At 39.0% G+C, this 138,313-nt stretch overlaps 1 protein-coding gene and 1 non-coding gene across 3 annotated transcripts; both read right to left on the reverse strand.

Annotated features, from left to right (window-relative positions):
- Window positions 1-21,571: 21,571 nt before the first annotated feature.
- Window positions 21,572-77,082, reverse strand: LOC131930180 (protocadherin-11 X-linked-like). Of its 2 annotated transcripts, XM_059286597.1 has the most exons (6): window positions 77,029-77,082; window positions 62,065-65,074; window positions 29,727-29,840; window positions 27,475-27,613; window positions 26,915-26,963; window positions 22,773-22,862 (listed from the first exon to the last, which is right to left on the reverse strand). In XM_059286597.1, coding segments are annotated over exons 2-6 (3,003 nt in total). In that variant the 5' UTR covers window positions 64,765-65,074; window positions 77,029-77,082; the 3' UTR covers window positions 22,773-22,861. The 2 variants fall into 2 exon arrangements, with proteins under 2 accessions (XP_059142579.1, XP_059142580.1); XM_059286596.1 differs by lacking the exon at window positions 26,915-26,963 and having other exon boundaries at window positions 21,572-22,862; window positions 77,029-77,080.
- A 53,098-nt stretch (window positions 77,083-130,180) lies between these two features.
- Window positions 130,181-130,270, reverse strand: Trnam-cau (transfer RNA methionine (anticodon CAU)). The gene is given in 2 exon segments: window positions 130,181-130,216; window positions 130,234-130,270. It is a non-coding gene; the product is annotated as a tRNA-Met (tRNA).
- Between the last annotated feature and the right edge of the window lie 8,043 nt (window positions 130,271-138,313).

A 138,313-nucleotide genomic window follows, 5' to 3' on the forward strand; every position in this document is an offset into this window, starting at 1 on the left:
TTGCTAAATGAACGACATATGGAGATAAATTCTCAGTAAATAAAAGTGTGACCATTAAAAGTGAGAAGAAATGAGCCAGGCTTGACCAGGAACCAAAGGTCTTCAACACACAAGTCAATTGGTGTAAATGGGTTGCTTGTATTCTTGACTTGAATTTTGTAAGAAATTGTTTAGAAATTAAAATAATAGAAACACCCATCCCCGTAAATAGACTCTAAGTGGAGTCTAAATGGAAAGTCTAAATGGAGAGTCTAATAGGAGTCTAAATCGTGAGTCTAAATTGAATGGAGTAGTCAAAATGAAGAGTCTGAATGGAGAGTCAAAATGGAGAGTCTAAATGGAGAGTCTAAATAGAGAGTCTAAATGGAGAGTCTAATAGGAGTCTAAATGGTGAGTTTAAATTAAATGGAGTCTAAATGGATAGTCAAAATGAAGAGTCTAAATGGAGAGTCTGAATGGAGAGTCTAATTGGAGAGTCTAAATGAAGAAATTTTAACTTCAATATAGGTAAAAGAAAATAACCTACAATTTCCAGTTTAAAGCGGTTTTTTCCCCAATAATATACCGATTCTAATTTTAGACTTAACACAAAGTTGATATTTCCCTCCCGGCCTCTCTCTCTCTCCACCCCCCCCCCCCCCCGTCCTCTTCTCCCTCCATACCGTCACATTAGCGCCCCCTATTTTCTAGTCATAACACATAAAACAACCGTTATCAGGTGCCATGATGAAAAATATACACCTGTTAGACCTCATTTGGTGACACCCCTACCATCAACCTCCCCCCCCCCTCCCGAACCTGGTTTAACCTTACACTGTCCTTTCACCCCCATCCCCCTCCCCCCACCCCCACTGACTTGAAGAATGCAGACAATACACAAACCAGCGAATGTCCCGACATCCTTCACTCCAGTACCACAACACCAATATCACTTCACATAACTTAGCGTGACATGGTCACATGATACCCGGTAAGGGGGGGGGGGGGGAGAGGGCAACGACATGGACAAATATTTCATTGTCCGGGTAACTTCGAAATACATAAAAGCTTTTTTTTTTTTTTTTTAAATCCGGTCAATTTGTTAGTGGCTTTAGAGAAGGAGACAAAAGTTAGGGTTAGATTTCAAAAATTTCCCCAAAAAAATGTATTAAAGAATCCATTATCATGTTGGGGGACCCTGACACCACATTAGGTGAAGAGTTCTATAAACATTTTTCAGATGAATACGCTGCTTGTATGGTCCATGTCGTATTACCGGGCTTGGTAGAATGTAGATATCATGAACATAACCTCAACGTACACTCATCAAATCTAGTATCGTAAAACACGTCAGTTTGGAGAAGGAAAGAATCAAATGATAAACGAATAATATAATTAGTCGGAGACAAAGGGCCCTTATTCTACAGAAGGAGATGGATATAGGGAATGGATTAAGGTTTGGGGGGTGGGGGGGGGGGGGGGGTGGGGGTTGGGGGGTATACTAACGTTATTTTCCAGCATAACATCTGAAGTACAATTTTCTTTACAACTAATTTAAGTATCTTAAGAATCTTTGAAGTAGTAATAATAAATTCTAGTTTGACAGTCCGAGGTGAGACTGTAAACGTAAATTCTTCTGTTAGTTGTCTAGCTTCATCAAGAAAATATTAAGTGTTTAGAGAAGTTACAGAGAAAACAACAAAGTTCGCCAGTACTATGTAGATATCTTTATATACTACTTTATTTATATACTACGTTTATTATTAAATAGAGTAATTTTTCAATTTTAATTTTAATGACTAATTATCTAACTAATTAGATTAAGAATTTAATATTCTTGCATTATCATCCAAGATCTACCACTGTGTCAAATTTCAGCTTAATCGGGGACACAGGCATCTCCGCACACGTACACACATACACATACACACATACACTCAGACACACACATACACACACTTACACACACTGACACACACAAATATACTTAGTGAATCAAATAAAAGCCTTTCAAATAGAATCAGTTTAACAATCTTAGGAGTCAATAAATTCTTTATACTGTATAATTTTTTTTTGGGTGTGTGTGATATTTGCTGCGTAGTTTTTGTATAGACTATATCACAGGATTGGTCTAGTCAATATAATGTAAGCGTTATTGGATAATTGAAACAGTCTAAATAATGTAGATAGTGTTTCCCGTGTCATATGACACAGCATTAATATTAAGGAACGGTTGACACGTTATTATACATCGTGTAAGATTGTTAAGGTAATGTGGGTGTACAAACACAGGCTGCATTATGTGTGTGTAATGTGTATTGTAGCACTGCTGCAGCCTACATAATGTAAGCGCTTTTTGTAAAAGCTCCGACTGAAGATACATTGCACGGGTCAAAGATTTCTGTAAATTGATGCCAGGCATCAGATGTGGTCACGCATGGGTCAACACCGTGCCCACCATCCACGCCTGACAAAGAATTCTTGTGGTAAGGTTATATATTTAGATGGATGGCGACATTTTCGTGGTCCAGTGGTTTTTATTTATACGGGTGCGGGAGGGGGGGGGGTGTAGGGACGGGGATTATAATTACACATTCTTGAGATTTATTTTCAAAAGATTCCATCGAATAACGGGACAAACTCTACTTCACCTGTAATATAGAGCTACTGGTCCATGACGGTATTTAATTTCTTCGGCAGCCACTTAAAAAAGTTAAGTGTCCGCCTCGTGATACAAAGGATATTTTTTTGTTGCCATTTTAAAGAAAGGTAGAATGGTTTACCTTTATACATCGAGTTGTAATACAAAGGATATTTTTTGTTGCCATTTTAAAGAAAGGTAGAACGGTTTACCTAATACATCGACTTGTAATACAAAGTATGTTTTTTTGTTGCCATTTTTAAAGTAAGGTAGAACGGTTTACCCATTACATCGACTCGTTATACAAAGTATTTTTGTTGTTGCCATTTTAAAGAAACACTTTACCCATTACATCGATTCGTGATGCAAAGTAGGTTTCTTTTTTGCCATTTTTAGAAAAGGTGAACTGTTTAGCCAACAGATTCTTCTAGAACCAAAACTGGGACTGAATAGTATCAGATCGAGAATACCTTTCGTGCCGATATCGCTGGAAGTATCGATGTTCGATTAGTTTAGGATTAGAATTAGTAGTAGGGTTAGGACTCATGTTATTGTGAAGATTACTAGCAAGTAGTGGTCATTGAAAAGTCCCGACAACCTGGTAATAAGCAGAAATAAGAGGCAATAAGCATTAACATATTAATAAATATCAGTTTATGCTATTTTTAGCCACAAACATGTTAAATAATAAGGTCATAATCAAGGGTCTATTACGGATGGGGACGTATTTGGTAGAAATGAAGGGATTCCACGTGCTTTTAGTCGTGAATAAAAATCTATCTTCTAACATCACCAGACGGGCAATGGATTGGAATCCCCTAGGAGATAGGAAAGTAGGTAAACTAAAACAAACATGGGAAAAAGTCAGCTTTCAGTGAAGCAGAAGCAGCCGGACTGTCGTGGGCTCAACTTGGAGGAATCGCAAAAAGCCGGATACGATGTAAGGTGTGTTCCTATGCTCCACAAGGGGTAAACAAGAATGATGATGATGCTGTTGTTGTGTATAATGATGATAATGATGATGATGACGATAAGGGTGCTAATGATGAGGACCATGATGCTGTTGTTATGGATGATTTTGATGATAATGATGTTGATGGTAAGGATGACGATGATTGGTCTTTATGTTTTGTGTCAGAACATCTTGAGCGAACTTATGTTTTTAACAAAGTCGTAGCTTCGAACAAGATTAAGAAACACTTCCTTGTTCATAATACGAGAGTATAGGAAAACAATACAACAAAACAGTTGATATTATACTTTTTTCCCTCCGAATTTAAACAAGTATTGTTTAAAGAGAGTAAAAATCACAGGCATTTTGGACTAATGTTAAAATCAGGTTTAATTAGATGTTTTTTGATGTACCAAACTAATTTGATATCAGTTTGAAAGAATGAACTGACGAACACACTCACACCTCTCTTAATTCTATATTTTCCCCAGCCGTCATAATTGCACCTGTACCTTGCTACGTCATCTTCATCTTATGATCACACCCTCCTTCACCTACCCTCTGTTTACCACCACGTCACCTCGCCACATAAATACACCATACATATTTCTAGAATCTTCGACGCCAATTCCGCCACAAAGCAATCTAGCTTTAACCTTTAATACACCCCCACCCCACTACCCTTAAAAAAATGCGTAATTCCTCTACCATAGTATTAGTTATCTTAATACAAATATAGCACAAATAAACACCCACGTAGCCGCCCTTGTAATCCCCACCCCCACCCTTTCATCCCCCGCCCACCACAATCTGGGAATTCCATAACACAACTCGTTACAACACCATCATTCGAGACGCGCAAATTACCAAAACACGGATCGGCTAATTCAGTGTTGCCTCCAAGGGGAAGCAATTACATACAGAGTTAATTGCCCCTGTTTTTCGAAGCCCCACATTTTGTTTAGCGCGATCCGTGTTCCGTTTCTCTCTCCTTGTTTTCCCCTAACACTGGGGTTTTAGCAGTAAAAAAAAAATAAATAAATAAGAAAAATAAGTAACATTCCATACTAGGTATTGGTTAGGGTAGGCAAGGGGGTTAATTGTTGCCAAACTCCGCTGCTAATTACAGTACAAGCGTAGGTTTGTCGCAGACGACGTGAGCCGCTCTAAAGGCGGGGAGAGGGATAAATAAAAGACTTAATTTACCAAGTTTAAACTATTTCGGGAATAATAGCGTGCTCGCTATACTATACTCTCGGGGGAAATATTTTCTCGGTATAGAAATACTTAGATGATACGTTCAAGTATGATTGTAACCATAAAAATAATGATGTATATTTTATTTCTGAACTGCTTTGAACCAGTGTTTCACAAAGTATCGAATATCAAGGACAAGCATTACTTTGTTATTTGTTTAATGACCTACGAAGGTCTTTCAAATAGTTTCGAGAAGCGGGAAGTCCTTACTGATGGAGGGTAGTAAAGTTTAAGTGGCGAGGTCTATAGCTTAGAGAACGTACAGATTCGGTTCTTATACAGGGTTTGTGGTGTACAATAGAGGATGGCGTGGTCAATGGGTAGAACGCGAGCTTGCTAATCCGAACATCACTAGTGCGGTACCCGCGTTCGAGATCTTATTTCCATCTAAAAGATTGTTACTCTTTTTACAAATATTACAGAAAAAATTCTTTCCAGTTTTGCTACTTGCAATTTTTTGTGCAGTTTCGTATGTCAAATTCCCAAGAAAGTCTGGGATAGTTACTTGTTTTACTCTGCTAAGCCATCGAAAAGCGTTAAAGAACTCTTTTAAGTAACACTTCACCCTAATTTTTTTTAGTTCTATTTAAATAATAGCCTATCAAAGTGCGATTGTCTTTTATTTTATTTAATGGCTTTGCTGGAGTTTAAAGCCTTGGTATGAGGATTAATGAACCATCACTAACACCCTAGTACTCCCCCCACCCCAACCTCTCAAGCCCACTTCCGGTCAGCCTTGAACGACTAGTCCTCCAAGGAGGAACAAGCAGCCTATATCCGGTCTGGACCATGTCCAGCGCCCATGTGTTGACTTGACCAGTTGTTTTAGATGGACAGCGGTCAGAGAAATCAATTTAAGCCGTGTGAAAGTTTTGCTGGGCCCATCTAGGTCGATGGTTCCGCATCTTTTTTTTTTCTACATATATGGTTTTATGTTTTACAGTAAGTTCTATTTAGTTGGTGATAGCCTGGTCGGACGGTAGCACACGGTACTGCTAACCTCAAAGTCTCAAGTTAGCACCAATGTTCCCTATAAGTTGTGCGGTTGCGCGGCCGCGCACTACTTTTTAGCTGTAATGCTGTCATTTTATAACATACATATGTCCTTGTATAAGACCTTTAGAACATTGCGCGCACAAAATACATGATGCACACTATCTTTTTTTTCGGTTAGCACCCCTGGCTCGATTAAGTAGGATGTTCCTGAGTTCACCCAGCTCTAATGGGTACCTGACTCAGTTTTGAGAAAGTAAAGGGTCTGGGCAATGAGCATACAACTGACAACACTACATGTTTACATGCTATGGTCACAACAACAGGTGAGCTCTACTTCACCTGCCAGCTTGCCGTCAAGTCCGAGAGTGTATCTTTACTATTTAATTTTTTTTCTTCTAGATCTAAAAGATGCAGCGATACTAAACGCTACTCACACACGTTTTGGTTATTGTATATTGTAGAACGTTTTCTGAACATTAGTGATTAAAAATAATATTGACCACACAAACCGATATTAGCTAGGTAGCTTAGCTAACATGGCTGTCCAAGAAACCCAAAAATAACCAAACAATGTCAACTCTTAACTTATTCAATATCTCTGATTTCAGGACGGCAGATAACTAAATCTATACTTCGTGACATCCCTATGACAGTTAATAACTGTAGACTCTTCATAGACTCTGATTTCAAGTGACTCTAAAAGATAAATTTTATTTTTATCCCTGAGGCAGCAAACGTCACAAAATCCCATCTAAGATTTCGCACTCAACACTTCTCAACACTTCTAAATATTTATCCCTGTTACACTTTTCGACAGCTTGCGACTCTAGAATCCTAACAGTGACTCTGATTTCAAGACTCTGGACGCCAAAATCTTATGTTCACCCAGTCCCCGTTTATAAAAATCTCTTTAAAAAAACCAGCAGATTTGTTTATATTATCTTGCGTCCTATCGCCAATGATGTCACTTTCTACGAGGAACATCTTCGTCCGCTAATGATCCTGAAAATTCGATATTGCTCATAATTATGCTCGCAAGTGTGAGACATGAATTGTAAAAGCGTTATGAATAAAAGAAATTTTTAGGATAATTTGATTAGAAAAAGATTAAAAGCATTTTTCCCTGACACGGATAGAGGGTATGGAAGATGGAGGGAAATCTGAAATTGAATTGATAGGACGGGAAGAAGGTGGATGTTGAAATCTTTGGAAAAAAAAATATTGGAAATATAAATTTTGATAGATGATGTTGAGAAGGAGAAGATGAAAAAAAAATGTGGAAATATTTTTTGGCGAGTTGATTTTAAATTACGACAGGTGAAGTAGAGTGATTCTATTGGTGTCAGTGTGATGTTGTGTTGCCTGTAGAATTTATTGTTTTTCTTTCTTGAGAGCCATTTTTACTGGGATTGTTGAAAGTTGTTTTTTTATTTACACGATAGTCTTGTGTTCAACAAGTACTACTTGGCAAAATAACATGATCACATATGACATACTGACATATGATGACAAATGATGGTATTTATGGGCATATGATTACATATGATGACATACTAACTTATGATGACATTATGGCATTTATGGGCATATAATGACACATGAAAACATGATCTGATACAGAGGCGTAGCGACCCTTCCCGGCGCCCGGGGCGAACTTTCAATTTGGCGCCCCCCCCGCTTATATATATATATATATATATATATATATATATATATATATATATATATATATATAAATATAAATATATATATATATATATATGTGTGTGTGTGTGTATAATTATGTGTGTGTGATAGTGTGTTTATATATAAGCTTGTGTGTGGGTAAGAGTGTATTTGTGTGTGTAAGCGTGTGTGTAAGCGTGTATGCTACAGTCCGGACAAGGTTTAATAATTACATTGTATGATTTTCATTCCTTAAAACTTTACGACAATTTAATTCCCATTAAGATGCGTTTAACTTTTTTTGCGAAAGATTAGTAATGTCAGTAAAAAAAAAATAAGCCTGATCTGTGTTAGAGGGTAGTTTGTAGCTAACGCTAATATGTTTAGACCAGCTTTTTATGTTCTAGTTTTGAACGATCTCTGTTGTGATATGGTACATAGTTGGATTCGAAGTTTGTTAGAGTAAGGACACACAAGTGACATACAAGAAGAAGTTATCAGAAATATTTATTGTTCACATTGGAATACGACATGGGTATTTCGTTGATTGGTTGATGGTATGACAAAACAAGCTAGAGAAAACAAACTGGAATCCAACGGATGTTAACAGCTCGTAGTCTTGGATTTCGCAGATTTGCCCTGCCTTCTCGCACACAATTTCTTCCAGGCATCTTTTCGGGGGGGCGAAGCCCCCCGGACAATTTTATACGCCCCCCCGAACGAAATGAAATTTATATAATTTATATATAGAAAATATATACTTTTAACAGTGCCCCCCCCCCCCCCCCCCGAAGAAAGTTTACCGCCTCCCCCCTCCCCCCGAAGATTTCAAGTGCCCCCCCCCCCCCGGAGAAAAAAGTCTGGAAGAAACACTGATCAAAAGTATCTGATCTCTCACGTTGAAGTTGAGAGAATCGTAAGAATCTTACAAAGAACTAGTCGCGTCTTTTTTTTAACAAAACTGGCTATTGAAATTGTACATTACGCGTTAATACACTTGGTTTCTTTACTAAGTGTTAAGAGAGTTATCTACTCACCAATCCAGTACAAATACTTGCGATTTTTGTTAGCGAAAAAAGCGCCCCCACCCCCACACACACTCATCACAACCATCTTGGACAAAGTTTGTAGAGCGGTTTTTAACGTAACTAACTTTTTTTTAAAAATGTTACACAATTATACAATGCACAGTACAATTCGTTTCTTTCTGAGAGCTAAAGATTGTTTACTCAGAATCCTGTGTAATTTTGCTATTTTATTTAGCCTAAAAGCGCCCCCCTGCACCATCTTGATAAAAGTCACTAACGTATTTTACAGTTCAACAATCGTACAATACGTTTTAATACAAATGGTTTCTTTTAATAGTGGTAACGTTTATCGACTCAACAATCTAGTGTAAATTCTTCCGTTTTAAGTCTCGAAAAAGCGCCCCCCCCCCCATCTAGGAAAAGCTTCAAAGCGGTTTTGCCGGTCACTGTTTCTTAAGAGTATATGTTTTACATTAAGAAATCAAGATAGAAAACAGTTAAATCAGTATGTAAATGCGTGTAGTCATTACATTTCTTAACTTAGACAGTTTATAATTCAAAACTGCAGCATAAAATCAGCTTTAAAAAAATTTTCCCACCCCTTTTGGCGCCCCCATAGGGTCGGCGCCCGGGGCGGCCGACCCCCCCCCCCCCCCGCCCCCCCCCCTAGCTACGCCTCTGATCTGATATGATGACATACAGACATATGATAACATATGATGACCTATGTTGACATATGATGACTTATGGTGACATATAAAGGCAAACTGATGACATTTGATGTTAGATAAAGTTTGATCACTTGTGATGACATATGTTGACGTATTATGATATACGACATATGCAGATACACAGGTCTGGGTTCCAGACCCGAGAACTCATTGATCGCACCATGTCCAGGTACAAGTACACTTATTTTTCTGGTTGTTTTCTAAACTACTCCCCGCCCCCTCTCTTTGTAGACTTGAGTGCCCATATGAGTGTGGCAATTTCGGAGACTTGGTCATGATGCCCGGAAGTGTTAAGATAATCTGGCATTTGATAACTATTTCTGCGTGCGTTATTAATCATTTTGGTTATACGTCACATTTTTAAGACGCACGCAGTGTTATTTCATTGGTCGTTACACACTACGCTTTTACTAATGTAATTTTAGACTTGAGTGATTGGTGTATGTACGATACACGTCATAAGCTCTCTATCATAAAGCCTGAACCAAACCATGTTTACAGACAGACATGAAGCTCTTGGTACGACATGAGAGAGGAGCAAGTGATGGTCCTGTATGACAGACAGACATAAGCATTATTCAGGCATGACAGATGGACATGCGTGAGTTGTTCCAGCACAACAAAGACACAAGTTGTGACTATATATATTAGGCACTTTCAGCATACGACAAGGTTTGGTCCGGCACTTTGTCCAGCATGTCACACGCGCCTGTGCATAGTCACCTGGGCTTATACGACATACAACAAGGCTAGTCCCTATCTTATAACCGCATAAAACACGACGTACGTCATGCACGATTTGAACTCGTGCTGCTCCGACACCCACGCACGTCTTTGTCCAGCATCCAATCTGGCATACAAGAATCACCGTCCCAACTTTTAAAAAATCTGGCTCACATCCATGCCCACTTGAGTCTTTAAATGCCGCCAGACGTCTTCTGAAATCAGCGTGAAGCGGCAAGCAGGAAAATACGTAAAGCCTGGGGATTGAGCGGGAGATTTTTGGGGGAAAATGTTTTTTAGATTTTGGGATTGGAGGGGTTGTCTTTACAAGAATTTGAGACTCGTTAAGTATTGTAATTAATCCGGAGATGAACATCTGCACGAGGGAGGGAAATTGAGGTGTGAGTGTGTGTGAGAGAGAGAGGGGGTGTGAAAGTGAGAGTGGACAAGTGTGTGTGTGTGTGTGTGTTTGAGAGGAGGGTGAGTGTTGATTTTTGTGTATGTGTATGTCCTTGGACGAGGGGTGCAAATGAGTGTGTGTGTATTTGTGTGTGTGTATATGTGGTTATGCAGCGGGAGCGTGGATTGAGAAGAAATAAAAATGTTTGGCTAATGAGGACAAGGAAAGAAATTAAAATGTCAGTTGACGTTTAGTCAATTAAAAGCCAAATAGTAAAAATATTTAAAAATAAAAATTTGACTAGATTTTACGCACGTTAGGGCTCAATTACATTGAAGATTCATTGGTAAGAAAATTTAATCAGCGCCCCCCCCCCCCCCCTCCCCCCGCCCTCAACATAATCCGACCCATGATTTACAACATAATCCAAGTCAGATCCAGGTTAACATAATTTCACCTCCACGTCACGATCATGTCACCACCATACCATCAGTACACTCACCACCATACCACCACTATGTCACCATAACTCACCACCTTGTCACCACTATGTCACCATCATGTCACCACCATGTCACCACTATGTCACCACTATGTCACCATAACGTCACCACCATACCACCACCATGTCACCACTATGTCACCATAACGTCACCACTATGTCACCATAACGTCACCACCATACCACCACCATGTCACCACTATGTCACCATAATATCACCATCATGTCACCATAACGTCACCAGCATGTCACCACCATATCATCAGTACACTCACCACCATACCACCACTCTGTCACTATCCTGTCTTCACCATATCACCATCATGTCACCACATTGTCACACCTGTTGCGTGTCAAGTCTTAAAACAATCTATTAGTTTTGAATATGTGCATGATGCTCAACGCGCGTCACTAAAGGATCATGTACATTACATGGTCGAGTGGTAGCGCTCTTGTTGGCTGACTCGAAGATATCATATTCAATTCCCAGCTTATGTAGCCTACAATCAGACGAAGATACAAAAAAAAAAAATCCACAGAAAATTCTACTAGATCTGCCCTTATAAAACCGTACAACTCAGAGAGTTAATTTTTATTTGTATATTTTTTCCTGTAAAAAAATATTGCTATTAAGTATAGATTGGTTGCCTTACTGTCCATTAGACTGAAAACATGATCTAATTATGCTGCAATTTTATGAGGTTTAAACTACGAAAATCTAAACACTAAAATATCTTTACTACTAAAAGCTTTAACACATCGTAACCTTATTGTAAAAAAAATAAAATAAAAAATCAGTTCATAAAGAGACAAACAAAAACCAGAAATCAATACCATTTTAAAGATGGTAACTCGGGATTATTGATACTCTCTCCCGACGTTCACCAGAATTAAGTTGTTTGACGAGATTGTAAGCGAATCTCCTCCAGTTATTTCCCTTGAGTGAATGCTATTCCCACGCCTACTTTGCCCTTTGTTATCAAGGGACGCAAGCGGCATTGCTCCGGTGACTTTTTCCTGCTGAAGATAAAAAAAAAATGTCTAGCCGGATTTCGAGTCTGTTTCAGACTTACCCCAACTTCGGAAAAAGGTAAATTCTGAGATGGTACAGATTCCCATACAGTGGGGGTTGCTGGTCACGACTTAATGACCCCTTACCCGCCCCCTGCGTCAAACAGCTCGGCCGCTCCCCCACCCCATCTATCATCATCTCGTTCACAAGTCCGGGCCGGGGCTGTAGTTTTCTAAAGAACCTGGTAATAACGGGGCCCAAGGGCTGGGGGTTGGGGGAAATCGGCGCGTACGTACAAGAAAGCCCTGACAACGTAACCAAGTATTTGTACTCAGTGGCATAGACCCCTCGGTATATATATAAAAAGTATGAGGGGGGGGGGGTGCAAATCGAAAGTTTGAGGGGGAGGGGGGTGGTGCAAATCAAAAGTTTGAGGGGGTGGGGGGGGTTGCAATGGGGGGGGGGGGGGTGCAAATCGAAAGTTTGAGGGGGGGGGTGGTGCAAATCGAAAGTAAATCGAAAGTTTGAGGGGTGGGGGGGGGTGTGGTGCAAATCGAAAGTTTGTCCCCGGGTAAAAATTTGGAACCCCCCCCCCCCCCCCCCCCCCCCTTGAGACGATCCTGGCTACGCCACTGTTTGTACCCAAACTTATCTTTACACTCTGTACTCGTCATTCTTATCTTTACACTCCACATTCTGAAGTCTACACTCTACACCTTACATTATTTACTCGACACTCTACTTTCTACACTCCACATTCTGAAGTCTACACTCTACACCTTACATTATTTACTCGACACTCTTCACCCTACACTCCACATTCTGAAGTCTACACTCTATACCTTACATTATTTACTCGACACTCTAGGCATCTTACATGCAACATTCTGAAGTCTACACTCTACACCTTACATTATTTACTAGACACTCTTCACCCTACACTCCACATTCTGAAGTCTACACTCTATACCTTACATTATTTACTAGACACTCTTCACCCTACACTCCACATTCTGAAGTCTACACTCTATACCTTACATTATTTACTCGACACTCTTCACCCTACACTCCACATTCTGAAGTCTACACTCTATACCTTACATTATTTACTAGACACTCTTCACCCTACACTCCACATTCTGAAGTCTACACTCTACACCTTACATTATTTACTAGACACTCTTCACCATACACGCAACATTCTGAACTGTACTCTCTCCATTCTACACACACGCTCCCTATTCTATACTATATACTCTACATCTTACACTTTACACTTTATATTTTTAACTATACAATTTATACTTTAAACTTTACACTTTACATTTTGCATTCTACACTTTACACTTTACACTTTACATTTTACACTTTACATTTTATATTTTACATTTTACATTTTACATTTTGCACTTTACCTTTTACACTTAACTTTTTACACTTTACACTTTACATTTTACGTTTTACACGTTACCTTTTACACTTTACACTTTATATTTTTAACTTTACATTTTACACTTTACATTTTACCTTTTACCTTTTACACTTTACCTTTTACACTTTACACATTACATTTACACTTTAAATCTACACTTTACACTTTACATTTTACCTTTTTTTACATTTTTACCTTTTACATTTTACACTTTACATTTTATACTTTACATTTTACCTTTTTACACTTTACATTTTACACTTTACATCTCACACCTTACAATCTTCCTTTGGTTATTGGAATGCGTTCTAGAAAAAAACTCAGCCAACCACTTTAATGCCTAGACAGTAATAGATAAAGAATACTTTACTACGTCATTGAAACACATACTTCCACGGATGGTCTAATTCAGTGTTGAGAAAAAAAAATAACGTCTTTCTTTAGTTCAGAAGAATTGTTGTTTATATAACTTTACCATCATAATAAAAAAATAATATCACATTCAAAAATAAAAGGTGGGGACGTCTTCAATTTTTTTAAAAACCAGCAGTCATAAAAACGCCATTAAAATAACTAGACAACGTGGGAAAAGTTCAGCGCTTTTTAACCCCCAACAATAACACGGCGGCAGCTAATTTAACTCTAAATAGTACTATACAAACATTATGCTACTCGGCTAAACAATGGTTGCCATGGTAACCCCCACACAGCCGTTGTATTTCTGATTCAGATTAGCGGCTATCTTCGCGCGAATTCCCGATTTTTTCCCCCCCCATCGGCCTTTTGTGCGCATGTCTCGAAATGGGGTCACTCGCTTGTATAGGAATATTATCTTATTACTGGAAGAGCGCTATAAGAATAGGACAAAGGGAGGCAATTCAGGTTGAAGAGTTTCTTTTTGAAAAAGTTGTTTTTATAACTAAGAACATTTTTTTTTTAACCTTGGTGATTTGAATATGTCCGACATTTTTGTGAAGGCTGAAAACACATAATAATAAAAAAAAAACTTACAAGACTAGTTTTGTCAAGAGGGGATATTCAAAGAATAAACACAGTGACAGAGACACAAACGATTGGTCCTTTGTACTTCAACTTGTCACATAGCTCAATTTGAGTTTTCAGAATTTGTTTAGGCCTACCCATTGAAAGCTAAACATTGCATTCTTGAATTGAATTTTTATTTTCCCACCGATGTCTGAATAACGTAAACATAAGTGTGCAATGTGGTCTAGTAGTTTAGTTCACTTTATGTTTGTCTATTCAAGTGTCTGAAGTTTACTAACGGAAGATAGCTATTCAATTATTCCTAAGGTAAACCGGTCTGTCATTTATGTTTATTAGCGAACCGTGTTCTTGAACACTACTTGTATGGTAGGCGACTATGTCTATTTATGTTTTTATTGTAAAGGTGATCTTAAAGACTGTTTTTATCACAGGCGAATATTACGTTTGTGTTTAGTTTAAAGCGGTATTTCTTGTGTGATAATTATATGATGGTTATGGTTGGCGAGCAGTAGGCCTACCATTTGTGCAGAGGCGTAGCGATGGGGGCGGGGGGGGGGGGGAGACACATATCCCCGGGCGACGACCTTAGGGGGGGGGGGCGCCAAAATGGGTTGGAAAAACAAATTGAAAGTTTGAGGGGGGATGTAAAAGAAAAGTTCGAGGGAGGGGGTGCAAATCGAAAGTTTGAAAGGGGGTGCAAATCAAAAGTTCGAGGGGGGGGGGTGCAAATCGAAATTTAATTTAATTTAAATCGAAAGGGTTGCTACGCCTCTGCATTTGTGTATATTTAAGGAACGATGTTCACATTCAGCGCTTGTATGGTAGGCTAATGCTGCCATTTATGATACAAAATTTGATTTCTTATATTAAAATAGCACAATAAAAAAATTGACACTTATCCCATTAATCCTCTTAGTGTCTTGGGCGAACAATTAAAAATATCTCAAGCTAGTTTTCATAAAAAAATTTTTATACCTAAACTGTGTTTGGTTCCCACGCTATCATGTGTGTTAAGTGTCACGTTAAGTGTCACGCTTTGTGTCACGTTCGTGATTTAAATAGGAATTTGTCAAAGGTATAAAAAAAATGAAAAGTGTAGATTATGACGCGGCAGGTGTTGGGTTGAGTACTTGACGGTGTTAGGGGAGTTAAGTCAGGGTTTAAGGAGTTTAAAGCCCGTGAGGAAGCTATTGGTGTATCAGCCAATCTGTGGGTTTAGACTAAGGTTGAACATGGTTAGTTATATATGAGCGACTACATTAGTAGTATAGTGGAATAATGGCATTATATCTTTTGCCTTAAATTTTACCAAATCAATGAAATTTAAATACAATCCCTTTCCAACCTGACAGCCAGGTGAAGTAGAGTTTAGCCTGTTTCAGTTACATCGGCATATGAATCGATAATATGGTCAGCACTACATCTAGCCGCTTTTACTTTCCTTTACGTGTGTTATTTACACAACAGAGCTGGGTGGGCTCTTGGACGCTCTACTGACATGGGCCCGAGATTCGAACTCGAGACTTTCGGGTTAGCAGTCGTATGCTCTACCATTCGACCACGCCGTCACAAAATGTTTACCACACGCTGGTGTACATCATCTTGACCTCATCAGTTGGATGGTTGTACATCATCTTGACCACATCAGTTGGATGGTTGTACATCATCTTGACCACATCATTTGGATGATTGTACATCATCTTGACCACATCAGTTGGATAGTTGTATATCATCTTGACCACATCAGTTGGATGGTTGTACATCATCTTGACCATATCAGTTGGATGGTTGTACATCATCTTTACACATCAGTTGGATGGTTGTACATCATCTTTACACATCAGTTGGATGGTTGTACATCATCTTTACACATCAGTTGGATGGTTGTACATCATCTTTACACATCAGTTGGATGGTTGTACATCATCTATAACACATCAGTAGGATGCTTGTACATCATCTTGACCACATCATTTGAATGGTTGTACATCATCTTGACACATCAGTTGGATGGTTGTACATCATCTTTACACATCAGTTGGATGGTTGTACATCATCTTTACACATCAGTTGGATGGTTGTACATCATCTTGACCACATCATTTGAATGGTTGTACATCATCTTGACACATCAGTTGGATGGTTGTACATCATCTTTACACATCAGTTGGATGGTTGTACATCATCTTTACACATCAGTTGGATGGTTGTACATCATCCTGACCACATCATTTGAATGGTTGTACATCATCTTTACACATCAGTTGAATGGTTGTACATCATCTTGACCACATCATTTGGATGGTTGTACATCATCTTGACCACATCATTTGGATGGTTGTACATCATCTTGACCACATCAGTTGGATGGTTGTACATCATCTTGACCACATCAGTTGAATGGTTGTACATCATCTTAACCACATCAGTTGGATGGTTGTACATCATCTTGACCACATCAGTTGGATGGTTGTACATCATCTTTACACATCAGTTGGATGTTTGTACATCATCTTTACACATCAGTTGGATGTTTGTACATCATCTTGACCACATTAGTTGGATGGTTGTACATCATCTTGACCACATTAGTTGGATGGTTGTACATCATCTTTACACATCAGTTGGATGGTTGTACATCATCTTGACCACTATACCCTTTACAGCTAGACAAGTCACACGTGAACTCTGTTTCACCTGTCAAATTCTGGTCAAGAGTATGAAGATCTAGATCTGGTATTAAACTGAAGATGGACAGATGTGTATAAGATTATAAATACATCGGGAGATGGAAAGAAAGTTATAAATGAAAAAGAGAGAAATATAGTAGAGGAAGGAAGAAAGTGTGAGAGAGAGAGAGGGACAGAGGGACAGAGACTCTGCCCCCCCCCCCCCCGAAGAAAGTCTACCGCCACCCCCCCCCCCCCCCCCGAACGAGATGGATTTTATATAGTAAACACACTTTTACTAGTGTCCGCCCTCCCCCCCCCCCGAAAAATGTTGACCGCCCGCCGAAAATTTCAAGTGCTCCCCCCCCTCCCCCCCCCCCCCCCCCCGGAGAAAAAAGTCTGGAAGAAACACTGGGAGAGAGACGATAGTAGAGGGAGAGAAAAGCAACAAAAATAACGAATAAACATGTCAAAAGAACACAAAAGCCAGTCTTCATCAAATATCTCAATATTATTACATCAGAAGTAATACACATTTTATTATCAGTAACTTCAACTTCCGTAACCATCGAAAGTAAGCATTGAAAGTAAAGATTTAAAGTAATGAGTAAAGTAAACAGTAATGCTTAATCAGTAACACTGGAACAATTCTAAGTTAATCTTAATTGTTGTAAATACTAGCAATAAAGTTATGTTGTATTTAATTAAAACGAACGATAGTTGAAAAACAAATGTAGATCTTAGCCACAATCTTAATATAGAAAACATTCATACACATCAAAACATTTTTGAATTTCAGCAAGTCTTATATTTTTTCATTTTCGATGTTTATAAGGGATTTGCAAAGAACAGTTTTTGTCTTGCAAATGAGTACTTACTAGAGGGGGATGTGGGTAAGCAGGTTCATCTTAATTTTTTTTTTCGTCAATTGGATAATGGTGCTGTGTGTGTATGTGCGCGTGTGTGTGTGTGTGTTGGACTCCCGCCAAAGTAAGTATCGTATGAGAAACGTAAATTGTTTTAGATTAATTAGCCCTTCAGCTGTTATGTGTATGGGCAGTGATGCAACACACACTGGAGTTATGCCGCTGAAATTAATTGAAGGTTCAAGGTTTTGTACAGGGATAGGGGAGGGTGGAATACGGGAGGGTGTGTTGGGAAGGATACGGGCAGGGGTGTTGGGTTGATAATAATAAGACAGGGGTGTCGTGAGGTAAGTGGAGCGAGGGTGGGAGTAGGGTTGGATTATTGGGGGTAGGGTTGGATTATTGGGGATAGGGTTGGATTATTAGGGGGAGGGTTGGATTAATGGGGGTAGGGTTGGATAATTGGGGGTAGGGTTGGATTATTGGGGGTAGGGTTGGATTATCTCTTGGGTAGAATTGTGATATTTTACTTGTAGACAATCATTATAAGCACCCTAATAATATCCAACAGTGCCGCTATACAAGTACAGAAAACCTCTAGTAAAACCTTTTACGTCATCATGTCGTCTTTTAGTGAAATGACGTAAACTTTGCTAGATCAACAAACGGAAATAAAGTTCTAAAGTCTTACTTGAAAAATCACGTGATTACTTCTGAGGCCATGTACTAACATAAGAACCTGACGGCGTTACTTCTGAGGAAATGATTTGTGTTGTTACGCACGAAATGTGTGACCATGGGTCATTAAACTGTATTGTAATGCTGGATGGTCTAGCTAGAGCTTTGATGCGGAACGCTAATTAGCACGAACAGTTCGACATGGTTGGATGATTGTAAATGAGAATATGGTGGTTCTACCGCAGCTTCCGTTAATGACGTCATGAAATAAGCGACGGTGTGTGAGGGGGGGGGGGGAGTTCCTAGATGAATGAACGCTACAGGTGTGTGTGTGTGTGTGTGTGTGTGTGTGTATTTTGATGAATGGACATTGGTCAGGTATGTACCTTTGCAAGCTAGATAACAACGGGCATCTAGAACTATATTGCAACAACGGATTGTGTAAAATGTATGTTGAAAACACACAAGTTCAGGACTAATGTGTGCAACAAATGTCCCAAGTAAAATGTGTGTTGAAAACACAAGTTTCAGGACTAATGTTTGCAACCAATGTCCCAAGTAAATGTTCAATGTAAACGTTCGAAGCGAATGTTCAAAGTAAATCTGTGACATTTCGAAATAAAATACACTCATACTCAAACTGGGACGCACACATATGCACACACACGCAGGTAGACGCTTACACACATGCATACACATACACACATTAACACGTAGTCGAATATCATTGTGTTGACGGTTATTAGTGCCTTATAAATCTGAAGGTAGAATATTTCACTTCTATAGCGTGATAAAGTGACTGGGATAGTATGACGCCCTGGGATAATGTGACGCCCCTAGGATAGTGTGACGCCCCGTGACAGCGTCATGCACTGAGATGATGTGACGCCCCTAGGATAGTGTGACGCCCTTGTGTAGCGTGACGCCATGCGACAGTGTTACACCCTTAGATAGTGTAAGAGTCTTTAATTAATGGGTATCCTGGGATAGTGTGACATCACACAATTAGCTGACGCCTAGTAATATATAAGTAATATTACATAGAAACTGCTTTCATTTCTGTGCGAAAATGGTTTAAAATTCGTTGAATCACATGTGACTGTTGCTAAATATATATCACATATCAGGTAATCTTCACATTTGCGTTTGTACACAGCACTTAAACACCTCAACCAGTAGCTTACACACCGTTACCATAGCAACGAGAACAAACACACAGAGTGCTAAAACAAGCTAAAACAACAATATTTATACTGTGAAATAAACGGTGCTGGTGTGAGTCTAGAAAACTTTGTTTCAATGTTTTTAATGCTCATATGTCATAACAATTTTATTTTTAAAAATTAATCTGTACATATACACTAATTAACACTTTTTTTTTTCCAAAGTTGATTTTTTTTTCCTGAAAAATCAACACTCTCGCATTTACGTTCTTTAAAATCAATTAACTTTCTCACCTAAAACACTTTCTAACTTTACCTTTATATATATATACAGTATGTACAGTAGTTTATGCAGCGTACAAATTATTCTCAATGCAGTTGATTGTAAGTTAATTAAATCGTCTAGTTAACAAATTAATAAACATGCCAATGAAACCTAGACACAACATTCGTTCATTTATAGCAAACAATGACAACCTTCGCTTAGCTCTCGTGAACAAAGAGTCAATTCTTCAGCCGATATTAAGTAACAAAGCAGGCCCCTAGCCAGACAAATCAAGCAGAAAAAAATATCTTTTACTTTATCTGCCTAACAAATAATTATTTTAAATTATAGAAAACAAAAATTTACAAACACTGTCAATTCATTTTTGATAAACAATACAAACACTCAGCACAGAATAAATACACGAATCGATGAATCACCATTAAGGACATCTTCAAATACAGTTCAAGGATAACGAAAACAATGCAATTCATATTACAAGTTTTAAAATCAATTAATTATCCTATTATGGCAACATAACCTTGTCTAAACTTACAATGTATATATATATATATATATATATATATATATATATATATATATATATATATATATATATATATATATATATATATATATATATACAGTGGTCACTTTGATGATTAAACTGTAAAACATCAGTCTACACAATATGTAAAATAGCTGGTCACGTGGTTTACATAAGACAAAATAAATAACAAGGTAAACTAACACATGACACTGTATGATATGGTTTAAGTGGGTCCACTGGCTGGTTATATAGCCAGAATATATCACCAGTTTGGGGGAGGGGGTGGGAGATGGGTGCATTATAGGGGGGGGGGGGTCCATATTAATGAGATTAATTAAAAATGCAAAATGTATTCGATGTGTAACCAGAAAACGTGGTTTCATGACATTGGAATATTTTTAAAAATATATAAATACTAACCAGTTCGGTGAACCGTAGTGGTCTATTTATATGGAAGATCGCGTGGTCATTTTGTATTAAAATCGAATAAATATTCTCAAAGGCAATTAAAATACAAACAGTATTTTCATTGTAATAAATACTTATGTCTAGGAATAAAGCTATAAATTAGAGATTAGATAAAAAATGGTGTCTGAACTCAAATGTTTCGCCAAATTGTCTACGGTATGGGTTTTGTGTGTCTAAAATTATCCCATGCCCGTGAGAAAGAACGAACGCGAGCCCCCAGTTTAGTTAGGGATTAGTGCCTGATTGGGCGCTAATCCGGGTCCATCTGGAACCGTTCCAATCGTCTCTTAAGTCTTTTCTTACCCCCGGTTCAATACGCCCTGGATTCAGTGGCTAGTTCGTTGCTCGCGACAGTGTAACAATGTCCAGTCTATTACCAGAGCTTATTTCAGGCAATTTTAGAGCACGGCCCCCCCCCCCCCCTCACCCATGCTCGTAAAACGGCCCTCGAAAGAAAAGAAATTAATATAGAAAATTTTAACTTTTAGCAGTGCCCCCCCCCCCCGAAATTTTCAAATGACGACCCCTAGAATTTTCAAGTGCCCCCCTCACCCCCCCCCCCCCCCGATAAAAAATAGTCTGATAGAAACACCGTCCATTACTTACTATTATGTAAAATCCAGTTTTTTTACTTTCAATAAAATTATGTTCAGGATATTACTTACATGAGAACTTAATATAGGTTTCATCTTTACTGATTTCAATGAATACACTAACAATATACAACCTGTAACAATGCAATGTTCATTTTTTAAATAATATAATGTTCAGATTTCTTATCCTCAACAGTGAATCATCTCTTTCATTATATCAAAAAACAATGTAGCATTTACCGTGCTACTTTTATTAGCCTAATGCTCATGGCTAATTTTGTTGAAGAGAAAAACGACATCGTTTATGTAAAACATATTTTGATTTTGATTCATTTAACATAATTTTAAAAAATCAAGAACTATGAAATACGATATTTCTAAAGAAGAACACATCCTTAATAACTAGGACTATGGAATGTTTTTATTTTTACACCTCCTGTACGTTCGCCAATGGGAATTATTTTTTTACTAACGGGAGGTTCATTACTATCACGAGAAAAGTTTGATGAAGTATAATCGAGGGCAGAGGAACAAGTTCATTTTCAAATGACCATCAATGCTTCTCTACTTCACGACACTACACTACACGACATGATACTCCCTCCCCTCACTACACGACGGAATCTCGGAGTATGAGATTGTCTATTTCCTGCCTCAGCTCCTCCGGGTTGATGGTGTAACTCCCGGAAGTCGTCGTTCTGTCGTCCTCCTCTTGGAAGCTGGAACGGTTGCTCCATTTGGGGTGCGACGGGTAAGTCCTATCCGAGTAGTGGTACGCTTTTTCACCAGGGGCGTGGGCGCCGGTTCCCATGTGGGAAAGACGCTCCGCGCTGACGCTGTTGGTGTGTTGGATGCTGGGGAAGTTCCCGGGGTTTCCTTGAAAGGAACGCATCATGGCGCCGTTGTTCTTGTAGGGCGCCGCCAAGCGGTTGGGGGAGTCTTGGGTCAGGGTGCGGGAGGAGTACTGATCCCGGGTGCGCGGGGGCAGCATCTGGCTCACCGGCCTGACGCTTCCTCGGAAGTTTGGGCGGCTGTAATTGCCCACCGGCGAGTTATCGAACTCGGATCTATTTTTAGAGCTATCGGAGAAATCCGAATCGATGCCGGAAGACAGCGAGCGGTGCGGAGACGGGTGGGATGGAGACTGTCGGATTTGCTTCCCTTTGTTGGAATTATGGGATGTCTGTCGTGATGGCTTGGGCGGGTTTAGACCGTTGTGATGCGGGCCGTATCCGTTGGGTTGGAGCACTTTGTCCCTGGAGTAGATGTTGAAATAAGGGGCGTGCTCTGCGGGGGAGAGAATTTTTTTAATTAAGTCACGAATTAAAACAAGTGATTAAAACAACTAAATTATAAAATTATAAAACTAATTACACTAACAAATAAAAACACTATAAATAAGTTGCTAATTACATTAAGAAACTAAAAATATTTAAATTTATCAAATAGTTACTATAAGGAACTAAAATACGACAAATAAGTAAGTAATTGGATTTAGCAACAACGACATTTCATTTGAATCCTTTACTACAATACTAAAGTACAGTTAGGCAGCTAAAGATAGTCTAAATGCATCTAGTATTACCCTTCTTTATGTTTTACAAATAAACTATAGCGTTATAATAAATACATCCTATACATATTAATAAATATAAAATTGTATAATTGCAAAAAAAAAAAAAAAAAAAAAAGAAACTGCTATTAGATTTGGCATTGAATAACATCATTAAAAATATCAATGCTAGCAATTATGGAAATATAATAAAAATATTAATTCCAACACGGTTTCAATCCAAAAAAATAAAAAAAAAATAAAGAAAAATAACATTCAAACTTAATTAGGAATTTTAAATGCAATGAACGAAACCTTATGAGACTTGGAAAAAACCAGGCCTTACAAGATACACGTTTTCATGCTTTAGTGCAAGGTGTTTTATTTAAGAAAAAAAAAACAAAAAACAATGAACAAAGATGTCAGGTTCGAGACCAACCTGTGATTGTATACCTGACATAAGTATGAGGTAAAGGGTTAACAATTACTGACTGAAAGATTGTATACCTGATATAGGTATGATGTAAAGGGTTAACCTTTACTGACTGAAGATATATAGTGAGAGTAAATATAATTGAAAGAGACAAACGCAAGAAGTAATTACTAGTAGATATCTTAACCTTTATGTAACTCTGTTTATTTTTCTTCTTCTGAAGATTAAGTTGAGAAGAGAGATAAACGACGAGATTAATTACGTTTTCTATTTGTAATGGTGAGGTGGTTGGTTGGGTTGTGGGGGAAGTGATGTGGATAGCAGGGGATGAAAGAGAAATGAAAAGGAGAGAGATAGATGAGGAGAAAGATAGATGGCTAAGAGAAAGAGAGTATAGAAGAGAGAAGACAAGCGAGGGGTAGAGCAAAAGAGATAGTTACAAGAGAGATAGAGAGAGAGAGAGAGCAAGACAGAGAGAGAGAGACATAGAGAGAGAGAGAGAGAGAGGAAAATAAATATTAAGAGAGCATATAAAGGGCTAATGACATGAAAAATTCGTGAAGTAGTAAGTTCCCTTTTCGAATCGACGGTCCATGGGGCAAGTGAAGTAGATTTCACCTGTTTCTTTGACCGTGTCATTTAAGGGAATAGTGTAATCAGTACTAAGCCCAGCCGCCTTTACTTCCCCTAATGTGAGTTACGGGTGTTCTACTGAAATGAACGCGGATTCGAACTCGAGACTATCGGGATAGCAGTCTAGCGCTCTACCGATTGACCACGTCGTCCCTCGAGGTTAGCGCACAGGTTCTAGAAAACACAAAGTGGCGGGGCACAAAATAAAGAAAGAGAGAGTGTAGATTAAAATAAAGAGAGATGAAGATGAAAAAAGCGATTAGCTACAGCTAACAGAACCAAATCAAGAAAGAGACGTCTTATCCACAAATATCCCAAACAACGTGTCTACATATTGGATTGGTTGGAACACATGGGCATTCTGGGATCGCTGGTTGCTTCTAAACATCACGTGACTAATTGGTGGTCTAACTGGTGGTCGCTAGAGCCCTGGACAATGGTCACGTGATTGCCGATAATTGGGCGGTCATCTAGGACTTAGGTTCTAGACGGTCATCTAGGACTTAGGTTATAGACGGTCATCTAGGACTTAGGTTCTAGACGGTCATCTAGGACTGAGGTTATAGACGGTCATCTAGGACTTAGGTTCTAGACGGTCATCTAGGACTTAGGTTCTAGACGGTCATCTAGGACTTAGGTTCTAGACGGTCATCTAGGACTTAGGTTCTAGACGGTCATCTAGGACTTAGGTTCTAGACGGTCATCTAGGACTGAGGTTATAGACGGTCATCTAGGACTTAGGTTCTAGAACAGTGCGCAAAGATGAAACGAACTAAGCTGTGCAAAAAAGAGAGATAGATAGAGAGAACTTAAACAAGGACAATCATTTTTCTAAGCGAGTCGCTGGCTGCGTGCATTAAAACGGGAACATGGTTGAGGAGGTTTTGAAATTCATCCATCGGGGTCGGCGTGGTCGAGTCGGTAAAGCACATGGTTGCTAAACCGAAAAGTCTCGAGTTCGAGATGAGGCTCGTTAGCTGGGGACAGCCACTCTTCTAGGGGAGACAACGCCAAAATTAAACAACTGCTGTCTTGTAGTTTGTACTTGGTTGGACAAAGGCTATGGAAGCAAATCCAAAAAGAAAAGCAGGCTGAAATCGGAGTTAACGGCCTCAATGGCGCATGACTAGTTGACACGTATACTTAATAAAACTGTTTTAGAGGGAATCCCTTCCACACTAAAATTAAAAACGAAGAAGAAGAAGATAAAAGATGGGGATATAGCCTTAACCCTAAGAGGTATATTAAAAAAAATGAGATACACAATTGTATTGCCCTAAAGTAGAACCAAAAAAAACGTACCTACATTAAAACATATTCTATAATTAGCTTTTTTTCAGTTATAAAAAATATAGTTGTCTGTTTTCTGCACACTTTTTGTTCTTTGTAGTCTTTAATTATTTTTTAACATACAATAATCAAGTTAGGCACACCATAAGTAACAGAATACAGTTCTCGTTAATTGACAGCCTTCTGTGTTAGAAATGAAACTCTCAGTGTAAATTGTCATTCCATAGGAATTTTAATGAGATTAAATTACAAGAACGATGCGTTAAAAAGTAATATAAGACATTAGAATGAAAATGCAACAATGTGTACATTTCAAGTTAGGAATGCATTTAGATTTAGTTATTAAAAAAAATAATTTCTGAATATATGACACGTTTGGTTCACCGTACTTTAAATAACGTCATTTCCGTTTCATTCAAGCCTTTATAGTAACTCAGCATAAAAAAAACAAAAAGTAATTAATCTACTAGATTTACGTTCATGAGAATAGACCCAGTGGAAGGCTAATTTTACCTTAATTAATTTTAATTTTCTTGTTATTTTAAACAATTTTAAATGTGAGAAAAAATATAGAAATACATTTAATGGAAACTTTTTAAAAACAAAACCGTATTTGATAAGTAATTTAATAAAATTGTGTTTATTTAAAAAAAATATATAAGGAGTGTTTTAATATGAGAAAAAAGGGGAAGAAACGCTCTTGCAGAATTCAAAAGGTAGACATACAGCCGGAAATGACGTCATAAACGTGGCTTCCATAGAAACAATTATGTTATGCTGGCTTGTTAGACATAACAAAAGAACGGTTGATTAGAGGGTTGGCAGAGGGTTGTCAAAACGGTTGTGTAAGCGGGTTGTCGAAGGGCTAACAAGCTGTTATGAGACCGCGTTGTCATGGGAGGTCTTGTTAGCGGGTTGTCAGAGTTTCGAGGGTGGTGAGAGGTTGTTCAGAGGGTTGTCACAAAGTGTAGAGAATAATAAGAGGTCAAAGGGTTGTATGGGGGTTGTTAAAAGAAGGCCGTCAGATGGTTTTATTAAAGGGTTGTCTTAGGGTTGTCACTAGGTTGCTGTAGCGTCTCCCAGAGAATAATCTTGGGTTGTTTTTTTTTCTCCGTGTATTGACAGATGAATATATAAGCGGGTTGTCAAAGGGTTGCCAGTTGCGTTTTCCTAGTGGGTTAGCCACATCATCAGAGTTTCTTCCAGGCATCTCTTCGGGGGAGGGGGGGGGGGTCTCCGCCCCTCCCCCCGAAGAAAGTCTACCGCCCCCCCCCCCCCGCCCCGAACGAAATGAAATTTATAGAGAAATTATATACTTTTAACAGTGTCCGCCGTCCGCCCCCCCCCCCCCCCTCGAAAAAAGTCTACCCCCACCCCCCGGAGAAAACGTCTGGAAGAAACACTGCACATCAGGCATAATAGTATACATACCACATTCTACTAACGCCCCTAAACTTAGAGGGCGGGGCTGGGCGCGCCTCTGATTGGTAGGTTAGAAAAAATGGGAGGAGACAAAAGAAAAAAAAAATTACACAACATGAAGGCATTGTTGCCATAAAAAATAACCGATAAACATGTAAACATTGACACATTAACACCAATTTAGGAATAGATTTTTTAAAAAGTTAATTAGTGCAAAATCTAATTAAGCAGTGCTCGCTCTAATGTGTGCAGAATAAAAAAAACGAAAGAAAGAAACGTAAGGCTAACATAAGCGTGATAATCTAATGCAGATCTAATGAAATACTAGACAAATGAGGCTCCTGTATTTAAAAAAAAAAATGCAAGTTTCTATTTTTTTTTAGTGTTAAAAATTTGAGCCTTCAGCTGATAATACAAAATATTTGACGACCTTGATCCCGACCCTAAAGCAAACGACCTTGACCCTATACAGACAACACCAAATACTGACCTTGAACTTCTACCCACCCACCACACCTAACCACATTACACACAAAGAAAAAAAAATAATCAAAAGTCCAAATACTAACCGGGATCCAAACCCGACCCCCTGTGGCTGCTATCGTCCTCACTACCCCCTCGACCACTGTCGCTGGGGTCGGAGCCCCCGCTGGACTCGCTGAGCGCATCTTCAGCGGCGCTCTTCTTCAACATCTCCATCAAATGGACCTGGAACGAAACCAAAAGATGGACATGGACTAGCGTGCTATTTTTTTGTACTGCACGGGGGCTCACGGTGACCCTAGATTAACATTTAATGTTAACTTTTTAAGGTGACCTTAGTTTAAAATTTAATGTTAACTTTATGAAGATGAACCTAGTTTTAACATATAATGTTAACTTTTTAAGGTGATCTTAATTTAAAATTTCCTGTTAACTTTTTGAAGATGAACCTAGTTTTAACATATAATGTTAACTTTTTAAGGTGATCTTAATTTAAAATTTCCTGTTAACTTTTTGAAGATGAACCTAGTTTAACATTTATTGTTAACATTTTAAAGACGAACCTAGTTTAACATTTAATGTTAACTTTTTAAAGATGAATCTAGTTTGACAATTAATTTTAACTTTTTAAGTTGACCTTAGTTTAAAATTTAATGTTAACTTTTTAAAGATGAACCTAGTTTAACATTTTAACTTTTTTCAAAGTAACTCTAATTTAACAATATAATATTAGTTTAAAATTATCAATGTTGACTTTGTTATTTCTTTTTTTAACAGAGCAATAGGCTACTATGAGCTTATTAAAAACAAATAATTAAATAGTTCAGTTTTACTTATCATCACAAAATAATGACAATAAGACCTACGTTAAGATAATTGTAATTAAATTATACGATATACATACATATTACATTATTTATTACAAAAACAAAAAAAACAACAACGTAAAATTAGATTATTTAATGTTTAAAAATAACAATATTGAAGCTATTGGTGAATATTTGTTTTGTTTGAATTTCTTCATCTTCTATTATAAGCTGAAGCAGTTAAGTAATGAATCGCTTGTAAATAAACACAAACAATTGTCATTGATCTCCCTTCTTTTACAACTTTTACGTCATTAGTAAAGGTACATAATTCGTACTGACTTAATCCAGTGAAGTCCCTGTTTAAAATAAAGGGCTCTTGCGGACTTGTTTTCGGCAGCTCTCTTTAGTCGAGACCATGTGACCCACGCAGCCTAACCCGAATTTGTACATGACTACCAAAAGGGTCAGTAGCAAAGGGGTCAATTTCAAAGGGGTCACACGAGCTAACATATTAACAGCCCCAGCTCCAATTTTAAAAAAATTACAAATTTCAATAAACCACATCATTTGATGAGAGCATTTTCTATAGATTTCTTTGCAATGCACGGCTAATTAAGATGATTAAGAATATCTTGTTCGTTCTATTAGAATATTTTTCTTTTCTTTTTTTTTTTTTTTTTGTGTTCTTCAAATCTATAAAGTTGGGTTTTTCCGTAATGTTGGCTGTATTGCTAAATCTGGTCAATATTCAAACGGCTTAACCATCACCTCATTATAAGTTTTGAAGTTTTTTTAAGAAGAATGTATGGATGCAACCATTATATATATATATATATATATATATATATATATATATATATATATATATATATATATATATCCCAATAAAAAGATAATGTTAGTGGTTACTAAACAGAAAATCTGAAATATCTTCGATTAAAAAAGGACCGATAATGTATGTATATGTATATGAGTGTATAACGGTGACCGGAAAGATTCGCAACGAAAAACTGCGCACACAAATGTGCATATGGGCATTTTTGTTTTCTTAAATCAACATTTGTAGACATTAACAAAGAATGACCACAAGTAGGTCCTAGATTGGAGCAGCAAAATAAAACACTTTTCTACGAAATATGACAAAATTAAAATAAATTAGTATCATTAATTTGTATTTGCACATCTTTGTTTGTTTGCGCAGTTTTCCGTTGCGAAGTATTCCATTTGCGGATTCATATATATATATATATATATATATATATATATATATATATATATATATATATATATATATATATATATATATATATATATATATATATATATGGATATACATAGAAATTGCAGTTCCGTGGCACCAACGATTGATATCCCAAGCAAATAAATACATACAAGCAAGCAAGCCTATGGCAAAGGATAAACTAGCAATTCTAAAGGAGGGAGGTTGGCCTAGTTGATTGAGAGGAGTAGGGGAAGGGAGAAGGTTTGGAAAGAAGAGGAGAAATGGAGGGAATCGTCTGACAACTCACCTCCTCCTCCTGCGGAGAGCGTCTGATGTTGGTTTGTTTCTCAGCGTTGACGGGAATATTCAGCGTGCCGTTTCCGTTTTTGGTGGCAGCCATTGTCAACTTGTTGGGGGAATTCTGGGAAAGACAAAAACAACAACGATAAAATTCCGTCAGTAAATATTTCGTGTCTTAGAGTTCTGAAGATGTTGATGTTAAAATCTGAATTAAAATAACAATTGTAGGCATGTCGTGCGAGATGCTGAATGAATGAACCCGATTTGTTTGATTAGTTTCTCAATGGTAATGATGTGGTGATGCTGATAGCGTGTAGACGTGGGTCATGGGACGGCGTGGTCTAGCGGTAGAGAGCTGGACTGCTAACCCGAATGTCCCGAGTTCGAATTCGGGTTCAAGTGGGTAGACCGTCCCTGAGTCCACCAAGCTCTACTTCACCTGACCCATGTTTCTGTACTGAGTTATACGCAAAATTGAACATAATGATTCCATATTTTCTTTACAGACTGTTTTTACCTTTTCTTTATATATTTAGTAACCCCAAAATAAAACCTGTCCAAAAGCACCCCCCCCCCCCTCTAGCAATCGACCTGAAGGACATTTTTTCTGAAACCCCCAATATGTGTTAAGTGAACTTGAGGGTGAGTTAGAAACAAACAAACGGACCATAGTCAATAAAAGCAATTTTCTTATAAAAAGTAAGATACGTCTGTTCGTTTATTGTTTTTATCAGGGCTTAAGCCTATACGGACTATCGGTTTAGTTTATTGTGTATTAATCGTAAACCGAATAACAGTTCGGTTTATTGGAGATTTGAGAAGTGGGTCTTAGGGGGAGGTGTTAATAATACCGTAGATCACAGTTGAGTTTATTGGAGATTTGATGGGGGTGTGCTTGGGGGGGGGGGAGGTGTTAGTTGACTGTTGATATCTTGATACCAGCTACATAACTGTCTTGTATCTCGATACGATAATCACTTCCTGATCCCGCGCTCGAGTTATAAAGCTGATAGTTATCTGCCCCTGTCGTGTTTTACGGGTGTATGTTTAAGTGGGGGGGGGGGGGGATAACTCACAACCATGGTTGGCATGGTTGTAGTGGAGTAGTAGAGTAGTGGCAGGGGCGCCTGGTTGGATCAACGACAGAGTTGCTGGCTGGTATATTATATTTTAGACTCCCTCATCAAAATACAAAAAGGTTATTTAACAAATATAATTTGTTTTATAGAACACATAGGTTTACGTCGGTAGACCAATACATCAGTGGTCCTTAACCTGGTTTGATCGAACCCTAGGGGTTCGGTGTTTCTGTCTCATTGGTTGGGCGGAGGTCAAGACACACACCCGACTCATATAATTCACGATCGGATTTTGTCAGTGCGGACGATATTGCCCTAGTAAGAAGGCGAATGCGCATATGAAACTGGTGGGGTTCGGTACTCGCACAAAGGTTCAGAACCACTGCATGAGATGGAATCAAAGTGTGTCTATGTGTGGGGGTGGGAGATGAATTAATACCCTTGTCTTACTATCGTGGGTGTACTATCGCGTATTAAAACAGCGGGGTTGAAATGGACGTTTCAATACGCACTACTGTTTGCATACCCGTACCTCAGTATAGAAAAAAAATAGTTTCGTTATAGATTTGTTTGATTTCCGGTTTGGTCTTTGGTCCATATAGAGGTGTACTGCCAATGTGGGGATACGGCTAATCCGAAAGTACTAAATAAGGACTTAAAACATGTGTGAGATTCACTTGTGTAAATAAAATCCCCCCCCCCCCCCCCTTCTCTCCATTTCGCAGTTTTATTCCAACGCCCCTGGAGGCTCGAAGGATCACCTTGGTACTTTGTTATCAGAATCTCAAACAATGTCCTATGGGCATTTACACATTCACACGTCTTTAAGCTGATTGACAGCAGTCGCTTAAGTGTTCGGCTTGCAGGGGGGGGGGGGGGGGAGAGAAAAATCTTTGAGACCTTTATTAGAATGGTGGATTGGTACTTTTGTCAAGCTCCAGGGTCGGATGTTTGTAAATAATTACTGCTACATCGTGGGGTGTGTATTGTATTGAAGATAAAAGAGTTTGAGCTTAATATCTGTTTTGTAGTGGTTCACTATAGGGTGAGGTTATGTTTAAGGCTAAAGGTATATTTAAGGGTAATATTACATTCAATTTTGTTATGATTAGCTTGAGGAAATGTAAAATAAATACAATAGCGTTGACAACATTTGCAGTATTTCGGGATTCAGGTTTAGGGTTTTGATCTGACTTAATTCTAAATCAAAGTTTGATTCTAAAATAATTCGGGATTAGGTTAATATTGATTAGGGGTGAGTGCAATGCGATTTATTACGGTTAAGGCGGGTCTTTTTTGACTTTAAAAATACATTTTTGGATGGTTGATTAAACCTTTTTGATATTAAGTTTAAAAGCGAAATTGAGATTTAAAAGATAAATCACTTGAAGAGTACAAAAAGTATGTAAACAAGACGCAGACAAAACGACACGTACGTGCAAAGAAAAGAAAAGTCTTTGAAAAAAAAATCTGAACGAGTCTAGAAAACTTCTAGACAAAGATAAGCTGTAAATAGAAAACCCAATAGAGCCGAATACCTTGAACTAGAACCTAAACACTCGAACCCAATGCCATTGAAAGGTAACTCATTTCTTCGCGCAGGTGTGCCCAGCTTACGGGTAGCGTATTCCACAGGTAAAAAAAAAACTCTTTGAATGGCCGGCGTATAAAAAACATGGAGGTGTACAATTTTACGGTCATTTTACGCATGACTGGCTCCAGTTTAGAAGGTCAAACCACTTCATCTAAATTTGGTCAAATACGGACAGGGAAAAGAAATCTTTTCAGAACAAGTTTGTCCATCTCTGCTTTTTTTGTCAGGTGTTTTGAAACGTTAAACGGTTAAATCGTGAGGCATACAAACTTTGTCCAAATGTTGAACTAGTTTATAAAACATTTCTGGCTTTTAGACACCTGAAGCTTAAAAGCAACGAGCAATGAAACTAAATATGAAAATAATTTCTTTCAAACTTCAACAAAAGTCAATTTAATTTAATTTTTTATTTTTGCATTCATTACCGGCACATGTAAGGTTTGTTTCTGATGAAAACCTGGGGTGGAAACATCCATTGGTGTTGTTAGAATACGTTCAATGTTTTAAACAATTTTTTTTCGTGCTCTTTAAATGGCATTTGAATCAACAAATTATCCCACAATGAGAGTCTAGGCACCGAAACAACCAGAGAGAGCAGACGATCTTAACTTCTGCCAGTAGTTTAACAAGTTCCATTGAGTTAAAGATGTGGAGTCAGTAACGTTGAGTCAGAGGAGTCAGTGAAGTGGAGTCAGGGTTTCGAATCTGAGGCCTAATTACAGAATAACCGTACCCTATGCGTGCTACCGTAATTAACGTAAAGCCTAACCCAATTTGTTCTAACCTAATTAAAGAAATGCCGGCTTTATATTCGCTACCCTTATTAAAGAAAAACCGTACCCTATATTTGCTACCCAAACTAAAGAAAAAACCGTACCAAATATTTGCTATCCTAACCGAAGAAAAGCCGTACCCTATATTTGCTACCCACATTGTAGAAAAACCGTACCCTATATTTGCTACACAAACTGTAGAAAAACCGTACCCCATATTTGCTACCCAAACCGAAGAAAGCCGTACCCTATTTGTGCTACAATGTAGCAGTACACCCCGCTACCCCAGCCCAGTCCCTGTAGGTACTATATTAGCCATCTTCGAGCGTGCGTATCAATATTTACTGCGATCAATCGATATCATTCACGCTACGACACCCAATCGGACGGGGTCTTTGATCGAAATTTTCTTGGGCGGAGAAAAAAAAAACTTTTTCTTTGGGTTCGTGCTTTGAAGAAAGCTTGCAAGAAAACGTAGAAGTTTGTTCTGGAGCGGTAGACGAACTAGGGAACTAGTATGACCAGTGGTGTTTTTGGGGTGTTTTAAAAGTGTATTAATCATGGGTGGTACAAGGTTATTAATAGACGGTGTGGACAGGGGTTGGAACCATGATCCATTAATTAAAACACTAAAAATTCAGAGGACACATATAAACATTTGGAAAATGAAACGTTGGGGGTATTATATTGACAATAAAGATGATTGCTTTTTATGTTTCTATTTGCAAAAAGCTGATTAAACATTTAAAAAATGATCTCATGTTTAGACACGTGACGTAGAGCACGTGATTTATCGTCTTCTGAGTTTAAACTTATCGGCCTTCAACAACGCCGGTAACGGGTGGAGTAGAGTTTATCTGCAACAATTAAAATATGTTACCGATTCACTTTTAAACAACAACAACAACAAAAAAAGCACTATATTAAAAACATTCCAACTGTTCCTAAACAATATTTTGTGTACCTAACACACCCCGATTTATATTACACATAGTCTTGTACGCTTAGGGGATTTCCTTTTACAATCAGCGCTAGACTCAAAAGATCTAGGTTTGGTTTGAAGACCTGCTTTGATCTATTCAACCTTTTAAAAGTAAGGCTTAGGACATCTATACCGAATAATAAGTATAGGGGAGCAGGGCGTGGGAGGGGGGGGGGGGGGGGGGGAGTCTTAAAAGTGTACCAGTAGTCCAAAACGAAGTTTGTTTTGATTTTAAAAGGTTAATGAAACCAATTAAAGTAACGAATTAAGCCTTATACTTTAAAAGACTCCGGGATTACGTTGTAAAATAAATCTACCTACGCCCTCTACCTGCACTCAAAGAACAGGCCTTTTAAAATATTCTTTAAACAACGTGGCTATGAGACAATACTAATTTTTAAACTGGCTGTCTAGTATGATAAATCACATATACTCAGCCGTCTCCTTTACTGTGTATTTACGATAACATTTATATACGCAAATAAAATGAAAATCACTAGAGCAGTGGTTCCCAACCTTTTTCGAGTGGCGACCCCCTTTTATAAAAAGTAAGTGACCCGCGACCCCCATAGAATTAAAAGTCCAAATTAGTAAGGAAATTCATAAACACCAAGATAACATTTTTCTAGCATAATTTTAATGTACATTTTTTATAACAGTTTTAATGCGATGGTTGGAACTGCATGCTATTAACTAGCCTGAAAATTTGCGGTTGGGTTTTTGTTAACGCCAACCTCATGTCATTCTCAACATTTAATCTATTTCTTTGTTTTGTTTTTAATTGGAGAAGTGTTGAAAATCCACTCTCGCAAAGATATGTAGACACAAAAGGAACTAAAACTCGAAAGGCAACCAATGTCACGTTTGGGTATGAATGATGCATACTGCACCAAAATTGTGTGAGCAGGTTTTCATTAAACAAAGTACGGGCCTCGGAATCATTCCGCAAATCCAAGAATTCATCTTGTAATTCATCAGGAATGCTGGCAACATCAAGGGAGGCAGAGAATGGGTTACGTGTCAATGCCGTTTCTTCTTCTTTCAGCTCAGGGAAATAACGCTGCTGTTCGTTTTCCAGAGATACAAGATGCCCAGAAATCTCCTCTTTCAAATTTGTATTTATCTCACAATCAGATTCATCCACCACACTGCTGAGTCTCTCAAACATAGCAATATTTCCAAGATTTATTTTCTTCGCCAATTTTGCAGCTTTGATAAAAATGCTCCGAGATTATCATGAAAAGAAATAATATTCGTTTCTTTTCCCTGAAGCTTCAGGTTAAGCCTATTTTGCTGTTCGAATATATCTGCTAGGTATGCTACTCTCTCCAACCACTCTTTGTCGTTAAAGTATATCAAAAGATCTTGTTTTCCTTGCACTTCCAAGAACAGCTTGATTTCGTCTTTCAGTTCAAAAACACGATTCACAACATTTCCTTTTGACAGCCAGCGAACTGCAGTGTAGAAAAGCAGAACCTCGTGATCGGAATTCATTTCTTTGCACAGTTCTTTGAAAAGACGGGTGTTTAGAGCTCCAGATTTGATGTAATTTACAACTTTTATTATCGCATTAAGTGCCTCTTGCAGAGGAGTCGGAAGAGTCTTGCTGGCGAGAGCATACCGGTGGATCATACAGTGGATTCCTCTTGATTGGGGAGCTAAATCTTTTACTTTTTTCTGAAAACCCGATTTTGATCCAAGCATAGAGGGCGCACCATCGGTACAAACCCCACAGCAGTTTTCCCATTTTATTCCTCCAGTTTCAAAAAAATTATTAATTTTCTCCATGACATCTTCACTTTTTGTAGTAGTTTCAAGCTCACTACAAAATAGAAACTCTTCTTTGATATCACCTGAGTGAATATATTTCACAAAGACAAGCAACTGCGAACACGAACTCACATCTGTTGATTCATCAACTTGAAAAGAAAACAATGGAGAAAGTTTGATTTCATTTAAAATTTGTTCTTTAACATCTACGGACATGTCTGCTATACGCCGCTGGATAGTATTATTAGACAAAGATATCGGTTGCATCTTAACTGCACTCGATTCCCCAAGAATTAATTTTACCATCTTCAGCGTGCAGGGTTCAATTAGATTTTCTCCTATTGTGTGAGGTTTTTTTTTGCTTGGCAATTTCTAATGCTACTTCATATGATGCTTGTAATAATGCTGTGTTTCCTTGTTGGAAACTTCCTGTTTGATCAAGTCTCTGACGTTTGCAATTAGCTTCTTGCCGAAGAAAGAACTCCATATCTTTTTTGTTGTGTTCTGAATGAGTCGTCTCAAAATGACGTTTTAGTTTTGAAGGTTTTATAGACTCATGACTGAGAACAACTTTACACAGTACGCATTGTGGCTTCTCTATTCCATTGCTAGTGATGTTAGTGAAGCCGAATTTCAGATATTCTTTTAAATATTTACGTTTTTTTTCCATTGCTGTGGAAGTGTAAAACACATTTTCTGAATAAGTTGACACATTTTAATAAAAATTTAAGGGTTTTTTTTTTAATTGAAAAGATATAACCATGTGTAGATGATTCTCTGAAAATATTAATTGAGTTGCTTCCCTTTGTTTTTGTTTTTTTTTTGCTTTTTTTTTTAAATATACTCTGGTGACAGCTTCTGGCGAATACATTTTTAAATAACGGAGATGCAGTTCTGGGCGGTAGTGAAACTGATGACTACCACGAACACTCCGCCACTCCCCAGACACCTGGGCGGTCGACATGTGGAGTTCTACTGTTCTACCTCACCCATTCGGAAGTTAATCAAAATTCACTCAAGGCGTTTTTATTTTCTGATGCAATGCAATGTGATTTTAAGACGCAGATAGGCGAGGTCACCCGTTTAAAAATAGCAAAAAAAAAATTATCATTGCCAAGCTTCCCTGACTTTATTTTTATTTTCTTCTAAGTGTTAATAAATGAAATTAAACGAACTTAATCAAAGTAAACATAATACTTACCATAGTCTGTTTTATCATAACTAATTCACAACGTCACGATGCTTTCTTTAAGAAGGGTTTCAAAACTAAGAACAATCTGAAAACTTCAACAACCTGTTAATGTTTTTAAAATGTCTGCCGGGAAAACAAACGCTCGCCGGAATCACGAGATTTCGCATGAAAAGATGAATCGGAATAAATAATACAATTTAAAAAAAAAAAAGAAAAGTATAAAGTTAATTTGAGGAATTGCACCCTCTCTCTTTCGTCGTTTAATATGAAATTATGCAAACTTCAAAACACCATTAAAAATTAAAAATAAATAAAATAAATTCAAATGTTTTTTGTGTGGTTTAGTCTACCAGTTGGCGACCCCCCAGAAAGTCCTTCGCGACCCCCAGGGGGGTCGCGACCCCCAGGTTGGGAACCCGTGCACTAGAGCTATAAAAACACAACGGGGCCATTTCAACCAATGCACTAGTGGGTATTTGAACACTTGCGCATGCGTGGTGGAGATCTTTTTTTTTTTTTTTTTGCGACCCTCTGCGAGTTTTAATCTTAGCTGGACAAACTATATCTCGCAGGTGGTGATATAAACATGGCATTATATGGGATATTTTCTCAAACTGGATAACATGGGTTTTCAAACTGGACCCACAGGTCACGGGATAACGAGGGTTCTCAAACTGGATCCACGGGATACGGGATAACATGGGTTCTGAAAATGGACCCACGGCAAGGGTTTAATGAACTCAGTAGATGATATTTTAAGATGCCGCATGCAGCTTCAATTACTGCGTGTGTCTATAACCTAACTCCAGTAGGGCGGGGCGGTTGGATGGTAGAGCATACGACTGCTAACCCGAATGTCTCGATTTCGAATCCCAGTCCTGATGGGTACCTGGGTCACGTTGGGGAAAGTAAAAGCCACTGGGCATGTTGCTGACCACACTATGCTTAGGTCAAACAGGTGAATTCTACTTCACCTGCGCAAGGGCCTTGTTAACTTAAAAGGGTATTTTTCTGTGTAGATAAAGAACACTCCAAAAATGTGCGTGTTCGGTGTTTGTTCGCGTGTTTAAGTGTGTTTGCGTGCATTAAAATGTATGCGTGTCTTCAAATGCGTTTATTAGAGTTGTTCACATACACAACATAAACCTACAAACACAATTACATCAATTATTTCTTTAAGTTTCATTTCTTTCAGAATTTCCAAACATGAAATAGTGATTGCCTTATGGTTGTTTGTTAACAAAGAACCGTATGTATACACAGGGGCCTATGTAAAACAATTGAGAACCTTTCCACTGGGCAATCATGTCTATTTTAAACAGACTCTTGGTGTATACACAGGGGCCTATGTAAAACCAGAGAGATCCTCTCCACGGGCCAATCATGTCTATTTTAAACAGGCTCTTGGTGCAGTAGAAACCGCAGTAAATTCTGAGCATTATAAAAGTTGAGAGACAGGGGAAACGACTCTTATCACGTTTGTCGTGGGCTTCACGAGCTAGAGTCAACATGTAGAGAGCCTTATCGTAGTCTAACGACCTGAGGGCCATCAGCGGGCCTGATATATATCAACACTGGTCCGCTATATATGTCAACACTAATCCAGGATATGAACACCGGTCCGCAATATTAACGGGGGATCGCTATACCAATATGGGTCCACAATATCAACATAGGTCCACAATATCAACATGGGTCCACAATATCAACATGGGTCCACAATATCAAAATTGGTCCACAATATCAACATGGGTCCACAATATCAACATGGGTCCACAATATCAACATGGGTCCACAATATAAACATGGGTCCACAATATCAACATGGGTGCATTATATCAATTTGGTTCCTAAATAGCAACACAGGTCCCCTATATTAACACTGATCTACAATTCCGATTGAACACTAATCCGCCATATAAACACCCTGCACAATATCAACACGAGACTTATAGAGTAACACTCATATGATATATCAACACTCCTCTATATCAACATTTTCTCGCAATATCATTCACAACTAATCCAAGATATCAACACCAGTTCACGAAATAACACTTGTCTACGCTATCAAACACTTGTCTACAATTATTATCGACATAGATACGCTAAATTAACACACGCTTTTTAAAAAACAACTTTAAGATACGAATTGTGGTTTATCTTATTTAAAAAAAAAACCCATTGCTTGCTAAAGGCTTATAGGTTGGTTAATTTTGATATTATCGGGCAATTTGTTTCGGGAAAAGTGATTTTTTTCTTTCTATTTGTGCAAAGTTTATCATAACAGGTATAGTATTGTAGAAGATTAATAGTGTGTGTGTGTGTGTATGTGTTTTTCAGTTTCTCGTTTCCCTTACGCTTAAACCTTGGATTAGAAAAGGATTAAGGAAATAGACTCTTACACCGTTCGGAGTTGAAACCGTAACACAATGTAAATGAAAAAGAAAAGAATTCGATGAAAAAGATAATACATGCTTTGTTATTTGTGAAAAACGGAATGAGCGTCTTAAAGAGAGAAACAGAACAAGAGCGAGGGAGAGAGAGAGAGAGAGAACGAGAGAGAAAAAGATAGAGAGATTTAAGTAGGATAAATAAACGACGTTAGGTTCAGATTGGGCTGACTTGGCAAGGGGGAACAACCGGGACAAGATGTGTGGATTTACTGGTGGACAGTTGGGGACAGTGGACAGCAGTGGACAGTTGTGGACAACAGTGAGCAGTAAAGGACAGCATTGAAAAGAAGCGGGAAGCGGACGGTATACATACCTAAAAAGTCAAAGTATAGAGATAACAAGGAAATAGGGAATGGCTAAACAAATAGCAGACACGGTCATATATGTTTTAATGTTTAACAGCTAACCCGAAAGTCTCGAGTTCGAATCCCGGGTTTAGTATCTGATGGGTACCTAACTCACACCAAGCAGCTGGGCATAGTGCTGACCACATTATGCCTGCACATGCCGCGGCGATTAAACTATACTTCGCCTGCCCCATTGACCATCCGATTCGAAATTATATTTTGTTATACTTTGGTATGTATAGATACTAACACATTCTGTTGTATTCGATCCCCATAACTTTAGATATAGCCTCCTCTCCAGCTAATGACTTCAAAGTACTTTCAGCTACTTAGTCATCCTATCGGTCAATATTTGAACTCCTGTGGTCACCCCCACCCCCATCTTGATCCGTTTCATCTGTGACGAGCCTGACCCCTGTAGAAAAAAAAAACCAAGACACCCCGAGGGGTGAAGCCCGGGTATTGTGGGACCCCCGTGGACGCGGCATCTACACCGAAAGCACATTACCCCCGACCACCGCGGGCGTCGCTGTTTTGTTATGTAAATAAAAGGTCGCTATCTCCGAGATGGTTGTCGGCCTGTTTGTTTTGATATGCGTGGGGGGGGGGGGGGGAGTGAATCGATGGCGTGTCCATCATAGGAGTAGTATCGCAGTGTTTGGCATTGAGATATTAGTCGTTCATATCATCGATAATGCATTCCGCCCACCCACCCAACACCATCATACACATACGCAAGCCTTTACAACCACCCACACACACCAACACACATATCCACACCCACATATGAATATATATATATATATATATATATATATATATATATATATATATATATATATATATATATATATATATATATATATATATATTGATTATGGTAGTGGTTACTATTACTAAACAGTAAATCTCAAATATCTTCGATTAAAAAAGGACCTCTAATTTATTCAAAAGGGAATGAAAAAAAAAACAAGAACACCAATCTTCCACCCCTTCTCATTACAGGGTTTAAAAATGCAAAACGGGGTCAGATTAAAGAAGCATACCCTACCACCCCCTCCCCCATCTTCCATCCCCCACCCTCAATCTTTCCATCTCGCCAAATTGTGCCTGGAAACGCCCTCCCCCTTCCCCCACTCCATAACCGCTAACCAATCAAGGAAAACCCTAATCGAAGTTGAGACAATCTCCTCCCCGCATTATTTTTTCCCGTCTGTATTTTCATTTAGTAAGATTACGTCATACATCACCCACGTGACTTAATTTAAAGTTGGGGGAGAGGGGGGGGGGCGGGGGCAATGACGTTTCTTGATTCTATTCTTCTCTACAAAATAAAAAATAAAAATAATTCCATTCTTATTCAGAAAAAAATAAAAAATAAAAAATAAAACAATAGCCCACAAACCTATTGTTAACAGTTAATATTTTGAAATCAGAAGATCCGTTTTTTAAAAATAGAAAAAAAGTCACCCTGACATAACCGTTAACACGGTGACATTTCTGGTGACACAGTGGCAAAACTGGTGACCTAATGATATAACTGGTGACATAATGACACACAGATTTTATACTAAAGACGCCGGGACATACGGGGAATTGAACAGTTTTTCAAGTAGTCAGTTTGATGATTTATACTTAGCTATGTTATCGCTACGTGTTCGAATCTCGAAGGACGAACAGATAGCTTTGTAAAACTTCCATCTAAATTGACAACATCTGGTACCTCCTAACAAAAAAAAAAAAAAAAAAAAACAACAACTATTATTTATTGAAGACAAATCGTAAAGACAATAAGGCTAAAAATACTCGTACAAACAAAAAAAAAAAAGCAACCCAGAAAATATTAATCTAAAAAAAATGTTTTAACAGGTTTCGAACGTCTTTGGTTCATTTCATAGACCAGTTTTCTTAACACCATTTTAAAGCGTCATCGGCAGAAGCATTGATTTCTGAATGTACGATCGTTTAGTGAGTATTAAATTATGTTGAGCGCTGAACTATTATAATTACTGTCATTTCGCGATTGCCAATAGACATTGTTGGCACGGCTGAGCCACGAAGATTGCATAATGATGGTGTTTTAGATTGTTCCAGAGCGGTTCTCAAGACATTCGATGACACAGACACACGATTTTATCTGACGCAATTTGGATTCCTATTGAGCGGTTCTCGAGAAATCCTATCAAATATTTTACATTACGTTTTCGTATGAAACATTCATTACACACACCTGTTTTAGATTTGGCGCAGACACTTCTAGAAACTTTTAAAATCTCCTAGAAACTACTAGAAACTTCTGGAAACTTCTAAAAACTTATAGATACTTCTAGAAACATCTAAAAGCTTCTAGAAACTTCTAAAAACTTCTAAAAGCTTCTAGAAACTTCTTATAGAGCTGTTCTCAAGTTTCCGCCTGGTAAGACACACCGATTAAGAACCCTCTAGATTTTCTAATGTATATAAAAATCATTGTATATGTTTTCTTAATCAGCGCGCGAACTCCCCCTTTTGGGAATCATTCTCGAGGTGTCTAAAGGGACAAAATCATAAACACCGAGACAATGGGAGGGAACGATCGAGATTTTGAGCACAAGGGATTTGTTTTTTTTTTGTCTTTTGTTTTTTGGACTGTCTGTATCTAGCGGGACTCTAATGGGTTAGCTAGCCGGACGCTAACGGGTTGGCTAGCCAGACGCTAGCGGGTTGGCTAGCGAGACGCTAACGGTTGGCTAGCCGGACGCCAAAGGGTGGTCTAGCAGGAAGCTAACGGGTTGGTTAGCCGGACGCTAACGGGTGGGCTAGCGGGACGCTAACGGGTTAACTAACCGGAAGCTAAAGGGTGGTCTAGAGGGACGCTAACGGGTTGGCTAGACGGACGCTAAAGGTTGGTCTAACGGGACGCTAACGGAGTGAACCCAACCATCAGCTCGATGCAGCGTAATCAGTTTGCTCAAGTTGCCCCCACCCCACCCCTGTCCCCGTCCCCCCAGGGCCCAGTTGTCTCCCGTCCACACAGAAGACAGAAACGGATTCCTTTTGCTGCAGTTAATTCTAGTCTGAGCGTTAGATAAAAAAAACATTCGCGACCATCCATTTCTTTAGCGCTCTAGAGCATATGACGAAACGAAACAAAACAAAACCCCAACAAAACAAAAAAAGAACATTCGTCTAAAAAGACAGAATAATACAAGATAAAAGGAACAAATAATTTGTTTCAGTAGAAATAAAACAAGATAAAAACAAAACCTAACAAAAGAAACCAAAACAAATCAAAACATTCATCCTCGGAGAGAAAAATAAACACACGTCTAAGAAGGCAGAAAAAAAAAAATCTGGATAAAATAAAACAAAACATACGTTGAAGAGGAAAAATAAACATGATAAAACAAAACAAAACATACACCCAAAAAGATTGAAAAAAATGATTTAACAAAACAATACTTTAAGAAGAGGAATATTTAAATTGATTGAAATGTACATGTTTGAATACGAAACTTCAAAGGTAGTCCTACATTGCTGTATTTTCAAGACATTTCTAGTCACTCCGAGAATTGGTACGATTGACTACTAGATCAGCCCCCACCACAATCTCCTTCCCCAGCCCACCCTGTCCAAAATCCAATGCCCCTCAGGGCACGGGGCAGCATACACGCTAGTTACATCGGGGCATCGAGGGTTCCTGATCGATGGTCGAGGGTACAATAGGAAGGGGCGAGTCAACACTGTCGACCGACCACGCAAGCCCCCCTGTTGTATGTAATAGACAGGGAAAAATAAACTGAATTTGGCCGTTCTAGAGGGTCGGCGTTCCAGACGGTGTAAATTAGCCGTTTGTCAAAGAGAGTGGGTTCAAAGAGAAGAGAAGGGTGGAGAGGGGAGGGATGACACGTTTTGTAAAAGTTGATGTTTAAAAAAAATAATTTTGTGTTGCTATGAACGTTCTGTACGATTGCAAGTTATTGCATCGAATTTGACTAAAGTCAATATTGACGTCATTTTTTTTTTTTTGTGAGGTGATAGGCCCTACCCTGGTTATTTTTTTTGAGACGCGAGAGAGGTCAGGTGACGTATGCTAGGCCGTTTTGTGTGACGTGTTGACATACGTCGGGCTAGGGATTTGCTAGAAGATTGTCCGTGTAAACGGTCCGTCGTTCGGTATTCAAAATTAGCGTATTCGGTTTCATTGGGCTGGCTCGGGTTTTTGGATGAAAGTTTCGTAACTAATCCAATTTTAGGAGGGGTGGGTTGTTCTTTTAACCGGGTTGTAGCCAAAGCTAAAGATGTTCCCAGCTAGCAAACTTGTGTGAGTTGTTGAATGCGGACACGACTTTAAAATACAAAATTGTGCATAATTGATCAAATACAATTATGGATTCAAGGCAATGAGTGGAGTATCGAATATTTGTAAAGAGTAATAATCGAATATATTTGTGGGTAGAGGATCGAATGCACTTGTTGATGCAGAATTGAATACACAAGTAGCTTCAAGATAAGAATTTTTTTCAAAAGTTCATTGTCGAATTTACTTAATAGAAAATCGAATTCACTAGTTAATTCTTGATCGAATTCACAATATCATTCAACTCTACTGTGTAGTGTGTAGTTTGAGTTAGTATTCAACACGACTGATTAACATGCTGATCTCACCAACACGAAATTCACAAATCACAAAAGTCCAGTGCTACACTTGAATAAAAACTAGAACATAAAATCTAAATTCAACTAAAAATATCCAGAACACGGGAAAAAAAAAAAAAAAAAAAACATGCATGAACATTGGGAGGGATGGGGTTTGAAGGGTGCGTAATAAGCTGGTAACACGGAATGTGTTAATTAAAGTCAAAATTTAAGGTAACAAAAATATCTTTAAAACCATTTCATACGAATGGTTTATATGAGACCTCAAGCAAGTAGAAACAAAAAATAGATCATTGTGACGGCTGTAAAAATTCCTACGCCAATGTCAGGTCATGATACGACCCTCACCCTATGACGTTAATGACGTATCATATCCTGCTCGATGACTAACGTCTCTTACGTCACAACATCACCAAGTTCACCAGACGTTTCGACCGAAGGTCTTCTGTAGCTTCTGACTCACGAAATAAAATAAAAAGAATTCTTCTCCCCAACCATTAAAGGGTTAAAAAGGGCTGACCGTATAGAGCGAGTTAAGAAAACGTAAAATACAGCACAAGTCACAGAGTGAATGGCCGTTTTATTTTCCTTCGCTACCCCCTCGGTCAGGATAAACAGGAGGAAGGGGAAAAAAATCTTGGACGAGAAAAGTACTTGAAGGGGGTGAGGATTAGAGATTAAGTATAATCAATAAGTCGGTGTGGGGGTTGGGGGGGGGGGGGGTGGTGATAGATGAGTAAAGAGGAGCTTAATATGGGGGAGATATTTTTAGGATATGTTTTTTAGCTTAATGGTGTAGGTGGGGTGGTAAAGGAGAAGTTGTGTGTTGTGGTTCTTGTATAGTTAGAAATAGAATCAGAGTAGCTTCCCTTTTCTCATATCTGATGGGGTAGGTTCAAGTGGAGAGGGGTAGATCTATAATTGTTATGGGTTAAAGCTAGAGTAGTGGATATATGTCAACTAGGTAGATAAATGACTCATATATAGAGTAGTGGCGAGTTGATAATCTTTTCCCGTTCGTGCCAAAGATACATGAGGCAAGTGAAGTAGAGTTAATCTGTTTCAATGACCACGGCATACAAGCGCATAGTGTGGTCAGCATTATTCTCAGCTGTATTTGTTACCCTACCGTGAGTCAGGTACCCATTAGAGCTGAGTGGACTCCAGGACGTCTTACAGAGTCGAGCCCCCGTTACTTTTGGGTTAGCAGTCGCAAGCTTTATCGTTTAACAACGGCGTTCTTTGAAGTGTTTATAAATGACAAACAAACACAAAGGTGATCCGTGGATTATAGTTCACTAGCTAGTAGTGGCCACAACGTCAAAAGGTAATCTATATAAAAGTGTGAGTAGTACTAGAAGCAGTGTTTCTTCCAGACTTGTTTCTCCGTGGGGGGGGGGGCACTTGATATTTTCGGGGGGGGGGGTCAACATTTTCCGGGGGGGGGGTGGCGGCAGACTTTCTTCGGGGGAGTTGCCTGATAGAAACTCGGACTAAAAGGTGACTAGAAGTGGTGACATATAGATAGAAAATCCACAATAGATAGAAATGTGACCGTCAAGTAAAGACGATAGATCGATCGTTAGATTTTTTTAAAAAGGTGAATCAAAGATAGAAATACCAAGATCAAAAACAACAAAAGGAAAAAAACAAAATCAGCAACAACAAAAACAAAACCTTAACTGGAACTGATACTCTCAGTGGCGTAGGCAAAAGAGGGGGGGGGGGGTTAGGGGGGGGGACTATAACCCCTCCCATGGACGCACAATCCTATATATATATATATATATATATATATATATATATATATATATATATATATATATATATATATATATATATATATATATATATATATATATATATATATATATATATATATATATATATATATATATATATATATATATATATATATATATATATATATATATATATATATATATATATATACACATCATTTTTATACATATGGAAAAATGTTTGAACCCCTCCCATGACCAATTTCTGGCTACGCCACTGGATACTCTAATTGTAACCAATCATCTGGTCCAGCATCAACAATTTACTGTAATTTAATCAATTTCTCCTGAAACTGAAAAATAAATAAATAATAAAAAAAAAAAAACAATAACAACAACAGAACACTCAGGTTTTCTGTTTTCTACTTGATCCTCCCGCCCCAGCGGTCGGCAGAAGTATGGAACCTGCCAGCCAGCTTTACACGCTGACTAAAGGGTTAACTACAAATTTAGTCGCCGGCACTCGCAAGACAGATCCCATTTCTTTCAGGGAGGAATAAATCCTACCACGAGACGTTAACTCGTGTAAGACCGCGGGGGGAGGGGGGGGGGGTGAAGAGCCCGACCCCCCCTCGGGCTACACATCATCTCGTTCAGGTCAGTCTTAAGACAAATAACAATAATAGAGAGGGATGGAGAGAACGCAAGGGTGAGGGGGGGGGGGGGGGGGGTTGGGAAAATGTAATGTTAGTTTGGATGAGAAGAGGTAGGGTGGGGGTGGGTGGTGGGGGTGGGTGAGGGTGGTTCAATAAGTTTGGGAAGTTCGGACTTTGGGCCTGGTCTTGCGGTATTTATTGACATGATGCGGGTACGGGTAGAGAGGGAGTCTTTGATTTATAACATACATAAATCGACTAGTGATTAAGCTTCTCATAACTGGGGGGGGGGGGGGCTATTTATTTAGAGTGATGTATGTGTATGCTGGTGGGGGTGGGGGATAGAGGGTAAATGTTCATTTTATTTGTGGGTGAAAAGTTCGTGAGTTGAAAAGTTCATATTATTCGGAGGTCAAATAGCTCATTGTTCGTAGCACAGTTATTATATTTCTGCGATAGTTAATATAACAGATAAATATTTTACGTTATTAGCAAGATTTGGAAGGGTAGCGTTTTTTTTTCAAAGCCCTTCAAAAAATGGGCGTATACGTCCTTTGAGCGCATGGTCAGTTTACATTGATGTTTTATACAGACATTATAATAAATAGCATTTTAGTATAAACATCATTGGTCACGTAGGTGTGGACTGTATTAAATGATTCATTTAGAAGTTCGCTGTTAGACCTGAAGGTCTAAGGCAGGTGAAACAGAGTTCATGTAACTTCGACACTCGGCGTGTGGAAGGAATGTATGACCAGTCGTGTTTCCATTTCTAAGCCGCTTTAATGTTCTCCTAACGGACTTAGTGTCAGGTTTAAAATCGGATTATGGATTATCGCCATAATCACATGACACTGCTAAAAAGTTAATACCTTTTTTTTCAATGCAAAACGACAGAACAAAATACATCCTTGGCTGTAAGTATCACGTGATTTTTATTTTTACCCAAAGCTGATCTGACGGGGCAAATAGGGAGGGGGTAGACTGGAAATGGGGCTGGTAGCATTAGGGCTGGTAGCATTAGGGCTGGTAGCATTAGGGTTGGTAGCATTAGGGCTGGTAGCATTAGGGCTGGTAGCATTAGGGTTGGTAGCATTAGGGTTGGTAGCATTAGGGCTGGTAGCATTAGGGCTGGTAGCATTAGGGCTGGTAGCATTAGGGCTGGTAGCATTAGGGCTGGTAGCAATGGGGCTGGTAGCATTAGGGCTGGTAGCATAAGGGCTGGTACCATTAGGGCTGGTAGCATTAGGGCTGGTAGCATTAGGGCTGGTAGCATTAGGGCTGGTAGCATTAGGGCTGGTAGCATTAGGGCTGGTAGCATTAGGGCTGGTAGCAATGGGGCTGGTAGCATTAGGGCTGGTAGCATTAGGGCTGGTAGCATTAGGGCTGGTAGCATTAGGGTTGGTAGCATTAGGGCTGGTAGCATTAGGGCTGGTAGCATTAGGGCTGGTAGCATTAGGGCTGGTAGCATTAGGGCTGGTAGCAATGGGGCTGGTAGCATTAGGGCTGGTAGCATAAGGGCTGGTACCATTAGGGCTGTAGCATTAGGGCTGGTAGCATTAGGGCTGGTAGCATTAGGGCTGGTAGCATTAGGGCTGGTAGCATTAGGGCTGGTAGCAATGGGGCTGGTAGCATTAGGGCTGGTAGCATTAGGGCTGGTAGCATTAGGGCTGGTAGCATTAGGGCTGGTAGCATTAGGGCTGGTAGCATAAGGGCTGGTACCATTAGGGCTGGTAGCATTAGGGCTGGTAGCATTAGACATGTTAACAACTGAAGCGTGACTTTAATCTAGTTGCCGCTGGTTGCTGTTGGGTATGGTAGCTGCTGATACCCCCCCCCCCCCCCCACCATCACGCTCCGATGAGTTTTCTCGTCACGCTTGAATGACTCCTGCCTGAAACTGATCTTTCATCTCCGTGTGCGACCAACTTTATGTGCACATATATATCTACACATAAATATACACGTAAATGTCTTTTTACATTTGTCATGACTGTCTTTTAAACGAATCTCAACGATACGTAAGCTTTAATGGATTAACACAGCAGTAGGCAATCCTTTAAATAAATATTAGATGTACCCGTAGAATCTCAACGGAAATGTATTTTAGCGCTGTTTATTTTAGCAGTAAAAAGTTTGAAGCACATTATAATACTACTCTTTGCTATTCATTTCTAAGCAGCATCGGCAATGATCCATTGAAATCAGCCGCAGTTGGTCTTTTAAAGGCCACACAAACCTCTAAGACAGGGTGAGGTCTGATATAGGCGGAACATCGCTTTTTAAGATAAGGGCGTCTTATAGACTTCTCAGATAATAGTTTTAAAAATTGAAAAAAAAAACATAACAAAACAAGCAAATAAACAAAAACAGGAGCATTTTTCAAATATATTCTTTGAATATAGAAATGCGTGAGTGGGCTACTGGGTAATGGGCTAATGCATAGTGGGCTAAGTAGGGCTATTGTTTGCTTTGATAACCTATAGGGTTAGCGAATGTACTAATCACAACAATTTTTGAAAGTGAACATTTTTCAATTCTATATTAGAAAATACAGCGCCTCACGTTTGCTTAGATGTCACTGAATAAAAAACGTGACATGTTAAACTATGACTCAGGAACACGCTGAATACATTTTTTTAAACTGCAAGCCTGACAATCCGTTATAGAAATTTTAAGATTCTATTCAATTGACATTTTTATTTTGCAATGGCTTTTAAACTTTAATCTTGGTTATAACACAAAGATGGCTTTATTCTTTTGCAGAAACTCTGCTGTACTAGTATTTACACTCTTGAAAAAAAAATCTTCAATGTAACTTTTTAAAAATTGTTTTCCAGACCAGAATATTTTTAGGTGTGTGTGGGGGGGGGGGGGGGGGGAGGGAGAGGGGGAGGATTAACGTTAACTTGGCCCTAACAAACCGGCTCTGAATTCCTTTTTGTAAGACCGCCCTTACCCCCCCCCCCCTCCCCCATTCACCTCCTTTCACAAACGAACTTATCGTTCTATTTATTCCTAAGGCGAACTCGCCGGCATGGAAGAGCTCGGCGGATCTATACAAAAATATAATTATAATGCCGCGAATTTGAATATTTCAAGCACACGTCTGTGTCACGTATGTCACCCCCACCCAACCCCCCACCTACATCTACACACTACCCCCTTCCCCACACCCAACGCTGTCCCCAACTCACCTTTGGATATACCTCGTTTGGCATTCAAGGACGGATAATAAAACGCCGATTCAGGGGACATAATACACCGCTTTCATGGCAGGTTCAAAATTACCATTTCGACATCTACCGGTAACCGCAACAGGAGGTGAGGGGGGGGGGAATCGAGTTATGAGGAGTGGGGGTCGGGGCTACGTGTGACGTTCTAGTTGACTTAATCTTCCTGTTTATGAGTGTTGGAATGAAAAAAAAATGCGAAGTGGGATTAACGGAACAAAATGTTGCGGGTAAGGGTAGATACGAAGCTGACATTGGAAGAGACAGATTCATATAGATGATTTTGGTATAGACAGTTATTTTTAGAAACGTGACGTCACGACTTGTTGGACAGCTGACGTATTACACAGATTTCGACTGAACTTACGCATTGAACTCTCTACAGCACCGTACTTGTCTATAGATCTTTCTTTTTTTTTTTTTACTAATCGTTACAACTTGATATCTATCTCTGCAACCAGCTTTCTCTAAAAGTGCCTACCCCTTTTTATAACAGTTAACCTCACAAAAGTGTCACTTGAATATATAAAAAGTTCCAACTGCTGCTATTAATCTAATTGCCAATTCGCCAACACAAAAATCCAATACCCTAGGCCCTAGGCGCACCTGTGAAACAGGCTGCCACCTTTGTAGTCTGCTACATACCTGTAATTAAATCTTACTAATTCGTTACTTCTGCAATTGTATACTAAAGTATCAACCTTTAACATCTTAAGTTTTTTTTCTTATCGGTATCTTACGAGTTATTCATACATGCATATACATACATACAGACACATTACGTAGGACTACATATATTTTAGAGTGCAGTTTTGAATATAGACCCCCTGCCCCAAACAAATAAAAAACCAAAACTAAACAAAAATAATTATTTTAAGTTACACTCTGTTGCACTTTTGACATTACTGACGTTTTCATTACCCCCCCCCCCCCCCCCACACCGTCCTATCGAAACTGTAGACAGACGTCACATGCAAGCTTACGATTGGTTGACCAGGACGTGTAGACGTACATTGAAAAAATAAATAAAAAATATTTCCAACAAGCAAGTCAGCCTCGAAGTGAAATAAAAATAATCATGCACCCATTTCCGGTTGGCAATTTCCTCCATTCAGACGTGGGCAACGCCCCCGCTCATAAGCAAAACAAGAATTTCATGCGGAGCCCAGGCTTGCAAAGGCCATCCAAAATTGCCATGTTTTTACAAACGCCATCTTTTATTTTCTAGAGGTTCCGCTTATATTTTTTTGAAACGTGTACATATTTGTTGACTTAAAAAAACCGGATGTTTATTATGTCAAGTGTTATTGTGATTTAATAATAATAAAAAAAAACAAACTTTCAAACACTTATAAGTAGGGGTCAGTTTGAAATATAAAAAAAATATTGTGCAGTGCATCTTTGTGCTGTACTAGAAATTTTCTGAGATACGGTCAGTCCCTGACACTTACTTACTCTTATTGTATATCGAAGAGAATCGAATGTAAATCTGTGCCCGATACTGTAAATCTAAGACAAACTTACAGGAAAGCTAGTGTATGAGTCGGCGGGTCGTGTGGTAGAGCCTTTGGCTGCTAGCCCGAAGGCCTCGTGTTCGGATCTCGGCCTCGAATTTTGACTGTAGGACGTCCCTGAGTCTACCCAGCGTTGATGGGTACCTGACTTATGTTGGGAGAAAGTATGGCAGGGCATAGTGTTAATCTATGAACCTTACTCTAAATCTATGGTCCTATCTGTATATCTATGGTCCTTTCTGTAAATCTATTGTCATAGCTTTTCTTTGAGTCTTTGAATTTGCCGCTTCCGAATTAAGCAATTTCTTATCAACATTTGGATTGTGACGATTTTGATGACTTCTAAATTGTAACGATAACGTAACGTTTGAATTAAACCGTAACGTTGTGTAACTTTTAAAAAAATAACTTTGGCAATGTTGTGACGTATGAGTAGTGACGATTTCGTGACGTTTCAATTGAGGTCAATGTAGGTCATCTTTCAGAAAATGCAGAGAGGTATAATTAAGGGGGAGGGGGGAAGTAAATATTACTGATACTACAGAAGCCAGAAAATCGTTGGCCTTTATTTGTCAGTGGGTCAGGCAGCACACGATTCCTGACACAAGACTGACCTCCCCTTTTCATTTTGACGGGAAGAAAATAGGTCAGCTAAATTAGGTCAGCGTTTTGTGGACACACAAAAAAGGAAAGTTGAAAGGTCGTTAAAAGGATGAGAATGTGAGGAAAATGTGAGCGTTAGGTAAAACAAGAACTGACACGTTTGGTTTAGTTTCACGTCTGCTGATGGGGGTATCGTCTGGTCATTAGGTCACGAGGTGGTTGTCATGTGGTCAGGTCTTGTGTTGTGATGATGTGTCTGAATCGTGTTGAATGTTGGTGATGTTTTCACGTGTCTGTGTGGTGTTTGTAGTGATACGGTTATGTTTTTTGTGGTGTTGGATGAGATCACGTGTGTTTGAGGTCTTTGTGGTGTTGTGATAGGAACGTGGCTGCGACGGTGAGGTCATGTGGATTTGTGAGGCAAGGTCATGTGGTTTTGTGTGTGTTTGAGGTCTTTGTGGTTTTGTGATAAGAACTTGGTTGCGATGGTAAGGTCATGTGGATTTGTGGTGGGGCAATACGGTCATATGGTTTTGTTTGTTTTTGTGTTGGAGGTGGTACGGTTACGTGATTGTGTTGTTTATGTTGATTGGGTGACGTAGATGGATCCTGATTGGCTTAGGTAACTCGTGAATGATCTACTTCGGTACTTGTAACAAATGCACATCATTTGTATTTTTGGTTGTTTTTTATTTTTAAAAAATATTTTATTTCCAATTAAAACAAGTCACATCAACATGTGCGTGAGTGCATTTGTCTGTTTTGGCTTATATACTGTTTTTTTGGTTCTTCTAGAACAGGGTTCGGCAACCGTTTGAGACGGAAGAGCCAAACGTTACAATCTACAAAATTTCCCAATTTTTAAAGAGCCACTAGCATTTTATGCGCACTTCGGTACTGGAAAGCATGGAGCCATTGCCACGGGGCTGGCCACAGCATAGTTTTGGGGCTGGGCCTAATGCCCAGCGGCTGTCAGCTATCCATAGTTTATTTTGTTTAAAGTTGTTTTTGTTTTTACATAATATAATTTTTTTAGTTTTGAAAAGAATATTATGGAACTGGCGAGCCGCATCTGGACATCCAAAGAGCCTCATACGGCTCGTGAGCCACATACGTCTCGCGAGCCGCAGGCTGCTGACCCCTGTACTAGACACATACTAAAAATTTAAGATTGTTTCAACTCAGATGACTGACCGTGATTAATAATACTTAACAACAGTTTAATAATTTATATACAAATACAAGATACATTTTTACATGGCTTTTATTAAAATGTTATGAATGATAATAAAATATTTGTACATACATTTTCAAAAATCCAATTTTTACTATTACATCCTGCAAAATTTTTAATTCTTTCATGTAGTTTAAATTCACGTTTTACAGAAATAAACAAGTTTTTCGAAAAAAAAGCTTATGCAAAATATCAAGACGGGGGCTGTTGAAAATGGGAAATAACTTATTAACATAAACATATTAGTTTCCTCCCCTTCCAGCGATCTAGCGTTATGAAATGGCACTAATACAATTTACCCCCTTCACTCTCTCTACCCTTTTCTCAATCACACTTCCACTTTCAATATTTGCCCATATCCCAGAAACCATCGTTTAATCTTCTATCCATTCTCTGGAGCTCGACAGTTCTAGGCATATGTCTGGTTATGACCCCTCGCACTCCTCGCGTGGAATCTTCCGCCAATTATGCAATATTGATAAAAAATATCACATAAAACATAAAAACAACACGCAACTCAAACTGGCAATTGCGTGGAGAACGAGAGTACAGTCCCCTGGGGATTAGGCGGGAAAAGATTGATGGATAAGTCTGTGCGCGAACGTCCGAGGAAACATAAGATTAACATGGGGGAAATTAAGCCCTCGGCAAGGCTCGGTGATGTTGACACGGGAAACATTTGGTTGGTAACTGTTTGATGGGAAGCCCAGTGATGGCGTGACCTATATGTACGGGCCGTTTTATATGGGGTAAATATATGGGGAAATCTGATGAGGTTTTATATGGGGTAAATATATGGGGAGGTCTGATGAGGTTTTATATGGGGTAAATAGAGAGACTATGGGGAGATTTGATGAGGTTTTATATGGGGTGAATAGAGAGGCTATGTGGAGTTCTGATGTTTTATATGGGGTAAATAGAGAGACTATAGGGAGATGTGATGAGGTTTTATATGATGTACATAGAGAGACTATAGTAGGATCTAATGAGGTTTTATATGAGGTATATAGAGAGACTTTGGGAGATCTGATGAGGTTTTATATGGGGTAAATAGAGAGACTATGAGGAGATGTGATGAGGTTTTATATGGGGTACATAGGGTGACTATAGGGAGGTCTGATGAGGTTTTATATGGGGTGAATAGAGATACTATGGGGAGATCTGATGAGGTAATTAGATAATATAGTAAAGTTCCTTTGCAAACCTGACGGTCCATAGGGTAAGTGAAGTAGAGTTCACTTGTTTCTCTGACCTCGGCATATGAAGGGATAGTGTGGTCAGCACCATGCCCAGCCGCCTTTACTTTCCCTAACGTGAGTTAGGTACCCATTAGAGTTAGGTTGACTCAGGGACGGTCTACTTGAACCCGGATTCGAACTCGAGACTTACGGGCTAGCAGTCCAGCTCTCTACCGCTAAACCACTTCGTCCCTAATTAGAGAATTAAATACGCTACTATGTGCCGAGATAGAGAATACGTGGATATTTGACGAGGTTTTATAAGTAAAGAATATCGCGAGATTCGATATGGTGGGGTCTATGCAAACATTGTACAAGGAATCGTGCTGACAAAACCAGTTTTATTGACCAGCAATCGAATCTGAATTAATCTTCTGTTTGTCTTACAAGCTATCACCGACTCTTAAGTATCGCAAAGTGTAATCGATATCGTCAATGACCCCCCGCATAAATAATATTTTGTCCCATTTATCCCCCCCCCTCCCACTTATCCTTTCTCCCCAGTACTTTTATAACGTCTGCTAAAATTCTACGTAACCTCTAACTCCATATTCATCTAACTGTATCTTTTACCCCTGAGCGACAGCAAGCTTATCTTATACACTGATCTATACACTTTAGATTTAAGATCATTATCAATTGCTTTTTACGGCTAGTTTGGATGTTTAAGAAACAAATAGGGGTAGAAAGATCCGGGTTATCAATACATATTGTATCCAATGGTTATATACTGGGCTGGATGTGATCGGTGCCAATGTTATTGTGAAAAAAATAACAATTAGGAACGATGCTTGACTTTGACGGTGTGGCCTAGCGGTAGAGCATTAGACTGCTAACCCGAGAATCTGGAGTTCGAATCCGGGTCAAGTCAGTAGAGAGTTCCCGAGTCCACCCAGCTCTGACGGGTACATGACTTAGGTTAGGGAAAGTAAAAGCGGCTGGGTATATGGTTGACCACACCATCCCTTCATATACCGAGGTCAAGAAACATGAACTCTATTTCATCTGCACAAATGGATCATTATATCTAAAGAAAAACTTTACTTTTTTTTTTACTTTTAAAGGCATTGGTTAAGTATTCTTTAGATTAAAATAGTCACACAAATCAGGCTCAATATTATATTGAACGAAAAAAAACAACCTCTTTATCGTGTCAGTAGTCACACAACATGCCACGCTCAAGTTTATCAATGTCTAGTTGAAACTCGACCTTTTTTTCTGGGTAGATTAGACTTTATCTGTACCCTCGAGAGTCCACCAAAATGTCTGCCGAAACCGTTAAAGTAACCACAGTGGTGGTCTAACGTGGCGAGGGGTACGTCTAATACTTAGATAACAAGACTTCAGGTTTTTTCCCGGTGTTCGCTACACTTTATGATCTTTGAACGGTATTTTTAAAAACCTAGATTAGAATTACCTCCCCTATGTTAAGACTTAGCATGAAGGGAAGTAATTTCGATCCAGTTTAGTTTAATAAAGTGACCCAATGCAGCATATAAAATGAAGCAAACATGCTTTTCACATAAAAATCGTTTTTTGTATTTAAATTCCAAAATTATTCTTTATTGAAATTAAAAGTAGTTTAGATAAAGTGGTCTTATGAAGTGGAAGTAGAGTTAATCTTTTTTATTTTAAATCTATACATTATGAAGGTGTTTTGTGATAATCTATATGCCTATCAGTATGTACCACTGAATTTATTGTTTTCAGCAAAGTTATTTGGAGTCCTACATACTCGAACCCAGGTACCATTCCTGATAAGTTCATGTCAACCGTCGCGACCACTCGCCTACGTCACTCCTCAAAACTAATAAACTGCAGTAAAAATAAGTTCAATTCCGATCTTCGACGGAGGAAAAAAAAACAACAACCCCCATCTAATTGCTTTCTGGGAAAAACAACGTTGACTGATATTGCAAGGAAACCATACAAGGCCATCCAATTCACGCTATTAATTACGTAAAATTAAATTAATTAAAGCCAAGCGTTATTAGGTTTTCGACAAAAATAATTGTCAAATACCCATATAAATGGAGCTGGAAAAACTGTAAATAAAAAAAACAGAGCAGCTAAACGAGTATGGTAATCAATTTAGTGTGTCGGGACAATAAAATTAATAGGGGAAAAATGGTTTATTAGGTGTAAAAATATTATTTTGGCGATTTGACGTATCAATAGACACGCGTCACAACTGTTTTTATTATTGTTATTTAAATACGTTAACCATAAGCCTAATATTCAAATCGAAACCATAGTTTTAAAGTTTCGAAGAACGAACAACTAAATGAACAACTCTTAAATCAAATGCTTCGTACAATGAACAACTTTTGGAACGTTTTCTTCGTTTAAAAAATGCCTCGTAGAACGAACACTTCGAAGAACGTACATCTCATAAACTAAACACAACATATAACCTTGAAAAAAATATCTCACATAACAAATGCCTCGTTGAACGAACACGTAGCGCAACCACCTCGAATAATTTGTAACTCACACAACGAACGAGTGGCGCTCTCTCTACGAGGTACTGTTCTCTTCCTAAATTCCCTCTACATTAGACTATTCAGGACAGAAATACAGCTGTATATTCGAAATGTTACAGCGTTTATACAAAAAAGGTTTGAACTGAAATACACTGAGACTACCCGTAATTGTAACAGATAAAGGTAATAGACAACTGCCCTAACAGGGGGAACAACTGGTGCATCGTGGAATCACATTGATGGTATCGGCTGTTGAGGTAATTGTGTTGAAGAAGAGAAAGAAAATTGACAAGTTGTGAAATCCCTGCTTGTAGAATATGTGGATAGAAAATGAGGTGTTTTTTTTAGTTAAGTTGTGGACGGGCATGATGAGTGGGTAGTCGTGAGGTGGTATTTGATATGAGGTTGCATTTTGTATAAGGTGGTATTTGATACGTGGTGGTATTTTAAATGAGCTGGAATTTATATGAGATGATATTTGATATGAGGTGGTTTTTTTTATAAGAGGCGGCATAATATATGAGGTGGTATTTTATGTAAGGGTGGTATATTATATGAGTAGATTTATATGAGGTATTTTAATACGACGTAGTATTTGATATGAGGTGGTATTTTGTATGTGGTGGTAATTTATATAGGGGTGATATTTTATTTAAATGCTGACGGAGATCGGCTGCGCAGATCTTTTACGATTCAGTTACAGTTCAGATTATGCGCTGACAAAAGAAATAATCTCTTTGCATGTCTGCTTTTGAAGTATCTATACTTTCTTTTTTTATAATACTTGTTATAGTAAGATAATATTGATATAAGGGCATCATCAACGTCGAAACGAAACTTGGGAAAAGAGAAAAAATTATATAAATTATTTCAGGTTGATTGTAGAATAAAGTTTATATTTCTGTTACTTCAAAAGGAGCGCATCGATCTATCATTGTTAAAATGCTGAACTGAAATCATTGAGTGTTATCTTAGTAGTTAAATTAGATTTTTTTTTCGTAACAAGTAAAATCTTTTGTTAAAAATGACATAGTTTAAAAAATGCATGAAGCTACAAAAAAAAAAAAAAAATAAAAAAAATAAAATAAAAATAAATGTAATCTTTTTTTTTTGCATTGCAAGACCTCGAAGCCTCGATTCCCCACATCGTCGTCTGCTAATACATTTGTTCATGTCTAGAGTTTTCCCCGGGAAAATTGCAGGTTTCCCCTTGAACACCTACAATAAACTGTGATTAGTGACTTGATTTTTTTACCCCCCCCCCCCCCCCCTTCCCCTGTGGACAAGGTTCGCAAAGTTCGGAAGTCTGTGTAAAAATAACAGGAAAAGAAGGGAAATAACTCATTTTGAGAGTTACTTGAGTTATAAACTTTGTACCGCCGTTTTGAACTAATCCCGGGGGTTGCGACATCCATGAAGCACAGCGTCAACAGCATTGATACCACCACGTCACCACAACACCACCACCATTATAACAAAACTATGTACATTACCACATCGCTACCACATTATTACCGCCATCTTACCATCACAATACAACGACATCATCATCGTTTTCCATTCGTGCCCGAGACACAAGGGGCAGATAAAGTAGCGTTCTTCTTAGTCCTCGGCATATGAAGGAATAGTATGGTCAGAACTATGCCCAGCCGCCTTTGTTTCTTTAAAGTCAGCTTAGTACCCATCAGAACTGGGTTGACTCATGGACGTTCTACTGACTTGAACCGGGATTCGAACCACATTACCACCACGTTTTACCAACACAACATTACCACATAACCACAACATCCCCACCACATAACTTCACCGTTACAGCTATCATACGACATTACCACCATGTTTTACCACACCATCACTCCAAGATTACCACAACATCATCACCACATCACCACAACATAACCACATCATCCAAACCACACCGTTACAGCCACCGCACAACCACAATACTACGACATTACCACTATGTTTTACCACACCATGACCACAACATGACCACAACATGACCAACATATCACCACAACATAACCACAAAATCCCAACCACACCGTTAAAGCAACCGTACCACAACAACACAGCCACCTAAAGAAAACTACCATTTCCAAACCACACACCGGAAATGCTCCAATCATTTTAAACTGATCAATAAACAGTCCAAGAATGGAGACCGGAAACTGGGTTTTGTTGAAAGGTCACAGGTCGTTTCATGTATATGCTTGTTTAGCGGCCTACGGTCCAATAAAAACCATACTTAAAAAAAAAAAATCTCACATGTTTGGGGGGTGGGGGGGGGGAGGGTTAGAAGCGGTGTAGAGTGGTGAAGCCTTGGATGAATCATATGAATGATTGAATGGGTGAATTCAAATCAGGCACGGAGGGGAAGCTTGTTATCTGTGTTTATATTTGTCGTAATTCAAAGTTTGTTCAAAGTAACGCAACTTTCTTTTTTTTTTATATAAATAAACACAAGATGGCGGGTTTGTTGTTGAAGGTCATCGTTTTTTTTTTCTGCAAGGACAAATCTTTCCAGACCACAGACAGTTGAACAGATTTTTTTGGTGCAAATTTCCCAGTATTTCTTCCAGACTTTTTTCTCCGGGGGTGCACTTGAAATTTTAGGGGTGGGGGGGGGGGGGGTGGGGGGAGGGGCGGACAACAATTTCCGGGGGGTGGGGTGGGGTGGGCGGACACTGTCAAAAGTATATATTTTCTATATAAATTCCATTTTGTTCCGGGGGGGGGGGGGAGGTAGACTTTCTTCAGCGGAGGGGGGGGGGGGGAGATGCCTGGAAAAAACTCTGAAATTTCCTCTCGTATGTCGAATTAATTATTATTTATTTATTTGGGTGGGGGTGGGGGTGGGAGGGGGGAAATTGATTAGGGTGGGGGGTCGGAGATTACAACAAACATTTGTCTACAACAATAAAATGTTACTGCTAGTATCCGGGCGGAACACGCTCTAATTAAGTTTAATTAAGAAACGTTTTAAAAATAAGTTGTGACAGTTACATTGAGATGATGTTTTATGATTGTAGGGATGAAATATAGGGTAGTTGACACTTTCAATATGGAGGAGAAAGCTTTAAGGTATCGCAATATTAGCGTACTTTATTGTGGTAAAAGCGTGTGTTTTAAAGGCGAAAGTGTATTTTAAACGTAAAGTTGAATCTTTCAGAGGTAAAAGTGTATGTTTGAGAGGTAGAAGTGTTTAAGAGGTGAAAATGTAGGATTTAGAGGTAAAAGTATCATTTTTAGCGCAATTTCCATTCTGGAGAATTGCGTTTATTAACTCGTCATTTCTGGGAATGGATGGATGAATGAATGGATGAATGTATGAATGTATGGATGAATGTGTGTCCGGGCTTTAAGTCGTATCTCCTCCTCAACGAAGCAATATCGATGACTAGTTCCAAAAGCAATTATGTTAAGCAAGTTACGAGGATGAACATAGGCCATAAAAATTACGGGTTTCTTTCATGGATTTCCCGGAAAAGCCAAAAAACCTCGAAAAAATGCAGTTTTTGGCCCATATCTCGGCAACCAGACCACTAAGCGACTTGAAATATGTACCAATCGATTCCTGCCATAATCTAGAACAATATTGCCGAAGAAAGTTTTCAAGAATATCCTTTCGTTCGGTCACAAAAAAAATTTAGAATTAATTAAAATTTGGACCGAATTAGTAGGCATTTTTTCCAACCACACCACACGCGTCATCACGTTCAATAGCTGCGCCATCGCGTTCCATGGCTGCGCCATCACGTTCAGTAGGCGCGCAATGGTTTTTAGTCATGTAACTCTATTGTAAATAAAACATTAAAATACTGAAAAAAATTAATAAAAAACGTTTTAATAACTAACCAATGGTTTTACTAACCCTGCTCTTGATTTACGCTACGACAGAGCTATTTTTAGATAACATAAGGAAATTGCGCTAAAATTGTCACTAGACTTTTTAATTACCTTGTTTACAAGTAAAAATCTGTTTTAGTATATTTTTAGAAGTAAACGTATACGTTATAAAAGTAAAAGTGCCTTTGAAGTGGCAAAAGTATATTTACAATGTACCACTTAGATGCAATGGTGTATCTTTTAGAGGTAAAAGCGTATGTCTCAGAAGTCAAAATGTACGGTTTTAATTTTAAAGTAAAAGTATCTTTTAGGGGTTAACGCGCATCTGGTAGCCTGAATGACGTATCTAGCAGTGTGAGTGACGTATTAGTTGGTGCCAGTAGCTGTCGGGACTGCTGAGAGCCCTTGAGTGCCAACAGACTCACGTCTCGTCTGCTGATCCGTACGGGCAGGACCAAACCTGAGCTCGGAAATCAGGTCACGCGTAAGAAGGCAAGACGCTTAAGCAGAGGTGAGGAAGTGTAACAATTGTGTGAAGTTTGGTTTAGTTTAGAGTTATACGTTTGTTCAGTTTTTGATTAGGTAAAAAATATTTACATTTGTTTGTTTTGTGTAGCTTAGAATATTTACAAATCCTTGTAAAAGACCTAGAGACCTATTTTGAAAATGTGATAGATTTAATGCTCACAGATACATAATGTGTTATAGTTGAGTAGTAAAGTTTCCTTTTTGAACCTGTCGGTCCATGGGGCAAGTGAAGTAGAGTTCACCAATTTCTGTGACCTCGGCAGATAGCTAGGTAGTTATACAACGTATTTTTTTAAATAAAAAAATGTCTGGGTTCTTTTAAATACAATATTGCCTCTCTGATAGATGACTTAAATTTTTGTCGTAGATAGACTGATTAAGAATAATATGTAACACAAATATTGCTAAGAGAAAAGACTTAAGACGCTACTCACCGCTTGAGTTCTATCCGTGCCTCCCTTAAAGCTCGTGAGAGGATGAGCGGAGCCCGTGCTCGTATTGTGTGAGTCACTCTCGTCATCCAGGGAGAAGCTAACCTCCTTCCTCCCTCTTTTACTCAAATCGTTCGAGTTCGATTCCTCCACTCCGTTGACGGCAATGTTCTTGAAAACGTCCGGCTGTTTCTGGTGGTACAACTGCTCGGAGTTTTTTTGCCGCGCGCTATTCAGACGCCGTTCGCGGTCGATTTTTCTGATAAGGCAGATAGTGGTGAGAATAGCTAGACCGAGGACTACCGTGACGCCGATGAGTATGATGACGATAAGGATGTTGGAGCTGAGTCCGGCTTCGTCCACAGGAGGTATGGTGCCGTTGATTTTGATGATGATTTCCATCGTGTCGAACCGCGGGGGGTCGCCGCCATCTTGGGCTTTAATGACGAGATAATGGGCTTTTAAGTCTTTAGTGGTGACAATCCTCGCGAGGGTTAAACTTCCGGTGAAGCGGTTGAGGTTGAAGAGCTGGTCCGGATCGCCTCTGGTGATGATGTAGTTGATCTGGGAGTTGGTGGAGGAGGGGTCGTCGCTGTCGGTGGCGGAGATGGTGGTGATGACCGAGCCGACGGGGACGGAATACTGGACAACGATGGTGGCGTTGTCTTCCGTGGTGAGGTGGATGACGGGGTCGTTGTCGTTGTCGTCCAGGACGTTGACCGTGAAGTTGCACGTGCTGATGAACGAGGGCATGTCGGGATCGCGGACGCTGATGACCATTTGGTACCGGTCACGGACTTCGCGGTCGAACACCGCGTTGCTCTTGACAACGCCGTTTTTCGGGTCGATCGTGAAAAACCGGTAGTCGGAACCGGATTCGAGGATGGAGTAGACCGCGTTAGAGTTGGCGGGGGTGTCGCGGTCAAGGGCGGTCACGTTTCCGACTACCACGCCTTTGGGTTGGTTCTCCAGCACGTGTCCGAAATAAACCGGATACGGAAACCGCGGCGGCTCGTCGTTTTCGTCCCCGACGTCGACGATGACCAGACACGACGTGGACAGACCGCCGATGCCGTTGTCACGCGCGAAGACGTGGAACTCGTACCTGGCCATGGCCTCGCGGTCCAGCATCCGGCGAACAGTGATTTCACCGGAATATGGGTCAACGTTGAACAACCCGTTGAATTTGTCTTGAAGCGAATACGTTATGCGGCCGTTGTTTCCACTGTCGGCGTCGTGGGCGGAAACAGTCACTACCGAATGCATTCCGATCAGGTTCTCCATCACACTTCCGGTGTAAGTATCCTGGGTGAAGACCGGGTAGTTGTCGTTGACGTCACCGACGTTGACGATGAAGGCGCTGGAGCTAGACCTCGACGGCGACCCGTTGTCCTTGCAGGTGATGATGACCTTGACCGAGGAGTCCTTCTCGTGGTCGAGGGGTTTAGCCAGAATGACTTTGTACGTGCCGGAGTCGGTGCTGAGGAAAGGCACGAGGGTGAAATGGTCGTCGTTGATTTCACAAGAGAACATGCCATTGGGCCCGCTGTCGGCGTCGGTGACGGAAATGTACGAGATGAAAGAATCAATGGGATCGCTCTCCAGGATATCCGTGCCGCTGGGTGAGATGTTGATGTTCGGGGCGTTGTCGTTCTCGTCCAGCACGTACAGGCTGACGCTGGTGCGAGCCGAGCGTTGGGGGATCCCGTTGTCCACCGCCTCCACCGTGATCTGGAACTGCTTGTCCTGCTCGTAGTCTATCGGACCCTTCGCGAGAATTTCCCCGGTTTTCGAATCGATGAAAAAAGTCTCCCGTATTTTATCCGACACCCGGGAACTGAACTGGTAGCTCACTTCTCCGTTACTTCCGGCGTCCGGATCCCGTGCCTGGACGCGCATGATGGACACGTTTGCTTTCGTGTTCTCCTTGACGGATTCGTTATACGACATTTGGAGGAATTCCGGATCGTTATCGTTGACATCCAAGACAGTTATGTTAATAAGTGCAGAACCACTTCTAATAGGGTACCCTCCGTCCGTCGCGACAATAGTTATCTGGTAAAAATCACGAACCTCCCGGTCCAACACTTTCCTCATGACAATCGCCAAGTACTTCGAGCCGTCCGGGCTGGTACGTAAATCTACCCTAAACGTTTCCGACGTGTCGGTGAATGTGTAGCGTTCGACGGAATTCGAACCGTAGTCCGGGTCGACCGCGGCGCCGGTTCGAAGCTCGTCTTCGATGTTGTTGTTCTCCGGCACCGACAGACTCACAACATCACTACCGAAGCTTGGAGCGTTATCGTTGATGTCGATGATACGAACATTGACGTTGATAAACATATAGAACTCCGTCCCACCGTTTTTCAACACCGTAACCGACGTCTTCAGCAAACAAACCTCGGCGTCCTTGCAAGACTGGATCTGTTCGCGGTCAATCCGTTTGATCGTGCTGAGGCTACCTGTTCTCTGCTGGATCTTAAAATATTCCGACGTGTCCAGATCGAAACTCAGCCCGTTGAAGACATCCTGCGTGACGTTGGCGGCTAGACCACTGACTTGCGCCACGTTGCCGATGACCGTGTTCTCGCTCTGTTCTTCCCGGAAATCGAACGTCACGGTTGGTTGGCTCAAGGAGGAGGCGCTCAGCGAAAGGAGGGTTATCAAATAAACCCAGGGTCGCACACTCCTCACGGAAGGCATTTTTTAAATTTTTACCTTACGAGATTATTTTTAACATAAAAAACATGAAAAAAAAAAAAGAAAAGTTCTTCTTGTCAACTGTTCGTACTCATTTTGAACTCCTACTTCTCAACTAGGAAGCGATTGCGATTTATTTTTATGAAAGATAAAGAATGGGCTATAGAATCAGCCTCTTTAGAGATGTTGATGCTCGTTTCTGGTGTTGAATCTCTGATTATTCCCCCTGACAGTCGAGTAGGTACCAGGTATTTTCGAATGTTCTAGAACAGAGGTGTTCGCTACAGCAGACTTAGGGCGTATCCTGGAATTTCTGAAAGAAAACAAATGAATACATATAAAAGTTAAAGACAAAGAAATGAATTACTGATAAATGATGATGAAATTTTACTTGACATAAGCAAAATTAGAATTCTCGAAGAGCTCCTCAAATTATGCAAGGGTTTTTTTTTTTTTGGGGGGGGGGGAGTGAGGGAGAGAGGGATGGGGTTTGATTCCAATTTGTAATGTCTATATCTGGTTATTCCAAACTATGCTTGTTCTATTTGGGTATTCTGATCTATGCTAATTTTATGTATGTATTATCCAAAGCAACGTTTTTTATTTGGATATTCAAATTTATGCTAATTGTATGCATTTTTCCCAAGCTATTTTAATATTGTTATTTATGCTAATTTAATGCATTTATCCTAACTGGCCCAGCGGTAGAGCGGTAGACTGTTAACCCGAAAGTCTCGATTTCGAATCCGGGTTCAAGTCAGTAGAACGTCCCTGAGTCCACTCAGCTCTGAATTTACGTTAGGGAAAGTAAAGGCGGCTGACCATAATATCACTATAAAGCTTTATCAGCAATGAGGTGAGGTTTCAAAAAAATATCAGTGATTATATATTTAATGAATTTACTAATGGTATTTCGCGTTCTATGTTAGAAAGTGGTGACCACTAGCTAATTACAAAACTATATTTTACAAAAAAAAAACAACTCTAATGGTTAAAAACAAATATCAGTTGACTGTTTTTACGAAAAAATTCACAGAAAAAAAAAGAATGAAAACAAAGATATAAATAGCCAAAGAGAAGATGATATCATACAAGCATACACACACGCACACACACAGAAACACACGCACGCACGCACGATCGCTCTCTCTCTCACACACACACACTCACACACACACAAATAATACGTTTCGTTCTTCCCTGACTCACACTTCCATCCCCATTGAAGGACACTACCAGAAGACCGATCACAAAGCACTTGCAAGCAGCCGTCGCGGCCAACGGCCCCCACACGCTATCTCCACATTTGTCGCTGTATTTACCACTTCCGGTCAGACTTGAAGTATACCAGCCTATACTTATCACGTGGTCTGGGTGATTCGTATTTCAAACCACAAACACCAGTTTCTATTCGCCAATTTTTTTTTTTTATTTTTTTTTTTTTGTATTTAATGAGGGATGTCTATACCCACCAACTCGCCTTGGGTAAACAAATGTATAGTGTTTCAAGAGTAAGTATACGTATAGTATTGTTGTTGAAACGTATGTTTACCATTAGACAGAGAGAGAGCTGTTTTCTGTAGGATCGAGTGCCTTCAAGGGTAAATATTAGAAGGAACCGCTCGTCTATTATGTTCGATAACTCGTTGTTACGGCCATGAAAGGGGAGACTACTTACAGTATTCTAATCAGGGGACATTACTTCAAGTGTTGGTGCGATGGTCGAAGCGGAATGGGTGTATTTGAGTTAGAGATTATATTTTGTTTATAGAGGGTTTGTGTGTGTGTTTATTCTGAATCTGTGATTATGCGAAGTTGGTAGACGGAATTCGGTTGTTGATTGTTGATTCATAAAAATTTGATTTCATGTTTGAATAGTAACAAAAAAAAATATCAGTTTTCCCAGTCCAAGACAGTACCCCCAAAAACTTAAAAGTTTTGAAAAGTGAGAAATTTGATATAATAGTCATGTATTTTGTTGATACAATTTTACAGGTGTATCCGAAGTTTAAAACCAACAGGTAACAAACCATTGTAACTAATTATATTATAAATGAACTAATCTTCGTTTAAAAATATAATTTTTAAAAAAAAAAGGCCAATATATCTTGTAATATTGCAATTGAGAACGAAGAAGAAGAGAAGGAGTTCGTTTCATTATTATAGTCCTGAAAAACTCAATACAGACTTTCACAACTTGTATATTTAAACAACTGAGTATATAAACTTAAAATACGACACCTAGTAGCATGCACCAATGTTCCACATGATCAAAAGATCAAACACCAAACACACCAGCAATTCACGAACTAAATCTCTTGCATTGGAAAAAAATAAAATCTAATTAAATTTCACTCTGAAATTCTTCCAGGGGCCTTAACCCAGCAAAGCCCTAAACGCCAGGACTAGTTCCCATATAATTCACCCGTTTTTTGACAGACCGAACCCAGAGTCGTAAATTCTTTTCAAGCTCCATAAATGAATGTAAGTTTTTTTTCTCCTTCTTTTCTTTACCTGCTAAGGTAGGACATGGGCAGGTGCAACGAAATATATCCGCTGACGTTTACGACACTGGCCAGGTAAACAGGCGGGGCGACCTGCCAAATTGGCCTGGGCCTAGGTCGTGTTGAAATTTGAGGACGACAACAGGTGGGTGGGGTGAGGGGAGGGGGTGGGTGAGAGTGTGTTGACAGGATGAGGGGGGAGGGGGGGGGTAACCTATAGCCAACCTATAGGCATTAGATAATATTAAAGAAAAAAATTGAACAGGTTGTGTCTCGTGGAATATTTCTTTATAACCGGAAGCGACCAAGCAAACATTCAGCTTGTTAAAATGCATATCAATGAGATTATTTTTTCCAGCAGAAAGGAAAAGTTAAAGAAAAAAAAAAATTCAAACTGTCATTGAAATTTTTTTTTCTCCATCAAATTTAAAAATAGAGGATCTGCAGATGTGTAGGAAAAAAAAATATCTGTATACGCTCGTTTGATTATAAAACATTTCCTTAGCTAGTAGATGATAAAAATTATATCCTTAAAAGCTGACGATTATAATAAAACTTAACAGTGGGGACAAAAATAAAATTAAAGATTAAAAATATTAATTGAATACAACAAAAAAAAATTTAAAATTATCCAGATTTTATTTTATTACTTCCAGCGTTGTCTGATTACAAATACATTTCCCCCTCGATTACATGTTTAGTGTATCCATAAATTTGCCCCCCCCCCCTCCCCCCCCCCCGACTTCCCTCCCAGAGTCGTCTATAGGTTTCGATTCACGCAAATCTAATTTATAGTTTTATTTTGTGTATTTCAGTTTCATTTTATTTGTCCTTAGTTTTTTCTTTTTCTTTTCTAATTAAGTCAACTAAAGAGGTTACAAATTAAATACTTTTACTTACACAAAAATACACACACACACAGACGGACACACACACACATAAACAACTGTAAATTTTTAAATTAATAGCATAACAGTTTAAATGCAAGTCTTTCATAAAATGTAAGTATTTTTCAAATTATATAAAGAAATGAATACGAAAACGAATAGGCTGCTTTTAAAATGAGTAGAGTCTATCATAAGACTATCAAGTTTGATAATTTGAATCTACACCGCTGATATCATTGCCTTGTTTAATCTAGCTCCCCTCATGGTAGTGGACCCATTTCAAGTACTAAACTAAACTCTAAACCAAATCCTACTTGTTTTCTTTGTCTAGCTCTAAACAGAAAAAAAACTTGAAATGCAAGAAATACATTTAAAAAATGCACTTATATACTTGTGTCGACACAATGAACTTTTGGCATTCATTTGTAGAAAAATCTGGCATAAACCTCACAATACACTTTGGCATATATTTGCAGGGAAATCTGGCATAAACCCCCCAACTTCTGGCCTAACCTCATTAGAACTTTCCCCCACAATACGTTACAAGCTCTGGCTCAACGCGACTTGTGCCCTACTAATCCAGCTATCAGGTCTACAAAATCCCCATACAACTCGTGGGCAAGTTCGATAACTCCGATTGAAAGGGAGCATTGTTATTAGGAGTTAAGTCTCCTTTTTTTCAAGCTGGAATTTTTTTCAAACAAAAAGAGCGGCGGTGATCCCGGATCAACGAGTTCACAAAAAGGGGAGTGAATTGTCACTTATGTGATTTATATGTCAGGGGTAGGAACCCAACCCAACCCACTTTAAAGGTAACAGAATAAGGCGCATGTTGATTATTTTTTTAAGGATTGGCAATTTTAATAAGAATCAAGAAAACATGAAGAAAATATTTGTAGGTTTGTACGTATACGGTATATAAACACGTATATTATTTTAAAGAAATCCCAATTTTAACGCGCAGAAGGAAAGAAGAGTGGGTGTTAAATGAAATCAAGAGAATGGTATATTTGGATCAGTTGGTAGTCACACTATACACAACAATACAAACGTTATTTTTAAAGATAACAATGAGATTTGTGAAATAATACTATTTTTAAAAACAATTTTTTTAAACTATTAGGCCTATTCATTTTGTCGATTTAAAGCTATTTTTAGTAGGCCTATATATTCTTTTTATCAACTATAAATTTCAGTTGATGTTTTTTTTAATTAAAAAAATATTTTTAATGAAACTATAACAAACAACTATTTGCGTCAACTGTGTATTTCAAAATACTTTCAATTGACATTTAAAAATATTTCAACACTAATCACGTCTGTGTACTATATTTTCAGCACACTTTATAAAAGCCCATTTCGCCTATAACTGTATAGAGAAAACAAATCCCTGAGATATTTTCAAGCAGTTTACAACATGTAATGTAATGTAATGCCATGGTTTCATGTTATCTGTACAATGGCATATTTACAATGGATAGTCGATTGCACATTTACAACATGCTTAAGGCTTGTGCATTGATTCGTAGTGGCAATTGACGAAACCTTATATTTTATACTTGACAATGGGAGAAATATATTGATGTTTTTATATATATATATATATATATATATATATATATATATATATATATATATATATATATATATATATATATATATATATATATCCCTTGTTGAAGACAACTCTATACTCAGCTAAACCAACTCTATCCCAGGTTGAAGACAACTCCACACTCACCTCACCAGAGTTATCCCCTAGTGAGTTTTTTTTCCTTCCGCCGATTGTATTTACAACACGGGTTGCTTCTAATTAGGTCAAGACGGGACCTAATTGAAAACTGACCTATCCATTCTGTACACCCCGGCCGTGCTCTCAAATTACCAAAAAGCCAATTAACTTTAATCAAGTATGTCGTATTCGACTCACGGAGATCCCGCCCTAATCTTTTGTCGGAGTTTCTTGTGTACTGGGGTTAAAAATAGCTCAACACAGTGGGGAGTGGGAAAAAAAACAGTCCCCAAATAAAGATGGTATATTGTATGTATAAGGAGATTTTTAATTTTTTTTTTAAATTTAGGTAATGGGAAACGTAATAAAAAAAACGTGTTGAAAACAATACTACGAAATGGTAGAAATTTGCTTGAAAAAAAAATACTGAAATAAATCTGAAGGAAATTCGATACTTATGTTGTCTTAAAATAACAATGGTCTTTGATAGTTAATTTAGAACTTGGTCGTTACACGATACTTTTTTGTCTGGCTTAGACCCATTTGTTTACAGCAAAATGATTTATTTGTTTTTCAAATCTAGACACTGATGTTAAGACGTCGAGTTAGGGACTAAATATAGATAGTGAGTTAGTTTTTTGGATTTTGGAATTTTTTGTCTGATGTCCTTGAGTCCACTCAGCAAAAAATAAGAAGCTAGCGTGTTTTGGAAGTGTATTAGTTATACCATCATCTTTTCCATTCATTGCCCAGGACACGAGGACACATGAATTATGTCGCTGCTATATATAATGCTGGGACGAAAAGAGATGGGAGCTACGTTACTTTGACTTGGCGATGGTATATTTTATATAAACGAATAGATTACACACCTATGCACGCCAGTGATGGAATGAGGACTAGGGTCCAAAACCCATTGAGGACGAGTTAACAGTTTTATTTTATTTCATATTTAATTAGATATTTAATGGCATTCACATGCTTAGAAGTTTCAAATTATATTTTGAAGTTCAGAACTTTCTGACACTGTAAAAAAAAAAAAAAAAAAAACACGTAAAAAGCTGCGTTACTAGATATTAGGGAAATTCAAACAACATAGCAATTAAATTAAAATAACTCTTAAGCTTATAAAAACGTTTAGAATAGTCTAGAAGACTGCACTATTATTGTCTACCCGATTTTGTCTCATACATTTTTGTTTGGAGATTATAGAACAAACTACACATATTTGCACTATTGAAAAACACAACCGTACAACGAAATATCCCATGGCTTACAGTATTAGAGAAAAAAAAAATTTCGTGGTAGAAATCCATAAAGGCCGATCATCTCCCCTCCGTCACCAAACTCTCCAAGGTGTCCCCACCCCCGGGGGAGGTCATTACCAGCAGGTCATTACAGGTGCGTGTAGGTCATTGGGAGACGGGGGCCGGGGGTAACAGGATATTGGTGTCCAGTCATTAAGCGTCATTACGCTAAGGTCATCGGCGAAAGATGGAGGCAATAAATTATTTAAGTCCGGCTCGTGGTCCCATGCGGTCATCGCACACTGCCGGGCTGGAGCGAAATTCAATACCGTAATTGTCTGAAAATTTCACCACATTTAAAAAAAAAGACTGCTAGGGAGTCGGTTGCTTGGTAATGTTTGTAGAGTTGGGCATAAATATGCCAGGAATACACACGGCGAAATAAAAAAAAAAGACAAATTAAAATATGGAGACGTGGTAACGTGACTTAATTTGATTTTTTTTCTTGCTTGTAATATTTGTAAAAGGCTATATTTTGCAGTAAAATTAAGTTCCCTTTTCAAAACTGACGGTCTATATGGCACGTTAAGTAGAGTTCACTTGTTTCTGTGACCTCGGCATATGAAGAGATAGTGTGGTCAGCACTATGCCCTGCTGCCTTTACTTACGCTAACGTGAGTTGGGTACCCATCAGAGCTGGGTGGACTCAGGGACGGTCATATTTTGTAATGCAGGGAGCATTCTGTGGTGACGCCATGTGTCTTGGACACACAAGAGAAAAAGATGATGACCATATTTTGTAAAGTTTGCTGGTTTAGTAAACCTTTATTCCTATATTTTAATTTATTTTTTAACTTTATTATAATTTTTTTTAGCTTTCCCGTTAGAGTTTTACATTAACCTTAACATCATATTGTTGATGTTCGGCTTTATCTTCGCAGATCCAGAGCAACAATTCTACACCCGTTTAGGAAATTGAAGAAAAAACCAAAACAGGATCCTGCATTGCAAGTAACCTTAAAAAAATAGAAACGGCTTAATTCAAGGGAAACAACTTGGTTCCAAACCTCGACAGTAAATAGCGATAACGATCTTCGACAATAAAAAAAAAAAATCAGCATTTTAAACTTCACTACTCCCCCCCTTCCTCGACACCCACCCACCCACCCCCACCCCTACACCACACAGTGTTGGTGGCTATCAGACCATGCACTCGTGTTTATTTAAGCGTAGAAAAAGCGACGTTGAACGATATCGCTTTTGTGTGTATGCGGATTTTGTCGTCGGACGACCGGTAACAGTGGGTAGGGAGGGGCGACATAGTGAATGTCAACCGATATATGTATATATGTATGTGTGGGGTGGTTGTGTGTGCAGATGGGTGTATCTAGGTTGGGCGGTGTCGTTTGCGGTAAACGTTGTTTCAAATGTAACACTATGCACAGCAAAAACAGATTCAATTGAGATAGGATAAATGTAACCGTTGTTTATTATATGTATATATGTAAGTCCTATACATACATACATACATATATATATATATATATATATATATATATATATATATATATATATATATATATATATATATATATATATATATATATATATATATATATATATATGTGTGTGTGTGTGTGTGTGTGTGTGTATGTATGTATGTATACATCAATGCACGTTTTTAATATACATGGTATAGGCACCATATAACGGAAAAGAATATACAGCTGTGTTTCTGTATTATTTAACAAAGCGAGTTATTGTCGCCAGGTTCTTGATATTTCTGGTGTATGTGTGGGTGGGGTCATAGAGTGTGGGTGCGAAAGGTGGGGGGGGGGGGGGCTAGGACTGGAAGTTGAATCAGATCATTAAACCACGTGCAAGATGTCGCTTCCAGACGCAGACGCAGACAATACAACACACACACAAATAAAGTAATTCTCTCATTGATCGACACTCCCACACTCCGATTACCACACTCCCACAGCTGAACCTGACCCACTCCCTTCCTCCCCTCCCCCGCCTGTACACCCCACGGAGACGCACGCGCAGTGATTATACCCCGGGTACGCTACTAGCGGATGGTGTACGCTGCTAATTGCGCCCCCACTCCCCCAGACTCTCCACCTTACAACAAAGATGGCGTCAGGACGCTCCCCAACCAACCCCACCCCCACCTCGATGCGTGACATCAATTACGCTTTTGTAAACCCTAACCCTAAACATTGACCAACGTAATTGCAGGAAGGTTTTTTTTTTTCATCTTTCTATTTTTTTAAAATCAATAATCAGGTGATAAAGACATGCTATAAAGAAGGGGGGGGGGGGGGGGGAGAGAGAGAGGGAGTGTGGGTGGATGTAGAGCTAATGCAATCTCACTGCATTTATTTTATTTACTTTTTTGTTGTTGAAATTTCAGTCGTTATAATTTATAACTTAGAAAAAGTTTCTCAGTAATTATCTGAATCATAGGAAGTAAATTGCCCAAATATGTGCCACCATTTTTTAATAGAATATTTAGAGATTACAAAGACGATGCCACTGTTAGCGTAGGCGTACCACGCCATACTAAAGCGCCTGATGTCGCAATAGCATCAAATCTTAAAACCTAAATCCTAATATTAAAACTAATAAACACCCATACAGCAGAAGGATTAAAGCGCTTTCGTGCAGGTGAGGCTACATTGGTACCTGACTTAATCCTAATCTTAATCCAAAAAACTAAAAAAAAAAAAAAAAAAAAATTAACCAAAAATAATTTTTCATATTCTTATCACGGGTTTAACGTGAAGTACCTTAAATCCAAACCCTAACGTTTAGTAAACTACCTACTGCGCTTAGATTATCTGCATCAAAACATGTATTGTGCTTCAGCTTCTTCATCAAGATAATAACGACCCACAGAGGAAGAAAACAAAACTTCATACCCACTTATAAAACCATGGCTGAGATTGCTAATCTACTTTAAAAAAAAATACTTCTAATCTTGAAAGTGTATACATGACACACGCGAATGTCAAGTAGACAGCCTTCAAATAATCTAACCATCCCTAACCATCCCCAGCCATCTTTCCTTCCCCCCCCCCCCAACTCACCATCTTTAAATTTATCTATTTCAAAACTAATCTCTTTAGTTTGTACTGAGACAAACGAATATAGAAACGGGAATTCCCTTTCATAAGTACTTATCGCATGAAGTATCATCAGGATAAAGATAATTGTGAAACGTTAAGGAGGGGATGGAGAAAACGTGTTAACTTATAGTGGAGCTGGATTAGATTTAGCTAAGAGGCTTAGGATTGGGGTTTGGGTTGGGTTAAGGATGATCAGTCCGTGTTTGATCACAAAAGGGTTTAATTAGATTGGTCTAAAAAGGGTAGAGCTTTTGGGTTAGGCTAAGGATTAACAGTCCGTATTTGATCACATAAAGGTGACTTAAAGGTCTAATTAGATCGGTCTAAGAAAGGTAGAGCTTTTGGGTTAGGCTAAGGATTAACAGTACGTATTTGATCACATAAAGGTGACTTAAAGGTCTAATTAGATCGGTCTAAGAAAGGTAGAGCTTTTGGGTTAGGCTAAGGATTAACAGTCCGTATTTGATCACATAAAGGTGACTTAAAGGTCTAATTAGATCGGTCTAAGAAAGGTAGAGCTTTTGGGTTAGGCTAAGGATTAACAGTACGTATTTGATCACATAAAGGCGACTTAAAGGTCTAATTAGATTGGTCTAAAAAAGGTAGAACTTTTGGGTTAGGCTAAGGATTAACAGTACGTGTTTGATAACATAAGGTTTTAATTAGATTGGTCTAAAAGGGTAGAAATTTGGGTTAGGTTATGGATTAACAGTACGTGTTAGATCACATAAAGGTCTAATTAGATTGGTCTAAAAAAATTAGATATTTTGGGATAGGTTTAAGGTCATGTTTTAACTAGATGCTTAAGCTTATAGGCTGGATGTAATTAATCTCAAGGGTTATACTATCGTGTTAGGCTTACATTTACTATAAGGTTAGGCATTGGGTGAAGATTGACAAACCTGAACTAGAATTGTGCACGATCTAAGGTTGGGGTTAGAGTTTGTTAGTATGTGTAGAGGGAGTAGCAATTGAGTGGGTCTGAAAACGTATTTGTCGTTGTAGTTATATTTAAACCAAAACTAAATTTAGTTTAGGTTTGAGGTTAGAATTTGCCTTCAACATAAATGTGTTGAAATAGACCTAAAGACCCATAGGGGGCCTATATTCAACAAAAGTTGTTTTGTTTTGTATCCCAGTTGACGATGGCATTAGAACTGCCTGATATTGTCAGGAAATAATACATATTCGTTAAAGTAAGACCTGTCTTTAGTAGTTAACTATGGTTGTATCAATAATCTTTACTACGAATATACTTTAATCATAACTAACTACAAATTTGCCTACTATAACAAATCAGTGACAGTGGTGTTATGTGGATTTTTGCTGACATACAATACTAACATTCTACCAAACAGTGACTAAACTATGTGCATACAAGTTTCCTAACTGCTACATAACCAATCACACACTGGTCTAAAGCAGACATTTATAGACTCCGTTAAGTGCAGGATTAATTAGATGTAGCTGCATTTTTGTAATTGACATTAGCATAGGAGTAATGCAGCGTTGTGAAATGGATAGTGTATGTAGGTTTAGTTTGTTGGTTATGTGTAGCTCAGTAAATTAGTGCACTTAATCAATTAGTAGTAATGAAATCGTATGTACATGTACACATAGTTATTTAGTAATATGCTAATTAATATAATAAAGCATGATATACCAGTATACAAGCACTTGAAGGTTTTGGATTAGTTTTTCCACATTATGTAACTTATCGTTATTTCGTTTTTGTTAGAAAAAAATAATATTAAAACTCATGTTTTGTCTATGTACTTAGCTTAATAACCCGAGTTTATAATCAATAGCATTTATCTGTAGCCTACATAAAATCTATCAATAATCTAAATCTACATCAATCAATAAACTATGTACATCAACATAATCAATCTACCTATAAACTATCACTATCTAGCGATCTAGGTGTATTATAGATCTAGTACTTCTTAAGATCTTTACTTTAGCTTATGTACATACGTTTCATATATCAACCATATTATGTGTATCAAAACTAAAAACAATAAACTAATAATAAACTATTCGTATCAACAGAATCGATTGAAATCTACAAATAACTTGCTCACCCTTTGCACAATGTTACATACATGTTAAGGTGTTTGAATTAGGGGGAGGGGGGGGGGGGGTTAATGTAGGGTAAATAAACAACTTATTTATTAAATGTTAGGAATGTTTATAACTTCAGATATAACTTCGTAGTGAGTAAATGGTACTAAAAAAGACACCACTGTACTGACAGTGGCATGTTGAAAGAGTTTTAGACTAAACCTGGGCTACAGAAGGAAATGATGGAAACGTGTGAGGGGAATGTGTGGGTGTGGTGTTGGGGGAGGGGGGAGGGGAACGAGCTCACACTACAGGTACAATGTGTAGGTGGTGCATGCTGTGTAGCCTGCATTAAAATAATCATAATTAATTAACGGAATTAATTTCAGACAACCCAATATACGAAGCTGATCTCAGGGAACTTGAGGAGGTAGATGGTGCACAAAATACGACAATTCTAACCTCAGGTACCACACTAATCATAAGGCAAACATGGTTTTAAAAAATACCACAACAACAACAACTATAACAACAACAACAATGTGTTTCTCCTCACGTAAAAACTAAGCATTAACAACCAAAATAAACAAGCCCACCTGTGATCATTGAAATATGTTGTTATCATTTGCTAATTAATAATTAATTTTAGATTCAACACAAAATCGATTAGATTAAAAATATATTTTTAAAAATTATTACCTGAAAAAGCACTTTTTCTCTTGAACAAAACAATATTTTTACAAATAATCCAAAGCACAGTACAACTTCTAGAATCTAGTAAATAAACAATACTTTGATCACTAATCCTGGAATTCTATCTCTCAATAAAACCTTAAACTAACATATCGGAAATGAAATCCGATTTTTAAAATAACAACTTTGAAAAAAAAAATTCAACCCTAGCGGTGAAAAAAATAAACACACGCAACACAAAGCAGCATCCGCTCCATGAAATAAAAGGTCCATGCAGTTAGGTCCTCTCCCTAGGTCCTTCCTGCTATCAACAGGTCACAAAATAAATCCCAGCTCAAATCGGCCCGACTAAAACACAGTGGATGAACTTGGTCAAGACCGGCAACCCGCACTCTCTACCCCACCTTTCTTCCCCACTTGGTATCAACCACCTGTACAGTTTCGCGAGAGTTTTCTCCCCCTTTACGACGACGCGACGTAGTCTTCCCGCCACCAACGCAACGGGCCTTCGCTTCGGCCGAGTACGTCTCACTTCACCGTTTATTTTGGAGTTACTTCCCCTTAACCCTCTTTTTTTTCTCTCCCCTCTTTCTTTTTTTTTTTAGGTAGGCTCGGCTTGGCCTAACCAGTCAGCTGGTACTAAAATAAAATAAAAAATTGTAATCGGAGAATTTAAACGAAGCAAGCATCGGGGACTAGATTCTGTCACAGCAAGTTTTAAAAAACAAATGTAAACAAAAATAAACATTAAGGTTTTGTATTTAAAAATATAAAATTATGCAGTTGAACATCCAGACAAAAGACATGTTTTTTTTCAGCTCCCTCCCCTCTATTTCTTAATCATCGTGCTATCGACTAATGTGGAAAAATACGGGAAGATTGAACGAAGGGGTGCGGTGTGGGGGGGGGGGGGGGGTAAAGATGGGGGAGGGGGGGGGGGTGAAGAATAGAGTGAAAAATTAAGAGATCCTGAGGTTGATTGGGCTGTGGAGTAGGGATTTGGGGGTGGGGCGGAGGGGTGGAGAGATGGGGTGGGGTGGGGTCGGGGATGTGTCTGACAACATGCATTAGGGGGAGTATAATGAAATATTGAAAATTGAGGGTGGACGTGGACGGTGGGGGGGGGGGGGGGGGGGGTTGAGTGGACAAAGGGGTGGGGCTGGGGGGAATTAATGAGTCAGTTAAACGTTATTGGAGGATTGTGTCCTGTCTCCCCCCCCCCTCCCCCCCCCCCTTCTGTCTGGACACCAAGCGATTGTGTGTGACCGTTTTTTTAAACAGGCGAGGTCATTGAGACTTTGTTAACTGTTTAAATTTGGGGAGTGGGGCTGGGGGGGAGGGGTTGATGATGGCTGAGGGTGGGGGTATACTGGTGGGGGGTCTGTAGTTATGCTGAGATGTGGGGATGGGGGTTGGAAGGGTCAAAAAAATATTCGTTGCGATTGATGTGTGTGTGGTTGGTGGGATTGCAAGAGGGGTGAAGGTTTGTGTGTGTGGGGGGGGGGGGGGGGTTGGGGATGATTATAGTATAACGATGAAAATGGCAAAGAAAGGCGTAGTGTCATAGGGACTATCTAAGTGTTAGTGGAAGTAGAGGAAGGCAGAAGAGGGAATGGTGGTAGGAGGGAAGTAGGTGGATGTGGAGGAGAGGGAGGTGGGGGGATGTAGAGGAGAGGTGGGGGTGGAGGCAGAGACATGTATTGGTCGGACACTTGTCAAGCCTGATATTTTGTGTAAAAAATCTGGCACCAACGCAATTTTCTCTCACGTCCCCAGCGACTCCCCCATGCACCCCCTAGCACGCCAGTGACTGGGCGCTGATGAACAGCTGTCCTGCGCCCCAACTCCCCCAGTACCGAGCCCCAACTCCCCCAGTACCGAGCCCCAACTCCCCAAGGTACTTAAAAATAATCGAAAAAAATAACATGCCCATATCTGTTGAAAACTTTAAAAAATTGATGGCGGAGGTAATACAAAGATTTAAGTGTTATTAATGTTTATTGCTTTGGATTAGGGTTATATTTAAAAAAGTTAGTTTTATGGTTAAATTTAAGTTGAAGCTTAAATTTAAAGTTCTAGTTTAGAATGGGGTTAAGGTTAAAATTGTATTAAGTTTTATTTGGGGACTTCTTTCTTCTTCTTCTTCTTCTTCGTTCTTAATTTTAGTGTTGGACGGGATCCCCTCCAACACAATTGAACCGAGACTTTTCGGTTCGGCAACATTGAGCTTTACCAACTCGACCCCCTTTTTGGGGTCGAGTTTAAAGTTTAAGCCCTAACGCCATGATTTAGTTTAGGTTTGGTTGTTACTGTAGTGAATGATCAAGGGGCCGATATTGCGTCCGGTGTTTAGAACATATTGTACACGTAATTTTAAAAGATCTACATGCGATCAAAAGTTTGGGCTGCTATTATAAACTGCCGACACTAAACAAGACCACAATGCGATCGCTTCAATGTGAAGATCATGTAATACACCCCTAATGGTCAGTCCATTGTGCAGGTGAAGTCGAGTTGTCCACAGTAAACCCCGCGGTCGTCTCGGTTACAGGTTCTTATGCCTAATGAAAAGCGCCGCATTTACATGTTCAAAAGTCGCATGCGGCTCATGAGCCATGGGGGGCTCTCACCTCTTGGCCGAGCCAAACAGAAGTAATCAGTATCAGTAAAGTGAATAGGGCCTACAGACCCTCTCTAGTTCTTCCCACCAGAATTTGTCGAATTTCTAAAAAGGACACGCTAGTATAAATAGCTACTAGCAGCCTAGTTCTATACATGAAACAAACACACAGTAAGTAATTAGAGATCTTAACCAGTTTCTTTCATGCAACACTTTGGGGTGGGAAGAGCATTGCTCCCTCTCGGCACCCCCCCCCCCCCCCCCCCCACCACACACACCTACAACGGACGAAAGAGAAATGATATAAAATTTGACTAACTTACTGATTCTTTAGACAGGCCCGCCTCTCCCCTTTAAGTTTCATTCAACCCCAGCCGACACATAAGCACAAGTGCATTTAAACAAAAGAAATGTACTTTCACATTTCTTCAAAGTACCCGCTCCTCCCCTTCCCATCGAAAAGTTTCACCCCCCCCCCCCCCCTACCGTCTACCGAAAGAAAAAGTAAATGTCTTAAAGAAACCCTGATTTTAACTCGTTCAAACTAAACTAATTAAATAACTGAACAATTTTTTTTTCTGCTCACACTGTCCACTGCACTAAATTAACGAACAAAAACCGACTCGCTCACACCCGTCTGACCTGCCCGCGCCGCCGCGTGCACGCGGATGTCACGGTGTGAGTTAAACCTAATTTCGTGGTCTTGTTTCTAAATTTAGCCACTGTCCCCCCATGCGCACCAGGCTGCGCTCATTACACCCGAGAGTTTTGTTGTCGGGAAAATCCGATTACGTCAGTCACGTTTTGTGACAAGTCCAAATAAATGCGCCAGTGTGCTGACGTTTGTTTAGAAGAGGTAAGTGGTAGGTTTTTGTTTAGCGGTACAGATTGTCCTGTACTTTAGACCAGTGCTGTGCACTTTCAGCGGGGTGTTGTTTCTGCTTTCAGTTCTAAAAGAACAGTGTTTCTTCCAGACTTTTTTCTCCGGGGTGATGGGGCCCTTGAAATTTTCGGGGGAGGGGGGGGGGCGGTCAACATTTTTCGGGGGGGGGGGGGGGGGGCGGACACTAGTAAAAGTGTATGTTTACTATATAAAATCCATCTCGTTCGGGGGACGGTAGACTTTTTTCGGGGGGGGGGGGGGTGGCCCTCCCACCGAAGAGATTCCTGGAAGAAACTCTGTAAAAGAAGGATCTTGATTTAGCTATCACTGTTGTAGAGAAAGAAAAAAAAAACAAGGAGCTATTTCACAATCATAATGTGAATTTACCCCCCTCCCCAATATGTCCTTATTCACAAGTGGTGTCTAACCACCTTACGGTGTGTTACTTTATGCTGGTGTATTTGTGATAGTGTCCTACGTTATAATGGTAGTAGTATATTAGGTCCCTTTTGGGTATTATTTTTGGCGGAGGTGGGGATGGGGAGGAACAATGACATATAGGAAAATACTCGGGAGCAGGATGCGCGGGTGGCGCAAAGAGATATAGTAAAATACTCCCAGCCTGGCGCATCGGGATGGGGAGGGTGGGTGAGCAGGATGTGGGGGTGGCGCAAAGACATATAGTAAAATACTACGCCAACTGGTGTTGGCGGAGGTGGTGGGGAAGTAGGTCACCTTTTGGTGACCTTGTGACGTAATCATTGCCCTTGTGACGTAATTAATGACTTTTTTAATGCGTTTTTAATTAGTTTTAATTAATTTTTTTTAAATTTTAATTAGTTTTTTAATTAGTTACGTAATTTAATTACTTTGTTTGTGTTTTGTTTGTTTAATTTGTTTGTTTACTTGTTGTTTAATTTAATTACTTTGTTTATATTGTGTAATTTTTATTAACGAGTTACGTAATTTGATTATTTGTTTACTTTTTAATTATTTTTATTTTGTTTATTTTTAATTTAATTTAATTTTATAATTAGTTAAATTATTATTAACTAGTTACGTAATTTGATTTTAATTACTTTTGTTTATTTATTTATTTGATATATTTCTTTTTCTTTGATGTTTAATTTGTTGGTTTGTTTGAATGTATGTATGTTTAAATAAAAGACTAACACTAGCCGTGTACTTTGTGAATAACATCCATTAAAGATAACGATCAGGCGACAGCTGTTACGTATCGATCCGCGATCCTTTGTTGACACACGCTGCGCGGTTTTTAATGGGTTTTATAATGTTGTCCCATATAATTAAATTGGTTATGCTTCACCGATTTTATGCGTTGTTCGCCGACCCGATCACAGCAGGGGTTCCGCGTTTAATTGAAAGAGCTAAGTGGTTAACCACAAAGCCAGCGTTAAGTGTGGGAACACCTGTTACCATGACACGCGCCTCGTAGTGATTAATGGGTTTTATATTGATCCAACCCACGGGCCATCACAGCATGATGTCCCACCTAATTAAATTTTGTTATGCTTCACCGAGTTTCCCCGATCGATTTGACGGGTCATGATAATTAACACAAAACCAGCGTTAAGTGTGGCGACAGATGTTACCAAGCGGGTGGTGGTGGTGGTGGTGGTGGTGGTGGTGGTAAATTTGCTTAAGATTATAAACTTCAAGTTTTAAAAATCAACAACGTTACTTTTTAATTATTTTTATTTTGTTTATTTTTAATGTTAATATTGATTCCACACACGGCCATCAAATGATGGTCCGCCTAATTAATTTGGTCATGCATCGTGGGTTTATGTCGACTACAAACATCCATTAGAGACACCTGTTACTCGCTAATGGCACCCGACACGTATCGATCCACATGCGATCCTTTGTTCTTGTCAACCACCGTACAAGGGCCAAGTTAATATTGATCGAACCCACTGACCATCAGTATGATGGTCCACCTATGTGTAATTTTTATTAACGAGTTACGTAATTTGATTTTAATTTTTTTTTTTAAATTTTTAAATTTTTAATTTTATTTTATAATTAGTTTAATTATTATTAACGAGTTACGTAATTCGATTTTAATTTTTTAAATTTTTAAATTTTTTAAATTATTATTTTTAAATTTTATTTTTAATTGTTGTTTACTTGTTGTTTAATTTAATTACTTTGTATAATTTATTTGTTTGAAATTCATTTTAATTAGTTTGCTTTTAATTTCTTTGTTGTACACCGTTTAAAATAAAAGACTAACACTAGCGTGTACTAGAAAGTGTCATTGTGTATAACATCCATTTAACCACAGCTGTTACTTATTAGTGACAGCTTGTACTTATCGATCCGCCCGTGATCCTCCCCGGCGCTCCCCGTGGTTGCTTAATAGCGGGCTCACTGAAGCGATCACAACAGGTAATTAATCGAAGCCATTAAGTCCCTCTCCGCGTTAAGTGTGGCGACAGCTGGTGCTGTAATTAGTCACGGCTCTCGGCTTTTTTCATTAGACTACAGCTGTACATGAACTATGTTCACATATCGTACGCCCGGACATTCTTTGATCAAATTAAAAAATTTTGTTTCCACATGTCCTGCGAACCGTCCCTTGCTATGTATGAAAGCTTAATGGTTGTAACTATTCGCTTATAGCGAGGGTCAGCGAAAACAAAAATATATTTAAGGGTCGGAATTTTCTTTCAACCACCGTTAAGTCAGGTTTTGAGACGAAACGAAGTCTCGGTAGGTTCGTGTTTTTTAATGGGCGACAGGGCGACTTGGTGCGTTGGTACGTAGGTATACGTGGGTAGACATGTTTTTTACAAGTCTGGAAAAGTAATTAAGTTTTTTTATGACCGTTCCGATTTTCTTTTGATCTGACCACCATTTGACCACACTGAGCCAGATAAATTTAACAATTGTCGCAGCGGGGTTTATTTTAAGTGCACCCCGTGCACGCTTGTTTACATTTTAAAAGACGTGTCGCGTGTCTTCCCCTTACGGCTTCCCTAATAGAGAAACGAGAGGAAAGACAACTGTTCTAAAATTAGAACAGCCTTGTCTACAGACACGAGTATCGTCCCTTGTGAAAAAATTCGCGTCAGAATCCTTAACTAAACAGTCAATTTCTTTAAAAAGTTAAAAAATAATTTAGGAAGACAAGGGTTAACAAAATATATATTTTAATCTTGCAGCAGATTACCTTCCCATGTTCGCTTTAGTATTACAGTTTTCATCAATCTTCTTTTTGACTTGAACTTCTTTAATTTTTAAGAAAGTTTACTTATACATAATACATTACGTCTAATGACAATTTTTTATTTTTTTCCACTCAATGTATTTTCTTTTTCTATATCTTACATTGTCATCTTAATTTTTTGATCACCTTAGGTGGTGGTAAGGTGGTAAGGTGGTGGTAAGGTGGTGGTAAGGTGGTGGTAAATTTGCTTAAGATTATAAACTTCAAGTTTTAAAAATCAATACATTACGTCTAAGGACAATTTTTTTTTTATTTTTTACCACTCAATGTATTTTCTTTTTCTATATCTTACATTGTCATCTTAATTTTTGATCACCTTAGGTGGTGGTAAGGTGGTAAGGTGGTGGTAAGGTGGTGGTAAGGTGGTGGTAAATTTGCTTAAGATTATAAACTTCAAGTTTTAAAAATCAATACATTACGTCTAAGGACAATTTTTTATTTTTACCACTCAATGTATTTTCTTTTTCTATATCTTACATTGTCATCTTAATTTTTGATCACCTTAGTAAAAATTTGCTTAAGATTATAAACTTCAAGTTTTAAAAAACAACAACGTTATAGTACGTCGTGTCAAATGACACACCGTTTAAAATGTCTACATTTAAAGTTCACCAAAATAATGACGTAAAAACTAAATATGATATGACGTTAGCATACATATCATTCAATCTAATCACTCTAAAGTACAAATCAATAATTTTTATTGATTAAGGGGCTGGGTGAGTTATTTTTATCACTATTCCCCCTTCCCCTTCCCTTTGTCCGCAACCCTGTTCCCCTTCTCCCATCCAACCTTGCGTCATCACACTAACCTCAATACCAACCGTTAGATAAACAGACCGTACTACTACTACTACCCGCACTATACCTATACCATTTAAGAGACAAAGGCTGTATGACAATCCTACAGACAAATATTTATTCAACTAATATCACAACCCCCTAGAAACCACTCCAACAGACTGGGATACATAACTTGTAGACACCACTCCTCGTTGAATATCTCTTGCACCCTACCTACATCGACAATTTTGTCCGCCACCCTCGCCCCCGTCCCTAGTATGAACTCGGTTACCAACAATTTCAAAACATGCATGTTCCGAGTTCAAAACCAACCTTCACCGACACTACTATGAACTCGGCCCCTAACACTTCCAAAACATGCCTGTACTAACTTTGAAACCACCATCGGTGAAAACTTCACCGACCTTAGTATGGACTCTACACCTACCGATTCCAAAACATGCATGTTCCGAGTTCAAAACCAACCTTCACCGACACTAGTATGAACTCGGCTACCAACAATTCCAAAAACATGCATGTTCCGAGTTCAAAACCAACCTTCACCGACACTAGTATGAACTCGGCTACCAACAATTCCCAAACATGCATGTAACAACTTTCCAACCTGCCTCAGTGCTAACAAAATTCCCCGACCCTAGTATGAACTCGACTGCCATCAATTCCTAAACATCCATGTACCAACTTTGTAACCTACCTCGGTGAAAACTTCACCGACCTTAGTTTAACTCTACCTAACAATTCCAATGATGCATATACGAACTTTGTAACCTGCCTCGGTGAAAACACCCCCGTCCCTAGTCTGAACTCGGTTACCAACAATTTCAAAACATGCATGCTCCGAGTTCAAAACCAACCTTCACCGACACTAGTATGAACTCGGCTACCAACAATTCCTAAACATGCATGTACCAACTTTGCAACCTGCCTCGGTGTTAACAAAAACTCCCCTGACCCTAGTATGAACTCGGTTACCAACAATTTCAAAACATACATGTTCCGAGATCAAAACCAACCTTCACCGACACTAGTATGAACTCGGCTACCATCAATTCCTAAACATGCATGTGCCAACTTTGCAACCTGGCTCAGTGTTAGCAAAACTCCCCGACCCTAGTATGGACTCTACACCTACCGATTCCAAAACATGTATGTTCCGAGTTCAAAACCAACCTCGGTGAAAACTTCACCGACCTTAGTTTAACTCTCCCTAACAATTCCAAAACATGCATGGTCTAGATTCGAACCCTGCCTCGGTGAAAACGTCACCGACTCGTGTATAAAATCTGTCCCAACCAACTCCAAACCTTCCCTGGGCACCCGAATAAAAATAACTCACCCAGCCCCTTAATCAATAAAAATTATTGATTTGTACTTTAGAGTGATTAGATTGAATGATATGTATGCTAACGTCATATCATATTTAGTTTTTACGTCATTATTTTGGTGAACTTTAAATGTAGACATTTTAAACGGTGTGTCATTTGACACGACGTACTATAACGTTGTTGTTTTTTAAAACTTGAAGTTTATAATCTTAAGCAAATTTTTACTAAGGTGATCAAAAATTAAGATGACAATGTAAGATATAGAAAAAGAAAATACATTGAGTGGTAAAAATAAAAAATTGTCCTTAGACGTAATGTATTGATTTTTAAAACTTGAAGTTTATAATCTTAAGCAAATTTACCACCACCTTACCACCACCTTACCACCACCTTACCACCTTACCACCACCTAAGGTGATCAAAAATTAAGATGACAATGTAAGATATAGAAAAAGAAAATACATTGAGTGGTAAAAAATAAAAAAAAAATTGTCCTTAGACGTAATGTATTGATTTTTAAAACTTGAAGTTTATAATCTTAAGCAAATTTACCACCACCTTACCACCACCTTACCACCACCTTACCACCTTACCACCACCTAAGGTGATCAAAAAATTAAGATGACAATGTAAGATATAGAAAAAGAAAATACATTGAGTGGAAAAAAATAAAAAATTGTCATTAGACGTAATGTATTATGTATAAGTAAACTTTCTTAAAAATTAAAGAAGTTCAAGTCAAAAAGAAGATTGATGAAAACTGTAATACTAAAGCGAACATGGGAAGGTAATCTGCTGCAAGATTAAAATATATATTTTGTTAACCCTTGTCTTCCTAAATTATTTTTTAACTTTTTAAAGAAATTGACTGTTTAGTTAAGGATTCTGACGCGAATTTTTTCACAAGGGACGATACTCGTGTCTGTAGACAAGGCTGTTCTAATTTTAGAACAGTTGTCTTTCCTCTCGTTTCTCTATTAGGGAAGCCGTAAGGGGAAGACACGCGACACGTCTTTTAAAATGTAAACAAGCGTGCACGGGGTGCACTTAAAATAAACCCCGCTGCGACAATTGTTAAATTTATCTGGCTCAGTGTGGTCAAATGGTGGTCAGATCAAAAGAAAATCGGAACGGTCATAAAAAAACTTAATTACTTTTCCAGACTTGTAAAAAACATGTCTACCCACGTATACCTACGTACCAACGCACCAAGTCGCCCTGTCGCCCATTAAAAAACACGAACCTACCGAGACTTCGTTTCGTCTCAAAACCTGACTTAACGGTGGTTGAAAGAAAATTCCGACCCTTAAATATATTTTTGTTTTCGCTGACCCTCGCTATAAGCGAATAGTTACAACCATTAAGCTTTCATACATAGCAAGGGACGGTTCGCAGGACATGTGGAAACAAAATTTTTTAATTTGATCAAAGAATGTCCGGGCGTACGATATGTGAACATAGTTCATGTACAGCTGTAGTCTAATGAAAAAAGCCGAGAGCCGTGACTAATTACAGCACCAGCTGTCGCCACACTTAACGCGGAGAGGGACTTAATGGCTTCGATTAATTACCTGTTGTGATCGCTTCAGTGAGCCCGCTATTAAGCAACCACGGGGAGCGCCGGGGAGGATCACGGGCGGATCGATAAGTACAAGCTGTCACTAATAAGTAACAGCTGTGGTTAAATGGATGTTATACACAATGACACTTTCTAGTACACGCTAGTGTTAGTCTTTTATTTTAAACGGTGTACAACAAAGAAATTAAAAGCAAACTAATTAAAATGAATTTCAAACAAATAAATTATACAAAGTAATTAAATTAAACAACAAGTAAACAACAATTAAAAATAAAATTTAAAAATAATAATTTAAAAAATTTAAAAATTTAAAAAATTAAAATCGAATTACGTAACTCGTTAATAATAATTAAACTAATTATAAAATAAAATTAAAAATTTAAAAATTTAAAAAAAAAAATTAAAATCAAATTACGTAACTCGTTAATAAAAATTACACATAGGTGGACCATCATACTGATGGTCAGTGGGTTCGATCAATATTAACTTGGCCCTTGTACGGTGGTTGACAAGAACAAAGGATCGCATGTGGATCGATACGTGTCGGGTGCCATTAGCGAGTAACAGGTGTCTCTAATGGATGTTTGTAGTCGACATAAACCCACGATGCATGACCAAATTAATTAGGCGGACCATCATTTGATGGCCGTGTGTGGAATCAATATTAACATTAAAAATAAACAAAATAAAAATAATTAAAAAGTAACGTTGTTGATTTTTAAAACTTGAAGTTTATAATCTTAAGCAAATTTACCACCACCACCACCACCACCACCACCACCACCCGCTTGGTAACATCTGTCGCCACACTTAACGCTGGTTTTGTGTTAATTATCATGACCCGTCAAATCGATCGGGGAAACTCGGTGAAGCATAACAAAATTTAATTAGGTGGGACATCATGCTGTGATGGCCCGTGGGTTGGATCAATATAAAACCCATTAATCACTACGAGGCGCGTGTCATGGTAACAGGTGTTCCCACACTTAACGCTGGCTTTGTGGTTAACCACTTAGCTCTTTCAATTAAACGCGGAACCCCTGCTGTGATCGGGTCGGCGAACAACGCATAAAATCGGTGAAGCATAACCAATTTAATTATATGGGACAACATTATAAAACCCATTAAAAACCGCGCAGCGTGTGTCAACAAAGGATCGCGGATCGATACGTAACAGCTGTCGCCTGATCGTTATCTTTAATGGATGTTATTCACAAAGTACACGGCTAGTGTTAGTCTTTTATTTAAACATACATACATTCAAACAAACCAACAAATTAAACATCAAAGAAAAAGAAATATATCAAATAAATAAATAAACAAAAGTAATTAAAATCAAATTACGTAACTAGTTAATAATAATTTAACTAATTATAAAATTAAATTAAATTAAAAATAAACAAAATAAAAATAATTAAAAAGTAAACAAATAATCAAATTACGTAACTCGTTAATAAAAATTACACAATATAAACAAAGTAATTAAATTAAACAACAAGTAAACAAACAAATTAAACAAACAAAACACAAACAAAGTAATTAAATTACGTAACTAATTAAAAAACTAATTAAAATTTAAAAAAAATTAATTAAAACTAATTAAAAACGCATTAAAAAAGTCATTAATTACGTCACAAGGGCAATGATTACGTCACAAGGTCACCAAAAGGTGACCTACTTCCCCACCACCTCCGCCAACACCAGTTGGCGTAGTATTTTACTATATGTCTTTGCGCCACCCCCACATCCTGCTCACCCACCCTCCCCATCCCGATGCGCCAGGCTGGGAGTATTTTACTATATCTCTTTGCGCCACCCGCGCATCCTGCTCCCGAGTATTTTCCTATATGTCATTGTTCCTCCCCATCCCCACCTCCGCCAAAAATAATACCCAAAAGGGACCTAATATACTACTAATGGTCCCCTACGACACAATGGTGTGCTATGTTCTGAAAGTGTTGTGCGTTAAATGGTGTTTAAGACACAACGGTGTTGTGCTTTCTGACAATGTCCTACATCCAGTGGCGTAGCTACCGTAAAGCTAGCGTAAGCAAGGCTGACGAAGGGGGCCCACTGATAATTTTTGCATAGGGGCCCGAAAATCCTAGCTACGCCACTGCCTTCATCTGGAAAATATCCAATGCTTTAACAATGTCCTTCTCATTAACGGCGTTCTTAGTCCTGATATGTCTATTGGCATGAAGGCGATTGTCTTCAAGATGTCCTACAGTTTAGTAGTGATTTACCCCACAATGTCCCAGGTAATGAAAGGTCGTTCATAAACATCCTGGGTAATCCTTAATGTTTCTACATATTGAATTGTACTAAAAAAACAAAAACAAACCCAGATGGTATCTTGCTAGAAAATTCGGACAAAAATGACCATATGTAACACCTAACCACAAATAAATCCCAGCCCTGTTCTCCGCCATTGTCAGGTTTCCGAGAGTTGCCGTATATTTTCAGAAATTGAAGATAAATAGATTAGTTCTTGTAATTTGATTGGGTTTGATTAAACTAGAAGGGAGAGCAACCCACTCGCCCCCTACGCCACCATTTCGCAGTGTTCGTTGATTTGATTTCACCAAAGTCCTCTCAACCTAGGGCTGTGTTTTATTGGTCTCATTTTAAAACCAAGAAAATCTGGCAACATCCAAGTTTTGGTCTCATTTTAAAACCAAAAAATCTGGCAATATTCAAAATTTGGTCTCATTTTAAAACCAAAAAATTTGGCAATATTCAAAATTTGGTCTCATTTTAAAACCAAGAAAATCTGGCAACATCCAAGTTTTTGGTCCAGTTTTAAAACCAAGAAATCTGACAATATTCCTGTATTGGTCTAATTTTAAAACCAAGAAATCTGGCAATATTCAAGTTGTGGTTTCATTTTAAAACCAAGAAAATTGGCAAAATAACATTTTTGGTCTCATTTTAAAATCAAACAATGCGGCAACATCCAAGATTTGGTCTCGTTTGCAAAAATCTGGCTACATCCTATTATTGGTCCCATTTTAAAACCAAGAAATTTAGTAGGGTGTAGGCAGTGATTAAATCGTGAATCAGGTTATACCTATTGCTATTGGTTCTATTTTAAGCTAACATTGATATTAAGTAATATGCTTTTTTCTCTGTATAAATGGTAATGTTTACTTTTTAATGAGCCTATCCAAAAAAAAAAAATATTGGATTCGGTATTAATATTTACACAAAGGGTTGAAAGATAGCTGATAAGTATGTGGATAAAAGCAATTGCAGTTGTCGTGCTAAAAATGCTTTTTAAAATATTATTTTTGAAAAAAAAAGGAATCGGAAATTAAATTATCTTTGATGTGTATGGCAGAATTTACTGAGCGAAAAAAACAAGGCGTGAACGAATATTCTCGTCATTTGTTTTGAACTGGTTTTCTTTTCCCAACCAATAAAAAAATTCATAAAAAACGTTTTAATAACAAGCTTTTATGTAACAATGCACTAAAAAGTAGAAAATAAATTATAGACTACTATTTAAATAACTATAAAGAAAAGCGTGGGTCACTTTAGTATCTATTGGATACCTTTACTAATGTTAAGAAAGACACCCACGCTTTTCTTTATAGTTATTTAAATAGTAGTCTATAATTTATTTTCTACATTTTAGTGCATCATTACATAAAAACTTGTTATTAAAACGTTTTTTATGAATTTTTTTTCAGTACTTTACATGTTTTATTTACAATAGAGTTACATGACTAAAAACCATTGCGCGCCTACTGAACATCACGTTCAGTAGGCGCGCAATGGTTTTTGAACGCAATTGAAGGTGATGACGCGTGTGGTGTGGTTGGCTAGACATGCCTACTAATTCGGTCCAAATTTTTATTAATTCATAAAAATTAATTAGGCATCCAATTAAGTCAAATTTAGTTTCAGATTGCATTGTCTTCATGTCTTGACCCACGTGCCAAATGTGAATCGTATCGGTCAAGTAGAAGTTTCCGAATTTTCTATCTAGACAGACAGACTGTCGACTGACGACTGACGACAGAGGAAGTGAGTTAAATAAAAGCTTGTAAAAAGTGGGACTCAAATAAATCATAGTAATAGTTTCAAATAATCAAGTATTATACAATAATTTTACAAGATACACATGTAAAAGATGTATTGATCCACTTGTGCATGGTTATCGTCTAAGGCAAAAAGTAAATAAATTAAAAACAAAATTAAAAAATACAATAAAAAATGTTATTACCCAGGACTAAAGAAGTATAATAAAGTAAAGGTTGATAATCAAAACTAAGGAAGAGGAAAGTAGGCCGTCGTGGCATTGAGTGAAGGAGTGCAATGGATTCGAACCATAGACGACAGAAGAAAAGAAAATAACAATCGCTGTTCAATAAAAATTGCTTTAAGCGAAATGCATTAAAAATAAATAAAAAATTAAAAATAGATTCTGAATGTAAAACTTGATCCAGCTTTGAATAAAAAGATTTCGCCCCCCTCCCTTACCCAACCCCTCAATAAATGTGTTAACTTCAACAACAAAAATCTAACACATCAGCTATTGAAATTGTGTTCAAGAAAACACAATTTTTTTCATCATAATTAAATTTAGCAAGTTTAGCAAAATACGACCTCGAGAATAAAATAGAAAATAACGATTTACACAGCTGTAAATGGATTTTTTTACCATAATTGTAAATACGCTTTACATTTGATGTAAACGGCGAGCAATGTCCTTAAAGGACTGGGACATTGTCCTTAAGAGAGGGATCAACAATGGCTTCTTATTCAGACATGGTGACAAAATAAAAAAAAAACGTGGTCTAGATTTGACCTCGAGTGATTGATTTCTAGCAGGCAGGCTGTAAGATTTTGTGAGAAATCGGTAAATTGTAGAACACGTAGATCTTACACGCAGGCGCAAGAGGATGTAGATTTGAGGAAATGGGTAAATTCTATAACAGATAGATGCACGCATGCGCATAGAAATGCGTGGAAGCAGGACGTTGCTTCGTGCACGGAAAAAAATTCCTGAATCGTCGCATGATGACGTATTATCCACATTATTATCCACGCTGTCCGTCATGACGCGGTGATAAACCTTGACAAAGGTTAAAGTTGACGAAACACGTGACCAAGCTTAAAGTACGCCTGACCAGAGGTGGATTCGCATGTACAATCCCCCCACCCCCACCACCACCACCACCCGGGAAATTTTGAAATTGAAATTTTCGTTGCGCAGTTTTTTTGTTTTTTTTTTCATCAAATTGAATTTAACGCCTTTTTATGAAGTAACGGAAATGGAAATATGTAGATTAAATAAAAAAAAAACAAACCCAAAAACACTAATATGACTATCACTACATTACGCTCCAGGGAGCCCAGCGACATTTTTTTTAGGGGCTCCCCGAGATTTTTTCCATACTTTTCCCAGAAAAATGCGCAATCGAAAAATTGCGCAACGGAAAACTGCTGTAACAGAAAAAAGAGCTAATTTAATCCAATTATACTAATACACTTTAATTTTGTCGTATTTTGTTCAAAGAAGATCAAGTTTATCCGGATATGACTTGCAATGGTACGTGGACCTTTGACCACATATGTTTTTACCATAAGGGCTTTGTCCATAGGTGGTATGACCACAGCGTGGACAGGCGAAAGCACCTGTGGCCAATGCACCTAGGACCCTTCATATATTGCATGCCCATTATCGAATTACTTATAAAAAACATTAATAACAAGCTGCGAAACAATGGCAGTATAAAGCATTAACTTTACCCAAATTCAATACTGATGGCACTTTAATTAAAGTGTAGTTTTTGTTGTAACATATTTTTGTCAAAGTCGATTGTATTGAAGTTTTCGGATACACTTTTTTCTTACACCGAATCTCCCAAGCCAAAATCTTCCTCTCGCACCGAAAAAAAAAGAAAGAAAAAAACTAATTTAAATTTAAAATTGAATTGCGTGGATAGATTACTGCTTGCGCTCTTCAATTAGAGGAATGTTACGTAACCCTCCATAGTGTTTAATACCATGGGATTTAATTTTTTTTCTAGTAAAGGGACATTTTTTGTTATCTGCCCTTGATATAATTGTTGTCGTTCCTGAATCCTAAAAAAAAAGATTTTTTTTCTTCTTCCTGAAATGTTTTAGTGAAATAAAGAATTACATTGTTGTTGAGAGGGAATAGAATGGAAGATTCTAGAGTTGGGGGAGGGGGATGTGTGTGGGGGTGTTAACTGTCTCAGTGGGGTCAAGGTTGAGTTTTTATCAATGGTGAGATGGGGGGAGGGCGATGAAAGTACGAGAGAGATGACGTCATTTAAAAAATCGAGGATCTAATCTCTTAAAGAACATGCTGGGGGTCTGTTGGGGGACGCGTCCCGCTGGGAATCGAACTCTGTACCGTTGATGTGAGCATCCTACAAAATACGACGAGAGAGTTGCTTTTTAAAAAAAAAAATTAACTTACGGTCAAGTGCTTAGCAGCAGGGGAGGGGTTGTTGTTTAAATTTAACGGAGATGTGAGTACTTGTAAAATGAATACGTACTCACAGTGTCACGTATTGTATTTTACTTCTGTGTGTGAGTTAAGCTTAATTATTTACGTAAGGCAGTAGCATGAATTGAAGAGAAAAAGAGTGTTGAGTACTGAGGTGGGGGGGGGGGGGGGAGGGGGAGGACACAAGGGATGTGTGGACGAGTGTAAAGGTGGAGGTGAATGGCGCACAATTGTCGTTTTTATGGAGATGGCAATTATAGATAGCCCCGGACTATAACCTATAACAGTATGATATAAAATTATGCGCAAGCCTCTAGAGTTTAAAGTTCATAAACAAAATGGGATTCCGTAAATAATGAGATCAGCTTATAGAGATGAAACGCAGCTACAAAAAAAAAGGAAAACAACAACAATCAACATGGCATTTCAGGTCATCATGTCATAATGTCATCATGTCAACGAGTGTCAGACTAAACATTTTAAATGTCACCCGACTAGCCCATAACATCGCCTTCCTCCCCACCCCACACTACACACAATACTAGATAGGCCATGTGAAGGTCAAGGTTGACTGGAGACAAATGTAACTACATCAGTCATGTTCACTGGGGTGAGTGGCCCACGTCAGCCGTAAAGTGTCTCCAGCTATAGAAGCTGTTATCACTGTCTCCAGCTGTAGAAGCTGTTATCAGTCCCCAGCTGTAGAAGCTGTTACCACTGTCTCCAGCTCTAGAAGCTGGTATCAATGTCTCCAGCTATAGAAGCTGTTATCAGTCCCCAGCTGTAGAAGCTGTTATCACTGTCTCCAGCTCTAGAAGCTGTTATCAATGTCCCCAGCTGAAGAAGCTGTTACCACTGTCCCCAGTTATAGAAGCTGTTTTCACTGTCCCCAGCTATAGAAGCTGTTATCAGTCCCCAGCTATAGAAGCTGTTATCAATGTCCCCAGCTGAAGAAGCTGTTATCACTGTCTCCAGCTCTAGAAGCTGTTATTACTGTCTCCAGCTCTAGAAGCTGTTATCAGTCCCCAGCTATAGAAGCTGTTATCACTGTCCCCAGCTGTAGAAGCTGTTATCACTGTCTCCAGCTGTGAGAGTAGTAATGATGATACCAACTGTACTTATATCATGTATCGCAATCACTTTCTACTCCAAAGACAGTCAAATTCTAAATCTACCATGTTTCCCCATGTACGATTCAATTAGCACCGTATCAAATACTTCTATGTTAAATTACAAGTAACACACATAAATTGAAGTATAAATCACAAGTCACAAAAAAAACAAAAAAAAAAAAAAAAAAAAAACAAATACAAAATTAATAAAAAAATAGATAAAAGAAGAAAAATAAATAAAAAACTAACAAAAGTTAATACATTTTGTTTGTTAATTTTCTTTTATTACTAATATACGAAAATATTTAGTTTTAGGTTTATATTTGCCACACCATATAGTATTTTAAGTATTAATATTGTTTTTTAAACGTTACATCGAAAAATGCCATCTCAAGTTAAGGTATCAACTACCAGAATAGAGCAGTAAATACACGATCATTGAAATTGAAAATATGAAGTATGAAAAATGGGACCCTTGATTAAAAACTTCTCCGAATCAATTTTCAATTTCAACTATATTCTCTCTTTATGAAATCTCCGACCACTATCTCCCCCCCCCCCACCCCGTACCTCCCCCCTTCTCATTCTCTGCTGTGACGTCGCCTATCGCCTTGATATCAATGCGACTGGAAACAGCTTGACAGGGCTGTACTCTCAATGTCCGAAACATGATCAACGACTCTTCTCTCCACACGAAATAAAAAAAAAAAATTATCTCCCCCTGATATTTGACCGCACAACTAGATTTGTCTCCCCTGAATTATATATTTAAAAAAAAATATATTACTGCAAGGGGAGAGAAGAAAAAATGGTGGTATTAGAGTTGAGGGGGAAATCTTTATCGTATAAGCGCTGTGTGGATAGAGAAAGGGGAGACGATTATTAAGAAGATAAAAAACACCGAGGGTATGTGGGTAGCGGATCCCACACGTATATGATCTCGCGGGATGGAGGCATATACTACGGCGGAGGTTAGGGTAGGGTAGATGGGAGGGGGGGGGGGTCAGGGAGAAGCGGGGTAGGTCAAAGGTCGTTATGGTGATCTGTTGATATCAGAAAGATGGTTGATTGAACCCAAGATGGAATGATGGGTATTGTATTTGTATACGTGTGCTGGGGAGGGTAGAGGAGGATTGTGTAGTGACGTTGACAGTGAACGGAAAATTAAAAGTTAATCTACCACAAACATTACTGCATTTTAAATTGGTTTTACCCGAACATCATTTTTGTTTTATTTTATTGAACAGCCTTGCTCAAGTAGGTCGAGAGACCCTGAATTTATATTTTTTGGTTGGTCAAGTTCTTAATTCCAATTTAATTAAATGAGAAAAGAAGAAAATAGGACGGTTAGTAGGTACTACAATCAATAACATTAAAAATGTAGACGTTTTAGGTAAGGAGTTAAGGAGTAATTCACGGTTTAGAGGAAGTGCTTCATGTGTTAGAACTAGCGGACTTTATGTATGATATACGTGATGTATGACAGACGTCATGTATATCAGACGTGATATATTGTGGACGTAATCTATCACAGACGTGGCATATGGCAGACGTGATGTATGACAGGATTGTTGCTTGATAGACGTGATGTATAACAGACGTGATGTATAACAGACGTGATGTATAACAGACGTGATGTATAACAACAGACGTGATATATAACAGACGTGATACATAACAGACGTGATGTATAACAACAGACGTGAAATATAACACACGTGATATATAACAGACGTAATGTATAACAACAGACGTGATGTATAACAGACGTGATGTATCATAGACTTTATATATATCAGACGTTATAATGTCAGACGTGATGTATATATTGGACGTGATGTACAACAGAATTGATGCTTGATAGACATGATGTATCACAAACGTTGTATACAACAGACATGATGTATTTCAGACGTGATGTATGATAGATAAGATGCTTTATAGACGTGATGTATGCCGGATAGGATGTATGATAGACAGGTTGTATTACAAACAACACGTTTAATTGACAGATACTTGACGTATCACGAATGTGACTTATCAAGGACATCAGCCGTATAACATACCACATCAAACAACACACCACGAACATGACGTATATTGAAGACAAAACGCATCACGTGAACAATCTTAAAATATCCATTCCAAACGCGGAGACATTGCCCGCCATACATCATGCAAAAGATGACAACCCCCCCCCCCCAAAAAAAACAAACTCCGCCGTAACAGTAACACATACATCACAACAGACACAGAAACGGGCGTAGGAATACATCACCTTAAATATTTGCACACACATAAATTTTGATTTATTAAAAAAAAAACTCTCTAACACACACACACCCAAACAGTTATTGGACGTGCTCATAGTTATCAAATTCGACAAGCCGGCTGCCGGTTTATAGCTCCGGTCAAACAATACCCGGACATTACGCCCGGCTGAACCGGCCCGGACAAACAGCGCCGGCCGGCGGACGAATGGGCGGGATGTGTTATGAACCAGTCGAGAAAATAAATATTAATATCTTGACGAGTCATAAATCAAATGGGATCGAACGTGATTGATCTCGGCCGGGTGATCGAACCGAACGCTTGATTTTTGTCCTGTTCGTTGCTCGTCTCTGAGCATTGATTCGAACACCGGTGAAAGATATATGGCACATATTTGAAGTAGAGGAAAAAAAATAGAGTTGTTTCCCCTTTTTATTAAAAAATTATCTCCCTTTATATTAGAATCAATAAAGATAAAAAAAAATGTTTCGTTTTACTTAAAAGTACAAACATGTTGAAGTGTTTTGAAAATTAACTACATTTATTTTGAAATACGAAGATGTAAAAAATAAAAATAAAAAGAGAAGAAGGGGTTGGGGAGGGAGAGGGGGTATCGCCATTCCATTGAGTTCTGGTAACAGAAGTTTTGTTTATTGTTCCACTCAGACCTGCCAATGCACGCGCCATTACGCGCTCTTTATACATAAAGCGCGCGCGGTTCTTTTGTACACAAACACATTAAGGAGGAGGGGATGGTGTAGGGCAACACAAAACTCTTTTAAATGAATTAAGGTGAACTTTTTAGGGTGTCGGATTCCAGTGCTTGGAGATTTGGAGGATGGGAGTATAGGGGGAGGGGAGAATAGGAAGAGGGGAGGATAGGTCTTTAGTGAAGATTGGAGGATGGTAGGAAGAGAGGATTGGAGGTAGGAAGTGGAGGTCAGAGTGGGGGATTGGAGTGAAAGGTGACCGATTGAGTGGAGTATGGAGAATCGGGGATGGAGTGACTGTGGAATTGGGGGTTGGGGGGGGGGTGAAATGGAGTAGAGTCAGTGGCGTAGCCAGGATCGTCTCAAGGGGGGGGGGGGTGTTCCAATTTTTACCTGGGGACAAACTTTCGATTTGCACCCCCCCCTCAAACTTTCGATTTGCACCCCCCTCAAACTTTCGATTTGCACCCCCCTCATACTTTTTCTATATATACCGAGGGGTAACCACCCCCCCCCCCCCTGCCTACGCCACTGAGTAGAGTGGATGGAATTGTGTGAAATAGAGATTGGAATTGATATTGAGGATGCTGGTGGATTGTGGTTTGTGTGTAGTGGCTGGTCTTGAAATGATACTGGATATGGGTGTAGCCTTGTGGATTGGTGAGAGATGGAACTAGACTTTGTTGGAAGTACTATTTAGATTAAAAGACGTGTGCACTTCACTTAGTAACAGCTTAACAATACATGATAGAAAAACTGTTCAGTATGTTGTACAACACTCAAACAGCAAAGACATTTAAAAAAAATAAAAATGCTCTAAACTGGTGCTACGAGTTTATTGCATGCATAAGGTCCATAAAAAAAAAAAACTAAGCCTAGACCATGGAAAGGATATTTCCCTTGGTAGATTTAGAACTTCCGGTTCGCCATTTGGGTACCGCCTACCCCGACTACCCCGCCCCACATTATGTGCTTCCATATTGAGTTTTCAGTGCATCGCGATTTGCATTACAAACAAATATGGCAGCTGTTTATTTTTAGATTTCAGCCTCAATAATAGCAAACAGAACCAGCGTGAGTGTGAGCAGGTATTTCTCGTCATTGAGTGCTAGAGTAGGTTCTTAGTTCTTGGCTGAAGTAACTCGTGATTCTTGGGTGTAGTTGTTCACGTAATACTACGGTGTGTGTGGGTGTGTGGGCGGTTCAGTGAGTATGTGTGTTAGGCTGAGCATCTATAAGTGTGTGTAGTTGAAAGTGTATATGTATGAATGTCGTTGAGTGTGTATGTTCGTAATGGTGAGTGTATATATATGTGTAGTTGAAAGTGTATGTGTATGGATGTCGTTGAATGTGTATGTTTGTAATGTTGTGCGTATATATGTGTGTGTAGTTCAAAGTTTTTTTTTCTTGTATTTCGTTAAATGTGAATTTTCGTAATGTTGAGTTTGTATGTATGTGTGTGTGTGTGTGTGTGTGTGTGTGTGTGTGTGTGTGTGTGTGTGTGTGTGTGTGTGTGTGTGTGTGTGTGTGTGTGTGTGTGTGTGTGTGTGTGTGTGTGTGTGTGTGTGTGTGTGTGTGTGTGTGTGTGTGTGTGTGTGTGTGTGTGTGTGTGTGTGTGTGTGTGTGTGTGTGTGTGTGTGTGTGTGTGTGTGTGTGTGTGTGTGTGTGTGTGTGTGTGTGTGTGTGTGTGTGTGTGTGTGTGTGTGTGTGTGTGTGTGTGTGTGTGTGTGTGTGTGTGTGTGTGTGTGTGTGTGTGTGTGTGTGTGTGTGTGTGTGTGTGTGTGTGTGTGTGTGTGTGTGTGTGTGTGTGTGTGTGTGTGTGTGTGTGTGTGTGTGTGTGTGTGTGTGTGTGTGTGTGTGTGTGTGTGTGTGTGTGTGTGTGTGTGTGTGTGTGTGTGTGTGTGTGTGTGTGTGTGTGTGTGTGTGTGTGTGTGTGTGTGTGTGTGTGTGTGTGTGTGTGTGTGTGTGTGTGTGTGTGTGTGTGTGTGTGTGTGTGTGTGTGTGTGTGTGTGTGTGTGTGTGTGTGTGTGTGTGTGTGTGTGTGTGTGTGTGTGTGTGTGTGTGTGTGTGTGTGTGTGTGTGTGTGTGTGTGTGTGTGTGTGTGTGTGTGTGTGTGTGTGTGTGTGTGTGTGTGTGTGTGTGTGTGTGTGTGTGTGTGTGTGTGTGTGTGTGTGTGTGTGTGTGTGTGTGTGTGTGTGTGTGTGTGTGTGTGTGTGTGTGTGTGTGTGTGTGTGTGTGTGTGTGTGTGTGTGTGTGTGTGTGTGTGTGTGTGTGTGTGTGTGTGTGTGTGTGTGTGTGTGTGTGTGTGTGTGTGTGTGTGTGTGTGTGTGTGTGTGTGTGTGTGTGTGTGTGTGTGTGTGTGTGTGTGTGTGTGTGTGTGTGTGTGTGTGTGTGTGTGTGTGTGTGTGTGTGTGTGTGTGTGTGTGTGTGTGTGTGTGTGTGTGTGTGTGTGTGTGTGTGTGTGTGTGTGTGTGTGTGTGTGTGTGTGTGTGTGTGTGTGTGTGTGTGTGTGTGTGTGTGTGTGTGTGTGTGTGTGTGTGTGTGTGTGTGTGTGTGTGTGTGTGTGTGTGTGTGTGTGTGTGTGTGTGTGTGTGTGTGTGTGTGTGTGTGTGTGTGTGTGTGTGTGTGTGTGTGTGTGTGTGTGTGTGTGTGTGTGTGTGTGTGTGTGTGTGTGTGTGTGTGTGTGTGTGTGTGTGTGTGTGTGTGTGTGTGTGTGTGTGTGTGTGTGTGTGTGTGTGTGTGTGTGTGTGTGTGTGTGTGTGTGTGTGTGTGTGTGTGTGTGTGTGTGTGTGTGTGTGTGTGTGTGTGTGTGTGTGTGTGTGTGTGTGTGTGTGTGTGTGTGTGTGTGTGTGTGTGTGTGTGTGTGTGTGTGTGTGTGTGTGTGTGTGTGTGTGTGTGTGTGTGTGTGTGTGTGTGTGTGTGTGTGTGTGTGTGTGTGTGTGTGTGTGTGTGTGTGTGTGTGTGTGTGTGTGTGTGTGTGTGTGTGTGTGTGTGTGTGTGTGTGTGTGTGTGTGTGTGTGTGTGTGTGTGTGTGTGTGTGTGTGTGTGTGTGTGTGTGTGTGTGTGTGTGTGTGTGTGTGTGTGTGTGTGTGTGTGTGTGTGTGTGTGTGTGTGTGTGTGTGTGTGTGTGTGTGTGTGTGTGTGTGTGTGTGTGTGTGTGTGTGTGTGTGTGTGTGTGCTGGTGGGGTAAGATATGGTATTATGTTGTGATAACGTCTAATACTAAGTGGTCTAACTTTCATGTTGATTGCTCCCTAATTTTTTTAAAAGCATAAAAATTAATTAAAACCCGTCCAACTATATAACGAAGTCTATAATGGCTTACTATATTGGAAAGGGGGGGGGGCGTTTTGACAAGTTATGTGGATATGTGTAATAAGTTTTTAAACACTCAAGTGCTCCCAAAAACCCTGAGTGAAGATTAAACCAAACTTTTAAAACAATTAAACAATATTCATCTTCTCCTAGACGGTTCTCGAAACCCCGACCTTCGTACCGTGAATCCAAACTTTAACTCACTCGACCACCAGCACCTTATCAATAGTAAATCCCCAGTATAAAACACTAGTCATTTTCCTCATAAACTCAACATTGCTCACCTCCCCTTTAACCCACGTGACCTATGGAGGCACGGCCGCCGGAAGTTGCGCACACGCGCTAACTCAGATGTAAAGATGGCGTCGAACAAACACAAATATACATATCATACTTAACGGTTTCATTACGGAAACCAGTGGCACATAGCAGGGGGGGTGGGGATACAGGTGGCGTGAGGATTTGCCAGGTTTTTTGTGGGACAGTGGCCACCCTGGTAGCTGGTACTGAATGGCCAGGTTGTATGCGTGTACTGAGTGCAATATATGTTTGGCTTATATGTACTTAGTGCAATATATATATTTGGCTTATATGTACTTAGTGCAATATATATGTTTGGCTTATATGTACTTAGTGCAATATATATGTTTGGCTTATATGTACTTAGTGCAATATATATGTTTAGGTTATATGTACTTAGTGCAATATATATGTTTGGCTTATATGTACTTAGTGCAATATATATGTTTAGGTTATATGTACTTAGTGCAATATATATGTTTGGCTCATATGTACTTAGTGCAATATATGTTTGGCTTATATGTACTGAGTGCAATATATATGTTTGGCTTATATGTACTGAGTGCAATATATATGTTTGGCTTATATGTACTTAGTGTAATATATGTTTGGCTTATATGTACTTAGTGTAATATATGTTTGGCTTATATGTACTTAGTGCAATATATATGTTTGGCTTATATGTACTGGGTGCAATATATATGTTTGGCTTATGTGTACTTAATGCAACATATATGTTTAGGTTATATGTACTTAGTGGAATATTTATGTTTGGCTACTATGTACTGAGTGCAATATATATGTTTGGTGTATATGTACTTAGTGCATTAGCAGTTTGTGGAATTATTTTCTACTGTGTGCAGTAGGTGTGTATGGCTTTATGTGTTTTTTTTTTTTTACTGAGTGCCATATGGGCATAGATGGGTGAATGTGTTATTTTCATGTACTAAGTGCTAGGCAAAATGGTGGATGTATTTTTATATGTACTGAGTGTTGTGTGTTAAAATTTTATTTAAATATGATGAATGCAAGGGAACACAAAAGAATTCAAAGAACATAACAACAGGTAGTGTAAGCCGCCTTTGACAACAAATGTCATCATTATAGTATAATCCCTAACGGGAGTTAGTTAGCCTACCCATTAGAGCTGGATGGGCGTTCCGGATTCGAACTCGAGGCTTTTGTGTTAGCAGTCTAGTGTTCTACCACCAGGCCACGCCGTCCCCACTCATACCGTTTGAAAGGACCAATATAAGCCTAAGCGAACTAGATGACTAGCCTATCTTCTCTTGTTACAAAGCTAGTGGAAGCTACGTCACACTTGGCTTTAAAAACGAAAGTAGTGCCGTGTTGTGTGCGCTGTGTGTAAGGAAAGAGAAACAATATGGCGGAGTGCGTGTTGATCTGAGTTTTTGAGAGAGGGTGAGGGGTGTTTGTTTTGTACACAACTCGTGGATACAGCAGAGGGGTGTTGGGTGTCGAGACAGGGGTGGAGAGGGGGTGAGGGGTGTTTGTTTTGTACACAATTCGTGGATACAGCAGAGGGGTGTTGGGTGTCGAGACAGGGGTGGAGACGGGGTGGGGGTGGGGCTTTGTTTGCAGTGAAGCCAAGCAAGTACCATTATCAAAGAAGACATATTGTTTTATTTAAATTAGGGGCGTTAGAAACTGAAACAGTGAGATTTTTTTTTCTCTTTTAAATTCAAGAGGATTTTTAAAAAAAACAACAACAGAACGGGTTTTTGTGGATCTGATGACATATATAGAAGAAAAGAAGATTGGACTGGTTGGTGATATGTGTGGGTGGTAAAAACGCCGTAGTCGTTGTGTGTGTATGTGTGTGGGAGGGGGGTGGGGGTATAAGTTAAGCTTATTTTATTTAGAAAACAAGTTATACTTAGCTGTTTCTGATCAACTGATTTTAATATTAGATTAATACAGTAGAGTGCCGCGTCCTTTCGGTAAGGATAACACTCAAGTTTGATAAAAGTTTTAATTTAGATGGATCAATATATGGTGGGATTATGGGTGGGTGTAATTCAAGCAGATTAATGATGATATAAATGTAGGTGGGGGAGAAGTGCAAAGGATACGTGACGTCACAAGCTAGTTGATACGATATTGGTTTAGAAATTCAGAAAATATTTTAAACAACAATCCAGTGACGTCAAAACCTGACGTCACTAGCCGGAGACACGTGACTAAAATTTAAACTCGCTCAATGACAACACGACCCCCCCCCATTCATTAACTCAGCTGAACATAAGAGAGCAGTCATATTTAGGACCTACTAGCCCTACAGTCTTTTTTGTGGTCGTGCTGACTAGCGACCACACATCACACTACAGGCGTGTGTTCAATACCTAACCCATTGTTAGATGTTTGATATCTTGAAACAAAAAAAAAAGTCCCTGGTTATATGAGGGTAATTTAAGATTTCCCGTAGGCGTATTATTTAAATAAAGCTAGACACAAACTGTGTTGGTATATTATTCTAGAGAAGGTCTCGATTCATGGTACCACTATTGGCATGGACTTTTATACTCAAAATAAACTAGCAGTAAAAAAAAAATTTTATTCACCGAAATAAATTCAACAAGTAGTCTCTCATAAAAGGTGGCAAAGCAAGTAAGTAAAGTTCACTTTCCATACCTGACGGGGCAACTGAAGTAGAGTTCATCTGTTTATAAAAGTTAGCGACGTCTAATCAATGAATAGATACCTGCTGTACTAATCAGAGCTATCCATTTTATAGATGTACATCAGATTTACTAAACACATATTAAATAGCTACCCATTATATCAGTCAACCAATATATAGCTATCCACCATATAAACAAAAATTAAATGAACAGAATAGATAACCGTTACATAGATGTCCACTATATTCACTAAACAAATAGTAAATAGCTACCCATTATGGCAGTCAATGAATACATAGCTATCCATTATATAGACACAAATTCTATGAACATGATCATCATCATCTTTTCTTATATGTGCCCAAGACACATCTGGTCGCATTAACAGAATAGATATCCATTATCTGGATGTACACTATATTTACTAATCAATTAGTATTACTAATATGGTATTACATACGGTGTACATCTATATAATAGTACACTCGCTATCAATCAACCAATACATAACTTTACATCATACAGAACAATACTAAACTAACATATAAATAGTCACGCATTTCATGAATCAATCCATAAATAGCTATCAACTACACAGATACACACTATTATATTAATGAAAAAAAAATACAACCCACTAGCCTTTATAAAAACCCAACTATAGAATCCCGTGAAACAATCAACTTAGCATCAACTTCCCATCATCAAATAATGCCGCGGGGTTTGGGTCGAAACAAAGGTATCAAATAAAGATGACTTACCTGTTAAGAGCCATCTACAAAATGGCGGTATTTCTACCCATTATCATCCACAAAATGTTTCTTTTTAAATCCCAAGCGAAAAGTTTACGTTGTGGGCTTAAAATAAAACGTAATTGTTGTTTAATATATCCAATGCGCCGTGGGAATTTGTATTCTTCTTTAAAGATTGATTAATAGTACAGGCTATATAATTTTTTAAAAGTAATTAATATTTAATCACATGACCTATTTTCCAACACCATCACTACGAAAATGTTGATTTCATCTGCACGTAAGTCACACGTAGACTCTACTTCACCTGTTATGTGCTGACGGCAGTGACTAAAATAACACCACACGCGATAAGTATATTTTGTGTTCGACTGTCTGACCACACAGCTGATAACATTAGCGTTGGGATACCATCGTGTACAGCTAGGGATGGATCTCAGTGACGGAGGCAGTAAATATAGATTAGACGTACCCTGGTTCTGTTTACGATAAACATTTACACGCTTCAGTGCTTTGTTTATTTTTAGCAATAGTCGCAGTCAGTGGCGTAGCGAGGTCGGGTGTTACCCGGTGCGGCACTTAATGGTGTCACCCCCAGAGGCGTAGTGACCCTTCCCGGGGACAAAAACTTTCAAATTTAAATTTCCGATTTGCACCCCCCTCAAACTTTCGATTTGCAACCCCCCCCCCCCCTCAAGTTTTTCTCTATATATTTTGCTATTTTTTTGCCTTGGTGTCACCCCCCTAAATGCGGTCATCACCCCCCCCCCCCTCGCTACGCCTCTGGTCGCAGTGAATTTTATTTGCCAATTAGCCGTATCTATTTATTCATGACTAAACAATTAATGTTAGGCTATCCACATCTTGAACATATAAAAAAAAAATTACCTGACTACATAAATGGGACTTTGGGACACTGCAGGAGTTTTATAAGAGATAAGGCTGTACACGATTTATTTAGTTGCGCCGAGAATGGTATTTCAAAATCAAAACCTGACTCTAACTTAAACCTTAAAGTCAGATACACTACAAGTAGCGATAAAATTGTGTGATCGTTAACTTAAATGAATACTAATCAAGCTTAGCTAATTTAGAATTTAACTATGTTACATAATATACCAATAATATCGATACATCATAAAACAGGTATTAGTATCGATACATAAAAAAAGGATAGTATCTATTTGAACATATGTATCGATACTCATAAACCGATAGTACCAACAGATCATAGACCAGTAGCATCGATACATCATAAATCATTGTTATCGAAACATCACAAAACAAATGTATCAGTACATCATTAACCGATAGTATCGTTATACAAAAAGACACATGAGTATACGATTGACCAGAGAGATTCGTTTGTTAGATCAACACGTTAAGACAAAGCTGCATGCGCGAGGAGGGACGGGGGACAGCGAAAATGTGGAATTAACACCCCTTCACAACTCACATTTATTTTCTAATTAAAAATCTAGCCTAGTGATTACTACTAGACCTAAGCTAAACTGATTAGCACACAAATCCATTTCTAGTTTACGCCTAGAAATTTGGCACATATTTAAGTTAACATAACACATATTTTTAAAAAAAAAACATCCTCGTTTTTTTAAAAATAAAGAGCTTAACCCTATCCCCCCCCCCCCATCGACTCCCCCATCCCCTTACACACATACACACATTGACGTCATTATCAAGAGATCTAATCTCGCATCGCTGCAATGTATTTTGATAAGCCCTACCCACTTGAAATAACAAAATGACAATTTCAACCTCATTACCTCCCTAAACAGACAAAACCCCCTCCTCACCACCCCCCCCTCCATCATCCATTATGCTAGATAGGCCTACAACACACCCTATTTGGATACCTCAAGTAAAACAAAAACATACCTCAAGTAAAACAAAAACAAGCAGCTAATTAATGGACCTTTAACATGTTTTGACAAATGAGCTAACCCAAATTTCATGACAGCCAACCCAGTGGTTGAATACCAACCGGAATACGATTCGTCCTGGTTGGCTGTACACTAAGCCTTACCCACGGGCTTTTCCCGGGTCTCAAATTACATTTTTTTTTCACCTCCACTCAATCCCTACCCTCTCTCCACTCCAGGTAATATTTGGAATGTTTTTTTTTAACAGAGAGGCGTATCTAATGTTCTCTAATCATTAGAGACTTAGTTAAAATGAATTATATATATATATATACATATATATGCATACATATATATGCTAAATCAATATAGTATATATATTTAATTATATTTATGTAGACTTCCTAAGTGATTTAAATTAAAGATTAGTACCCCATATTATTTTAAAGTTAAGACTTATTATTAACATAAGGACATAATCCGACTAATGAACCAATGTTTATTTTGTTTTGTTCGTTTAACAGAATAAAACTATACATAGAAAAAGATGATCATTGGTGTTTTTAACACGTGGTCTAAGTTTCACTGAATCCGTCAATGAGTTTGAGAATGTCATCAACGTCTGTCTAACTTTCTACTTTTAGCCTCACTTCATACATTTTGTAGGGTAGGCTGGGGAGTAGGGTACCTACCCAGAGGCGTCGCGAGACGGGGGGTGGGAGGGGGGGGTGGCGGAGTGTATGTTAACGAATTCACGCGATATAGTAAAATGGGAGTGGGGTGATAACCGATTGTAAATAAATAAATATATATATAGCCTATAATTTTTTTATTTGGTGTTTGTGTAGGAGAGGGGGGGGGGGGTGACAACGTGACGTGCCGCACCGGGTGACACCCGACCTAGTGACGCCACTGTCCCTACCTTCAACTTCCATACAAAAAAAATGTATAAAACCTAGGCTAGGCCCATGTGGCCGCAGTTTCGGTAAGAAATCTAAAACTCCCCACTTCCGCATCCCCTCCCACCCCCCCCCACCCCACCTCCGCTGCATTGATTATGTTCCATTTGCTATTTTAAGAACAAAATATTTGTCACAGGTGCTTATTTTTGCAGGTGACGATAAGCTTACAGTTATCTAATCCAAACAGGTCGTCGGCTTATCTAATCCAAAGAGCTTATCAATTACATAGTGATGACAGACAGCGGCTACTAAATACACTGATGACGTTTCTTAATTAAAAGTTGCTAATTACCGGAAGTAATTACGTTATCTTAATATTACGGCAGGCTAATCTGTTATTTGATGCCTCTCAGTTTCAGAGTTGGGAAGTAGATATAGAAACTAGGGACGCTTAATGAAGGGACATACTTATACAGACTCCAGTCCTGGATCCGAACTCGAGACTTTCGCGTTAGCAGTAAAGAGCTCTACCATCCGACCACGCCATCACCAACATAGCCTCTAGCTATTTTTAAATAGCCCCGAGCTTTACAACTGCGTAAATACATCTTTACTTTACACACAATTTACAGTATCCTATCCGACTCACTTTGTATTTTCATCTGTCCTTATCAACACTTCGATCTTCCTAGTCATTACCAACCTCTACTAGCTAGTTATCAACACTATCGTCGGCTAACGTCATCTATTGTAACATCACCAGATTGCCTAAATAAAAGTGTATTTTGCCCCAACTCTCCAATCTAATTCCACATACTATATATATATATATATATGTGTGTATATATATATATATATATATATATATATATATATATATATATATATATATAGATATAGATATAGATATATACATACATACATATATATATATATATATATATATATATATATATATATATATATATATATATATATATATATATATACATATATATATATATATATATATATATATACACTAAAATATGAATAATTTGGTCTAACTCACGCTAACCTCTTCATTCCAGAACCATTCACTCAAATCAAATTGCTAGACACTTACGCCATAAATTTAAATATTTCGACACAACCTTCTACCACTCCATTTATTATCCCCCCTGATTCAAACCCCATAACTCTCATCTACCAAAAACGACCATTATCTCCCCTTGAGAACAAACAACACACACTGGCCTATTGACAGATATTGCCTCTCGCTCAGCCTCGTTGTGGATAATAAAAAAAAACATTCAACGATATCAGCCAATCGCCAGCCACTTGAGTTTATGTCTGATTTCAACTGTCTAGACATCACGTCATAGGCCTAACTGATGACGTGTTGGTGTAATACTACAACAGTGGTGGTCTTTACCAGCAGTTTAAAAAACATAACGAGGGAAATGAGAATGAAACGTGTTTTGACGAAAACGTTTAGTAAGATAAATAATTGGACGTGAAGAGGAAAATAAGAGATAATTTTATATCAACATTTTGTAAAAGATAGGTTGCAATTAAATAGCCAATAGCCTGCATAATTAGAGTGCTCACGCAGTATATTGAAATAGACATAGGCATGAATAAGCTTATGAGTATGGACATAGACATAATTTTTTTTTTAGAAATAGAAACTGAAAGGCTATTTCAAGTACCACAACCCAACTCTAGCTAGAAACCTAGGCTTAAAAATAAGGTGAACGGAAAAAAAGTCACAGGAAAAAAAAAACACAGAAAAAAATAACAGTTTTTGCTAGGAAAAAAAGTCACAGAAAAAAAGTCACAATGGAAAAATTTTATCGGAAAAAAAAGTCACAGAAATTAAGTCACAGAAAAAAGTCACAAAATATTTTCAGAAATATTTTGATTTATTTGTTGCAAATTGTAAATTTTTATATTTTTATTGTTGTGTGTTATATTTTTGATAGCATATATTATTTATAGACGTTAAAAGCATTATGATTTATAACAATTGTAAGTAAAAAAATCTAAGATATCTCCTAAGTTAATTTTGCACTCTCTGAATATATAATCCCTAAAAGTATTAACACATTCCATGCAAATATATATTTGTGACTTTTTTTCCTGTGACTTTTTTCCTGTGACTTTTTTCCTACAATAAAAAATTACCCCCAATGCAACGTTTCCCGGAAGTAGCTTATGTCTAACTTACATTTTGTGTGCGTTGTTCAAAAAATCCTTATAAAAGGATATGTATTTTACAAAATGCTTGCGCGGCAGACTCAAAACTACTGTGCGGCCGCGCAACCGCGCAGCTTAGATGGAAAGTTGACGCCCAGCTTTTCTCTAACCTTCTTCTATTTTAACCTTAATCCTAATCATGGCCAGCACAGAGGACCATGCGCGCATTGACCGGCCAATGTACGAAATACGCTGTCGATGTTGAGTTCTACGGACTCTACTCTGGTCGTTTAAGCCGGCCAATGGGAATATATATATATATATATATATATATATATATATATATATATATATATATATATATATATATATATATATATATATATATATATTCCCATGCATGACTATCGGGAATAAAAGCGAGACAATAAATTTATCAGATTACAAAAAACATAAACATATTCCCCCTTAATCCAGCTGACTCAAATAGACATATCTCATATAGATTTGACCGCACGATAAAGATAACTCTATTCCGTTCCGTAATCAAACCATTGCTATCGTGATTTCGTTGAAATATCTACAAACAAATTCTCGCTGACAATCACGGGGAATTAACTCTCCCTCATTGTTTGCCCGTGTCCGTGAATATTACCCCTGACAAGTTATCTTTCCGTAGAAAAAATATTGTTGTGTTTTCGGGGCTATGGATGGAGTTTATTTTTACACCGCCTGCAATTAATTGTTGTTTATTGATGTAGGCTAATGTATCGTGCAAGAACGGATTCACGTGAGTTGATACTGGGGGTCATCTATTAAGCTCTTAACAGTCAGGACTTATGTTATAATAAAATATCTAATTCATATTCTACTCTTTTAGTTTTCACCAAACGACAACTTTAAAATCTTCTCTATACCTAGGTCTTAAAATAAACACATAATATATATTTTTCACTTGTTAGGGATTAAAATAGACGAAATAAATAATATAGATTGATTGGTACATTACACAATTATATTTTCACCATGGCAATATATATATATATATATATATATATATATATATATATATATATATATATATATATATATATATATATATTTAATTAATTTCTATTTATACTTTATGAGATGACACTCCGACTCTCTCGGTGACTTCCCATTCGTCACTGGTAAGGAAACAAGTCTGTGTATTATTTATTAAGAAAACATATCTAGATCTTTACAGCAGTTTTTTTTTTATTTAAAGAAAAAATCTCCTGCTATGTTGAGTTAAGTAAGATGGCTGAAAACCTGTGTCTTATCTAATCTATAGTCTACACAGACATGTTGATACATAAGTCTGTCTGCGGTGGTGTCTGTCTATATTTTAGCTCTTCTGTATATCAACTTGTTTTTATTAGAAAATGAAAACCTGTTCCTGATTGTAATAGAATGGACCCATTCTTACACCTCGTGAAACTATCACAAAAGTCAAAGAATAACATTATTGTTATAGGTTATTTGCAACCTACGTGTGAGTTGAAATAATTAAAAGATATATTTGGACGTGAACGTAGAATCTATCGCAAGCCATTCAGAGGGATTTAATCTAAGGGTTTTCCCAAAATAACGCTCATGTCTAAAGACACGAGTTTTGTGGGGTTGAGGGATTTAAATAGTAACGGTAATCATCACTGATTCTTACACTACTAAATATAGCCTCATCACTGACCCGACCAGGGGTCGGCGTGGTCGAGTCGGTAAAGCTCATGGTTGCTAAACCGAAAAGTCTCGAGTTCGAACCCTCGGGCAGATGAGGCTCGTTAGCTGGGGACAGCCACTCTTCTAGGAGAGACAACTCCAAAATTAAACAACTGCTGCCTTGTAGTTTGTTCTTGGTTGGACAAAGGCTATGGAAGCAAATCCAAAAAGAAAAGCAGGCTGAAATCGGAGTCAATGGCCTCAATGGCGCATAACCAGTTGACACGTACCGCTTAATTGTGTTGGAGGCGTGGTCGAGTCGGCAAAAAGTTTATGTTTGATAAATTCGAACAAAGTTTCGAGTTCAAAACCCACTGGCAGATAAATCTCGATCACCTTCAACACTAAAAATTAAGAACGAAGAAGAAGAAGAAAGACTGACCCGACCCACGCAACTGACTCTACTCAAATCACTAACTCTACCCACACCACTAGCTACCCACACAACCAGCTACCCACACCACTACTTACCCACACACCTGACTCTACCCACACCACTAGACACTACCACTCACGATACTGCCTACCCACACCACCATCTACCCAGACTACCACCTGCCCACACTACTAACTACCCACACCACATAACGACCCACACCACTACCACCCACAATACTGCCTACCCGCACCAATAACGTTTCACACCACTACCACCCACACCACTACCACCCACACCACTACCTACCTATATCACCACCCTACCCACCTACCCACACAACCAACTACCCACACCACTGACACCACCAACCCCCGCCCCTCCGCTCTATCTAAAACCACCGTCCGCTGATCCCCAGCCGCGTATGTCACCACCCTAATCACCCTCACCGCCATCTTGTTTTGAGCTATCTGCTTTGTTTATTTACACGGCGCCCACAAAACGAGGTGTTGTATATTTTAAAACTCGCCTGGCTCTATCTTCTATTCCTACCAGCCCAGCACTCTGCTTAATACGCTGTCAATCAGTTAATCTTAATTATCATTAAGCGCGGACAGATACGTAACGTGTTTTTTATTAGACCCCCAGAACCACGCGGTTATGTTTTTATAATGCTCGTCTCTGTTGAATAAATATGGTTAGCTGTTTTTAGAACATTCTTGAATTGTTGTTTTTAGAGAATTTTTATTCTAAAAAATCTGACCGTATGACGAGATAAGCGGTTATTTGTAAAAAGCTGTGTCTGGATACAGTATAGGCTGATACAGCATTCTTCAAAGGTCAGATATAATTAAAATGGTGTGTAGGACTGTCGCTTTGTTCCAAGTGTATGAATTGAAACGGTGGGATGTACTATAAAAATCACATTGTTTTAAAAGCAGAAATAGAGAATGTATTTGGGTTTCAACAAATACAAGATGTGAAAAAATATATATAGAAAAAGTGTAGTTTCTATAATTATACATATTTCAAAGAAATTTATTATGCCAAACCAATATAAATTATAATTTGTTTAATCTGATCCACCTTTGGCAATATATGTAACTTAATGTTACTTCTTTGTTTGAGTGTATGTGTGTGTGTGTGTGTGTGTGTGTGGTGGGGGGGGGGGGGGGGGAGGGTTATAGCCTCATCAAAACACCCACTGCCTACGCCTAGTTGCAGTTTCTTTTGTTAATAATGCATTTAGAGGTTAACATAATACCTTCTTCGGGCCTAGCGTTGCATTCTTTAGTTGTAATAATAACATCAACACTAACAACAACCACATCAGCTAGAATATTAATAATAAACATCATACAACTGACTTTGTATTTAAATGTTTTTTTTCTTCCCCGTGTATTTTCACGAAGAAGTTATAATGTGCTACCGAGGTCTTTGTTGCGTGTCTTTGTGATCTTCCTCTCTAAAAAAAAACGTTATTTGAGCCCCTCTATGCAATACAATGCTAAATTAGCTTCAGATAAAAATCAAGGAAATAAAATATTGTCAGAGTACCCTGACATTTTTTGTTTAGGTATAGCATTCCGGTTGCGCAATGAAAATATTTTAAAATTAAGGGCAGTGGATTTTTTTTTTGTAAGTTGTGAATATTTTATAGGCTAAATATAGCAGATTAAATCGACTCTGATTTTAAATGTCAAACTACGAAATCAATTTTACGATCACTTGATTTTGGACGATTTACTAAATTTTCAAATGGTGATGGGGAAATTAAAATGGGGGAGGGAGGCGGGTGATTATTAGTAGGCCTTATCTGTTAGAAATTACATAAATCTAATGTTTATCAAACTAGATTATTTGAGTTTGATAATTAGTATCACGAATAGACATTTTATTTTTTTCAAGGAAAACTCTTCGAGGTTATTTCCCTTAAATTCGCTAGCGATTGTCTCCCCTGAAATGAGTTAATTGTTACGCGTATTGCGCTATTATAATAATTGGAACGCGTTGAGCGTTACTAATGCTAACTCTCTGCCGTGAAAACAATACCGACAACTCGTTGTTGTCCAAAAGCTATTTTTTAGTGGATGAAAAACATGCATTTTTTTAAATCATTCAAATTAATCCAGGAATCCAACAAAACACTCGGCATTGTTTGCAAGTTTAATAAAGTTAATGGATGAATGCATTTTTTTTATTAATGGAAAAATATAAATTTATAAAAAGTCTTTTTGCAAGAACGCTGATTTGTGGCTACTAAGGATAAAAGATGGGGATAACAGGTTACATTGGCTAAAGGTTAAAATTGAAAATTGCAAGCTCAAATATTTTAACCGGAAGTAAACAAAGATGTCCTGGTTTAAAGACGGAAGTGTCCGAGACGTCATGTAATCAAAGATAGGGGGGGGGAGGTCAAGGTCAATAGTAACAGTGAAGTTGTGTTGTGATGGCAGGATTAGAGACGTTATGGTGAGTTAGTATTAGGGGGGTGGGGGTTCAGAGGTAGATGTAGGTGGGTAGGTGTGTGGGGAGATGTGGGGGTGTATGGGTATTATGTGATTCGGTAGATGTGTGTAGGAAGGTACTAGTGTGTATGGGTATAATGTGTTTCGATAGATGTGTGTGGGTAGTTGTGTAGGAAGATGTGGGGGTTTGTGGATATATTGTGCTTTGGTAGATGTGTGTAGGGAGATGTGTGCGGGTAGACGTGCGGATTGACGTAAGTGGGTAGGTGTGATTGGGGAGATGTGGGTGTGTATGCATATATTGTGGTTTTGTGGATGTGTGCGGGGGAGGATTTTATCCTTAATTTCACCCAAACGCTATTTTCTCCAGACAAACTTAAAAGCTTTATCTTTATACGCACTCCTAATGTGATTTTCTAGCACCAAAATGACATAAACTTTATCCTTATACTCACTCCAAATGCCATCTTCTGCCCCCACACTGAACCCATACTCCCACGCCTTCTCAAGGAGCGTTCCTTTAATCGACTTAGCGCGTGGCGTCAGTCACGTGGTATTTGACAGCATAAACTGATTGATAATAGCTTAATGATGGCCGACGATTGTCTGCCCCTAGTGTGCCGTCAATATCCGCCGCCCTTTGTTCACAGGGCGTCTTGACAACTGCCAACCAATCGTATAAGGGTTTACATTTCGACATGGCGATCCCTATGGGGAACGGAGAACAGGGGTTTGATATCTTTTAAAACATGCAAGGAAACTTAAGATTGGACTATTTTTTTTAATTAAAAAAAAGGTGCGAAATTGGATCTAATATTGAGTGGGATGAGGAAAAACGCGGATCGGAAATCTGCACCGAAATAAAATCTTATTTAAAATTCAAAACCTGGTTTTATAGGAAAAACGCGGATCGGAAATCTGCACCGAAATAAAATCTTATTTAAAATTCAAAACCTGGTTTTATTACATAATTAATATTGTACAATTTTGGTACATATTTTTTTTACCTGCAAGAAAATAACCTATCATATCACGTTGTATTTTCCACGTCGATATCGCGTCAAGGTTATAGTTAGGCGACAGAGTCAGGATCAGGTTAAGGTTTTAAGCCCATGATGACGGCAGTGTTTCTAGAAGGCTTTTTTCTCCGGGGGTGCACTTGAAATTTTCGGGGGGGGGGGGGGGGGGGGGGACACACAACAATTTTTGGGGTCGGGTGGGGGGTGGTGGGGGCGGACACTGTCAAAAATATATATTTTCTATATACATCCCATTCCGTTCGGAGGGGGTGGGGGCGATAGACTTTCTTCGGGGGGGGAGGGGGACGATCCCCCGGATGGGTGTCTGGAAAAAACTCTGGATGACGGGAGCAATACCACAACAAGAAAACAACAACACATCCCTTCAACAGAACACAGTCGTAGTTTTATTTCCTATCTGCTGAAAGGTTAAAGTTGTTGTTCAATAGCTCCCCATGGACCCAGAGTTTAAACTAGACATTTAGCTCCGGGAGGGGAGCATTTGAAACGTCCTAGTGGTGGTTGTATGTATGTATGTAAGTGTTTGTGTGTGAGGGGGGGGGATGGGGGGCTAATTAAATATTTTTTTATTAAGTATTTTTTTAAAATTTCGTGGGGGGGGGGAGGGGGGGGGGAGAGGGCAGTGGCAATGCTCCCACCCCCATTTACAGAGATGCCTAAAAACAAATGCTTGCATTCTCGTATAGGCGTTAACAAGACAGATTCAGACATGATAAGGTATGCCATTATAGTGATAGAGCTACATGAATTGATGAAAGGCCAACGCCCAATATATATATATATATATATATATATATATATATATATATATATATATATATATATATATATATGTGACCTAGGCTACTCGCAGCGCCAAATGTGACCCTCCCCGAGTCTATCCTGCCCGACAACGCCAATTGTAACGAGTTGAACCACTCATGCTACACAACATCGACTACAGTAGAAAGACTCGAAGATGCAGGTTCGCTATTGATCCTTTTATTACATGAATCAAGAAATGCTTCAATATAACACAATGAATCAACAGGAATGTTTCACAATAATAGTCTGAATCAACTGACCCCCAACAGTCCTCACTAGGCTTCATATAACTGAATCCACATGTCTAATGTCCTTCTTAACACAATATAACCAACTTGATATGTCACACAGACTGACTGATCTAAAGCGAGCGATGAAGAGGGAAGAGCCGAGTTCAGCCGTCCCCTCCTATTTATCCCTTGTATTCGTACTCATCTTCGTACTTGTATTCCTCCGTAATCGATACTTGTACTCGATGTCTCCGACCACTAGTTGCGCAGTTCTAACGTACAGTCCGTGTCATAAACATCTGCATCCTATCAATCAAAGTTGACAGGCCGTCTGAATCCCCTCGTACCGTTTCCCAAAATAGCACGCGTTGGCTTTGAGATTGTTATCAGTCCGATCCAATAAGCCACCTGCTATCGGTTGCGTCAGACTGTAATACTGCGTCTCGGCTTAACGTTCGTTATCAGATTTGTAACTAGTAGCTAGGCCTACCCTAGCTACATCCACCCCTGCCTTTTTTTGTGTGTTTTCAACCACAAACAACGCCTGGCAGGTGCACTCCTCCAAAGTCAATCGCACAATCGTAAAAAAAAATTCTATTGTTCCACTCACTGTCCACGACGTTCCATTCGTATACGATTGACAGTTATACCTATTTCACATATCAACTGTGTCTACATCGTCTTCCTGAGACACAAAACAGTTCTAGAATTCACATCCACCCTTCTCGTTTGGTGCCTTCACCAGTTCAGTTTTATAGGTTTTTGCACCGTCTGTTCTCATACCAGCGCGACCATGAAAGACTTGATGGTTGCTGACAAAAAATTTCGTCTTCCTTCTGTTCCTCAAACTTCTCCGCGGACCACTTATCTGATGGTCTACTGTCTCTCTGCTTCTGGAAGGAACGGGATCCTCTTTGTTGCCGTTATCCTCCACTTGTATATCGCGGTTGTTCTGTTGATGGTGATATGGTTCCGGGATGGGTATGTGAATTTCCGTTATAGTTTCCGGTTCCCTAATTGTCTTGGATTTCCTTGTGTGTAACTGCTCTTCTTGCCTATTCCAATATTTCTTTAACTGAGCAATATTCGCCCACCGATCCGGTTTGGCGTGATCGATGGGTCTTATCTTAAAGGGGCCACCTGCTACTTTAGGCATCTCCACGACTTGCCATATCTCCTGTCCCCAGAGATCGTGGATTTTGTTTCTGCCTAACGGGTGGCTACGCAGTAATACCCTGTCGTTCAGTTTGAGTGGCGGGTCCTTTGTCTGTACCGGCGGTTCCCTTCGCCGTGCTTCATGTTCTAGTCTTTCCTGTACTACCCTGTACATTTCTCTAATTCTTCTCATATGTTCATTCACATATTCCAGTGCGGTGTATGAGCCAGTCATACTCTCCCTTTTTCCTAGGAACAAATCAAGAGGGAGTCGAGCCTCTCGTCCGAACAGCAACATGTGTGGCGAAAAGCCGGTTGTGGCATGGGGTGTGCAGTTGTATAGATATACCAACTCTGGGAGAAAATCAGGCCAACGTTTTTTCTGTTCAGGTTCTAGCGTACGCAGCAAATCATGCATGCTGCGGTTGAACCGTTCACACTGTCCGTTTCCTTTCGGATTAAATGTGGTTGTTCTAGATTTGTTGATCCCGTAGTGGCTGCACAGTTGGTTAATTACTTCTGACTCGAAAGCCCTTCCTTGGTCAGAGTGTAATTGTCTTGGTATGCCATATTTGATGAACCAATGTTCTATTAAGACCTTTGCCACTGTTTTGGCAGTCTGATCTCGTGTGGGCACCGCCACAGTCCATTTGGTGAATACATCAGTCATTACCAACACATGTTCCGTCCCATCCGATGATTGCTCCAACGACGTAAAGTCCATAGCCACAATCTCTAGTGGTTTTGTCGCTAGTAGGTGTCCTGATGGCTGTCTCATTTTGACAACTGGCATTTTCGCATGCTGACACCTCACACAAGCCTCACAATGGCGTTTGACCTCCATTTCCATATTGGGCCAGTAACACCTCCGTCGTAATATTTTGTGCGTCCTGTCCTGACCCTGGTGTCCTGCCCTGTCATGTGCCAACCTTAGCACTTCTTCTCGTAACTGTCCAGGCACCACCACCTGGTGTATTGTCCCATCAATTTGGTCATGAATTCTCCGCATGAGAACACCATCCTCTATACTGAGACGGTCCCACTGACTCAGTATTTTCTTTGTTTCTCGACCAAATTGTTCTCTTTCCCTTCTTCCTGGGAATTTTTGTTCCTGGACGTATTTCAATAGCGGTTGTAAGCCACTATCCGTTCTCTGGGCATCTCTTATCTTTTTGTGATTAAGGCAATTAAAATCACTACTGTCCATATGTTCGGGCTCTGTGGATATGTGCTCCACCCCGGTCTGCCCGTTTTGCATCACTTGTACCCCATGAGGGATATCTGTTGACGCTCTGACCTCACATATTCCTGTCCGCGTTTCTTCCTCATCGCCCGGTCTCTCGTAAGGATTCCTTGATAAGGCGTCCGCATTGCCATTGGACCGCCCCGGGCGATGTTTTCTCTCTAGGTCAACGAGTGCCAATTCTGCTGCCCATCGCTGTTCGATGGATCCCAGCCTTGCTGTAATTTGAAGTTCTTTTTCAATATCGGATAATTTCTCTTCAAGTCTTGTTTGAGACTCTTTCATTTCTTCTAGTTTGCCAACACTGTTCTGTTGTCTACTATTTTTATTTACTTCTTCCGATAACAGACACTCTAAAGATGAACATTTCTCCTGTGCTTTTAATTTGCATGAACTTTCCCTATCATCATTTTTCTTAGCCAACAAATTGTTCACTTGAAACTTTTCAACATTCAAGTTCATTTCACAGTTCATTTTTTCTATTAGTTGTGTTTTACCTTTCTTTTTCTCCTTACTGTGTTTCTGTGTCATTTTGTTTACTGAGTCATTACCTCGCCGCTCTGTAGCCTTGACCTGCCTTACAGAGGGCGATCGTTTCACCGGACAGTACCGTGCCATCTGTCCGGGTTGTGAACAGGACAAACAAATTGGTCGACCGTCGGCCGTCCATTGGAGTGATGGCTTGGCAGGACGCGGCCGTCCAACCCGTCCCTGTTTTGTCCCGTTCTTTTCCTGATTCTCAGCTGTTGACCTGCTTTCTAACCTCTCCAATCGTTGGTCAACCTTAACCAGGTGGGCCAACAGTTGAGCCATCATGGTCTCCATCGTGTCGGCCCCTGTGGGTGGGGATTGTCTCTGTTCAGGCACAGAGACTTTGTCCACCGAACAGTTCGATTGGTCCTCATCCTCGGACCTGCGGATCGCTGAGTTCCTGACCTGAAGGAAGGTCAACTGCGGGTCTTTGTGGACCTCCTCTTTCAACTCTCTTCTTAGGATCGGGGTTGCTAGCCCCTCGATGAACTGGTCCCTCAGTAGGCGTACATCAATGTCAGGTGTTTTGACCTTTACCGAATCAAAGGCCCTGTTCATCCGGTGTGAGTACTCCATCACACTCTCCGCCATTCTCTGCCTTAAGCCTACGAACCCTGCTAGCAGTTGCGATCCCGACCGTCTCTCCCCAAAGGTCTCCATAATCAGATCCAGCACCTTATCTGGATCTGATTGGATGGTTTTATCGTGGCATTTGACCTCTGCCCTAACCGTCTCTCCTATACTTCCCATCAGCAGTCTTAATCTTTCCTCTGGTGACATGTAACTTGAGGCCCAGGCAGCCCTGACCTCTTCACTGAACCTGTTGGTTAGGGTTGGATCACCGTCCCCGTGAAATTTGTTGATGTGTGACTCACTGGGCAGGACCACAATATGGATCGGCTTTTTGTCCACATTTTGTCCTGGTCCATCTGGAGGCAAAGGGTCATCTTTACCGTTGCCTATCTTATCTGACTCAGATTGTTGGGCCAGCAGGAGTTTTTGTTCCTTTCCGATATCTAAAATATCACTCCCGCGTCTGCCACTCACACCAAGGAAAAATGTTGCAGCTATGCAGCAGATAGTGTTGCCCAAAAGGGAGCTCATGACACATTTCCAGTGTCCAAGAGTTACATCCATATCTTGGTTGCCATCTTTGCCCAGTATTTGTCCAACAACCCAGTTGGAGATACCAATGACAATTATCTGGATGCTGGTGGTCAGCCCCATAGCTGTCCCCAGGGTAGTTGGTGCTACAACTAGGGGTATACTGAGCCACATGCTTGCAGCAGCAAAAGAGCATGTGACACCAAGCCAGAATGATAATGAAAGGTGTCTCATCTCTGTTCTTTTCAATTTCCTCGATTCTGATTTCAGTTTTCCCTTTTATTTATTTCCTTCAAATAAAAAAAGACGTTTCTTACCGTGTGTGTATGAAAAATTTTCCTCGATTTTCACAGTTCCTGAATGTCCGAATTCACATACACACAAAACACAGTTATGCACAAGGTTGACTATGGGTGCCTAAATCGGCAAGTCTAGTTGAATTCATCCTGTCCGACGACGCCAAATGTGACCTAGGCTACTCGCAGCGCCAAATGTGACCCTCCCCGAGTCTATCCTGCCCGACAACGCCAATTGTAACGAGTTGAACCACTCATGCTACACAACATCGACTACAGTAGAAAGACTCGAAGATGCAGGTTCGCTATTGATCCTTTTATTACATGAATCAAGAAATGCTTCAATATAACACAATGAATCAACAGGAATGTTTCACAATAATAGTCTGAATCAACTGACCCCCAACAGTCCTCACTAGGCTTCATATAACTGAATCCACATGTCTAATGTCCTTCTTAACACAATATAACCAACTTGATATGTCACACAGACTGACTGATCTAAAGCGAGCGATGAAGAGGGAAGAGCCGAGTTCAGCCGTCCCCTCCTATTTATCCCTTGTATTCGTACTCATCTTCGTACTTGTATTCCTCCGTAATCGATACTTGTACTCGATGTCTCCGACCACTAGTTGCGCAGTTCTAACGTACAGTCCGTGTCATAAACATCTGCATCCTATCAATCAAAGTTGACAGGCCGTCTGAATCCCCTCGTACCGTTTCCCAAAATAGCACGCGTTGGCTTTGAGATTGTTATCAGTCCGATCCAATAAGCCACCTGCTATCGGTTGCGTCAGACTGTAATACTGCGTCTCGGCTTAACGTTCGTTATCAGATTTGTAACTAGTAGCTAGGCCTACCCTAGCTACATATATATATATATATATATATATATATATATATATATATATGTGTGTGTGTGTGTGTGTGTGTGTGTGTTTGAATATCTTACGCTTGTATATTTATGAATGTAAATATTTTAAGAACGAAAGAAATATATATATATAATGTATAATGCACATACACATTCTACTGTTGATATATCTATCTCGATTGCCTCGATTGCCGTGCAGTTAAGTTAACATAGTCAAGATACCAGGCTTACGCCGACAAAAGAAGATGTTTTCTTCAAACGATTAAGTTTCTCTCACTTTAATCCCCTTACCGTGAGACCAGGTGAAATAAGACCAACAGATTGCACACATAGCGGTCACGTGATTCCCGCCGAGATGGAAACAGATACGGTAATAAAGCCACGTTAAGTTAAACCATAGCTGCAGTAGAGTTGACGCTTAGGTAGATAAATCACGCATAAAACGCGATTAAAATATTTTGTTTAAAGGATTAGTGCTAGTACTAAGTTTTATAGGGGGTGGTGTTAAATTCTTTTAGAAAAATATTTCATACAAGCGATAGCTTTCAATCTACACCAGGGGTCCCTAAACTTTTCAGTCCGAGGGCCGCATTAACTATCAAATTTCAGTTCGGGGGCCAGTTTCTTCCAGGCATGTCTTTGATTTTTCTGCGCAAAGTTCCTCAGCCATCACCAACAAACGTGGACAAAAAGATCTCCGCGGGCCGGAATAGAAGACCTCGCGGGCCGTAGTTTGGAGACCCCTGATCTACACGAACATTCATTTTTTTCATGTGTGTTTTTTTTTAAGTTAAGGCCTTAAAATGGTTGGGTAGGCTTACATTCCATATTCTTTACAAATCTTTATGTTCAGGTTTTCTTTCAGTCATACCAACAAAACATTGCGTGTGAACGGAATCTACAGAGTTGATCTGATACCTTCTATCAGTATATAAACTTTAATGGGGGTGATTCTACGATAATTATATACCACTTGTTACTTGGTAAGGTTAAAAAAATAGCAATATAAACATAAAGTGATATTTCAACGCCAAGGGTAGACAAAGGTACAGAATATAGTCCAAGTAAAGACAGAACAGACAGACCCGACGGGTTCCGAACCTACCATTTCACACGGCACCGAATCGCCTCGCCTTCCATGCCTCAAGTCAGACGTCGGGTCTGTCTGTTCTGTCTTTACTTGGACTATATTCTGTACCTTTGTCTACCCTTGGCGTTGAAATATCACTTTATGTTTATATTGCTATTTCAGTTACAACGCCTGCTTCCACCCCTTACCTTGGTAAGGTTATAGGCGTTGAGATAGTTTACAATGGGGTCTCGTCACTGGTATAGCAATATAGACAGAAACTGTTAGTTTAACAACGAGGGTAAGTACCTTTCGAACCGGACGGTCCATGGGGCGAGTAAAGTAGAGTTGACCTGTTTCTGTGACCTCGGCATATGAAGAGATACTGTGGTTAGAACTATGTCCAGTCGCCTTTACTTTCCCTAGCGAGAGTACGAGCTTGTACCAGGATTCGAATTCGAGACTTTCGGGTTAACAGTCGTATGCTCTCCCATTCAACTACTCCGTCCTACCCTGATACGTAATAATAACGTACTATAGTAAAAAAAAAAGAATTTTTGGTTAGGCGGGATCCGAACCCGTCTTCGTCGTTAAATTAGAACTTCGGCAACAAGGCTTGCCTTTACTTCTCTTTCTGGTCCATTCATCGCTAAGTCGAAGTTTTTAGCTTCTCAATTACTTATGCAAAATAACAGGAGAAGACAAAAAACAATTAGACTTCGGACTTTCGGGACCAAATCAATCCCGTGGACATTAAGTACAGCTGAGTCGATTTGTCGTAAGTCGAACAGGTAAACTCTACTTCACCAACTATCGAGAATTTTCACACACACACACACACCTCACCACCCACACACACACACACATACACATACACAGACACAGAGACACACACACACACACACACACACACACACACACACACACACACACACTCACACTCACACACACACACACTCACACACACACCTCACCACCCACACACACACACGCACATACACATACACAGACACACAGACACACATACACACACATACAAACATTTACACACACATATAATACGCTCTAGTATGAAGACAAGTTTTTACACAATCCAAATTCCGACCGCATACACAACCCGAGCAGCACTACGTGTAAGGGTGTAAATGTAAGCGTGTAAGTGTAAGCGCACGTATTAATATGACTATAATCCATGCTTCCAGCAAACTTTCAGGCCGACGCTATACCCGTCACATTACACCTGGGTTAGGCTCTTGTCTCCGAGTGTTAGATTTCAAACAACCTCGCACGAATGCGCGAATTTGTACTCGAAAAAAAAAACACGAAATCAATACCGGACCCAACCTCGGAAGATTCTAGAACAAATTTTAAAGAAAAGCAGGTGTAGAGGTCCATGTAATGTTCGCAGGTTCGACAGCACGAATAAGGAGGGAAAGAGGATTAATTATAATAATCATATGGTTTTAGCGCACGGGGATGTCATCTTGTCGACATCACGATGTCATTTCATCCCCTCGTCTGCAGCGTCGGATGTCACACGACGGAGCAGGAAGACAATGGGGGTGGGGGGGGGGAGCTTTTGATATGGTGGGGAGGTGGTGGCACGGGGGGAGCAGAAATTCGAGAGTGGGTTCGAGAACAAATTGGCGCCTGGTGGGATAAGGAGTGTTCACCCTGGGGGTGGACAATAGAGGGCGTGGCCGGACTCTGGCGGGGTCGGGTAATTTATCACCGTGAGAAGAGACCCGGTGTGTAGGTAGGCTAGTTATAGGTGTATACAGGTAGAGGCAGTTACACATGTTAGAAGTTGTCTGTTATATCCAGGTACAGGCAGTTACAAATGTTACAAGTTGTCTATTATATCCAGGTACATGTAGTTATAAATGTTACACGTTGTCTGGTATATACAGGTACATGTAATAGAAAATGTTACAATTTGACTATTATACCTAGGTACAGATAGTTACAATGTTACTAGTTGTCTGGTATATTCAGTAAAAAAAATATTCCCTTTTCAAACTTGGCGGTACATTTGGCAGATGAAGTAGAGTTTTTTCTCGACCACGGCATATAAACGTGAGTCAGGTACCCTTCAGAGATGGATGAACTCAGGCGCTCTAGTCTGAGATCCGAACTTACGATTTTTGGCTTCGAGTGCTCAACCACCCGACCAGGCCGTTCCATATATTAAACAGGTAGAACAGAACACACATGTTATGTTACCTACGGCAGCACTTTCATTGACACTAGAAGGAGGATATATACATTTAAAACATACACATTCTTTTTATATAAACTGTTTAAATTACGAATTGCACACCTATTTCTATTCATATCAATATCAAATTCTTAAACATGTGGATTCTACTTTCTACACACTATCAAAATATAAACATTTTACATTTAAAAACAAAATTCTATTAGCGTTTGTTTATGGATCCGTATACCTGTATGTAAGTTATTTTGTCTCCAACAAAAAGCAAAACAAAACAACGGATCATTTTGAAAGCGTAGTATTTATAAAAATTAAAAATGCAGATTTCAATTAGGAAAGAAAACGCCGCTGAGAGGGTCAAGGTTAGATGTAAACTGAGTATCCCCTTCAAAATGGCAAAGGACAAAGTGGTTCTCTGTCTTGACATAACAAGCAAGTCTGGACGCCATTTTGTTTTCTAGCTAGATTTTTTTCTTCTTTGTACTCTAGTTACGATTAATGGCTTTCAGAATAGGGGATAGTTCAATGATGAGAGTACTTTACCCAGAAGGTATTAGGTATGCAGGTTCTGTTTATGTGGATGCAAACCAGAGTATGGACGGCGTGGCCTAACGGTAGAGCGCTAGACGACTAACTCTGAAGTCTCGAGTTCGAATCTGGGGTCAAATCAGTAGACCTTTCTTGATTCATCCCAGTTCTGATGGATACCTTACTGACGTTAGGGAAAGAAAAGGCGACTGGGCATAGTTCTGAACACATTATCCAGTCATATGTCGAAGTCAATAAACAAAAAAACTCAACTTCTTCTGCCCAAAGGATCGTTAGGGTGGTATTGGTTTATTGGGGAATGAGTATTTTTTTATAGTTGAATTTGTTAGTTACGACAATCAACATTATTAAAAGTAATACAGCAAAAAACATGTTTTGAAAAAATTCTAGATGAAAAAAAAATAGAGATTGAATTCTGATCTTTGACAGACTTGCACAGTTGCAACATGTGTTACAAAGAAAGACAAAGAAATCACAAATTTAATATGAAAAACTGCTAAGCCAATCAATAACAAGATCATCTTCTATTTTACATAGAAAATATATACATTTTAAACGTCGTGCGCCCCCCCCCCCCCTCTTTCAGGAAAATTTACCCCCCCCCCCTCCCCTCTCCGCAGGTCTAAAAAACATCGATAGGACATCAACCCTAACCTACCATTTGGTCCGGTCCACTGCTGTTGATTATCCAGCATACCAAGACATCATTGCTGTCTTTAGTTCTTCAAAAAGACTTTGTCTTCAGGATTAAACTTCATAGCTCTGGCTATTTTTAGACTTCGTAGTTCTAGCTATTATGCTAAATCTATATTAAAGAGTTCTGTTTTTTTTTAAAAATATTTTTTGTCGTGTTTTTTTCCTTTATAATTTTAACTAACCAGGAATAAGCCGGTCCCGTTTATGAACCCAAATAAAAAGTTCACCTTTGAGCCCACCCAGAGTTGTACGTGGCTTTATTTAAGTCTCCCAGATGTTCACGTTAGCCAGATTTTCGTCACGTTACGGCCAAAGATATTTCCAGCCATCATTTTTTTTTTTACAAACCATCTGAAGTAATCCGCATAATGGGGCGAGGGTGAGGGCGGCGTGTCTTTCTGAAGTTCGCAGAACGATGCCAGATATGTTACCCCCAGCCCGACCCACGGAGCACCACAATGGCACCCACAGCGGAGAATGCCACGCCTCTTAGCGAAAAATGTCGGAAATGTGGGGCATACGGTGTGAGCAAGAGGACCGATCCTGTTTTTTTTTTATTCGAAGCCAGGTGCATGGCGTTGTAGGGAGGGGGGGGGGGGGGGGGCGGGGGTGGGGGTTCAGGTGAGTAAGTCCACGAAGGGTGAGGGGTAGGGGCGGGAATGGCGCGGCTAGACAAGACTTTCTATGTCTTGCAATGTGATTACTTTTTTTTTAAATGGCGTTAATTGGCTAATTATGGCCAGTCAAAAATGTTGTTTACGTGTAATCTTTAATTTTTTCACGTCAGTTTGAAAAATAAACTTTTGGGATTAAAAATAAACAAAACTGTAATGATGGCATTCTGCAAATACTTGAATTTAAATGTGAATGTATAGGTCGTACTTCCATTTTTTTTTAAAGAACTGTTTGGAAGTTTATGCCTTTATCTGAAAGTTAACTTATTTTTTTGAATAACACAATAACAAAATAAGTCTAAACCTGTCGCTAAAATTGCCGTCATCATGAGACTAAGACCAGTGGCGTCGCTAGGTCGGTGCGGTCCACCCCCCACCCCGCCCGGCTCTCGCTACGCTTCTGACTAGGACCATTATTCTTATTACTACACCACCTTTACAAGCTACTGTGGGTTCTTGGTGTACATTGTACGCATAGTAGTACAAGTGCAGATATATAACAATACAAGTTTTAACATTTTGTATTTTGATAATATTGTTGTAGTAATTTTGTGAGATCTGCTCTTATAATTCACATTTGTATAAGCATCTGCTACCTTAAGTTCGACTATTATAGTGGACTACGTTAATATTTAATATTATGCAGAAAGACATCATTATAAATAGACTTTACAGACTCTAATTACAAATTAAACTAGTTCGAAGGCGTATTCTCTTTTTTGTTTTAAATGAAGATAAAAAATGTTATTAATTTTTTTTAACGGGTGGTTTAATTTTTTTTAAAGTTTCAAATCGACTTATTAACGACTTCCTGTCGCAACTACTTCCGGGTTACATGTTAAACTCTAACCCCTTGAATCGTCTGCTTCAACCCTTTATATCCCTCTACCCGTGCCAGTTGCGTGTACAAATGAGGCCGCCCTGCGCTGCCCGTGACCTTCAGACAAGGTCATAAATGTGCCCAGGATGCCAGAACCACACGTTTAAAATCACTAGACTGGTTCCAGGGTCACTCTGTTTTCTTCGTGAAAAGTACTGAAAAGTAAAGCATAATTTCACCGGAAATGTTAACTTTCCGATAGGCCTAGTAATATCTGTAATTATATATATATATATACATATATATATATATATAGGTCTATATATATATATATATATATATATATATATATATATATATATATATATATATATATATATATATATATAGATATATATAAAGACCTAAATATATATATATATATATATATATACATATATACATATATATAAAGACCTAAATATATATATATATATATATACATATATACATATATACATATATATATATACATATATATATATATATATATATATATATATATATATATATATATATATATATATATATATATATATATATATATATATATATATAGACCTATACATATATATATGTATATATATATAGGTGTATATATATATATATATCTATGTATCTATATATCTATATATATATATATATATATATATATATATATATATATATATATATATATATATATATATATATATATATATATATATATATATATATATATATAACGTCCTTGCCGGTACCCATATGTAGAGATGAGTCACCTGTATAATGTAGAGACTACATACATCAAATATGAAAAACGACCATGCAAATAAAATTGAAGAACACCAGGTCGTGAACCAATCCCACCATTCAATGAAATAACCCTCCCCCTCCCCCCCCCCCCCCCCCTTCGCCATCATCACGTGTCACGTTGACATACAGCGTGTGTTATGTTTAAACACCAGTTCCTATAGATTTTAAAACCTGGTAGAGGGCGGGGTGATCAAATATTTGAGATGGCAATTTTTTTTTTTAAATGTAAAGCATGTTAACAGAGTACGTTAAGTCGTTTGTCTCAGCATGGTTACCGCCCATTTTTTTTTTTTTTTTGCTTATCCGGTGTATTTTGTCGAACCGTCCGTTTGTATTCTCCGGTTAGCTTTTTACAAAACCCTGATAGTTACCGCGGCGTTGTATGTTTAAGTGGGTTATATGGGGATGTTGTGGAAGGGGGGGGGGGGGGACTTTCTTGCCGTGAAGACACAGACATCGTTCTCTAAATGACATCGCATAAATCTACAGACATACAACACGGCGCGCATTAAAAAAAAAAATAAACAAAAGAATTTTTAAAAAGAGTTACAACCGGTGTTCAGTCAAGCGTGGAAGGGGTAAAGCTGGGGGCACATACAGAGGCCGTGGGAAGCCGGAATGACGGGTGTGTTGTGTAATAGTTTGACGGATGTTTGGCACGTACGGCCGAGAAAAACAAGTTTTGTGGAACAGACACAAAAAAAGTATGGCGTTTTGTTTGATGTTCATGTTGTGTAGTGCGCGGTGAATTATTCGTGTTGTGATTTGAAGAGGGAACGTGTTGCGTGTTCTTTTGGTGAAAGGTTAGAGTTGAAAGTTTGGGAGAGGTGGTGAGAGGTTTAGGAGGGGGGGGGGAGGTTTAGGAGGGGGAGGTGTAGGGGTGGAAGGGAGTAAGTTGGGTTTAAGCGGTATAGGTTGGTGGGTTGAGGGGTGGTTGGTGTGTGGGTGGGTGGGTGTTGTTGAGAGTGAATGGGTGTTTTGGTGTTGGTGGGCGTGGGTGTTTTTTGTTAAGGATCTATGTGTGGCTGTTATGTGGGGGTGGGCTGTTGAGTATGGGTGTTGATGGAAAGTTTGGAAAAAAAATGATAGAGCGACTTCCGATTTAATTAAAAATGTTCTTAAAAAATTGCAAGTACCACCATCGACACGTCTCCTTTTCTGTCTCTCTCTTTCTCTTCGCCTCTCTCTCTCTCTCTCTATCTCTCTTACACACATAACCCCTCCCCACACTCCCTCAAAACTCCGCTCCCTCCAACTCTGTCATTTGATATTATGACAATGTGTCAAATACATTTAACGTGTCAACAATTTTTTTCAGCCTAATTGCAAAAAAAAAATAAAAAAAAAAAAAAAATTTCTTATCATCATCGAGTAGATGCAAATTTAACAAAATAAAACAATTAAACATTCAAGAGAGAAAAAGATCTTGCCCCGGGTGAGGATCGAACTCACGACCTTCAGATGGCTCTTCGTATGTGATTATGAGACTGACGCGCTACCTACTGCGCTACCGAGGCTTTCGAAAAAGTTTTATAGTTGCTATAATCAATGATAAGATTAAGTTAGTAGGTAAGGAATAGGTGGCGAAAGGGGTGGAACAGAAGGGACGTAAGGTGTGTGTGTGTGTGTGGGGGGGGGGGGGGGAGGTGGCGTGGTTGAAGAGGGTTGTGAAGATGTTCACCAGTGTGATTACACAATACCAACGTATTTGCTCATCCGGCTCCTTCTGTCACCCACCACCATCTAAACCCAGCAGCCGGTTCATTGCCGGTTTGCAGCCCAGCCGGCTCCTTCTGTCACATCGTACCTAGCCTCTAAGTAAAACAACGGAAAAGTGCAAAAATCGTCTGCGCTAGGACAGCAAACACTAGATATGGTAATTAGGGTCGGGGAATCCTGGCCCGCCCAAAGACATACAGGGGATGTTACAGGTAATGTTACAGGTAATGTATACATGGGGACTGCGGCAGGGTTGAGTTGACCTGACATATTTACTTTTTGGTAGTTACTTTAACATACGTCAAGTTACGTCAAGAATTTTGAAGCAAATATGCAGAAAATTATTTAAATAATTAAAAAATGGATTCAATATTCGAACTAAATGTCGGGATTAGTCGATCAAATTACAAAAAATCATCTGATTAAATATATATATATATATATATATATATATATATATATATATATATATATATATATATATATATATATATATATATATTTACACTTAAATGTTAATATTCAACAATCTCAATTGGAAGTGTTGAAGATTGAGCTCCACAAAATTGAATAATCCATGGGTAGTTACTTCCCTTTGCAAGTTTCAAATATTGTAAGGGAAAGAAACAAATTTTTCTCATCATTTTGTTAAAATAAATACCTATTTAGTTTTAACACAACAAACATGTAATTATTATGCTAGAAAATTATAAAGATAGAAATGTTAGTTTGAGATTCTAAACAAATTTCAATATAATTTAGGTTTTCATTTCACTTTTTAACTTTTATTTAAATTGAAAACTTCTAGCGTTATTAAATACCTAATCAGTTAAAATAAATATGTTAAAATTAACCATGGTTGTGTGGTTTGAATTTCTCGTTCAGTTAAAAAAAAAATTTCACTTAAAACAATGTAGTGGTTTTGCGTTAGAGAGCTGGACTACTAAAGCGAAAGTTTCGAGTTAGAATCCGGGTTCAAGTCAGTAGACAGTCCCTGAGTCCACCCAACTCTGAAGGGCACCTAGCGCACGTTGGGGAAAACAAATTACAATATGCTGTACAGTAACTAAATTTACATACCAGTGATAGGCTAATAATGGTTTACATATTGGCAAAAAAAAAAATTATGTTAACTTTTGACTTCGCAGCTGAGAATGGAGCACGGTAAACTAAGCAGTCAAAAGAAACCGAAATACACACACTGTTTAAGTCTAACTCTTATGCCTTTTTACTATCTCTATTTACTATATATATATAATTGACGTTCATGTCTTTGAAACTGTGTAAAACTACCAAATACATTATTATTACTATTTTGAAAGTTTAAAAACAAAAAGAAAAAAAAAAGAAAAAAAAAAGAAAATTCATTTAAAAAAAATAATTAAAAAAAAATAAATGATAACAAAACAGAGGGAGGAGTGTTGCAGACATAGATGTAAGAAAGGGTCAATTGTTTGATTTGATGTGTCTCATTCGGTGCACCTTCAAAACGGCCCAGGACAAATCGGCTCCGTCAAAACGGCCCCGTTAATATGACCCCGTCAAATTGATCCCCGACAAAACAACCCCGTCACAATAGCCCCGTCAAAAGGGCCCCGACTTATTGGCTCCCGTCAAATGGGCTCCCGTTATACTGACTCGAGACATATAGGCACCCGACAAATGGGCTCCCGACATTTAGGCTCCCGACAAAATGACTCCCGACATATTGGCTCCAGACAAATGAATCGTATTACCACTATTGGCATAAAAGTAACAATTTGTCCTACATCCACTACCACTATAACCTCTTTTAAATGCCTGCATGAAATTGTTTTTCATGAACCAACATCAATTCACAAACAAATCTAGCCCTTAACAGCTAAATTCCACCAATTCTAAAGTTTTGATAATGTTTAATTTACAACAGAAATGATCTGTTGGTTAAAAGCGAGCACAGAAGTGAAAATGTGTGATATACATGATGTTTACAGGATAACAACATTTTGTTTTGATATTCTACAAGCATATTGCAGATAGGAATGTACAGCGTGGACCCTTCTCCCCACACACTGAGTTGGAACAGCCTATAACCAACTCAATTATGGAAGTCATAGATAGATGACCCTTAAATTAAAACATACTATATTTTATAATAGATAAACTAATATAAAAATAAGGCCTGCCGAACAAGAGATGCATACGTTGTATTACTTGAGAGTGTTGGATAAGCTAACTCTAAAGAGTATTGATGAAGGGGTCCCACTGGCAGGTGTCATATTCAATGAGACCGTTTTGCCGGGAGACTTAGTCTCTACGGAAACCGTATTGTCAGTGGTCCTTTTTTCGGGAGCCAAAATGTGAGGAGCCTATTTGTCGTGAGCCAAATTGACGGGAGCCTATTTGTCGGGAGTCGTAATGACGGGGGCCGTTTTGTCGAGAAACTAACTGACGGGAGCCTAATTGTCGAAAGCCTTATTGACTGGAGCCCTTTTGTCTGGAGCCTATATGATGCATACGTTGTATTACTTGAGAGTGTTGGATAAGCTAACTCTAAAGAGTATTGATGAAGGGGTCCCACTGGCAGGTGTCATATTCAATGAGACCGTTTTGCCGGGAGACTTAGTCTCTACGGAAACCGTATTGTCAGTGGTCTTTTTTTCGGGAGCCAAAATGTGAGGAGCCTATTTGTCGTGAGCCAAATTGACGGGAGCCTATTTGTCGGGAGTCGTAACGACGGGGGCCGTTTTGTCGAGAAACTAACTGACGGGAGCCTAATTGTCGAAAGCCTTATTGACTGGAGCCCTTTTGTCTGGAGCCTATATGATGGGAGCCTATTTGTCGGTAATCTATAAGACGGGGTCAATAAGTCGCTGGCCCTTTTGACGGGGTCGATGTGACGGGGCTCTTATTTCGGGGCCGATTTGTCGGGGTCGTATTGTCATTGGCCGTTTTGACGCCGCACGGTCTCATTGTACTCAACATAACATTCCGGCTGCTTATAATATTTGTAATATTATTTTTCTTTAATCCCATATTTATTTCAGTTCTACTTAAAAGTCCAAACAACTTCAACCCACCATGCTGATAAAAAAAATCCATGAATCACTATTTAATTACATATTCGCATTTTCAGGTTTAAAAATAAAATTGTTATTAGTCGTTATATATTAGATCAATGTATAAGTAAACCATCTTAAATTAATGAAAGTACTTGTAAGAAAGAAGTACTACGATTCTAAATCTGTATCAGTCCTCACAAGTCGATGATGAAAACAGAAATATTAAAGCGAACATGGCAAGGCAAACTGACGCTGTGCATTTCGAGCATTAGTCGCATTCAGGCAAGTGTCCATTCAGGCATTAGTCGTATTCGGGCAAGTGTCCATTCGGACCCACACTTTCCCTCACTTTTAAAATGTCCTTGTTTAAAGTTTTTACTTTTATTTAGCTTACTTAATATGTTTGCACATATGTATCTTAGTGCGTTTGTGTGTATGTGTGTGTGTGTTTGTGTGTGTTTGTGTTTGTGTGTGCTTGTATGTATGCGTGTGCTTGCGTGTTTGTGTGTGTATGTGTGGTTGTGTGTATGTGTGTGTAGCTCCGCTAATGTTGTAATCTTAATTTGACCCACATACCATTATCCGAATGAGCTGAAACCTGGTACAGTAGAGTTCATCTGTTTCAATGACCTAATATGCATTTCCCTGTTTGAAATATAGGACTACTCCGTGCTAGGATTGTGTGGTGAATGGATTGTGTTGTTTGCGTGTCCTGTTTTGTCACCGACGAGCTCTAAGCAAACCATTAACAGTGTGGCTATTGTTGCTATCTGTAGTCACTAGGTGTAATATGGTAGCCGGTAGCAATAGGTCCCCATTGATCTCTTGCTATGAATAGGCTTTTTGTTCACATATCTTTGTGTGCGGGTGTGGGTCACAATAGTAGGCAAAAGTACCACGATTTTATTTGGCCGACACTGACTTACAAATTTGGCCAACTGTAAAAAAATTTCGGCAAATGATAGTATAATTTAGCCAACAATGACATAATTTGTCGATCGATGATAGATTTTGGCCAACGATAACAGACTTAGGCCAACGCTAACAGAGTTCGGTAAACGATGACAGAAATTGGCCAACATTAAAAAAAAAAGGGGGTTGGTAGCTGTTGCTGACCAGGATTAGGAAAGATGAGTGGGTATCTGGTGGTGGCCGAAAATTTGTCGGTTGGAGGAAATAATGGTTGGCCACAGAGGCGTAGCGAGAAGGGGGAATATGTCCCCTTCCGCCGACCTTAGGGGGCTCCAAAATGGGTTGGAAAAACAAATCAAAAGTTTGAGGGGGGGGGGCAAATCGAAAGTTTGAGGGAGGGGTGGTGCTAATCGAAAGTTTGAGGGGGGGGGGCAAATCGAAAGTTTGTCCCTGGGCGCCGAGAAGGATCGCTACGCCTCTGGTTGGCCAACGCTAGAAGTATGGTATGGCCAACATGGCCAATACCTCAAACTCAAATATCGGACAAAGTTGACAAAATATGCGCTGGCCAAGTGCGGGAAATATTTTTTGACCAATGTCGGAACCTCAAAAAAAAATGTTACCTACATGCGAAAACAACAGTTGACCAAACTTTCGAAAACAAAGGACCCAACATAGGAAAACCGGAGCATATCAACGAATGTACGAATGTATGTACATTTGGTCAACACGAAATCACACAAAATAGGGAACCGAAGTAAATAAAAGTTTGCCCACTTGTGTAAACAAAAATTGACCAATTTGGGTAAACATAAGTTGGCGAACATATAAAAACAAAAGTTGGCGAACATATAAAAACAAATGTTGGGCAACATATAAAAACAAAAGTTGGCCAACATATTAAAAAAAAAGTTGGCCATCATATAAAAACAAAAGTTGGCCAACATACATAAACGAAAATTGTTCAACATATAAAATTTAAAGTTGGCCAACATAAAAAACAAAAGTTGGCCAACATATAAATACAAAAATTGGCCAACATATAGAAACAAAAAGTTGGGCAACACATGTAAACAAAAGTTGGGAACATAAAGATTAAACATGCCCGATATTGTGAAAACAACCACGGGGGAGACCAATATTTGTGTTATCACCTTCAGCTTAGCTTACACGGATCAAACGCGAAAACCGATCTGATGAGAAAATGTCTTGACCTTTCCACCTAATGGTTTGACCCCCCCCCCCCCCCCCACAGACATTTCAGCATGAGCTCGCTTTAAACTCGTGCACATACTCAGTCGGCGACTGGATCAGTACAGTGGGGGGTGGGGGGGGGGGTTAGACGAGAAAGAATGTTTAATTCCAAAGGGAGGTAACTAGCTTTGCGTAGCGTCAATGACGTTGTTTCTACAATGATCGCGCCATGGGAAAACTTCACGCGAGATGCGAAAGTGTCGAAAATAAACAATAGCGTTCTTAATAGGAGGTCGCGGTGCATGGGGGTAAAAGATGGCGGTTTAGTGGAGGATAAGGCTATTTGGGTGTTGATACTTGGGTGGCTCGCGAATCGCATGGGGCGAGGGTCGTGTTTGTAGTTGGGTGGTTAATCAGGGTGTTGGGTGTCGTGGGGAGGGGGGAGGGTTGGTTACCCCGGGGTATCGCGACACGGATCTGTTGTAAATATTGAGGGTGTGGGGGAAGGGGAGGGAGGGGTTGGTTTACGTGGCGACTTGTTTTGATTTAGATGGTGAGTGATTGTTGGGGGAGGGGGGGGGGGGCTTTTAGTGGTGTGAGTGGACGTGAGTGGATGTAGGGATTTGTGAGTGTAAGGAGTGGGGGGTAGAATGGTGTGGCTGTTTTGGGTGGTTAGGTTGGGCTTGTTTAGAGATCCTTTGGTGAGAAGATAATATCTTCCCGTTCGTGCCCAAGACACATGGGTCAGATGAAGTAGAGTTCATCTGCTTCAGAGACCGTGGCATATAGTGTGGTCAGCACAATGTCCAGCTAACTTTTTCCGGTTATGTAAATTAGGTACCCATCAGAGCTGGATGGATTCGGGGACATTCTTCTGATGTGAACCAGGATTCGAACTCTAGACTTTCGGGTTAGTAGTCTAACGCGGTCCCATGTGGTGAGATGGTGTGGGGCTTATATGGAGAAAAGTTGTGTGGGGGTATGTTCTGATGGTATGATGAGTGCGGCTGTTGTTTGTTGGGGGATTTAGGTTGCTATGGGGGGGGGGGGTATGTGGTAGAGGTTACATAGTGTGTGTAGTTGAGGTTTTGTGGGGGTATGTGGTAGATGTTATGTCGGGGTGTGTGGTAGAGGTTATGTGGGGGTATGTGGTAGAGGTTATGTGAGGGTATGTGGTAGGTAATGTGAGGATGTAATGAGCAGATCATAAATGTGATAGTGTATATGTGATTGCATTTGGTTGGGGTTCGGTGTTGATATTGGGAAGAGCTGCTGAAGAAGTGCCGTGTGGCGTTGTATGGGTGTGGAGGTCTTTATGTGAAGTCCGGTTTAATAATCGAAAGGTTAGCCTTAGATTCCATACCGGGTCCCAGATTCGAGTCTCTGTGACGTCAGTGAGTCTAGAAACCTCCAGAAGAAAACTGACATTTTTTGAAAAATAAAACCTTTTGGGCACACCGACTCAAACGGCAATAAGATCTGAATGTTCAACGTACCGTGTGATTGAAATAGTTTTATAATAGAACCCCCCCCCCCCCCTCCTCCAACCCCACAACAACATGTTCAACAAAATTGCACTTTATCAAACAAATTCACGCATCATTGACCACACGCCAGTGGATATGCAGGACACACCCAGTCACGTGGTTTACTTTAGTAGATACCCACTGTGGATTAATCCACCATCCGTCTCGCCTCATTGAACGATTGATCGCTCCGTTGTCTGGATGTACGTGAAGTCACTCAAGCGTGACGCTAAATCAACTCAACCTTGAGCCTCCGTATAGCTTTTACAAACCAATATCTATAATTAATTTCAACAAATTAAAAACAACAAAAACTAAAACGGCATTTTAACAAAAAAATTACACTAGCCAAAATTATTGATAAACAGTTACATTAACACACTGTGTTGTTGGTTAAATTAATAGCTTTAAAAACAAATATAAAAAAAACCTGCTCACAAACACAAAGAGTAATCAAGCTAAGCTTAATTAATCCACATACGGAAATAAAAATTCACCCCGCTTTGCAAACCTTCATGTAAAAAAAAAACCTTCAAACAAACTTATTTTTTCACCTACCAAAACCGAACAAAGCGCTACAACACGGGAAATGCACGCATTAACCTTACCTTTAACCACGCTTCACTGATCTTGCTCTTTGAATTCCCTTGCACGTCCGCGCATAAAGTAACTGTAATGCAGGACCTAGGACATTAAAGAGAGAAAAATATTACGGAATTCTGTTTTTCTTTTTTTTTTAAATTAGTACAGGGGTTGTAAATAATTTACTTTAATCCTCTATAGGCACGAACGGGTATCAACGATTTCAGTCAGGCGTATCGGCTTGGTGACGTCACCTACTGAACTAAGTGCGTTTCATTTATGAAGTTATTTTTTAATTATTTTTTTTTAGCTACTTGCGATTACACTTTTTTTTTACATCAGATAAACAAATTAACTAGATTAGAAATACTATATTATTGTGGCGAAACTCACCGGAAATACATAATTATATTTAGAAATTCTGCTTATTAAAAAAAAATTCAAAGTTTCGAAAAAAAAATTCCAACTTTTTCACAAACTTAAAAATTAAGACGATGCGCTGAAAGATAAGATATCGCAAGGTTCATGACTGTTAGATAACATGGAATGGTGAGCATCTTAACTAAACCAAATTCTATAAAGTGCT

Source organism: Physella acuta, unplaced genomic scaffold (genome assembly GCF_028476545.2).
Source record: "Physella acuta isolate Inbredline_101_S28 unplaced genomic scaffold, ASM2847654v3 ptg001732l, whole genome shotgun sequence".
Lineage (NCBI taxonomy): Eukaryota > Metazoa > Mollusca > Gastropoda > Physidae > Physella > Physella acuta.

What these genes read in the sequence shown, in the direction of transcription:
- LOC131930180 (XM_059286596.1), bottom strand. Translation starts at nt 64,764, where the DNA reads ATGCCTTCCGTGAGGAGTGTGCGACCCTGGGTTTATTTGATAACCCTC. An exon ending in GCACGGATAGAACTCAAGCG is followed by an intron (nt 29,841 to 62,064) that starts GTGAGTAGCGTC and finishes TGTCTTTCCCAG; the next exon opens with AATTCCCCCAACAAGTTGAC. An exon ending in GCTCTCCGCAGGAGGAGGAG is followed by an intron (nt 27,614 to 29,726) that starts GTGAGTTGTCAG and finishes GTTTCGTTCCAG; the next exon opens with GTCCATTTGATGGAGATGTT.